The sequence below is a fragment of the Phacochoerus africanus genome, chromosome 12 (assembly GCF_016906955.1).
Source record: "Phacochoerus africanus isolate WHEZ1 chromosome 12, ROS_Pafr_v1, whole genome shotgun sequence".
NCBI classification, from domain to species: Eukaryota; Metazoa; Chordata; class Mammalia; order Artiodactyla; family Suidae; genus Phacochoerus; species Phacochoerus africanus.
This window is the reverse complement of record NC_062555.1, coordinates 69,390,677-69,534,855: the sequence shown is the minus strand read 5'-3', so window position 1 is coordinate 69,534,855 and position 144,179 is coordinate 69,390,677.

Sequence of the window (144,179 nt, the reverse complement as noted above, 5' to 3'; positions counted from 1 at the left end):
TCGACTGCCTAGGCTTCCCCCTCTTGCCCAGACCCCCAACTAAAAGCCGGTTCAACAGTCTTTTTCAGAATAAATCCTCAACTGGCTCTGCCAACCCACAATAATAATAATAATAATAATAATAATAATAGTAATAATAATAATGGTTCCACCCAATTAAGGACAAATTTCCTTTACATTTTCTTTTTTCTTTTTAGGGTTGCACCTGGGGTATACGGAAGTTCCCAGGCTAGGGGTGGAACTGGTTCACAGCCACAACAATGCTGGACCTTTATTTAACCTGCTGAGAGAGGCCAGGGATCCAACCCGAATCCACATGGATACTAGTCTAGTTCGTAACCTGCTGAGCCACAGCAGGAACTCCCAAGGTCAAATTTCTTCTCCATTCTTTCACTAACTTCTTTTGAATATTCTGCAACAACCAAAGTTCCAGAATGCACACCTCACTTTCTGCTCCCGCACCTCCGGAATTCCCCCTCTCAGCATCCTTCACAGGAATATTAAACCCCATCTTACTGAAGAATCCTTTCTGCATCTTTCCAGCCACGCACCCAGCCTAGAACTCCTGCAGCCCCTTCTCATATTCACTTGACCCGTCATGTTTTCATTGAGCATCCCCTTTCCTGTCCATGATTGTATTTCCAAAGAGAGAGATGAAACTCTCCAAAGTACTTCCATGTACAATATTTCTAAATGGCCCATCGGTCTAAGTGGTCTTATTATCCCCATGAGTCATTGCGGAAACAGATGAAGAGCATTAGTGACCTGGTGAAGTTCAAATCCAGTTATCTAACTTAATAACCAACCACCTTCTTTGACCCCCTTATTGTAAATTGGCTTTGTATTCATTTATGAGTTTTTCAACTCTAGGTATCAGTCCTTTGCATCCAGGTGACGCATATATGATATATTAAATTCCTTACCACTATGTTTTTGTATACAGTATTTGTTAAGTGAATGCACACGGCATCGCACTGAACTGTGTTGATTTGATCTGAATTCTGGAGACCTCCTACTTTTGAAAATACATTTTCTAAGCTAGTCATGATCTCGTCTGATCCTCTGTTCGGTGTATACTCACCCAAAACATTTCTATTAACTAGTCTTACCCCCTAGTGTGGATCAGCCAAACGCCTTCCTCTGCTTGGTGGTTTGCTTGGCATCTTTGACTAGACCTACTCTCAGGTTTTTGTTTTTGTTTTTTTTCTCTCTAAGCAGGCTGCTTGTTTGTGCTTAACTACTTTATTCATTTTGTCATCCACCAGTGCTGCGTTCTTACGAAAACACTGACGAAGCAAAGTCTAATGTGATAAATAGTGCAAATAACAGCAAGAAAACTGTCGCTCATTTTAGATTCTGAGAACCTTCTAGGGCAAGAGCTTAGAGATAGCATGATTTGTAACATCAGAAGTCTGTCTCTTTGGGAGCAAATTTAGCTTAGAAACTATAGACTCCAGGTTGGGCTCAAGGGACATGCATATTTGAGACATGCATCTATTACCTAAATACTTGCTAACTTGTCTTGTGATTCCTAGGTGATTCAGCCTCAGATGAACGTGGATTGACTGTCTTCGTAAAATATATACAAGTTAAAACTACCTAGAGTCCTCCATTTTGTCAGAGGTCTTCTCGTTTCTAAATCCCCTTGAGTTGACACCTTGCATCAAGAGCGTGAGTGTGAGCGCCGGGCTCAGAGGTCATAGCTTTGGCCAGTCCGAGGGCACAAGGGTCTGGGGGCCAATGTGCCTGAATTCCAGCCTTGTGTCTCATTCCTCACTGGCTTGATTTTCAAGTTCTTTCGAGAAAAACATGATTACTGTTAACAAGTCACCAGCCAACACAATTGCACACCCATTAACCATAGTTTCTAAGGAGGACCAAAAAGTTGCAGTACTGTGAGTATATGCTGTATAATGAGCAGATGTGGTAAGGAAACTTTGATGGCTGTGTGGTTGGGTTGAAGGAAGGAGCCAAAGTCAACAGCTCCTTCAGCTTCTGAAAGAGACAAGGCTAGAGAGAGAGCAGCAACTTAAAAGGGGCGGGGGGAGTGTTTGTTCTAAGCCTCAATAGTATAATCCCAAACAGAAAATATTCCTACTGAAATGAGTGGGAAATGTGACCCATTAGAGAGGGTGGAATTTACCCTTTGATTTACTTTCCCTTTGAAAAGAATCATCATTGCCCACAGCAGGTATGAATTTTATTAACTTAATTTGCCATCAGTTCAAGAAGTCATTCATTTCCTCAAAATAAACTCATTTTCAAAACTGAAAGAACGTTTCAAGCCTTAAAAATGCAAATATGTCATAGTTTGGCTGCATTCAGCAAATTCCTAGAATCAATCAGCCGAGAACAGAGTAATTCTATTACCGAAGAAGGAACTGAAAGCATGCAAATTAAAACCAGGATAAAAAATAACATGTACAAGACACTCACCGTGTCTACAGAAGCATCTTCCTTATAGATGCTGTGACATTTTAACAAGTAAACTATCACATATGAATAATATAAGTATATAATATAAGACTAGGTTCTTTGATAGGATAGAAGACTTTTAAACTACTTGAGAGATGAACTTGCTTTAAGAAGCAACGGCTGTCCTGGATCTGGTGAAATCATAACAACAATAATTTACATGCGCTAACATTTTCATTTTACAAATTGCTTTTATAAACCTTACCTTGTGTTATGTGCATGCACGCACGCGCATACACACCCCTAAGACGTAGGGGGTGTGGATACAGTCCTTCTTGTTGAATGGAGAAGGACCCGAAGGTCCAGACTCAAGCCTGGACAAAGGACCTGGAGAACTCAGGGCTTCCCTCAGCCCCACACTCTTCCCCCAGGTAATGGAAGCCTAGAGAACTGAACATCTCTGCTGAGGACACAGGAGTGTCTCTGGTTTACACCTTAGCTTCATTTATTGAGCGTAGTGATTAAGTTAGAAAGGCATGATTTCCCTCTCTGCCATTGTCTTGGCTGGTTGAACTTGGGCAAATCACATAAGCTCTCTAAGCCGCCCAGTTTCTCCTCTGGGAAATAGATTATCAGACGAACCCAGTGGAAGGATGCATCTAAGGCACAGGGCGTGGTATTTACACCCAGTGATGATTTGCTATGGGGACCGCTCCATCCTTTGGAAATTATGGGTCAAATCAAAGTCATATTGTCTTTGGTGGGAAATGGGGTGGTCTTCAGGTAGGAAGTGGAACTTTTTGCAACGTGGATCCGTTCCCGTAAAAAGCACTGAGGGCTGTCAGCACGTGTAGATGCCCACAAAGGCGAGGTTGGAGTGCCAAGCTTCAAGGGCCTCTGGGTCCCTGCAGCCTGCATCGTTTGTGCTCTGAGAAAACCACAGGTGCCTGGGAGGAAGCAGAGACGCTAAATAGGCTGCAGAATGAAATATAAAACCCAGTGCTAAAACAACAACAGAGAGCATCAAGGATCCCCTTGGAAGCTACTGGATCAAAGAAGACTCCTCCTTTGCTGCTGTGACCATACCATCTGGCAGGTGTCCCAGGAGATTCCCACCTCAGCCTTCGGAGAACGCTCCCATCACTTGTGGAGGCTGAAAGATAGGATTCTCCCCTCAACCCCCCAAAATGATGGGAAAGCTTGTCCCTAGCCCCCCCATAGGTAATGCGTTGGATGCCAAATTTCCCTACTTTTAGGGGGAGCGTTATCTTCCAAGAGTGTACACAATGCTCTTACTATTACCATTTAAAAAGCCCTTTTATGCAAACAAACGGAACTGCATTTAAGGGGTGATTAAAACAGAATGGGGTGTGTGGTGCTTGTCTAGATGTAATCTAACTAGGCTATTCATTTAGTGAGGAGTCTAATTACTAGCTCTATAATTACACTACTCAAGAAAATTGTTTTAGTGATGGTTTTATTAAACTAACTTGAGACAATTTTTGTGCCAACATGAGCAGAACAAATGGAATTTAATTTCAAAACAGGGGCAAAGGAAGGTTACCCTGGAGAAGAAAACCTCATGGGCCGGACTGTGGATTTGAAAATGGGTTCAGAGAGAAAAGTAGTTGGAAGGAAACAGGCTTACGGTGCCACAGGAGAGGTTTAGGCAGCCATTAAGCAAAGCTTCCTGACTCAGATTTTCAAGCAAAAGGGAAGCTTCCCAGCCTCTCACTCAGATTTAAGTCGATCTGATTATTTCTTGTTATTCACCATGAAACCCAACTCCAAGAGTGATGCCCAGACCAGCAGAATCAGCAGAACCTGGGACCTTGTTAGAAATTCAGCCTCTCGGGGCAAATCAGAATCTGCATTTTAAACGAGACCTCCAGGTGAACATGCGTGTGTTACAATTTGAGAAAGACTGGCATAAATTATGACTGGCTTGCGGTTGCAAATGGAAATTTTAATTTTCTTGCTGTTTTTCAATGCAACATATGCTCAGGAAAGGGGGAAAAAAAAGTGCCCAATAATATAAGGAGGAAAAAAGTACCTATCGTCTTACCACTTAGAGACAACAGCTGTTAACATTTTGGTGATTTTTCTTCCAGGCTGTTGTTATGCATATATATATAGAAATATATATATTTACATTTTAAACTCAGTTTCAAATAAAGTTTTACCTTTCTTTTCTCTTTCAGGTTATAAATATTTTCTGTGTTCTGACAAAGCCTTGTTGATATTTGTCTGCCTCCTCCCTCATGAGGGCACTAGTTCATGGTTCAAAAACGAGAGTTTCTTTTTGCCATTGTACAACAAAAATCCTTCGGTGAAAGTGTTTGTATTTAAACTTTTTAATTTTTCCTCAGGGAACATTCCTAGAATACGAGTATTGTTAAAGCTCTGATTGTGACCGGCTCTTCTAATTATTTCTTGAAATCAGGTAAAATTTGAAAGAAGGCTTTGAACTCAATGTTTTGGAAAAAAAAAAGGGGGGGGATAGGGTGCTAATTTATTTCACTATTGGGGTTCCTGGCAATGTTATGTCCTATGAATGTTCATTTGGTTCCGTGTAGGTTGAGTCTGTTATACCAACAGGATGACCAGGTTAGGTATATGAAAAAATAATAAAACTGGTGTGAGTTCCACCTTGATCCTAGGGTCATGTGACATGGCTTCAGTTATTACTTCACCTCTTTGGGCAATAATCATCGCCACTTTTCCAAATCACAGTTTGTAAAGTTGTGTGAATAAAGCCCCCTTTCCTGAGTTACCGACTGCATCGTGAGAGGCATGAAGCACAGCGTAGGGTCTGTGCACAAAACATTTCCGCAAGTGGTAGCTGTTCTTTTTTTCCTCTTTTTTCCTAGTGAGTTGACTTCATACCAGCCACATGTACGCTAGGAGAAGTAACAAATTTTTACAGGAAACGGGATCATCCCTGAAAACGATGTCCTTAAAAACAGGTTGAGCTTCACGTAGAGGAGTCCAGCTGGGTCTCACTGTCTTCAGTTAATACCAGAAATGTTGCATCAGCAAGAATGAGGATAACGCATCCTTGAATGCTGCTCCTTAGCTGATGGATGAGCCTCTTTCAGCCATGCTAGAACAGTCAAGGTCGTCCAGGAAGAAGAACAGGGACCCACCCATCTTGTATGCAGGAACAAGTGGTATCTCAGACGTGGGGCTCTTATTGACCTGCTATTGAAAATGAGAATCGCTTCCTGGTGTGAGTTTTGCTCACTTCTCATACCTCTGTGTTCCTGACTTTCAACAGCTTATATCATCTACTTATTATTAATCACGAAATAAAGTCCAAGCGATTTTCGTATATACTTAACCGTAATTATATACTTAATCATAATAAATAGCAAATAATAGAGAAACGTTTAGGACATGTGTTGAATTAAAAATCATGGACACATATATGTGGAAATGTCAATCGTGAATTTACCTGGGCAATAGGAGGCTGGGTAATTTATTATGATGATTATAAAAATTTATTGTTGTCATTACTATTAAATCCGTATTTTTCATTTTTCTAAGCTATAGATATTTATATATCTCCTATTGGTCCTGTTTCTCTGGAAAATCCTGATACATAAGGTAAAAGATTTTTCTTAAGAAAAGCAATCCCTTACAATAGAATTGTAAAGAAATACTCAATTTATTAACGAGTCTTTCCACTGATTTTTGATCTGTAGCTAAAGGGCAGACTACTGAGCCATCAGAGAATAAATTTCAACTCCAATGAAGTCTTTCTGTCACATTAACCTATGCCTAGCCCCAAGTTAAAGGTGGGGGAAGAATCAGGCTCCGCCAGTGATATCAAGAGGCAGAAGCAAACCACTACGTTAAAAAGATGACTTCCTTATTCATTATATCTCACATATGCACAGAGGTGGAAGGAAGCCAGCATCACAGCAGGTATTTCTGTATCAAATTAGCTTTGAGAAGGCTTCTATTCTGGGAATCCCTGCAGGTACTCTCTCTGCAACTTCCCTGGCACCTTAGACCAACACCAGCTTCCCCACCCAGATACAGGGCTGCTCAAGGAAAGACAGAGCCAATTCATCAGAATCCCTCCACTGGCATTTAAGGCACATGTATTTCATCTGCTGTGACACTCCTTAGAGGTGGAGAAGAGAAGCCAAAAGCAGGGGACCTCTATCAGGAGCTCAGCTGAGCAGGAGAGAGATCTGAACAAGCTGGTGCTGGAGCAGCCAATTCAAAGCAAGCCCAAATGAAAGAGAAAAGCTTTCCATCATTCACTGTGCTGATATAAGCAAGAAGCAAAATAGGAAAAGGTGCTGGCTGCCCATTGGCAGTTTTCTGAACCCTGACTCCTGGGAATGGGAAGAGAGAGGGCCAGGAGTGGCACAGAGGTGCCTAGGGAGCACCTTGGCAGAGAGCCCAGATACAGAGACAGAGAAATGGAGACATGTGGGCTAGGAACACAAATGTGCTTAAAAGCATGACTGACCAAAGGGGCTGAGTCCTTGCCTGCAATTCCCTCGGTGCCTGGAGTGCACTGGCCGTGTACCCAGTCTGGTGTGGCAAGGACAGCTCTCCCCAGTGTAGCCACTATAATTGCCCATGTTTGGGTTTGGAAAATCTCCTAGGGTTTTGGTCTGGGCTGGACTCCTGAATCTCATATTCTAGCTCTGTGATTTGGAGCAACCGAGTTAATGACACTGTGCCTGAGCTTCCTCATTCTGTAAATTATGGATAATATTTGTGCCTTTGTAGGTTGATGCAAATGTTCAACAAGTTAATAGGTGTAGAGCCCTTTACAAACGTTTGCAGAGAGCATGGCACATTCTGGCCATGACTAGTGATTACTGTTATCAGTGCCGTGACAGTAACAGGTTCATTTTCCTTCCTGGTGTTTCCAGCCTCTCTTTCGAGTTTCCATGACCAAGCAGAGGTTTGGCGCCTATTTACGTATTTTCGTTGGTTTGTTTGTTTGTTTTTCCTCCTATTGGGACCATTCTATCTTCTCATTCTGGCCCACTTCCTGCATTCTGGAATCTTGCTAATCTGATTAGCAGGGTTTAATCCCACTGAGAACGATTATGTGCTCCGATCTCAAATATGCTGGACATTTTATGCAACATGAACATTTATTGACTTGCTGAAGGAGGGTGGATGTTCTCTCCCTGCTTTCATGAAACACAACAGTCGAGTTATGTTTCCTGGGTGAAGATTTGATCTCTTTTCTCCTGTTATTTTTCAAAAGAATACAAATACATTTTTAAAATATATAGGAGAGATCCTAAGTCTGGCACAAACCCTCCCTCCAACTGATTCCCTCGATATTTGAGAGTAAATGCTTTCAAACCGACTTAAGTTTGAATGTTATGGTTTTTCTGTCTCAAGCCAGCGTCTTTTCTCTTTATGACCGAGGCCTGCTTTTCCTCAGGTGACCATGGCCAAGGGAGAGAATGTTTCTTTGATTCATTATCTAACTGCAAACTTGTAGGAAGCCTGGCCTCATCCTGTCCCTTTGGTATCTCATGTGCTCGGCAACCTGGGTGTCCTTACCCTCTGCGCTGTGGTTCTGTTCTGCACCCCCCCCACTCCTCCCATTCCCCCACCCCCTGCACCAGGGGTGCTTCTTCAGGCTCAACTTTGCTGCCCAGATGCCCCCCGAGGTCTCATGTGGGCTCTTGGTTTCCGTACAAGTATCTGCACTCAGGATCAGCTTCCCTGATTTAATGTGCAGGCCCTGGGGCAAGATGAAAATGTGGATATCTGGTTAAAAAGGACAACAACAAATAAAAGTTATTAAGAGTTTCAAGGAGTTCCTGCTGTGGCTCAGCAGGTTAAAACCCTCATCCATGAAGACGCGGGTTTGATCCCTGGCCTCGCTCAGCGGGTGAAGGATCCAGCACTGCCGCAAGCTGCGACGTAGGTCACAGAGGCAGCTTGGCTCAGATCTGGTGTTGCTGTGGCTGCAGTGTAAGCCGGCAGCTGCAGCTCTGATTGGACCCCTAGCCTGGGAACGTCCATATGCCGCAGGTATGGCCCTAAAAAGACACACACAAAAAAGGAATTTCAAGATAGCGACAGCAGAGCATTAAACCGAGGGCAAGGCCCTCGCAAGCACAGGGCGCAGGTGCCTGTCTACTTCTTACTCATTCTTGAGTTTCGGCTGCATTCGATGCCTCCGTCGTGGGTAGGATGTCCTCTGTCCCTGCAGGGACTCAGATGGCCACTGCAATGAAGGGCAAAGTTATGTTCTGCTCCTACTTGCTCTGCGGCTGGTTCTAGGTCACACAGCGGTATCACCTCGTGCCTTTAGTTTCTGACAACTTCACGGTCCTAAAACCGCCAGACATCTGTGGGCTGGGGTGGAATTTTAGGGATTAAAGCAGTGGAAGTGAGATACATATATATACAGTTTGAGATACAGAGATAATATATACCCAAGGCATGTGAAAGTTCCCAGGCTGGGAATGGAACCTGTGTCACAGTAGGGACCCGAGCCACTGCAGTGACAATGCTGGATCCTTAACCTGCTGCACCACCAGGGAACTCCCTGGAAGTGATATTTTTTGAAAGGTGAACCTTGAACTCTTTAAATCAGGCTCCTTCAGGGACTCTGTGTAGGACTAAACACAGAGTCCCTAAAGGGGGCTTGGCCCTTTCCAAGTAGCCAATGGCCTTGGTGTTGGTTATTATCTTTCCAGGGCAAAGCCAAGAGAAAACTGGTGAACTTGAATGTAAATGAAATTTCTTTTGGGGATCACAGGCTTGAAAAAACCTGAAAGGGGCCATGCAAACCATCTGGCTGACACCCTCATTTCATGGGTGGGGAGACCCAGAGGCTTTAAAACCTTGTCCGTCTTGCCTCCTGGTACCCAGAGCCCTTCACGTGTCTCTTCCTCCTGCTTATTAAGAGAAGCACCCAGTAATGCATCATGTTGAAAATAATCCAAGCCACTAAATCATAATCTCATATTAATCATTTCAAACAGGGATATTTTTCATTTGAAAAAAAATGAAGCTGCCATGGTACTATTTTTTTTTTTTTTTTAGGGCTGCACCTGTGGCATATGAACATTCCCGGACTGGGGGTCAAATTGGAGCTTCAGCTGCTGGCCTGCACCACAGCTCACAGCAATGCCAGATTCTTAACCCACTGAGCAAGAACAGGGATTGAACCCACGTCCTCATGGATATTAGTTGGGTTCTTAGCCAACTGAGCCACAACCAGAACTCCCTCTCATGGTTATTTTGTAGGCAAGATTGTTGGGCCAAACTAGGAGGTACTTGATGGGAAGTAAAAGGGGGAATTTGCCAGTTCCTCAAAGTCACATCATATCGCCTCTGCTTCCTAGCCTTTTTCTCACTATGGTGTCCATTGAAAATGGGAATATTGGCGTTCCCGTTGTGGCTCGGTGGGTTAAAACCCAACATGCTCTCCGTGAGGACGTGGATTTGATCTCTGGCCTTGCTCAGTGGGTTAAGGATCTGGCGTTGTCATGAGCTATGGTGCAGGTCGAAGACGCGTCTCAGATCTGGTGTTGCTGTGGTTACGGTGTAGACCTGCAGCTGCAGCTCTGATTTGACCCCTTGCTTGGGAATTTCCATAATGCTGCAGGTGCGGCCCTAAAAAACAAACAAACAAAAAAGGAAATGGGATTATTTGTCAAGCATGTTGGCACAAACGAGAAAGACTTCTGACTCTGGAAACAACTGTCTGGAGGCTCAGGCTGCCCCACATGACCCCTGGCTGTTCTGGAAGCTCCCCCCACCCCCCCTTGCCCCAGCACACCAGCTAGGAAGCTCCAAGGTCAACCACCACACAGTTTGCCTGCCCATCAGGCCAGCTTTTTTGCTCAGTGCCCTGCGCTGGACTCAGAAAACCCCCCTGGCAGTCTTAGTTCCTGGAGGTAGGCTGATTAACTCAATGCGGACTGAGCTGGAGGTTGGGAGATAATCCAATCAAAGCCGTAGCCTGCCTGCTTGACCTCCCTACAGCACGGCTCTCAGAGGTCATGGTCATGGGTGTTCAAGTCAGAGTGGACGCTCTTCCAGAGAAGCTGTGCTCACCTGGAACAAGACTGAGGGAGCATAGACATGCCCGGCTAACTAGGTCAGCTCCTTGTGGATCGTGCAGGATTATCAGCTACCACCGTTTCCCCAGCTTGCTACCTGGTTCGATTTTAAATTACTCAAGAGATGGTGCAATCAATTTGTCATCCCTGAGCTGTGCATTCATCCAGGTGACCAGGCAGCCAGGGTGGCTTGAGCCGCCCGCCTGGAAAGCAAAGGCATGGAAGACAAAAACATTAATACAAACAGAACCTGGAGAAATGACAGGAAGTGCTCATCCGGGAATCAAAGGCCCCTCCAGGACTTGGGCAGCAAATATGCAGAACTGCCAAGACTCCCTCGCTGGTTACTCAGGGTTCGCTAGGAAAGCAACAATCTCAAAGACTCCATCTACCAGGACTTAATTTTGCCAGTACATTTTGGTTTTAGTAGTGGGTTCACTGTTTCCTGAGTGAAACTACTGTCCTTTTTAGACGGCTTTGGTATTTTCTTTAACCAAGTCTTTAGAGGCATAGGGTACAGACTTTCTTCCCTCAGGAAAAATGGCCCTGGGGAAAATACCGTATTTTCTTTAGTGCCATTCCCTCCCACTGCTGTCTGCCCACTACTCTGTTCCTCTGGAGGTCTCTCTACCCCTAGGCAAGGAACTCCTTGCAGGCTGCAAGGATGAAGTTCTATTCACCTCTGTGTCCTTGGAAACCTGCAAAAATCCTCCCCATAAGAGCCTTCAAAAATCAGTTGAATAAGTTAACCAAAAAATGAGAACGCTCTTTTAAAAACATGACACGTTTGGGGGATGATAAAGGCATCATTAGAGGGAATTTTACATGTTTTATTTAAATGGCGGAACCTTAGAAACTGGTAGGAGTCTTTCAAGGGCCCCCCCCCCCCCCTTAAGCAAAATCACACTGACAAGAAATGGAGGCAATGTAGGGATCTCCCATTTGAAGGGTCTAAAAGCTGTCCAGCATAAGTATAAAATAAAAATTAAATCTGTAAAAAGTGAGGAGGTATATATATTGAGAAAAATGCTTATGTAATTTTTGCATATACAAGCCCAAAATGAAAATAAGAAATATCTATTTTTAATGTTTTTCTTTTATCAGATCTAGAAAGAGAGCCCACTCAACGGTATTTTTGAGAGTTTACTTTCCAGTGAAACTGAGCTGGTTTTAGCACAGGTGGAAAACATCACTTAGAGTCAGGAGATTGGGTCTCACTATTATTAAGTGGTTCTGTGACCTTCTCTTTATGCAGAATTTGTTATTAATGATCCCTGGTAATTAATCTTATTTGTTAACAACTATTAATTGTATTATTAATTATACTGATCATTAGAACTAGTTATTCAATTGGTAATAGTATGACATATTAGGTGTAATGCATTGATTGTTAATTGCAATTAATGCTATTTAAATCAATAACAGGTCACTAATATTTATTAAAAGAAATTATGCAAATAGTGTGCAAAGCCTTGTGCTCCGTGGGCAGCTTAATCTTTCACACATCGCAGTCTTCAAATCTGTGCAAAGTTGTAATAATAACATCTGTGTGACCCATCCCATAAGAATGTTTTGAAATGATACTGAAATATCTGAAAAATAAAGTTGCTAGTATCAATATGGAAACGACCAGCATTTTTATTAAATCATCTTATTTCCAGTTGACAGCTTTGAACTTGACTGAATGACCCGGTGACTTGGGTGGAGTCGAGGTGGAGCATTTTGATGTCAGCACAGGTGTTTTTCTCCTGTTTTGATCTTGTTTTCTCTCAGTGCTTCTGATTCTCTGTATTAACTGGGCTGACTCAGAGCGGGATGACTCAGAGGGGTGGACAGTTTCTCCAAGCAGAAACTCATTTTTCCCACCTACTAAATTTACTCTGGCCCCATGAATTCCTTTGGGACCTGTAGGAGGACCTCATGATAATAGAACTGGAAAAGAGCTCATCCATCAAGTCCCAAATTTCAGCTAATTAGCGAGTTATGGACTCGAATTAATGGATTGTGACCCGACTGGCTTAGAAGATATCAGCGTTCATTTCACACAGCAGAGCTAAGTATCGTTCCATTTCAGTTACACGCGTGTGCCACAGTGCGGAAGATGCTTCTGAATATCAAACATCATTGAAATATGCCGGTAGTTCCATTTCCACATCTGACAAATGAAAATGATAAAGTCCAGAAAAGTCAAATGAGTCGTCTATTTAGACACATCCAGGATAAAAATTTTAATAGCCAAACTTCCAATTTAATTCTTTTTCCATTTCGAAGACCTGACATGATACAATAGCAAAAACAGTGAACCACACATGTTCAAATCTAGCACTTAAAAACTGTGCAACTTTGTGCAAATTGCTTACTTTGTAGCCTTCACTATTTTCCTCGCTAAGAGTTAATAACGCATGTCCAAGAGTTCCCGTTGTGGCTCAGTGGTAATGAACCTGACTAGCATCCATGAAGACACAGGTTTGATCCCTGGCCTTGCTCAGTAGGTCATGCTGTGACTGTGTGACCACTTGGACTGGCAGTGACTGAAAGCTGCACCTCCAAGGAGATGTTCAGAGGCCAAGGCTGTCGCTTTGGACTGGGCTTTCAGGTGGGGCCACCTGGAGCCGGGGAGGGGGGCACCTGGAGCCCCTGCCCAAGAGTCTGTGTCTGGGGAGTGTGACAGCAGAGAGGGCTTCTGTCATTAGGACAACAGCTCTGCCTTATAGGAAGTGCATGTACCCCCTGGTGCTGGAGGGGCTGCTGTGTTCCCCAGGGTAGGGGTGGGGGTGGGGGAGCTTTCTAAGGTGGCCCAGTTCAGACAATAGGAGGGCTAGGGCCCTGGAGACCGGGCATCCCATTCTGGGGTGCAAGCCAAGCTGTTTGAAACATGGAGAAGCGGGGGAATGAGGCCACTGCCGGGCCTTCTCCACACAGTCCCTGGAGAGTATTCAGTCTCCCTCCCAAGCAAACGTTGATGAAATACCTCATCCATATACTTTTAAAGAAACACTGAGTGTCAGCTCTTTAGAGCACCTGCAGTTGTAACTCTCCCTCCTCTGATTGTAATAATTATTTAAAAAAATAACTACAAGAGTTCCTATTATGGCTCAGCAGTAAAGAACCCAAGTAGGGGAGTTCCCATTGTGGCACAGTGGTTAACGAATCTGACTGGGAACCATGAGGTTGCAGGTTCAATCCCTGGCCTTGCTCAGTGGGTTAGGGATCCGGCATTGCCGTGAGCTGTGGGGTAGGTCGCAGATATAGCTCGGATCCTGCGTTGCTGTGGCTATGGTGTAGGCTGGCAGCTACAGCTCCGATTCGACCCCTAGCCTGGGAACCTCCATATGCGGCAAGAGCAGCCCTAGAAAAAGGCAAAAAGACCAAAAAAAAAAAAAAAGGAAAAAAGAACCCAACTAGTATCCATGAGGACATGGGTTCAATCCCTGGCCATGCTCAGTGAGTTAAGGATCCAGCATTGCAGTAAGCTGTGGTGTAGATCAAAGATGCAGCTCAGAGCTCGTGTTGCTGTGGCCGTGGTGTAGGCCAGCAGCTGTAGCTCCAATTCGGCCCCTAGCCTGGGGACCTCCATATGCCTTGGCTGTAGCCCTTAAAAGCAAAAATACAATAAAATAGAATAAAATAAAATAAAAATAAATAAAAATTAACTACAGCTGTCACTTTAGACCTGAGGCTTTTAACTGGATCTTACTGAATAAACTTCATCTCAGTTTATCTACAGCTGTTCATTTGTGCGAAAAGCACTTACATGTGTGCCAAGGAATCACATCACACATAGATTTAATTTACAATCTTCTCACCCAATCAAAGTGGAGGTGACACTCCCCGTATTCCCCTCAATAGGAGGAGTTTTATATTATCCTAAGGGTGGACCGGATTGAATGGTCAGGTATCTCTATCTCGGTAAAGGTTTTTCTTTTGCTCCTTCCTCTAATCTAATTTAGGATGTGTCAACTCGTTCGGGTGCATAAGAATGAGCATAAGTGGCAGTTTTCCTGGTGTCATAGTGTGTTAAGGATCTGGCATTTTCACTTCAGTGGCTTGGATTCCATCCCTGGCCCAGAAAATTCTGCATGCCATGGGCTTGGCCAAAGAGGGGGAAAAAAAAAAAAGAATTCATCTATGTGATTATATACACAAAACCATGAGTTCTGTAGCCTATGAGCATTTGAAGGACTCTTTTTCAAGGATAATTTTGACTAAGTCAGGTTTGCATTTGCTGTTCTGACTTTAGCGTCCAATCACGGCTTACAGGTAAGATGGAATTTACTGGGGTTCATTGGCTCACCTGTCCAATAACTCAACTAATAGTTACTGAATGCTGAAGTGTCACAAATTAGGGAAAATCCTGAGGAAACAAACAAGTAAGATAGTGTCCCGCCTGCACCGGACCTGGAGTCTGGTAAAGGAGCCAGGCTTGCAGTGAAAGCTCGTGAACTTGGGTGGGTGCTGAGGGTTGGAATGGGGAGGAGGGCGTGGTAGGGGCCCCCTAGGGGAAGCCTAATATCTCAAGAGCCAGAGCTTTCAGGAACAAAAATGGTCCAGCCCCTGGCCCTTTAAGCCCCTAGATCCATTCGCACTCCACACACTTGCTGCTCCATAAAAAAAGAGCTTCCCTGCGCCTGTGGATGAAGAAATCGTCCAGAATTTTGTGTGCTTTCTATCAAAATTTCCTGCTTTTTTCTGCCTTCACCCCCCTCAAAACTCTTGCTCTGCGACGTTCAGCCTTGACCTCGCATCTGACTGGTTTGGGTGCGACGTTCCCATGGCCACTCTTGTGGCCCCGGGTTCCTGGGCTCGGCGGCCCCGACCCCTCTGGGCGGTATTTCATCCAGTTTTCAAGTTTCCCATTTCCTTTCCGTTTTCGGCAGCGTGTGTTGAGGCAAGGAGCAATTGGAATATTTTCAGATATCCCGGATCTTTGCATCTTTTATTTTCCCAACAGGAGCCGTGTCTTTCAAAGTTTTTTATCCTCCATAGCTTTGATGGAGTCAAATGTGTATTTTTCTCTATATTTTTAACTTTGTGTTTTTCTTAGGGCCTATTGTTTGTTTCTTTTTTGCGGCCGGTTTAAGAACTCCTCCTCGGAGTTCCCACTGTGGTGCAATGGGATCAGCAGCGTCTCTGCAGCTCCAGCCCAGCACAGTGGGTGAAGGATCCTGCGTTCCTACAGCTGTGGGGTTGGTTTCACCTGAGGCTTGGATCTGATCCCTGGCCCAGGAACTCCATGTGCTGCAGGGGGGCCAAAAAAAAAAAAAACCTCCTCTACCCTGTATACTAAATATACACTCTTGTATTTAAATTTCTTTTCCACGTTTGCCTGTATTTCTGGAATTTATTTCTGTGAATGACAGGTGCCAGTAGGATACATTTGCCTTGAACTTTTGCTCTTTTAAAGACATGGTCTGTTATCTCAAAATCATGTCTAGAATAAACCATCCTTTCACCAAATGCCACCATTTTCATGGTCTAATTTCTTACACGGATGACTCTGCTTCTGAACTTCCTGTTCTGTCCCACTGATCTAATGTTCTGTGGTGGCAACGAAGTTTTGTGGCTTCATCATATGCTCTGACATCTGACAGAGCTATTTTCCCCTCTGTGTGTTGCATGCTGGTTTCAGTTAGTTGAGTTTCTAGAAAATTCTGTGGGGGTTTTGAGTAGGATTACACTGAGTTTACAGATTGATTTGGGGGCAGGCGCAACATCTTCGCAATAATGGATTTTCCCTTCTGGGAAGGATTCAGATTTTTTTTTTTGCCTTTTGTCTTTTTAGGGCCACACCTGCGGTATATGGAGATTCCCCAGCTAGGGGTCCAATCAGAGCTACAGCTGCCAGCCTACACCACAGTCACAGCAATGCACCAGATCCAAGCCACGTCTGCAACCTATACCACAGCTCATGGCGACACTGGATCCTTAACCCACTGAGCGAGGCCAGGACTCAAACCCACATCCTCATGGTTCCTGGTCGATTCATTTCTGCGGTGCCATGACAGGAACTCCAGGATTCGGATACTTAAAAACAGCAACATCACCCTTCGGCACGTTGTGTGATTATGTCATATTATTGTGTTATTAATTGGTTTACTGGCTTATTGTCTGTGTCTCTGTCTGGTATAAATGCTGAGGTTCCTGGGCCTGGAACAGTAATGGGACATAGCAGGTGCTCAGTAAACATTAGTTGCGTTGTGTAGAGACACACAATGATGACTTGCAGACAAGCAGCCTGGCTGACAGCCCACTTGTAAATCTGTTCATTTGTATTCTTTGCATTTGTAGCGCTGGATCAATTCCAATTAGGAGTTTAATAATGGACTAACTACTGATTTAAACAAGTGTATAAGATTAATGCTGAACCGATGAATTTAAGTCTAAATACATAAATCCTCCCAAACTATTCATCTGTGCTGCTTATTAAAGAGGAAGTCGGGTTTGTGAAAGCGGTGGAGGTCACATGGCCTCGTTTCCGTCTCAAGTCCTCTTTGTCCCTTACACGGATGTCACACAAGCCACCCCGGCTCTGCTTTTGCTTGGGAATCAACGGATAACCGGGAGCTACATGATAATCTATAGCACAGGCTTGGTAAATCTGAACGGGCTAAGTTCTTTAGAATCCACTAGGTCCGATCAACTTTCACCAAAATTTTACTCTATGAGGAAATAAGGAAGGTCTAATCCACAAGTCAATTCTGTTCTACTGGGGGAGGTATTACATGTTATTTTTCTCCCCAAATTTAATTTACCTTCCTAATGATGGTTTCTTTGGGTTCCTGTAAAATCAGTTAACATTTTGTTTTGTTTTAATTTTATTGACAGATACTTGATTTCCAACGTTGTGTTAATTTCTGCAGCACAACAAAGTGATTCAGTTACACACACACACACACACACAGAGATTCCTTTTCAGATTCTTTTCCATTATGGTTTATCACAGGATATTGAGTATAATTCCCTGTGCTCTACAGGAGACCTTGTTTATCCATTGTGTATATACCTGTTTGCATCTGCTAATGCCAAACTCCCACTCCATCCCTCCCCCACGGCCTCCTCCTTGGCAACCACAAGTTGTAGGTAACATGTTTTGGATACATACGCACCAGTGACCAAGGTAAAGCTAGAAGTTATGCTTGCCCACAGGAGAGGATGAGCCTTCCAGGAGAAAAGTCCACAGGTGGATAATTGGTTATTGGTGCTACGAATGAAAACGAATTCCTTAAAAATTTAAATGAGAGCAGAAGCCTATCTCACATTGCGGGGGGGAGCATAAAGTCTCTGGAATGATGAGCTGTGGCCCCGAGTCCTGACAGTATCTTGCTGTCTGAAAGAGAAGCCTCGTGTCTCAGCCAAGTTACACACTCTGCATTTCCTACCCTTGCATCTGCCTCGAAGGCTGACGCAACCCGGAGCAAATCCATCAGAGGACTGGAGTTAATCCCGGAGACCGCCCTCCTCCTGCTGGAAGCCAAGCCTGACGTCTGGGAAGATAGTGCTGGTTACAGCCAATGAGATCACAGGTCAGACCATTTTGTTAGAATCCCTCTTCTGATGGTCAGGAACTGGGGAGGGGGGCTGGGTTGAAATTAAATGAAAACCCCCTCCGCCTGTGCTGATGGCAGTGACTGACAAAGCCCTTGGCTCTGTGCAGATCAGTTGCTGGCTACTCAGAGTCCAGCTCTAAGGAGCAATACCTGGTGTCATTCTAGAAAAGATTCAGAGGTGGGAAAATCATGAGATTAACGGTCTTTGACTTGAGGTCATGCGTGTCCGTTCCGCTCCAGCCATTGACCAGGTTCTAAGAACCAGCCTCACAAGCCGTACTGGTTTCTAGTAGTGACAGTGGGCAGTGTCCACATGGCCACCTCACTGCATCCACAGGGGTCTCTCCGTAGATATCAACCCAGCAGACACTTGCCAGCCCTCAGGTCAATCTCTTCATTAAGGAGAAGCCCAGACGTGTGAGCACAGCGTCCAACAGGGCATCCGAATTCTCCTGTGTTTCTGCTCATCTGAAACTCAACTTACACAGCATGTAGTATTTCCTGCTTTCCAGAAGAAAAAGAGGATCCAGACAAACTAAAACATGGTTATCCACGATCTGTCACAGAATCAGTAGCATGCGGATGCCATTGAAACACTTTACCCAAGAATAAAACCCTTATGAACAGTAAAGGTGATAACAATTAGCCTTCACTGCACCTCCCCGTGCGGAAAACACGACTCTTGTGGTCTTATCATCGTCTAAACCTGCACGCTCTTATTGTCTATGTCTTATAGATAAGGACACCGAAGGTCAGTGAGATTAAATCCACAGCTTTAAGTCAGCTCGTCAAAGATAGAACTGATGTCTGACCCCAGTGACATGCCCTACGCCATGTTGCAGGTAGAGGTTTTTAAAGCTCCCGCTGCTGTTGACTGAGATCAGCCATGACCGCCATAAGCCCAGTCTGTCACTCAAAGCAGCAGCAGTTAAAGCACAAAGAATCTGTGCCTCAAGGAGTCCCCGTCGTGGCTCAGTGGTTAGCGAATCCGACTGGGAACCATGAGGTTGCAGGTTCGATCCCTGGCCTTGCTCAGTGGGTTAAGGATCCCGCATTGCTGTGAGCTGTGGTGTAGGTTGCAGATGCGGCTCGGATCCCAAGTTGCTGCGGCTGTGGTGTAGGCCGGCGGCTACAGCTCTGATTCGACCCCTAGCCTGGGAACCTCCATAGGCCGTGGGAACAGCCCAAGAAATGGCAAAAAGACAAAAAAAAAAAAAAAAGAATCTGTGCCTCTACCGGGGAGGACATGCGAAGACCAACCCTATTTGTAGCCAAGACCTGTTCCCTGGGAATCCAGCACAGGAATTTGATACTCAGCTTCCGTCTTCACCTAAAACGAGGTTGGAGCCTTGCAACAAGGTCAGTAAAAGGCTGCTGGGCCAGAAACGAGAAGGCGGAGGGCCGGGAGGACAGAGTCACAGTGCACGCAAGAGTCAAAGCGATGTGACTTCACAGGCAGATTGATGCACCTGGGGAGGCCAGCCACTTGGTCACCTTGGAGAGGAGCTTGAGCTGCACATTACAGAGCTCTGTTCTCCCCATACATGGGAAGGGTTTTAAGTTGGTAACAATCTGGGGAGTTCCCGTGGTGGCTCAGTGGGTTAAGAGCCAGACCTAGTATCCATGAGGACCCAGGTCCAATCCCCGGCCTCGCTCAGAGGGTTAAGGATCTGGCATTGCCATGGGCTGTGGTGTAGGTCGCAGATGTGGCTTGGATCCTGCACTGCTATGGCTGTGGCTGGGGTGTAGGCCAGCCGCTGCAGCTCTGATGCGATCCCCTAGCCTGGGAACTTCCACGTGCCGCAGGTGGGGCCATAAAGAAATAAAAAATAAAATAAAATCGGGGATGGGAAATGATTTCTTCTGACAAGCCAGCATGGTTTTTTTATTCTTCGTCTTTTAGGCTCCTTTTTCTCTTTTTCCAATTATGACAACTGACGTATAAAGGGGGAAAGGCAAGGATCCCGCAAAAGGACATGTAGCCGCTGCTGGTGAATTTTCTTCTTCAGCATCTCTGCTCGTTCCCAGGATAACAGGAAAATTTGACAGGTGTGAAGAAACACTGTTGGCAGACTTTTGAGATATCACGTTGACCACGGCACACTGGACGTCTCGAGAGAAACGTAGGCGGAGTAGATATTTTTCAAAGGTGCACACGGGGGATGGAAACGGTTATACTGAACACGCGTAACCCTCTCGTTACTCCAAGGAAAATGGGCAGGAAGACCATCCAAAGGCGACTCTAGAGCGGCTTTCAGCAGCATGAGCGATGGCCAAGGCCGTGAGGCCCACGGGTCAGGCTCACGGGACCACCGCTTCTCCATGTGGCACCTCTGGTGCTCCCGTTTGCCTTCATTCAAGCCCATGCCAGAGGGCACAGTGTCCATCAGAAAGTGGACCCCTCCCTTTCAACCAAAGCAGTCCTCCATCGGAGACCAGCTGGACCGCAGCTCCCCACCAACTGCCTTGGGCAGGCGCCCTTGTTTAGCGCCGAGATGCTATGATGCTGAACAGGCATGAGTGGCCTCTGTGAGACCTTTGGAGTTGGTCAGGCTTGGGTTAACTCCAGATCACCCCCGCTACCTGCTTCGTGACCTCCCTGAGACATGAGCTCCCCGGAAACACTCCTTTCTCCTTTGAGAAAAAAAAGATCTAGATCACGAGGGGACAAGGGCTAATAAAAAAGATTTTGTTTCAATGCAAGGAAAAATATTCTTTTAAAAAGCCACACAAAATAAATAAAAAACAGGCCACATTCTGATTAAAACAGAATGGGCCGCTCCAGGAAACTAGTCCCCGTCACGTGTGTGTTGAAGCTGAGTGTGGGCCACTCATATGAACATAAGAGCGGACAGGGAGTTCCCACTGTGGCTCAGCAACTTAAGAACCCAACTAGTATCCATGAGGATGCGGGTTCAATCCCTGGCCTCAGTCAGTGGGCTAAGGATCCACTGTTGCTGCAAGCTGCAGTGTAGGTCGCAGATGTGGCTTGGATCTGGCATGGCTGTGATGTAGGCTGATTCGACCCCTAGCCTGGGAACTTGCATATGCTACAGGTGTGGCCCTAAAAGAAAAAATAATAATAATAATACTAGCAAACAATGTAGACATCTCTCTTACAGGTGCCTTTTCACTGACCTAATTTGAAGAGTCTAAGAAAAGATTACATGGACTTTTAAAAGCTGTGTGAACATGTGGTGCTGGCATGAGCAATGGATGGATGGCGCTTTTTGCAGGAGAAACCCCAGGACGAAGGAGAATATTAAAAACAAGCGAAGAGCTGACGAGGAAACCTGTTAGACCTGCCCTGGGTCACATTTTGCTACAAACACCAAAATCAACTGGAATTGCTTAATGGCTGCAAAATAAAAGATGCTTTCTAATCACCAGAGGGAAGGTGAGGTGATTTAAAAAAATCAGTGTCAGCTAAATATGTTGATTGTCTTACATAAAATGACTCCCCCCCCCCCGCTTTTATTATTTTTTTCACTGTGGAATCCATTTAAATTTGCTCTTTCTCAAAGGAGTTCAGATCATGGATTTTGCCAGCATATATAATTAGAAGTCTTAGTTAATAATGTTCCCACAACCATTCTCTGTTCTAAGTTTCTATAGCTTAGGCTGCGGATTTAGTGTAAACATCACATTTGAATAACAAGTAGAAATCTTACACCAGCACTGGGGAGTTTCATTTATGCATAAAATAAAAGATGAGTCATTTTAAAAAGTCTTTTCCTCCATAAGAGTGTCAATTTGTTTGAAGTTTTAACACAGTCCTGAGACATTTCAAATAACGTGCTTACTTTAAATGACAAAGATTTTTAAAGGAAAATAGGGTTGAAAATCTAAAGCTAGAAACGGCTTGCTAGGAGCGAATTTTTCTGGGCATAAATGACTTGTAAAAAGTAGCTGTGTGGGGAAAAATGGGTAAATAATTTACTAGTTCAATACGGAAGCTTGCTATTAAATGGACTTCAGTGAATTCTTTGCTAAAACAAGCAAAAAAGCATTTAACAAGTAAATTAGCATCCCCTGACCTAGATATATTATAATTTTGCAGGCCAGTTTTTTTCCAACTGTATCAAGCTAATGATGATAAATAAGCTATATCTGTAAAATCTGAGCACCAGCCTGTTTTACCTTAGTTACCGTGGGCTGCAGACACTTTGGGAAAGGAGGTAACTTGGGTAAAACCGGAGTGTGTGCACAATTTTGGACTCATGACAGTGTGCGCTTGGCCAAGGTCTGTGGGTCCCGTTTTGCTTTATCTTCACAAATGAAAAAGTCGACTTACGTCACCACCAACATCCTTCATCTTTTAATAAGATTTTTAGGAGTTCCCTTCATGGCTCAGCGGTTAAGGGATCCGACTAGGACCCATGAGGACGCAGGTGCGATCCCTGGCTTTGCTCAGTGGGTTAGGGATCCAGGGTTGCCGTGAGCTTGTGGTGTAGGTCACAGACGCGGCTCGGATCCCACATTGCTGTGGCCGTGGTGTATGTAGGCTGGTGGCTGTAGCTCCAATTTGACCCCTGGCCTGGGAATGTCCATATGCCCTGGGTTCAACCCCCTCCCCCCCAAAAAAAAGAAAGAAAGAAAGAAAAGAGAAGAATTAAAATTGTAGAATACTTCTGGATTTACCAAAAAAAGGTTGCAAAGATGGTAAGGAGAGTACCATAGACTCCTGACCCAATTCTCTTTACTGTCAAAGTCTTAACAGCGTAGAGAGCACTGGGCATGACTAAGAAACCGGCATTGGCGCACTGCTATTTACCAACCTCCAGCAGCTGAAGCTGTACAGCCACGGCCACAGACACAGCAACACAGGGTCTGAGCTGCATCTGTGACCCATGCCCCAGCTTATGGCAACACCAGATCCTTGACCCACTGGGTGAGGCCGGGGATTGAACCTGCATCTTCATGGACACTGTGTCAGGCTCTTAACCCACTGAGCCACAACAGGAACTCCCAGGTTGTCTGCTTGGATACTGAGTAGTATGAGCACACTTTTTTGATTCAGTAAGTCCAGGGTGGGACCTGACTTTTCTGTTGAGTTCCCAAGTACTGCTGGTCTACAGTCTACACTTAGAGAACCACTGCTATAAATCACCAAATGAGTCCAAGCACAGTTCATAATGTAAAGCTATTTTCCTGATGCAGGTCACCAGCACACTCATTATTTGAAAACTCAGCCACAGAGATGCAACATCAATTTTCCTTTTGACAATCAAACTAAAAGTTTATGGCTTTTAGTTACCCTCAAATTGAGGTGAATGCCATTTGGAGAGGATCTAAATTGGGGTAACACTGGAAAGTATTGTGATGTATTTTTCTCTCTTTTCCCAAAATCTAAGAATTAGAATGATGTATTTTCTATTCTAACAGAACCAACCCTTGCATCACCATTTTCCTATCGAAAATGTTCTTGCTTTTCCTGAAAGACTCCACTGGAATTGGAAACGGGAACTACACAGCCTCGAGCCATCTATTTCCATGGGAACCCTGAATCCAGAGATGTCTTTTGTACTAAACTGTATTAAGGGCAGTGAGTAGGTAGCATAACCCAGTCAAGCGATGACATTGGCCTTATGAGCCCAAGACTTCAACAGTCATCATTTATAAAACCTACAGAACAACAGAAAACACTTTGCTTTCAGTAGGCTCCTTATACCCAGGATGAATCGTGTGCTATTATGACTTTTGTTAGTTATAGAATTTAATGCTTAGGGTGGTTCTGCATTCTTCACACAACATTTCTATAGGAAATCCATCTTCTCCTCAGTAGATACAACATTACATTATTCTAAATCTGATAGATTCAAATCAAAGCTGAATTTTTTTTGATACTAGAACAGGGGGTGCGGCTTGGCACTTACTCCTCCCTCTGGAGTAAAATCATCCTGGGATTTTTCCCACTGAGGATGAAGTTCAATGGTGCACAGGAGAGCATTTTATAAAGAGTGGAGAATGATATAAATATTAAGTACGCCAAGTACCCCTCACTTAAAACTAGATGGTCAACGAATAGAAGCCAATGGCCTATCAAGGGACCATTGTTCTTTTCTGATATTCCAAATCAATGGTGTGTTTGGTTGTTTCATTTTGTTTTTAACATCCATCTGTGAAGGATACACACAACGATAAAATAGTCACATTATATTCTTTCTCGTCCTCAGAAAATAGATACTGTAGAGTCGAGGAAATGCAGGTGGACATTTTTATTGCTCTTCGATTTTGCTGTTGTGTTTTTCTACTTCTTTAAAATTCTCAGACATCACAAACATAATAAAAACGTGCTGCAATGAGAAGACCGAAACAGGGCTTTATACCAAATCACAGACATAGAGAATGGACTTGCTGGGGAGGGGGAGGGGAGGAGTGGGCTGGGAATTTGGACTTAGCCGATGCCAGCTATTATATACAGAGTGGATAAATAACAGGTCCTGCTGTACAGCACAGGAGAATATATTCGACCACAGATAAGAATGGAAAAGAATATAAAAAATAATACACATGTATAAATAAATCACTTGGCTGTACAGCAGAAATTACTACATTGTAAATCAACTCTACTTCAAGTTTTAAAAATGCAACAAGTAAAAACAAAACAAAACAAAATTCAGAGGTTTATAAAGAAATGGTTGGTTAATTCTTCCCACTCCTCAAATTCCATATCGAGGAAGATGTTAGCTTTTACTCAGTGCACCCCTGTATTTATTCGTCTATTCTTAGGTCTGTGCTCGTGGGATCGGAGAGGTTACCCTTCTCTCTCCGCCTTCTTTCCCTCCTTCCTTCCCTTCTTCCCTCTGTCCTTCCTCTTCCCTTCCCTCTTGCCATTCTTTTTTCTTTCCTTCTTTCTTTTTTCTCCACTGTCAACAAAAATGGCATATACCGGGAGTTCCTGTGCGGCTCGGCAGGTTAAGGATCCAGCGTTTTGTCACTGCTGCGGTGTGATCCCATCCCTGGCCCAGGAGCTTCCATACGTCTCAGGTGCAGAAAAAAAAAGGGGGGGATACATACCCCCCACCACTTACCGTGAAACTTGCTTATGATTTTCCTTATTAATACATTATCCTTTGCAGTAAATACATAGAGAGCTTATGCTTTTTGAAATTTCTTTTAAAAATAGATACACTTTGTAAAATAGGTTTATACCTAAAGTGTAAACACCTCATGTCATTTATTCAACCTGTACTCTATTGATGAACATTTGTGTGTGCTTTCTTTTTCTTTTCTTCATCATTCTTTTTCTTTCTTCTTTTTTACTGTAATTCAGTTCCAGTAAATTCCCCTGTATATGCATCTATATGAGTTAGGCACCCCAAATGAGATGTTACTTATTATTTTGAAAACAGGAAAATGTGCTTAGAATTTTGATAGAAGACAGAGCTAGAATCTTCATAGTCGACTATCTCTTGATTGGAGAAAATGGTGCATTACATGTTAATTGCATGAGGTGACTATTATTTGAGCAGCAGGCTATCCACTCCGTGGTATAATGACATCCTTTGAGGATTTTACTGTATTATTATCATTATTACTTGCCTCTTGAAGTCTAATCTTATCATATTTTATATTAGGTGTAAATGTGCGATGGGCAGTGATAAAACCAATTTAGTTATAATGGTAATTATTAATGGTAACTATTATTCATTGTGCATTAGAGTCACATATTATTTTATTATTCAGATAAATCTAACATCGTGCAGATTTTAGTGCCATGCATTTTATGTTGATCTTAAAAAGATGTCTTTTAAATTCCAGGTGACTAGGCGTTCTGCTTTGAGACCTGTCACTGAACTCTGGCAGTTACTTGGTCAATTTCATTATGCGGACGCGCCCCCAGCAAGTCTGGAAATGGAGGTCACATACTTTTTAGGATGTAGGAGACTCGGCCTTATTCACAGAATGTGTGAAAGGTGGGTACTTCTCGCCTTTTCCCTGAGTGCCTTCTGTGGAATTTTGAAATGCAGGGAGTGAATTCCTGTTTGTAAATCAAAGGCTATACCGAAAGCCCTGGTTTTGGGAAAGCAAACCCAGCGTGTTTTTGTGAAGCAAGCTTTTGAAACAAGGAGGCCCACTTGTAAAAAGACATGTCTTAAGAACGTGGAGGCAAACCAACTATAAAGGAAAAAATAAAAATCATTTAAAGTGCGAAAGAAGAAAAAAAAAAAAAGAACTTGGAGTGTTTGTAAGATCATATTTCCCTAGAGGACCGAAAACACAGTAGGAAATCTTACCCCGCTTTATTTTACACTGGAAGCCTCATCCTGCAAGAAGAAGGCTGCTGCCCTCCCGCCAGCAGACCCTCCTCTCCTCACGTGAGCAGCTGAGCACCTGCCCAGCCTCACTTCCGGTCCTCTCATTCCTCACTTCCGGTCCTCTCATTCCTCACTTCCGGTCCTTTCATTCCGCACTTCCGGAGTGAGAGCTTTCTGGTCGACGGATTCCCTTTCGATGGATGCTGGGGTCAGACAGTCGGTCCACGGGGCTGGCCTACCAGGGTCCTCTAGAGCTGATGGAGCCGAGGCCCCCCACCAGCCCCCACGCTCCGAGGAAAGGGAGACGGGTCATGCCTGGGGTCCGCATCCTCTTTGGTTCCTGTTCTTACCAAAACTACAAATGGCACCGTGGCATCTTTGAGGGTGTTTAATGATGGGGTGTAATCTTAGAGTTAAAACGGAGCACAGATAAACGTGTCTGTTTTCATGGGATTCTGTGACTTGAGACAGGCCCCACGTGATGGGATTTGGTAATTGTCAGTCTTGTCAAAATGGCATTTCTTTTTCCTTTGCCCATTAGTACTGCCTCTCTGAAATTTGTCACACCAGCTATCAAACAGAGCATCAGAGAGAGTGAGGAGACCAACAGAAGCATATGCACACTCTTCGTGTCGACACCTCTCTCACCCGTTATTAAATCAATTACTCGGGCTGGGCTTAGCTTGGGCTCCTCTGGGTGGAATCGTTCTTTTATCATCTGGCAACTATCCTCCGAGGCTTTAACTCTTTACTGGTGAAAACTTTTTAGCTTCCTGAAGAGAGACTGTAGCTATCAATGAAATAAAATGAAGTAAAATAGAATAAAATCAGTCCCCCAAATGAGGGAAGGCTGATGCCTGATGCAGAGGCAGCATTTGGTGATTTGTTTTGGAGTCAACAGCGAAAATACGGAAGGCCTGGGACAGAGGCTGCCTCAACGAGCACAAAGAAAGGAGGAGGCCACATTAAAAATGGTGCTAATTTACCTTCTTTACATTCCAGGCCAAATTCCTCCCCGGGAAAGTTGTTTGTGTCTAGTGAAAACGCTTTCCTGGAGTTCCCAATGTGGCTTGGGGGTTAAGAACCTGACTAGTATCCATTAGGATGCCGGTTTGATTCCTGGCCTCACTTAGAGGGGTAAGGATCCAGCATTGCCATGAACTGTGGTGTAGGTCACAGACGCGGCTTGGATCCCTAGTTGCTGTAGCTGTGGCGTAGGCCAGTGGCTACAGCTCTGATTTGATCTCTAGCCTGAGAACTTCCATATGCTGCCTTGAAGCCCTAAAAAGAAAAAAAGAAAAGAAAAAAGTAAATGCTTCCCTCCCTAGGATGTTCAGTAACATTTATTCAACATAAATTTCTTTAAAGGAGAATCAGTCAGGGGGCAATTCACATATTATCTTGGAAAATGGGTTGATATATCAAATTGTTTGAGTCAAAACTACATTCTATTTTTTTTTTTTTTAATTTGAGTAGACAAGGGATGTAAACCTCTCCGCCCTTCAGTTTTCACTTTGTAACCTGGGGATGCTAATTCTATTTCTCTGGAAGGGTTTTGTTTTTAATTTTTTTATTGACGTGTAGTTGAGTGACAGGATTGTGTTGGTTTCAGGTGTACAGCAAAGGGAAAAAGAATATATAGCCATTCTTTTTCAGATGCTCTTCCATCATAGGTTATTACAAAAATATTGAGTTTAGTTGCCTGTGCTATATAGTAGATTCTTATTGTTTATCTATTTTATGTACAGTAGTGTCTGTATATCTGTTAATCTCAAACTCTTAATTTATCCTCCCCCGCTTTGATAACCATAAGTCTGTATTGTATATGAATCTGTTGGTATCATTTTGTAAGATTTCACATGCAAGTGATACCATGTGATCTTTGTCTCTTACTTCACTTAGTATGATCAGCTCTAGGCCCATCCACGTTGCTGCAAGTGGCATTATTTTTTATGGCTGAGTAATAGTCCATTGTACATCTATGTACTCTTTAAGGGTTTGAGTGAAGACTGAACGTGTTAATATATGTAGGGGGCCCAGGACAACACCCAGTACATGAGAAAAATGTGGGAAACATTAACAGACATCATCACAGGCCAGAAACAGGGCAAGGCGCTGGCAGCATGGGGACAGAATGGACTGTATTCTCAGTTCTAAGAAAACCGGAATTAGCAGTGAAAATATAAACACACAGATAACACGAGGTAGAATATGCTCGGTCAGAAAAAGAAGCAATTCTGCGGCAAGAGATTTTACCTAAAGAAGGCTGTCAGGATCTTCCTTGACACAGCGAGTTCAGCTGGAAATGTTTCAGGTGCGATTTTGAGTCATTATGCTGGAGAGATTTGTACCTCAGCATGTTGGCGGGAAGATTACTGCAGGCTTGTGCTTTCTGGACCAACAGGAGTCGAAGCAATTAGGAATTGAGCACTACTGTTGCCAAAACTTGGCCTCTGTCCACTGGTGCCAAATAGAAACGCGGAGTTTGGGGCGAAGGAGAAAAAAAAATATCTTCATCGCTTTGCCAGGCAAAGGAGTTCCCAGCAGGCTGAGGCCCTGAAGACTGTGCCCCCGCTTGGGAAAGATTAGGAAGTGGTTGTACAGTTTCGGAGGAGGAAATAGGGCCACAGAAAAGGATCGGGGTCACTCTTCTTCCAAGTTGGTGTTTAGTGGCCCCAGGACTGGTTCTGAGGTCTTCCTCTCTGGCTTTCATTTGTTGGGGGTTTTAGTTCTGCAGATAACATGTATATTCCTTGAACAGGAATCCAGACCCTGCCCCAAGGCTGTCTTTTTGTTTCTTGATGGTTCCTCTCTGGTTTCTCTCTTTTTTTTTTTTTTGTCTTTTTGCTATTTCTTGGGCCGCTCCCGTGGCATATGGAGGTTCCCAGGCTAGGGGTCCAATCGGAGCTGTAGCTGCTGGCCTACGCCAGAGCCACAGCAACGCGGGATCCGAGCCGCATCTGCAACCTACACCACAGCTCACAGCAACACCAGATCCTTAACCCACTGAGCAAGGCCAGGGATCGAACCCGCAACCTCACGGTCCCTAGTCAGATTCGTTAACCACTGAGCCATGACGGAAACTCTTTTTTCTTTTTTTTAATGATTTTTTTTTTCATCCTAGCTGGTTTATAGTTCCTCCCTGGGCTCTGCATCCCCTTCCTTCCCCAATGAGCGACTGTCTGACCTTGCCCTTTGGAAGTCCAGGGAAGGCCTAGAGGCTGAAGCTCATTCCCTAACAATGAGAAATGGGGGACACAGAAAGTCCAGGGCCCTGGAGCCCCACAGCATCCTGCTCGCTTTCAGTGTTACTGCTAGGATCTGGGAAATTTAATCAATAGGTCCTTAAAACCAGTGATCGTTTATCCATACATTTATTCAATGTGTCAGTTAACCACCGATCAACAAGTTTATACTGAGAACCTGCTGTGTGCCATCACTAGGTATAAAATGGTGACTCCAAACATAGCATTTTTCCCCTAAAAGTTAAACATTTAGGCAGATGTCACATCTGTTTACAAGATGCTCATTCAATTATAATTTATCCTTATTCTAATGACTTTGAACAAAGTTAAATGGATGGGATTTATAATTAATCGAGGCTCAGAAAGATCATCTCAGCTGAGGTCACAAGTCACCTTGACACTGAAGCCTTGAAAGCTGGGCTGGGGCTGCCTCTTCTTGAACGACCCTGGCCACCTACAGCAGCCCAGCAACAGGACAGAGCCCTGCAGAGCACCTGCCAAACCGTTCTAGGATGCTCTTACTATTTCGAACCGCACTTTCTGTCATCTTCTTTAGCTTTTCCGCATAATACACTGTGTGGTCTTTGGCAATGTTACCAGCATTTTGAGATTAGACAAAAGCAAATCTTGGTACAAAAAAAGGATAAGGTGGGAATCAAATGAGAGACTTTCTTAAGTGACCCAAGGTCATATAAGCTCTCACAGCAGAGCTAAGATCAGAAGTCAAAATCATATAATCGAATTAAATTATGCTTTGTTAGGGCTCTTACAGTTGAACGGATAAGAAAAAGTTGTCAACCCTCCAAAAGTAAAAAAATAAAATAAATTGCTTTGTATAAGTAAAAGTCCAGAGTGGGGGTGGCTTTAAGCAGGGTGGACTCCAGAGCTTTTACTGTCCCCTGTTCTTGAAAAGATGGACACCAAGCCCTTTAGGTCATCTGTGCTGGCACTTAGCAATAGGAGAGGAATATTAGTCCGGCTCAGATCCTGTTTGCCTTCTCTTGAACCAATCATGAAAGTCAGGGTCCAAGCCACATCTGCGACCTACACCGCAGCTCACGGCAATGCCAGATCCTTAGCCCACTGAGCGAGGCCAGGGATCAAAACTGCATCCTCACGGAGACAACAGGTTCTTAACCCGCTGAGCCATCACAGGAACTCCTGCTTCCCACTTTTATATTTAGTCTCTACTCTGTTGGCTCTCTGGAACCTACTTTGGGAAGCTCTTCTGTAAGATATCTTCTTGCCTGGCTTCCATGAAAAGGAGGGAAACTTTGATCACGAAGATGCTTTGGAGGAGGCTGCGATCGGTCTCATGTGGAGAGTGGGCTCTGCTTCCTGCTTCAAGGATGTTGCAAACGTAGGATGGTGGAGCAAGAGGCACCTGGGGATTCTTCCTGGACAGCAAACCGCTCTTACAAAACAACAATTTGATGAGCTCAGTGCAAATGAATCGGAAACATATGGATTCAATTTCCCTTGGAACCCACGCGGCTTTAACAATTAAACACCATGGCGATTGGTAGGGAAACGAATACACAACAGGGATTTGCTGGAGTCCAAGCATTGGAAAATGTGTCTGAGGTCTTTCCTGCGCCCCAAAGGGGTCATCCCCAAACAACACGCCAAGTTGCAGCTGCACTGGCAACGAAGACTCAAACATCCTTTTCCCACCGCATCCTTTTCCCACTGCAACCTGTTGGGGACCTGAAAAGTGGCTCCCCCAGCAGCTCAGTGGAGGGAAAATGGCTTTTTTTTTTCAACGATGATGGGTGGAATAGATTTATGATTTCCTGCTTATTAGACTGATCATGTACATGAAGAGATAAAATGTATCGGTTTGTGTGCGTCTGTTTCACGGTCATGCTCTCCAAGGAACTCCACTCTCTCCAAACACATTATCTCATTTGTTTGCATTATTTGTGCCCAAGAGGCATCTGTCCAATTATTCTGGTTCCACATTTAGGGACAGAAATCTGGACTAAGGTGTGACAAAGATCACACAGCTGGCCTGTGGACTGGCCAGGCAAGAGGGAACCTCTCCAGCCAGCAGTCTGCTGATTTCCGCCTCCATCCACCTGCCCCTGGATTAATAAAGCCATGTACAGCATGACTATATATTAACTTGAAATTGGGTCTCCTAAGGGGCATTCTGGCTTTTGCCAATGAAGCTGTAGCACTGAGCAACTGGCTGAGGAAGATGCAATTAATTTTTCCCTCGTGAGTAAAATCATTTTATAAACGATCTCAGCAGCCTCCGGGGCCAGATACAAGACACTGAATTATATATCGCTGAAGCTGATCTTTCCATCAGACAGCTCGAGACCACAATGAAAACCCATGAGGTCATATTATTGCATGCCACCACCCTAACTTAATGGGCATGGCCGTTTCCTAATTGGTGCAGATACGGGGGGAAAACTTGGCCCCCTCCCACTTCATTTCAAAAGCAGAGCAAATGTATTCTTTTTGCACCCCAGGGGGCGAGTCATATGATCTCATATTTGGAGCTTTCTATCTCTAATCATCTTCCTTGAACGGCTTTCCCCACAAGATGATCCTTCAGTATTTATTTCATACTGTAGTTTAAAGCTTGAGAAGAATTCACAGGTGGCCCCCACCAGCAGTTCTGAATCCTGGCTGAGCCTTAAATTCATGGGAGGGGGCTTTCATTAAAAAAGAAAGAAAATCCACACCAAGAGGGGCTGCTGTGTCTGCCCTAAGAAGGGGCACTTCCTCCTCAACACGCTCGCGTGGCTGTGATGGGCGGAGAGAGAGCAAGCGCTGACTTACAGTTGCTCCAAGCCACTTTCCCAGAAAGGTGAAGCATCGCCCAAACTCATAGCCATGGTCCTTTCTGTCCTCTGGGTTTGTTCCTTTCCAAATGTATCTGCGTGGGCCCCTGTTTTAAAAAGTGCCTGGGATTTGTTTGAGCCTATGGATTCAAACACACAGACATGGAACTGATGGTCATGAAGGAAGAAGTTCAGAGTCACAGACCCCTAGAAATGGGCACAGAGGCCAGGCAGGGCCTCTGGGGGAAGCACCAGGGCCAGCCGGGAGGCAGGGAGGTGGGTGTGAGGGGGACACCTGGGCAAAAGCTTTTATCTCACAGGAAGGGATGACTGAGGCAAAGTAAGCACGCTGCACAGGTATAGGATTGGGTCATTTCCTAACTGCAACAACCTCTGGGGTATAGACGGGTGCTACTATCCCCGCCTGGCCCTGGGGTGATTTAAGGGGAATAAGGTCTTGCCTGCAGGAGTCTGATGAAAGCAGGGAGTTGGGGGTATGGACTGATGGCTGGCTGGTTTGCAAATCAAAGGCAGACATACAATGAGTCTCTTACTCTCTCCAGGAATTGGCTACGAGAGGGAGCAGGGAGGGGCAGCGCTTCCTCTGGTCCCTGAGGCCCCAAGAAGCCACAGCCTCAAAAAAATACAGAAAAACTTAAACACATGATTGATACAGTATGACAGCAGCCGTCATGACCCTGAGGATAAAATTGTCATAAAAAGATTTTGACGAGATGCTTTTAGTTTTCACATCCTTTTCAGACTGTCCTACTCTTCCTGGAAAGTCTTTTAGGTGCATAATGACCTCATCTCTAGATTTGGACACCACGGCAGAAAGAGGGAAAGTGGCATCCTTTCCCTGTAGGGGAAGTTGCAGAAATGCCAGATCCTTTACCCACTGATCAAGGCCAGGGATCAAACCCACATCCTCAAAGAGACAACATCAGGTTCTTCACCCAAGAAGCCACAGTGGGAACTCCTGAAACCAGATCTTTTGACTCCGGGCACCCAGCTCTGCCTATGCCCATCACAGCTGATGCTTCCTTTAATAACTGCGCAGCACACTGGCTGTCAACTATTTACAAAAGCATGGCAATTTGTCTCCCACACCGTGGCAGGCGATGCTGACCTGAATATGATCTGCTGGAAAACCAGAGCAAGCTTGCGCTCTCTCTGCTTTTCAGAGCAAGAGGAGAACATTTCTTCAGCGGTCAGACGTGTGAGTTTTTCTTGGAAGAACATCATTAAAATGGCATCTGTGAATCACATACAAATACCAACGGGCCGGCCACAGAGAACGTTGCAGGTGTTGACAGGCGAGACCGACCAGCAAGTGGGCACGTCATCCCTAATGAAATGCACGCACTTCGATGAGAAGAAAACGTATCTGTGGCTGAGGGTCCTTTCTTACTGTTCTTCTATAGCTATAAGGACATCAAACAAACACTGAGACAGGGAGCCCTTTAACGAGCTTCTCGGTGGCACTGAATCAAGTCAGAAACGTAATTCAACCCTCACTCCCCAGGTTCAGGGGAAGGGAAGAAAAACTGTTTCTTTAGATTCCATCGTCCCCACGGAGCCATGTGTCAGCTTGCTCCCAGAGGCTGCATCAATCCCATCTGGACCACTTGCTAAAACGAACTCCAGGGGGAAATGGAAGCGGCTGCTCTCTCTGCTTTTCTGTGCATCTTCCTTTCTCGGTGTAGCCGGGAGGTGACTATAGAGGCGTGATGGTACAACAGCCACCCGAGCGCCTCCTGGCCCTTCTGTGCCGCTGGATGGGGCCTGAGCCCTCCCCTGCCCGGGCTACTTTTCTATCAGCCTGTAATACTCCTTCAAGAACTTGTTCACAGGCGTTGGCAGCTGTGGGATTCATTTGGGGTCCTCGCTAAACGTGTAACAACTCACATGGAAGCTTTGCTGAGCACACCAAAGAACTATATCTGAAATATGCAGATAGTCCCTGCTTCCAAACGCAAAGGGCCAGGTGCTTGATGCTGAAGCTGGGCGGACCTCAGGAACTGCCCAGGAAGATGCAAATATTTCCCCTTGATAGTTAAAAAACAAAATGAAATAAGGCTGAGAGAGATGAAGTAACTCACCCAGGTTAAACCGCTGGGGAGAAAATCTACAGATCGTGAGTCAGGATGTGTCAGGGTTGGTTCAGAACAAGGACCCAGGATCTCTGACCTCCAGCCAGCGCCCTCCCCTCTATACCACACACGACAAGTCTGTGTTTTTCCACCAGCGAGGGATTTTTAGACAGTGTGTGTTTTGTGGGGTTTACTCATTTTAATCCAAGAAAGAAAGAAAGAAAGATCCCTTCCACGTTGTAAAGCCAGTCATGGAAGGGCTACACAGCAGAAGTCTTATTATGAACCAGTACTCCCTGCAGAAAAGACTCCTTCTGATTCATCTCAGCTCTCACAGCTTCCGTTCTGACAATGAAGTTGTATCAGGCACAGCGTCCTGACCAGGCCAGACCCACACGTGTATGGAACACTGGACCATTTGAGGGATGCGTAGCAGGGCTTTCCTCTTCCTGTTCATGCGCCCAGGATGGACAGCGTCTTGGGACCCCTGGGATGCAGGTTCGATCTCCAGCCCAGAACAATGGGTTAAGGATCTGGTGATGCCACAGCTGTGGCTGAGGTCACAACTACAGCTCTGATCTGATTCCTGTCCTGCGAACTCTGAATGTGAACTTCATGTGCTGAGGGGTGGCCAAACAAGGGGGAAAAAAATTTTTTTTAAAACCCAAAGATACCTTCGAGGAATCCTACATTCCTTAGAGTGGAATGACTCTCTCTTTAAAATTGCCACTCATGGGAGTTCCTGTCGTGGCTCAGTGGTAATGAACCTAACTAGTATCCGTGAGAATGTGAGTTCAATCCCTGGCCTTGCTCAGTAGGTTAAGGATCTGGCATTGCAGTGAGCTGTGGTGTAGGTTGCAGGCACGGCTCAGATCTGGCATGGCTGCGGCTATCACTGTGGCTGGCAGCTATAGCTCAGATTCGACCCCCAGCCTGAGAACTTCCATATGCCTAAAAAAAAGATAAAATAAAAATAAGCCACAGCCTTAGTGGCTTAAACAACACACGTGTTTTGTTTTTTTTTTTAATTGCCACCCATGGAGAAAAAGAAAAAGAAAAATGCCAAGTTTCCTTTCTTGTGAATAATTTGTTAATTAGGACAACAACCACAACAAAAAGGTGTTGATAGGTCACAGCCCGCCCAGAGAGGTCCACAAAACTTGAAAGACGTTATCGACTGGCAGGTAGGAGGTAACGTTGCTGGCTTTCGCTACAGGGAGGGGAGTCGTGGCTTTGTTTTTTAACAAGAGCTGTATCCACTGGCCAGCCTATCTTGGTGGACAGCGCCCAGCAGTCTACCCCACCTCTAAATTCACGATGAGTCCAGATTGTGATTTCTCAGGACTCCGTGGTCTGAGTCTTTTTTCCCTTTCTGCACGTGAAAGACAAACATGGCTTGCAGCAATGCAGTGAACAATCTTAGATTGGTAACCGCACCCTTTTGCTGTGTGAAGGGAATAGAACACCTATTCCTTTCTCTACTGCTGCTCCTCTGCAGCCTTGCTGGGAAAATTTTGTTCCTCCTATTGCCAAGTGGGCAGTTGGGAATAGCACTTCTGGGAAAGGCTCACAAATCGTGGTACAGGAGAGGCCATTTGTTAGATCTCCTAGAACCACACGTGGAACCCACGAATGGTGACGATGGGAATACAAAACGGTGGAGCAGCCACAGCAAACAGCAGGAAGCATCCTCAAAAAATTAAAAATAAGACCAAAAAAAGCAGTTCCCGTTGTGGCGCAGGGGTAACAAACCCAGCTAGTAACTCTGAGGACATGGGTTCAATCCCTGACCTCACTCAGTGGGTTGAGGATCTGGCGTTGTCATGAGCTGTGGTGTAGGTGGCAGATGCGGGTCAGATCTGGCATTGCTGTGGCTGTGGTGTAGGTTGGCAGCTGCAGCTCTGATTCGACCCCGAGCCTGGGAACCTCCATATGCTACAGGTGTGGAGCAGCATTAAAAAAAAATATAAAAATAGAAATTGTGCTACCTTATGATCCAGCAATTTCACTTCTAGAAATGCATCCAAATGAAACCAAGATGGCAAAGAGTTAATATGCCTCCTACGTTCAAGATGATAGCCAAGATGGGGAGACAGCCTAAATGCCCATCGGCAGGTGGGCGGATAAAGAAAATGTGCTCCATCCCGACAATGGACTACTCTTCCGCCTTAAAAAGGAAGGAACTTCTGCAACTCGAGACAACGTTGGGTGGACCTGGACGACAGCATGCAGAGGAAAACAAGCCATTCACAGAACCAGCACCGCATGATTCGACTGATGGGGGCATCAATAATGATCAAATTCATAGAGTCAAAAAGTGGCATGGTGGTTGCCAGGGGCTGGAAGGAGGGAGAAATGGGGCCTTACTGATCAATGGGCACAAAGTGTCGGTGAAGTGAGGTGAATAAGCTCAGGAATCCTGCCGTACAACGTGGTACCTGAAGTTGACGACGAGGTACTGGATGCTTAGAAATTTATTAAGAGGGTAGATATCATGCTACACATTTTTTATAATAAAATGGAATAAGAAAACATGAACTCTAAATTGCCCTTATTCTTTTTTTTTTCTTTTTATGGCCACATCCAGGGCATATGGAAGTTCCCAAGCCACGGATTGATTCTGAGCTGCAACTGCAACTGATTGCAGTGACCTGAGCCACTGCAGTCAGATCCTTAACCCACTGCACCACAGCGGGAACTCCTAAATGACCATCATTCTGATCCACTTACCCTTCCCACTGTCCTCAGGCTCCCACCCCTCTGTGGGTTCTCATAGAAATCTCATTTCCTGGAGTTCTTGTCGTGGCGCAGTGGTTAGCGAATCTGACTAGGAACCATGAGGTTGCGGGTTTGATCCCTGGCCTTGCTCAGTGGGTTAAGGTTCTGGTGTTGCCATGAGCTGTGGTGTAGGTCGCAGTAACGGGTCGGATCCCTCGTTGCTGTGGCTCTGGCGTAGGCCAGCGGCTACAGCTCCTATTCGACCCCTAGCCTGGGAACCTCCATATGCCAAAGGAGCGGCCGAAAAGGCAAAAAGACCAAAAAAAAAAAAAGGAAAGAAAGAAAGAAAGAAAAAAAAAATCTCATTTCCTTCTTCTTAGGAAATTCTGAAAAAACACGATGTTTCCCAGATGGGCACGAAAGCTTGGAGGTCAAGGGATGAACATTCTCCTCCTCCTTCTGCAAACCATCGGAAAACGGGAGCACTTCCCTCGCCTCGGAATTCCCTCCAGAGGAAGGATCCAACCCCTGGGTCTTCTTGCTGAAGCCACTGCGAGGCCCAGGGGCCCTTGAGGAGACAGGGAGGAGCTAAAAGGGAAGACCTTCCACTCCTCTGGCTTCACGACCATTAATCACCAAATGAGCAAACGCACGCTTCCCGTTCTGTGACACGTTCCGGGATGTGCCGCTGTATTTTAACATCGTGTTTATAGAACACGGCACTTATCCATTAATATTTGTCTGTCAGCATGTATTACAATGACAGGCTAACGTTCATGTCATATCAAAATTTCAGGCGCCGTTTAAGATCGATGTTAAGTCCTTTAGAGCAATTATTCTCTCCCTAAATGCCTTCTATCTGCTATTACATTATTGGACCCTAGATTTCACGTAACAGAAAAGACCTTTAATTTAGTTACCTTTGCAAACAGTAAATATTAGTGATTTATACCTCATAATCATTCTTCCGGCGACATTTGCCAAAATATAACTTTATACAAAGCTATTTGCAATTTTAACAGACATTGGAGGAACTGCAAGCAAACTGTTGGGATGCAACCCTCTGCATACAAGATAGGACTTCTGTCGGGTACCACGGTTTGTGCTCCAGCACCTGCCCGTCATCACTGACTTGCCCAATCTTCTTTCTCAGCACTTTTCACTTCTTTTTTTTTTAATTTATTATAGTTGATTGATAATGTTCTGTCAATTTCTGCTCTACAGCAAAGTGACCCAGTTATACGTATAGACACAGTCTTTTTCTCTTCTTATCTTCCATCATGTTCCATCACACGTGACTGGATATAATTCCCTGTGCTGTACAGCGGGACCTCATTGCTCATCCACTCCCAATGCAATAGTTTGCATCAAGTCACCCCAAATTCCCTGTCCCTCCCACTCCCTCCCCCTCCTCCTTGGCAACCACAAGTCTTCTCCATGTCCATGACTTTATTTCTTTTCTGTAGATCAGTTCCTTTGTGCCATATGTTAGATTCCACATATAAGTGATATCATGTGGTATTCGTCTCTCTTTCTGACTTATTTCACTTAGTATGAGAATCTCTAGTTTCCTTTTCCCTTTCTTAAAGGAGGCAATCATTTCACTGTGAAAACTCATGCAGTATAAATAAATGCTGATATTGAGGCTGGTGTGTGAATATCTTGCTCATTTTTCTTCTAAAACCATCAGCTACAATGTTAGGCTTTGTCTCCTTTCCTCATATTCTTTCGTTCCTTCGACAGATGATCTGAGCATCTCCTAGGCGCCTGACTAAACTTGGCTCCAGGATTACCAGACTGAACACTCTGGATCTCATCTGTGAATTGCCCTCAGGAAGCTGTGCTTGTAAAATGAGTTTATTACAGTACCAGCAGAATTCATCACCACCCACGCCCTCACGGCAGCGTCATCATTAACATAATGTTAGCATTCGCATGTTCATATTTTATTGGTTCATTAGAAGCATAATTAGCAAAATCATCTTAGATAAAAATACTCTTAAAAGTCCCATTACTGAACTGTTGAAAGGACACACAGATGTCTGGAAGTAAGTAGAGGTTTGGGAAAATGCAGGAAGATTGTGTCAAATGCCTGGCCCTGAAACTTGACAATTACTCAAAAGACAGATTTCTCTTTAGCGAACTGTTTTCTTTTGAAAAAGGGGGAAAGTTGTATCAGCTGGAACGTGAAGTGTGCACAATATGAGAATAATACCCAATTTTATAGCCAGTCACGGCTCTGACTTAGATGTTTATCGGTCACTGTTCCATTTTGATTACAGTTGGTCGATGGGTCATTCCTGGAGCATTTGAGGGATTTGCTCTGATGTCCAATCATTGTTCTTTCTTCCGCATCCTCCACTCATCCTCAGCACAGTGTCTCATTTTGGTCTAGTAATCTGTGTGATCTTTGCTCTAAAATTTCATTAGCATTTCTTCTGTAATTTCGCAGAGATCTCACATCAGCTGTTTCTCACACCTCTGAAAACTTGAATAAGAAAATAAATGCACAGGGAGTTCCTGTTGTGGCTCAGCAGGTTCAGAATCCGACTAGTATCCAACATTTGATCCCTGGCTTTGCTCAGTGAGTTAAGGATCCAGCACTGACATGAGCTGTGGTGTAGGTCGGATCCCGTATTACCATGGCTGTGGTGTAGGCCAGCAGCTGCAGGTTGGATTAGACCCCTAGCCGGGGAACCTCCATACGCCACAAGTGTGCCCCCCGCCAAAAAAAAAAAAAGAAAGAAAGAAAGAAAAAAAAGAAATGCACAGAGACGGAAAGACTTTTGTAAACACTTCCCACCAACCTGTCATCTGCTCATACCAGCAATTTGCAAGGAACTTGGGGTGATTCTCACATACTCGCTGCATGCTTGCTCTCACTGGACACATGGAATCATAATCACATGAAAATTATACATAGCTCGACCTGAGCCAAACACATATTGCTGTTTCATAGGGAGAGATAGTAGCAAACCCAGAATCATGTCCAAGGAAGGACTCTATAGAATATTAGCAAGATTAGCATTTTCTGTTAAAAGTGTATCATTTCTGGACTTGCAAATGCTATAGTCAACTGAAACAGTATTTGCACGAGTTATAAAGAGAAGAAGAGAAGGCACTATGGTGAGGTGGGAAGGGGTGGGTTTTACAAGACAGATAGGTGTGGATTGAAATTTCTGTTTTACTTCTTTTTAATATTAAGACCAGGCTCACTCAGCTTCACTTTTTAACCTGTAAAATGAGGCTGAGAAAACAAATATCATAAGACACCACGGGAATGAATGCTAGTTTCTATCCTTTTTCTTCCTTCGAGGAAAAAAAAAAATGTGTCTAAAATAGGCACCACGCGACACCACCAGACAGGAATAATTTGCGGTACAAAGTTTGAGATCAATGTCCTGGGAGATGCAGATTATTACATTTCCTTGTTCGGAAGAAATATAATTAACAGGATGAGTTTGGAATCTTTTTCATGCCAAATTCGCTTGCTCGCCCTGAAACAATGTTGTGCAAATTCTTGGCAAGTTGTTTCGTGTTCATGCTTAATAAAAAGAGAAAAATCTTTTTTTCTTTCTTTTTTCTTTTTTTCCTTTCTTTTTTTTTTTTTTTTTTTTGGTACTTTAATGCCTCTTTAGTTCCCTGCGGGCCATTTCCTTTGAACTGAATGCGAATGAGTGGTTACAGCTACGCTACGTAGCATCAGCCCACTGGCTGCCGGCTGATATAAATCATCGTAACTTAATTCTGTGTTTCATTAAGGGATTTAGTATTTTCATGAACCAGAATATCTGGGTCGGTGCCATAGAAACTTGGATTAAATGGCAGGGCTCCTGGATTGAATGATCATTGCCTGGGATAAAGAGGGCACTCCTACCCAGCCCTCATGCTGGCCTCGTTAGTACACAGTTACCTTTCCAGAGTTCCGGGGTTTAGAAGAGGCGGGTGGGTCCTGGGCCCCGAACAAATCTCGATCTCATACGATGTCCTGGACATTTGAAGAGCATCACGTCTGCTTTCTTTTTAGCCCCCGCACCGTTGAAATACTTCTATGATTCTTCTATTTGCCCGTTTTTTTTCTCAACCATCCTAAAAGACAAAATTGGCAGTTAAAGAAAAGCACACTTAAGAATGCTTCCTGAGAGTTCCCATCGTGACTCAGTGGGTTAAGAACCCGACTAGTATCCAAGAGGATGCTGGTTTGCTCCCTGGCCTCACTCAGTGGGTTAAGCATTGGGAGTTGCTGTGCACCCTGGGGTAGGTCTCAGATGCAGCTTGGATACGTTGTTGCTGCGGCTGTGGTGCAGGCTGGCAGACGCAGCTCTGATTCAACCCCTGGCCTGGGAACTTCCTTATGTGGAGGGTTTAGCCCTAAAAAGAAAAATAAAGAATTATGTAACTAACTAACTAAATTTTTTTTTTTTTAAAAAAAAGAATACTTTCTAGGAGTTTCCATTGTGGCTCAGTGGTTAATGAATCTGACTAGGAACCATGAGGTGGCAGGTTCGATCCCTGGCTTTGCTCAGTGGGTTAAGGATCCAGTGTTGCCGTGAGCTGTGGTGTAGGTTGCAGTGCGGCTCGGATCCCACGTTGCTGTGGCTCTGGCGTAGGCCACCAGCTACAGCTCCGACTCGACCCCCTAGCCTGGGAACCTCCATACGCCTGGGAGCGGCCCAAGAAATGGCAAAAAGACAAAAAAAGAAAGAATATTTTCTAAAGGTCCCTTTTCACTTAATACCGTATACCCCAGGAGAATATTTTTTTCTTTTTAATTCCTGTAAGATGAATAACCTAGGACAAGCCCAGCCTGAAAATGTCGCTGTACTTCCATGCCTCAAGCACTTCTGTATCACATCTGAATATTTATATTTCCTTTTCAATGGCAGGTCCAAGAAAGTTTCTGTAATATTCATGAGAACATAGCGATCGTTAAGAGAAGACGCCTGGCCTCCCCAAGAAGGAAAGTGAGGAAATCTGGAAAGAGGAGGAGCGCAAAGCTAACGAAGGAGTCAAACTTTAGCTGGTGATGGTCCTCGGAGATTTTTCACGGGATTGTGTGCAGTTTATAAGAGCTTGGGCCCGGCAGTAATTTGTGGGGGTCACTTTTTGTTCTTTCTTGCTCTGTGTGGTTTGGAAATTCTAGATTTTTTTTCTTCGTCAATTTCTGCTCTTTTTTTTTCCTAAAGTTGATTTCATCGACTTACTAAGCCATAGAGCCCTGGAGTGGGAAGTCATGGGGACTCTGGAGAGACTTTATTTCAACGCCACATGCGGTTGTGGAAATACTGAAGCCCTGAAGGGTGAGAAGACTAGCCCAGGCTCACGCCGCAGAGCTGGGACTGAAACAGGAAAATAGCAACGTCCACAGCTTCTCTCAAGAGCGAAGCTTTCACGTTCAAGTTAGCAAAGGCGCCTTCAGGTCCTTTCTGCTCATGCTCCTGTTGGCATCAGTATTAAGGCAAGTATCTGTTTAAATGTTAAGCCAAAACTAAGAATAGGACCGATTTCTGGAGCCCTAAGACGCAAGTTCGATCCCCAGCCTGGCACAGTGGGTTAAGGATCCAGCAGCGTTGCTGCAGCTGGGGGATAGGTCGCAATTGTAACTTGGATCTGATCCCCGGCCCAGGAACTCCATATGCCATGTGGCAGCCAAAAAAAAAAAGAAAGAAAGAAATAGGACCAGTTTTTTGCTTTGGTTCATGTTGGCTCCATTTAATTTCAATCACCCACTAACATTTTAACTTTTATATTTTCTTTTTTTCTTCTTTATGTGAATTTTTTAAATTGACATTTTTGTGATAGATGTAATTATTCACTGTTTTGCTCTCTTCCCCTTTCAATGACACCCTCTCAAAGTCAAAACATCATTTGGGGCTATGCCAGCTGTTTTCCTCCCAGGTCAGAAAAAGAAGCGTATGTAGGGCTTCTGGATTAACTGTAAAGAAGCTAATTTTACACACATATATAATTTAGCCTTAAAATATATGATCAACCATGATAACATCTGAATGCAGGGATAATAAGGGTTTGTGAGATTCATCAGCTGAGTGGTACTTAAAAGCTGCATCATTTGTAACCCAATATTTTTACACTAAGTGAATCAGTTCAATTCTTAGTAAATGCTCAAAGTGGTGACTGGAATTTTTTAATCCAAATACCCAATGTTAAGTGTTCGCTCCACTCCTTTCTAGCGCTCTGACTTAAGAAATGTCATTCAGCAATACTGAGTCTCAGTTTCCTCAACTGTAAAATAACAGCAGTAATATAACACTGATCCTCTTCTTGGGAGTTCCCTGGTGGCTCCGCAGGTTAGGGAGCCAGAGTTGTTACTGCTGTGGCTCGGGTCACAGCTGTGGCATGGGCTCGACACCTGGTCTGGGAATTTCTGCTTGCCGAGGGCACAGCCAAAGTAATAATAATAGTAATAATAATAATAACATTCTCGCCTATTTCCCAGGGTTTCAGTATCACTCCTCTTTTAATCTATAAGGATAAGGTTGTTCCCTGGGGTACCCTGTCCACCTCGACTGCCCCACGGCCCAAGGAGGCATCAATTAACTAAAATACAGCAGAAGGTTCCCAGGACCTAAGCAAGTCATATACGGGTTTGAATTAAAACTCTTTTGCCACTTTTTCTATACCATTGCTCATACTTCTGTTTCCTCCTGGCTCAGCCGGTTAGGGATCCGGCACTACCACTGCAGCAGCTCAAGTTGTCTGGGAACTTCATATGCCAGGGGTGTGCCCCACCCCCCCAAAAAAACAAGCAAGCACAACAAAGCAAAAAAACAGAAGCAAAGGTGACAGGATACCAACAGTCTGGCTAAGGGCTGGAGACATGATACGAGAGTATGTGTGGGGGCCACGGACCTGCTGGTGAAGGAGATGGGTACTCGGCTGTAACCCCTGTCGAGGCAGAAAACCATCAGATTGGCTCAAAAACAAATGAAAAAGAATGAGACGGAGGGAGAAAAAAATCTGACCTGAAAAGATGATCAACCTGGAAATCCAGAAACGAGAAGACCCCAGGGAAGGGTTAAGGCTGCCACCCAGTCTCTTCTTCTTTTGGTTAATCAGACATTTGTCAGAACAGGACACTTTTTTGCAAATGTTGGGGAAAAAATCAGAGATTTCGAATAGGGCCTGGGACACATCTGATTACTTTCATTATCACTGGGGAGCCATTTCTCAAGCTGACGTCCTAAACGGCATTTGGGCTTCTGTCTCCTGTACAAAGATAATTTATTACTGCCATGATGAATAATTTCACCACTGTTCCCAATTGCCACCATCGGACCACTCAGGGCTTTCAGTGAAGGGGGATCCACCGCTTTGCAACGTAACAGCTTCTCTAGTTTATGGACCAAGCAGGAAACGGAATGAAAGCCAGCGTGTTCCCAAACCTTCATCCCCAAAGGGCTGGTTGGTGTCACCTGGTTTTTTCCAACGTAGAATCACAGAAGGTTAGCACTGAATGTTCCCTTAGACGGCTACAGAAGCCTGATGAATTCTGTGCTGCCATCAGGGCCCGGAGAGTGGCGCTTTAGACCTGAATTTCTCTCCCGATGAAATAATTGGCTTTCATCTCCCAGCCCTCTAATTCCAGTGAAAGTGTTGCATAATCAAAGTCTGTGAAGCAAGGATCTTGGCCCACAGCTATCCCATACTGGCTGGGGAACCTCATGCCCTGCAGGACACTGTTTGATCACCTGTAAAATGGGTCTCATAACAAGAAACTCTTTAAATCTGAAACAGTCTCAAACTTGGGGAAAAAATGGCACCTCCTGTACAAAGAACTTTCTCTCCCTGAAACTTCTGAGAGAAGGTTGCCAACATGGCGCTCCATGGACCCAAACGCTTGACTTGGATGACAAAATCACCACCCAAATCAAAACACATTCCCGTTTCAGCATTTCTTCCAAGAAGCTCCTTTCTAGCACGGGGAATCTCTCCCTCACGGTACCTTGCTTTTGTTGTGTTGTTTTCATCATTGCGTCCATCATTTCCTTCAACCCAGAAGTTTCTAAGTCCTCCCTTGGGCTTCATGGCCTGGACAATTTCCGTAATTTCAGGCCACTTACCTTCCAGGATACCCCGAGTTTGGGTTTTTCTGGTGTTTCCTCGTGGTTAGACTCGGGTCTCTGATGGCAACGTGACACCACACCAGCGATGCTCCTCCCTGCTGACTGTGTCATCCCCTCACCTGTGTCATCACTGTAGCCACCTGATGAAGGGGACCCCTCCACAGACTCTTCACTCTAGGGATGTTTGCCTTTCGTAATTGTTAGGCGCCTTGTGGGGAGATACGTGGAGACGACCCAAACGTCCTCTTCCTTAAGAAGCTTCCAATTTATTCATTTACTCATATCAATATGAACTCATGGAGTTCTCACTACGGCACAGCGGGATCAGCATTGGCTCTGCAGCATCAGGACACAGGTTTGATCCCCGGACCACCACCGTGGATTAAAAGACCTGGTGTAGGTCACAACTGCAGCTCAGATCTGATCCCTGGCTCTGGGGAAAAGAGAAAAAAAAAAAAAAAAGAACTCATAGTAGCTTTTTTTTTTTTTTTTTGCTTTTTAGGGCCTCACTTGAAGTTTATGGAAGTTCCCAGGCTAGGGGTCAAATCAGAGCTGCAGCTGCTGGCCTACAGAACAGCGACAGCAATGCCAGATCTGAACCACATCTGCGACCTACACCACAGCTCACAGCAATGCTGCTTCCTTAACCCACTGAGCAAAGCCAGGGATTGAACCTGCAACCTCATGGATACTAGTCAGCTTCATTCCCTGCTGAGCCACAACAGGGAACTCCATAGTAACCTATTTTTTTTATTGAATTACTAATTGTTCACAATGTTGTGTCACTTTCAATTGTGCAACGCAGTGACTCAGTTATGACACATACATGCGTCTGTCTATACGCGTGTAGCGTCCTCAGATCTGAGCTCAGAGCCACAGGCCTGAGTCCTGGCACCCGTCCCCTCTGACGCCCAAGTCCCTCCCTCTGCCTCAAGCTCCCTTTTCGCCTTGTCTTCAGGAAGGTCCCCAGGGGGCCTAGGTGGGCTTTCTGGGAAGATCAAGGTGTCAGCTGAGTACATGATGCTGAGAGTGAGCGTCGGTGTAATCTCATCCCTTAGTGAAGACAAGGCTGACTCCTGTCACAAACGACCCAAAGTCGAACACTTAACTTCTCACTTGTGTGACGTCCACCGTGAGTGCTCTTGTTAGGTGAGTGCTCCGAGTGAGCCGCTGTGGGCTACTTAAGCAAGCACCGCAAAGCGAGTGGCTTAAACAGAAATGCAGAGATGGCTTGTCTCCCGGTTCTGGATGTTAGAGACCAAAATGGAGTTGCCGGCGGGGTTGGTCCCCAGAGGGCACGGGGTGGGGGCAGGGCAGGGGGCTCTGTTGTCCCTTTTCGCCCTGTGTCTTCACCTCGTCTTCCCCTGTGCACGTGTCCAGCTTCTGCACTGGTAGACCCCAGTCGCGCTGCATTAGGCCCAACCCCAATGGCCTCTCTTTAACTTGATTGTCCCCATAAAGACTCTGTCCCCAAGTGAAGTGACATTCTGAGCTACCAGGGGACTTCAGCATATAGATTTGGGGGAAACACAATTCATCCTCGAGCAGTGGCTGTCGTCCTCCACGTACTGATTCAGAGACCCAAATTCACTCAGTCTCGTGGCTGGATCACATTGAACACAGGCTTCCGAGGTCTCTGCATGGGGGGGCAGAGCTGGTGAGAGGACGAAGAGCAGAGACCATCGGACATTGGCAGGTTGGATGGGTCCAGGCTGGAAACAGCCTATCACTTGCTTTCCTTTGGCCAGAACTCAGTTTCATGAGGATAGGTTCCCAGGAGGATGGAGACAGACCCCCCTCCCCACCAAACGTGGCTCTTGGCCTTAGACACCTGCTGTGGACATGGGGACCACCCAGCTCGTGATTTACATCTTTTCCCAGAATGTGGATGCTCAAGACGGGCTGTGAGAAACCATGGCCTGTGGCAAACTACCTACAAGGATGAACTGCCCTCTGTCAAGGGGAACCCCCTCCCCAGACCTCCCCCTCCTCCTTCTTCACTGTTCCCACCACAAGTCTACTCCATAAACTCCCACCCCGGATTCCTACCACAGATCCTCTATAAGCCTAACGTCTCCCATCAGGTGGGGCTGGCGTCATCTTGAGCTCAGCCCGAGCGCTACAGATGCCTTCGTAAATCTCTCTTGCGTTACCAACTTGGCCTTGTGTATTCCTCCCCTGCACACCTGACCCATAGCAGACAGATGCGGAGGGGGGACACAGTCTGTGCCTAGAGAGGAAAGGACTTGGCCTTGGTGGTCAGCTTCTACTTTCTTCTCTGGTCCAAATAACCCTTATGACCCAGGGAAGACATTGTGATCAGGAAATTAGAATGCGTGTGCTGGTGCAAGATCTCCAAAGAGAAAACCAAAGAAAAGCTACCATTCCTCTATACTTCTTAGGACACCCTCATTGGTTTAATTATCAATGTGCGCTCAGCTGAAAAATGGTTGAAGAAACGGGAGGTCAGTGGTGGTCCCATACAGCCTGCACATTTTGAGCAGGTCAGAGATCCTGCTCGGGGTGAAAACTCACCTTAGGACCCTGGCACACTTGCTGCTCTTTTTTGTTTGGCTGAACAGATTATTCAGACCTGGATGAGAAAGTCTAGCCTTCTCTTGGGAGGTCATTCTTCTTTCCCTTGGGCTCCCGTTATCTTTATTTTATAATGTTAATGATAACAGTGTTTGCCACCAGCTGGGTAGTGCTAAAAAGAGCCTTAGCTCACAAAACTGAAATTCACTGCTGGGAATTTTTTCTAAACACCCGTATCCAGAACACTATTTTTCACGGGGGTGAGTCTTACCAAGTGGTTCACAAAAACTCTTGTCCCTTTTTTTTTTTTAAAGCAGAATTAAATAATGCCAGGCTGCAGAGTGTGGAAAGCATACATTACAGATGGCAGGAGGGCAAAGACATTGTTGGGCGAATAAATTAAAGTCCTCAATTGGGAGGCCAGTAAGAAACTATGAGGAGGGAAAAGGGAGGCCACTACAGAGAAATGTCTGCAGAGGACATTGAAATTGGGTCATGAGACCATGACTGCTAAGACCCAAGGGCTAACAGTGCCCCTAAAAGAGATCTTTACTACAGAAAAGAAGGATTTTCCCAGGCATGAAAAATCACTAAAAAATGGAAGCCTTTCAGAAGAAAATCTTCCACTCGATTGTAAAGATCTAAAAGTTCAGGTCTTGTTTATGAGATGAGCTCAGAGCTCAAATATCTCAGGGGCGGTAATGAAATGTATAAAGGGTCAAACACTTTGGTCCCAAGAAGGTCTGAGCTTTGCTGAAACCTCAAATTAAAATGAGGTCCTTTTGGAAGTCCAGAGACCGGATGGATGGATGGATGGATGGATGGATGGATGGATGATAAGGGGAAATATTTGATTTCTTTGCAGCCCTTCCCTTTGTAGGGATTTAAGTATTGCTTCGTGAGCCTCAGAAATCTCTCCCAAGACTCTGCCTTTCTCCTGACGTGGATGGATTTGAATCCTCAGTATCACAGGCCCTGGCTCCCCACCACCTCTTCCAAATCCCACTGCCTCTGGTCTTAGGCTCTTGTCCCAGCCTCTTCCTGATGCCCTCCTCCTCCATGCTGCTGCCAGGGTCATGTTTTCCGAGGCAAAACTGATCGTGCAGATACAGTTATAATTTTCTAGCATGAAAAGTTCATCTTACAGGATAGACTCCAAAATCTCTAACGTGCCCCGAGAGATTCTGATACCATCTCCCCAAGCAGGGTTCTCTACGTCATCTGAGCTTAAGCTTCACTGGACAGCTCAGCCCTCCTCAAATAGGTCACAATCCTTCCCAGATTCTTGATTTACACAGATTCTTCTAGGGTGACTGACAACACATACCAAGCATCTGTGCAAATCAGAAAAGGCCCCTTCCTCCAGCATAGGGCGTCCTGGTGCCCAGGGCACTCTGCTCATTGAGAAGCACTTGAGAACGTTTCAGCCCCTACTTGCCCATCCCCCTACCCCCACAATCGCTTTCTAAGCCCTGAGCTGTTGCCGTAACAACTCCGCAACTCCGAGCTTCCCCTTTTTCCTTTCTGAGTCAGAGCAAATGTCACTTACAAACCCTCCCGGGCAGGGGGCCATGTCTTCATCTTTGATAGTGCAGCATTTTGTTCATACAACTCTTACTTGCCCCCAACTTTCTGAAAGACAGTAAACTCAGTGTTCCTGCTGTGGTGCAGTGGGTTAAGAATCCCGCTGCAGTGGCTTGGGACACTGCAGAGGCGCAGGTTTGATCTCCAACAGTGAGCTAAAGGACCCAGCATGGCCTCAGCTGTGGCTCAGATTCAATCGCTGGCCAAGGCACTTCCATATGCCACAAGTACAGGTACAGCTATAAAATAAAATAAAATAAAATAAAATAAAATAGCAAGACCTTAAGCTCAAAGACCATGTATGTGGTTTTTTCCCATTCCCCAGTGTCGAGCAGATGACCTGGTGTGTAATAGCTGTCTAGTGTTTGATGGAAAAGGCCAGCAGGAGAAAGGAAAGTCATTATATATGCATCTGTCAAGAGAACTGGAAAGGAAGGTCCTTTGTGGGTTAAGGATCCAGTGTTGCTCCAGCTGTGGTGAAGGCTGAGACTGCAGTGTGGGTTTGGTCCTTGGCCCAGGAACTTCCACATGCTGCGGGTAGAGCCAAAGAAGAAGGGGGAGGAGGACGGGGAAGGGGAGGAGGAAAGGAGAAGAAGAAAAGAAAGAAAAAAAAAACTGGGAAAAGACAGATTTCCGGCAATGCTGGAAAAATTAATGCTTAGTAAAAAGGGAGGTTAGATTATAATCACAAGCTATGTTCTGGGAGTTCCCATTGTGACTCAGCAGTATGGAACCCGACTAGGATCCTTGAGGACACGGGTTTGATCCCTGGCCCCTCTCAGTGGGTTAAGGATCTGGCATTGCTGTGAGCTGCCCTGTAGGTCGAAGATGTAGCTTGGATCCCATGCGGCTGTGGCTGTGGTGTAGGCCGGCAGGTGCAGCTCCAATTAGACTCCTAGCCTGGGATCTTCCATATGCTACTGGTTTGGAAGACAAAATAAATAAAGACAAAAGACAAAATAAATAGTGAAATAAATAACCTATGTTCTGAAGGAGAAATTCCAAAAATCATTAAATATTTAGAAGTAAAAATTACATGGAGTTAAGAAGTATTTAAATTTCAAAAAGCTTAAATATTTAAAAGGAAAAAGTAAATGGAATTAAAAGACTTCTAGAGGAAAACACTACCCGTGATGGTAATTACATCAATGTTAGCAGCATAAGAAATTTTGTTCTCAGCACGATACCAAAACCAACAATCACAAAGGAAAGACCAACAATGATGACAAACACGCAAAGTGAAGCACGTAAAAAAGTGGAACTCTTTATGATATATGTGTATGAGTTAAATTGTTTTAACTTCCTTGCAAAGTCATAAGCATAAAGCTCTTATGAAGCAGGCTAGGAAAAAAAATGAACAGTAAAGAGAAAAAAGTGATTCACCTATCTTTACTTTCTGTATAATCAGTATTTGCTTCATAGATTTGAAACATTTTTAAGGGCATGCCAAGTTATATTATTATATCTTGCTGATTGACTGACTGACTGGTCATGATAAAATATACCTCTTTCTTGCCAGTAAGCTTCTTTGTCTTTGAGTATATGTTGTCTGATGCTGATGGAGCAACTCCAGCTTTCTCAAGATTATTCTTTGTAACGCATATCTTTTCTACACATTAAATTTTCACCAACAGGTATCTTTATGTGATGTGTATGGCCATGCCTGCAGCGCTAACCTATAGATATCCTTATATTTAAAAGTGTATTTTTCACAGATAACCTATGTTGGATCTTGTTGTTTTATCTAATTTGAAAAATCTCTGCCTTTTAGTTGAGGTGTTTAGACCATTTACCCTTAGGATGATTTTTTTCCTTCCCTTCTTTTAGTTTATCTGCATTGTCTCACTAATTTCTTTTCTTTCTTTTTTTCTTTTCTAGGGCCACACCTGCTATATATGGAGGTCCCCAGGCTAGGGGTCTAATTGGAGCTGTAGCCACCAGCCTACGCCAGAGCCATAGCAACTCCAGATCCAAGCTGCATCTGCAACCTACACCACAACTCATGGCTATGCCAGATCCTTAAGCCACTGAGCGAGGCCAGGAATCGAACCTGCAACCTCATGGTTCCTGGTCGGATTCATTAACCACTGCGCCATGAGTGTGTCTCACTAATTTCAAATGCACACATAATGTGTGTATAATGATGAAAATAGAAGTTTATGGTGCTATTGCCATTGCTATGTTGTTCTCAAAAAGTCAGATAAGGAGGAGCCTGGAGTGGTCATGTGCTTTGTGGAACATTATCAAGCTAAGCATCATTGAGGTACGTGACAGAGGCCCCATGTTTTTAGTCTGGGTTTGTGGACAGACACTAAACGCAGATGCTGCCATCTGACCCCTTCCCACTTCAAGCTTTTCCTGGGTGAATTAGTTTGTGGATTCCATCAACCAATGGATGCTTCTTGACAAATCGGTTTGGAGAGAAAGCTGCTTTCCGAAGAGCAAGCAGTGTTAATGATGAGAGAATGGGGAGTTCCCGTTGTGGCTCAGCCGGGTATGAACCCAACTAATGCATAACTGTTGCCGTGAACTGCGGTGTAGGTCGAAGACATGGCTTGGATCGGGTGTTGCAGTGGCTGTGGTGTAGGCTGGCAGCTGCAGCTCCAACTTGACCCCGAGTCTGGGAGCTTCTGTATACCGCAGGTGCAGCCCTAAAAAACAAACAAATTTAAAAAAAAAACCCCAAATGATGACAGTAGAGTGAATGTAGGCTCAGATGACCTTATCGGCTGAGAATGTGAAGTCCTCCATTATATTCAGTCTATCAAGAGAAGTCCTGACCTCTTCACCTGACGCAGGAACACGTACAGACTTCGGCCCCGGGTGGCTAACGTGGATGTGTGTTAAGCGACCACATTGGAATACCCTTTGCTGGGTTCCTCGAGACCCTCTCAGTCATCTCATGGCCAAACACTTAGCAGGTATCTCTGAAATAACTTGAGCCCTGGAACTGAAGAGCTGTCTAAATGAGACTTGGGGGCTCTGTGAAGTCCTGCAAGGAAAGGTTCAAAGAATTGGGTTAATTAGCTTGGCGGGAAGAAAGTTGAAGACAAATGTCATAACTACCCCTAAGATTCTGAGAGATTATTATAAATAGGCAGCTTCCCCGCTGCTCTCAGTGTCCACAGGAAGCAAAGCTTTCAGTGAAGGAAGAGGAATTTGAATAAGAAATGGCTAAGAACGTCTGGATTTGACACTGCAAACAGGTGACCGACGCATGAAATATTTGTCCCTGGAAACCTTTCAGAATAGGTCAGCCAACCCGCTGTTCAATTACCTGGATCGAGTTCTTGATCAAAGAATTAAACAAACACCCCTTGTATTTCCTCCACGAGGGATTTGTAATTCTATTTTAACAAGCGAGTCAGTCTATCAGAAGAGGGTGGAAGACACTCATTGAAGTGGCCATTAAGGTGCTCAGTGTTAATTTTTCTAAAGACTACATGTAAGAATGGTCATGATTACATGTAGAGCTCTGTATTTTGCAGAGGTTGTGCAATTTTTAGGATTTAAAAAAATGCAGCCCATCAAAACACTTCTAGTTGCAAAACAAAACAAAACAAAACAAACAAACACAAAAAAACACTAACATATACACTTTGCACCCTGGACAAATGTCTTTTTTTTTTTTTTGGAAAAAAGTCTTGAGGCATGCCATGCCCAGACCACCATGCAAATATCTACACTTTTGTCCACTGTCGAGCAAGAAATCAGGTGAGTTTGTGTGCCCGTCAGTAAAATGCAGTCTTCAGTTCTGGTTACAAACAACAAAAAAGCGATGGAGGGTTCATTTATTACCCTGAACCATTTGCAAACATCGACTCTTTTTTGGAACTGTTCCAAGACTTACGGTGCCCTTAGGTCCCAGTAGTCAAAATATTCAACAGCAGCAAAACCAGCAAATGGGGTATTAACCACACCCTGGTGAAATTCTTTGAAACAGACTGGTGGTGCATTCAATTAAAAAAACGACGTCAGTTTATTTAAGCCTCAGCCCATGAAAACATTCCCCAAAGCTTTAGCTCTGAATAGTTTTCTTGTGCATTTTTCCTGCAGCTTTCCAAAGCCTGCCCTCAGGGGCCCCAACATTCTACATAAAGCACAAGATCTTGGAAGTGAGACTCAAGGGTCTGTTTTGTTTTTTGGGTGTTTTTTTTTTTTTTCCCCTGCAAAGCCTTTAAGAATGCAAGCTGCTCGCCCACTTTTGTGCCCAGTCGGTTTCCAGGGTACCAGAGCAGTAATTAACAATTAGCATTGGCATCCAAATAAAACACCCATACCTTTTGGCAAAGAGGCAAACACAATACGTGAGTCATTAGGCATTAGTTAATGAACAACGATTAATTAATCACCTCCGAGATAAATAGCCATCTTCAGTTTGGCCAGAGATAATTTACTTCCAAATTATTCCCTCGTTACCAGTAACAACCAATTTAGGGGCTATGCTACGGCATCAGTTGTATTAATGCCACATTGGTGAGGCTGTCCTAAGGGTAAAATGCTATACAGATGTTAAAAGAGTTTTTCCTTATGTATTTATAATGTATCTTGGTAGATTTGAATATTCTGTCTTAAGCTACAGTGTTGTACATAGTCTATTGTTCTTACCTATTCTCATAATAAAGACTAAAATAACATCGCCCAGCATTTCAAAAGACATTTATGTTTACAAACCATTGTTACCAAAATCTACTTCTTAAGCGATGTTTTTGCAGCGATCCCTCGGTATCCCCAGGACCTCAGCAGATGCCCAAAGAACATTCAAATTCCTTGTATAAAAGGGCATTGGTATTTCATATAATCTATGCAATGCTCCCGTATATTTTAAATCATCTCTACATTAGTTATAATACCTCATACAATGTAAATTCTACGTAAATAGTTGCATGGCACATTTAAGCTTTGCTTTTTAGAACTTTCTGGAATTTTCTTCCCCAGTATTTTTGATCTGTGGTCGTGTGTGTCAGCAAATGCAGAACCCTCTGGTACAGAGGTCTGATTGTTAATACAATTTGCAAAACCCCTCAGTTAAGAAGCTTCGTAGGAGTTCCCGTGTGACTCAGCAGGATAAGGATCTGGCCTTGTCACTGCAGTGTCTCAAGTTGTTCCTGCGACTCCGGTTTGATCCCGGGCCCGGAAACTTGTGCATGCTTCTTCAGGTGCAGGAAAGAAAAAAAAAAAAAAAGAGAGAAGTTTTGGAATCGATTTCTGCCTGATTAATGGGTCTCTTTGAAAAGGAGAGAGAACAGTACTTTTCTGCTTTTCCCCAGCTTGCTTCTGGGTAAAAGTGAGCAGTAAGCTCTTTCAGCAGTGCCTATCTCAGCTAATTAAAGATGATATAGGGCAGAAGCTGATTATTTTTATTTTACTGGCCATAGGAGAAGACTTTAGGAAATAAGTGTCCATCCATAAAAAAAATCAGAACAGAGAAAGCCACAAAGAGATTGGTTGCACATCTGTAAAATCACCATGGGAAAAGCTAGACGTATGTTAAAGATAAATTGAAAAAACAATGTTTTTTCAAAAAAAGAACTCTGCCAGAAATCCTTAAAATAACAGCTCCTCTTGGTGTTGTTAATTGTGCATCTGAAAGCTGATATACAATGAGCTTGGCAAGAATACACATTTTACAGAAGGAAGTGAGGGAAGAGACAGCAGAAAGTCTTTGCAACGGAAATGGACCTATATCGAATTCCAGTTCGGAGTGTGGGAAATTCATTTCTGGGAACCTCATTGCTCATCTATAAAATGGGTTAATACATTATCTTTGCAAAGTGATCATGAGGACAAAATCCCACAAGGTATGTGAAATGCAAGGTTTACCACAGGTACTCAGCTTCGGAGCACATTCCAGGAAGTGGCAATAGGGGGAACTTCAGAAGAAAATCCTTCATTCGAGCCACCCACTGGGCCAATTCTAATTTATTAAGAATCTTGCACTAAGTGTTCTACAGGGCTCTGCTGGATGGGGACAAGGTTGCCATTGTCTTATGAATTAAAATAAAGAAAGAAGTAAGGAATAGGTTTTTTTCTTTTTCTTTTTTACACCTGCACCTGCATTATGCAGAAATTCCTAGGCTAGGGGTCGAATCGGAGCTGCAGCCACCAACCTACACCACAGCCATGGCAACACTAGATCTGAGCCACATCTAGTGACCTATGCCACAGCTTGCAGCAATGCCAGATCCTTTACCCCCTGAGTGAGGCCAGGGCTCAAACCCATATCCACATGGACACTATGTCAGGTTCTTAACCTGCTAAGCCACAATGGGAACTCCAGGTTGCTGGCTTTATTTTTTTTTTTTTTAAGGAAAAAGGATGAAGTTATTTCAAGCTAACAAGAAAGTATGATGGGAGTTTCCTGGTGGCATGGTGGGTTAAGGATGTGGCATTGTCACTGCACCACTCTGGATGCTGCTGTGATGCAGGTTCACTCCCTGGCCTGGGGACATTCACATGCTGAAGGCGTGACCCAACAAACAAACAAATAAAATTTTCCTTTACTGAATCAAGTGCTGGGTCAGATTTGATCCCATCCAGGGTTTTGTTCATTTCAGTCATCCTGACAGATCAGCTCACCCCAAACCCTTAATACATTACAATCTTCTGACAGTGATTTGAAATATTTAAAAAAAAAAAAATCAATCTCAGTTACTGTTTTAGTTTTGTTTTTTTTTCTGAATTACAAGTGACTTTGAATCATTTTTTGAAATATGAAACGTGTAAGCTCTTTCAAAGCACAACATAATTGGAGTTCCCATCGTGGCTCAGTGGTAACAAACCCCACTAGTATCCATGAGGACGCAGGTTCGATCCCTGGCCTCGCTCAGTGGGTTAAGGATTCGGCATTGCCGTGAACTGTAGTGTGGGTTGCAGATGTGGCTCGGATCTGGTGTTGCTGTGGCTGTGGTGTAGGCTGGCAGCTGTAGCTCTGATGGGACCCCTAGCCTGGGGACTTTCATATGCCCGCAGTGGGGCCCTAAAAAGCAAAAAAAAAAAAAAAAAAAGAAAGAAAGAGAGAGAGAGAGAGAGAATTGGGGCAAAGGTCGACAGAGTCCAAGCAGATTGAAGTTGGGAAGGTCAATATCATCCCTTCATCCTTCTGTCCTCCACCTGGATGGGGGCCTCGTTCCTGCAAAGCCCAGCCTGCAACAGATGGTGACCTCGGGGGAGGAACTAGGAGTCTGTTTTATTGCTGAACTACTGTTCCTTGACGGCTCTTCCTTTGTTCCTGCTTTCCCTTACTGTTGCCAAAACTTGGCCTCTGTCTGCCAGCGCCAAATAGAAACGCTGGAGGGAGCATTTGGGGTGAAGAAGAGAGGAGTAGCTCTTATTGCCCTGCCAGGCAAAGGAGGCCACAGCCGGCTAATGCCCTAGACACTGTGCCCTCCTTTGGGACAGACTTGCAGGGGGTCTTGCAATTTAGGAGTGGAAAAATAGGGCCACAGATAAAGATCAGGATAGATGCAAGGCTTGCATTCTTTTTCTTTTCCTTTTTTGTCTTTTTAGGGCCACACCCACAGCACACGGAGGTTCCCAGGCTAGGGGTTGAATCAGAGCTACAGCTGCCAGCCTATGCCACAGCCACAGCCACAGCCACGCCAGAGCCAAGCCTTGTCTGTGACCTACACCACAGCTCAGGGCACCACTGGATCCTTAACCTGCCAAGCAAGGCCAGGCATCGAACCTGCATCCTCATGGATGCTAGTCAGATTCATTTCTGCTGAGCCACGTGGGGAACTCTGCATTCTTTTTCAAAGCTGGTGTTTAGCAGCCCCAGGACTGGTTCTGATGGTCCTCGAGATTATTTTACCCATGCCCTTCTTTCTGGAATGAAGAAGGCTTCATCAAGTGGTTAACATTTTCCATTTGTTGGAGGGTTTAGTTCTGCAGAAGAGCTCAAAGATATTGTTCCCCTGAGGAAGAACCAGGACCTGCCCCAAGCCTGTGCTATTGTCCCTTGACCGCTCCTCCCTGGCCTCTGCCTCCCATCCCTTCCCTGATTAGCAAAGGTTTGAACTTGCCCTCAGGGAAGGGGATGGCGGCTGCCGCTTATTGACCTACAGGCAAGAAATGGGAGACCCAGAAAAGCTTCTGTGCCCAGGGGTCCCACGGGGTCCTGCTCGGTTTCATTTCCTCCTTTGAAATCATTGATTATTGGAGACCTGCTCAGGGGCGAAGCCTTGTAGCCAGGCTTGGACCAAAGGACATCTCTCATGTCAAGAAAGCCATTCCTGGTTCTCTTTCTCCAGGAGCCCCGCTAACCTACACAAAGACCTTACAAAGATGGTCCTCAGTATTTTCAGAGCAACACCGACACTTTAGTGTAATATGGCGATTCTGCTTTTGTCCAAGCGCCGTGAGAGCTGGGTGATTGGGATGCTTGGGTTGACCTCCAGGTGGTGAAGAGGGAGCCACAGGCGTCACTCTTCCTGACGGTGACCCATCCAACCCTTTGCCCTAAGCATCGTCCACCTGTTCGTCCACACCCAAAGGGAAGAACCCGTTCAAATGTATTGCTGAAAAGATGGATGAGTCATAGCTGGTGACCTCTTGTCAAAGGCGTCCTCGGAATCACCAGGCAGGAAGGTCCCAGCGTATGTTAGAGAGAGCAATAATTCTTTGCAGAAAGGAGGTGAAATGATTAAAAAGACAGGTCAAGGGATAAAGCAGAGTGAGTAGAGGAGTGATGATTGGCGATCGGCGGGTGAAAAGTCGTGCTCAGGCTTCCCTTTCCCACCACTGTTAACAGGAAACAACTGCTCCTTTTATCATTTAAATGACAGGCTTTTAAGAAGCGACCTCAGCCATTAATTTTAAACAAAAGCCCCTCTTTAGTTCTGTCCCTGGGGGATCAAGCTGCTTCCAAGAAATAGCAATGAATTCATCTGCTTTCCTTGGAGAAGAGATGGCCTCTCCCCTCCCACTTGGGCTTGGGAGGTAAAGGTGTTGGCTTTTTTTAAGAAAAAAAAGTTGATGAATCTCATTTATACAGTCTTCAAAAAGTATAATAAGGAATGATATGGAATCTACGGTATCTATTTTCGGTTCCTTATTTTGCTCTTTTCTCCAGACTCCATCAACCTCCCCAGCTCTTCAGCCCTCTCCTGGACACACACTCCCAGCTTTTTCAACCTCCAGTTCCATTTATACCCAACATCCTTTGCCGGCACATCTGAGTCCCCCAGGTGTTCGGTTCTGTTGCAGGAAGGGGGACGCTTTCCAGGGCCCGAGCGTGGGCTCTTGTCTAACACTTGGAAATGAATTGTCTGAGGAGACACACGAGGTGACAACGCAAGAGATTTTTTGGGAAGGGGTTCCCCAGGCGGAGAGCAGCAGGTGAGGGGACCCAGGAGAACGGCTCTGCCACGGGGCTCCCAGTCTCAGGCTTTATGGGAAGGGGGTTCGTTCCCGGGTTGTTTCTGGCCAATCATCTTGCTCCCCCTGTAGGTGGTCTGGCTCAGGATGCTTTCTGGTGGCACGTGCATCTCTGAGCCAAGATGGAGTCCAGCACCAGGGTTCCTGGGAAATTGGTCTTCTCCCTCCTTATGGCCCCTCCTGAATTTTCCCCGTTAGTCTTCAGGGCAACACCATGTTCCTTAGTGTGGGACTTCAAGGCCTGTCCAAGGACATAAAACTCAACAAGCCTCTGGCCAAGATTAGAATTACCAGACCCTCATCATGCCACCTGTCTCACTGTAATTGTTACAATGTTACAATGTTCCTAAGGACCTCCCCCCCACCCCAGCCACTTGTCCTCCTCCTTCCTGCCATCTACTAGGAAAGGCGTGTGGCCCACTCCTTACTCTGGCCCTACAGGGGCACATATGCCCCCAACAAACCAACAAGTGTATCCTAAGACCCCATCCTTCCCCAAGCAATTGGCAGGTCTGCAGGGATGTGGCAAGACCTCCTTTCTCTCTCCTTGGTCTCTGGGCTATAAAAACAGACATAACCCTGTCCCGGGGGTCAGCTCTCCCTGATGATCAGGGAGCTGGCCCACTGTGTTAACAGTGTCTCTTGCCTCCATAAACTAGTCTTTTCTTCACCTTGCTTTGAATCTGGAAAATTCTTTTTCCATTTGTGTGCAGAGACCACAGCGCTCATCAGGGCCTCCTGTTGGGAGACCACTCATGCAAGTGGCTCGTCTGGTGCCTGGCCAAGGTGGACGGTTCCCCTCACTGGTCCCCTAACAGTTCCTGGGGTCATTCTCTCTGCTTCGAAGTCACAGTGTGATGATTTTCGGTGGTCCCCAGGGGACAAACGAAGGCCAATGACTATTATTTAATTAATATGTGCCTCTGTCTTCTGACCTGACGTTTCCCACATCTAGACTTCACATCCTTCTATGCAGGTACCCAGGTCTCAGATCACGGTTCTCAGCAGGGACCTACCTGAGCCAGGAAAGCTCAGCTTGATTTTGGGCCGGCAGCAGAAGGGGAGCCTGGGCCTTGTTTTCCACATTTGTAAAAAAGGAAGACGACACACATCCAATATGCCAGGAAAGGCCCTCAGGACCAACTGCCACGCAGAGCAAACCGGCAACAATAGCAAAGGTGCTCCATTCTACAAGGAGAAATGGTTCCCAGAGGTGGCTCTGAAATCCTCAAGTGGCTCAGAGCAACTCTCCTTTAACTTACAGGTGATCCGATAAAGCATCCTTAGAAAGTCAGCCTCTTGGACAAGATGCTCACACTTGGAGTCTTCAGAAAATCTAATAAATGACAGGGTGGTGCTCTTAAATATTTATACGAGAAGGTGAGAACCTGCCAGTTTCCTCAGCTAGAGGCAGTGCATTTTATGCCAAATATGAATCATCCTACAGTATTCTTTCTCAAAAGGACTATGCTACTGGTCATAAATCAGTAAGCTGGAGTTATCTGGACACTTTTATTTGTTTATAATCTCTCCTCCCCCCACCCAGTTGCTGCAAAATCATTTTCATTTTACTTGCGAGAAGCTCTGCTTGGCTCAGCAGAGCTGCGACTCCCCCTTCAGCCACATGCTTCCTTAAAAAAAAAAAAAAAAGTGTTTATCAGACCAATATGATGAAAAAAAACTGCAACGAAACTAGAACCTTAAAGAGCAATATAGGAAGTCCTTTTTTGGCTCAGTGCATTAAAAACCCAATGCTGTCTGTCTGAGGATGCAGGTTTGATCCCTGGGCCTGCTCAGTGGGTTAAAGAGCCAGCACTGCTATGGCCGTGGTATAGCTGCAGCTCCAATTGGACCCCTGGACTGGGAACTTCCATATGCTACAGGTGTGGCCCTTACAAAAAAGAAAAGAAAGGAAAAGAAAAAAAAAAAGAAAAGAAAAGAAAAGAAAAGAGAAAAGACCAACATGACGTGATGGTTAAGAATCGAGACCCGGATGTTGAACTGGCTTACGTTTCCGCTCTGTCATTTACTAAATGTGTCAGTTGAGTAAATCAAACCACAAGCCTCAGTTTCGTCCACTGTAAGATGGGGATGATAATAAGGGAGTGGTCCCCTCTCACACAGCTGCTGGGAGGAGTACATACAGAAACCCATCCATTTACCCAAATTTTACATGTGGGGCGATCGGGGTTCTCAATCTTGGTATGATATTGACATTTTGGACCAGATCATTCTTTCACGTGGTGACTGTTCTGTGCATTTGCAGCATTCCCGGCCTCAGATGCCAGCAGCACCGTCCTCCACGGGAAAAGTTGTGATACCCATGCCTCCAGATTGCTATGGCCAAATATTTCTGGGGGACAAAATTGCCCCCAGCTGAAAACATTTTTAGACAGATAGATAGATAGACAGACAGATAGATATAAATACAGATAGGGATCTATCTACCTATCACCTTGGTGAGAGTTTCAAAAATTAAACAAATAACCCATATAAAACACTTCACATAGTACACACCATGATTAGGACTCAATCAACAGAGGCCATGATTATTATTACGATTAATGATTTGCTTGGTCTCATGTGAATGAAGCTTGCCTAGGGCTTTGACTAGCCCTGTCCTGATAAAGGATCCTTCAGCTCAAACCCATGGCCTGTGCTGACTGTAGTTACGGAGTCCTTTGATCAGTTGAGAGAGAAAGAGAGAGAGAGAGAGAGAGCCTGGGGCGTCACTGCTCCCCTCCCCATAGCCAAGTGCCCTCCAGAAGCTGTGGCCACAGGAAATGGGTCTCCCGATCTGGAGGCTCAGTGAGTCGAGTCGTAGTTTCTTCTGATGAGGCTGGAGGCAGTGGGCACTGACACAGGCTTGGGTGCAGGGTGGAGGAGACATGATCAAGGTGCAGAGGAACCTGGGAGGCCTGTGGTTGCTGAGCTGAGCAGCACCTTCCCCTTCGCTCTCCAGAAAATGGGCCTGGTCATCGCAGTCCTGCCTCCATGGGCGGCACTTAAGAGGCTCCCTCCAGGTACAGTAGAAGTGCTTTTTAAGCCCTGCAGGATTAGAGAAGTTTGAATTGTCGTGTCTGGCATATTGTGCGTTCTAAATAAATATTTAAGAGTAAATACAAAATTATTCAGCATTTCAATGCTGTGCGCTTTCACAGAATGCAGTTTCTCTCCTATAAATAAAAATGTAGATCGGTTTGAGAGCAGAAGGAAGACACTGTCCCTGCATTTTAATACCTGAAGCCTTATTTACCATAACAAAGCTTCAACAGAGTAGAGCTGGAAAGACCTGCAAGATGAATTCACCCAAGATCCTAATTTTCAAGGTGAAGATGCTGCGCCTCGTCAAGGTCAGCCCCACGCACAAGGCCTCCTGGCCCAGCGAGGTATCAGCCACACCACGTGGTCATGTTTCCAGATGTCCTATTTTAGGTAAAAGAAAACAAGAACACACCACTTCCCTTTGGTCTTTACGGATTCCCCAGTGCATTTCCATGCGGTATTATTTCCGTAGGTCCTTTACAAGGTGGAGATGTCACGACCCAGGCTTTTCCGTCAGCCAGGAAAGTCAAGTTCAGGTGTGCAAGATCACATGTTTGGGAAATGACGAACTGCACGTAAGGCTCCTCTCCCAGGGCTCACCCTGTACAGAAAATGTCTGCAATTTCTGCAGCGGGAGCAGAAGACAAGCGCTGTGTCACGGACACATCCAACAAGGCATCCCATCAAGGCAATTCAGCAAGATTTCTGGGTCCGAAAAAAAAAGTGAGACTTTCTTGGGTTTGGGGGGAACAGATCTGAAGGGGATTAAAGCCACAAGGAGGTGCTGACTTCGGTTTAGAGGCACTGATGCTCTGCAGGTTCATTTGGAGAATATATATGACTCGGGTGGCCAACAAACCAAATCGTGTGACTAGATTTGGTCTTCATTGTCCCTTGGAGGGAAGTGATACTAAATGGACTGTGTGGGGCGATTTCACCCTAATTTAACAGGAAGGGCTGATTTGTACCTTTGGAAAGCATATTTCTCTCTTTCATCCTAGGATGGACAGAAACCTAAATGAAAGGACGATCCACGGCCCTGGAAAGATGACAGGCATCGGAGGAGCTTGGCGAGAGGTGGAGCTCACGGCACACGGTTCCAGATTTTCCTTCTTTCGTTACCAGTTTCTAGGAACGTGGAAAAGGAGTGTTTCCATATTTTTCAATCACTGTTGAGAGGGAGTCATTTATTACCCATTCAGTGAATTTGTTGAGCATGTATTTTGTTTTATGAACTAATCGGGAACAAGATGAGCTTAGATTCCAGTGGAGCGGCAGGTGCTAGTAAATAAGGAAAAACAAAAGTGAAGGAAATACATCCGCCGATTTGATTGACACTGACAAGGAGATTGGAAGGGCTTCTCTCTGGAATAACAACGATAGGGAACCTGAAGTGTGAGAAGCAGCCTCGGGGAGCGCTGTGACCAGAACCTTCTAAATAGAGGGCTCAGAAGGTAAAGACCTCAAGGCAGAAACACTGAGTGAGCTGGAAGAACACCAAGAAGCCAGTGTGGCCAGCGTGTGACGAGGAGGCAGCAAGGGTTCAAAATGAATTTGGAAAGATGGGCGGGGCTGTGATCATGAAGAGACACGTTCAGGACACAGACTTTATCTCAGATCCAATGAGAAAGGACTGGAACAGGGCAGGAGGGCCGGTGGATCAAAGGAGAAGCGAGATCTGCTTTAGAGGGAGGATACGTTATGCTCCCGGGTGGCTGTGTTGAGGTTGGATTGTGGAGTGGATGTGGCCAGCCGAGGGACCACGTAGGAGGCTCCCCGTTCATGTGGGAGACGAGAGGCGCTCAGCACAAGGCCGGTGCAGGGTTTATGGAGAGACGTCTGTGCCGGGGGACGTACTCTGAAGATGAGAGAGAGGAGAAACGGGGATGGCACAGGACATTTCAGCGTAAGCTAAGAGGACAAGGACTGTGGTTCCAGGTTGAGAGAGGGAACACTGGAGATGGAGCCGACTGGAGGTGGAAGGCGGGAGTCCAGAGCGCCCTTTCGAATGTGTTAAAGTTGCTTAACCACTGACAAGGCAGGAGACAGACTTAATGTAGGACTCTGGAGCATGGGGTGAGTCTAGGGTCAGAAATAAAATCTCGGAGTCAAACATATGGAAGGTATTTCCAGCTGAGAGATGCTAACGCTTAGGGGCAAGTGCACAGGGTGAAAGGGAGGGGGCGAAACCCGGTGTCTGCTCGCCAGTGTGTGTCTCACCTGCATGAGAAAGATCCCCTAGAGAACAGAGAGGGCAGTTAATGTGGGAGGGAGAGAAACAGCGGGCACAACGTCTTAGAAGACAGGGCTGTATTGTGTCTGGTTAAAATTTCGAGTACGATCAGCTTGCAGTGGAGGCCATCGCAAAATATTTCTCTTAAGTACAATGTTCAAGTACCTAAAATAATGGTGGTTCAGTGAGTGGCTGAATTAAAAGATGGACAGGTGTCTACAAAGGAAGCAAAAATTCTGAGTCCAGCCTGGGTTCTGCCAGGGAGTTGCTTGATCTGGGTTTCATGTAGGATGTGAGCTCACATGGGATGTGAGTTCTTGCAGGTCCCAAGATCTGCAGGGTGAGTTAGCAAGTTGGAGACCCAGGAAGGCTAATGGTCTAGTTTCTGTTCAACACCCAGCAGTCTAGAGACCCAGCAAGAACAGATGTTTTCGTTTGTGACTGCAAGCAGGGGAAAAAGCTGGTGGTCCAGTTTGGAGGCCATTAAGGCAGGAAGAGTACTCTCCGACTCGGGATAGGGTCAGCCTTCACCTGATTGGATGAGGCCCACCCATACGCGGGAGGGCAGTCTGCTTTAGTTGCTCTGCCAATTCACATGTGACTGTCATCCAGAAACGCCTGGAATAATTTTGGACCAAACACCTGGACACCCCATGACCCAGGCAAGTTGACTGATAAAATTAACCATAGCACAAAACTTGATAACTCCTTGTCAGGGTAGCTTCTTCGGGTTAAAGTGTAGACTGGATTGCTTTAAAAATTCCCCTCCACCTCAGAGCGTTCATAACTCTAAGATTTGCAGGATAGATGCAAGGGAAACGGACGCTTTTAAAGAACAAATTGAAAAATAATATGTTTGAATATAAATACACCACAGACAGAGGCTAAGCCAAGAAGCCCAGGGTGGTGTCTACACGTTTGCTATTGTAAAGTCAGACGTTTTAGAGCCCTGGGATTCTAACTGGTGTCCAAGTTTATTTTTCTTTTCTTTTGGTTTCTCTTTTCGACATCACGGTTCCTTTAAAGTGGATTATTTATATCACCTCAAGGCCCTTGGGTACCCTAAGCATCCTACCTGGCGGAGGTGAAGGTTGGCAAGGGCTGTGTCACGGGCAAGAAGATGCTCTCTTTGGCTCTTAACTTCCATGTATTCACCTTACAAGCCTCTTTATTCTCTCGGTCCCTCTGATTGGTATTCCTGTCCCTCCCACCCTTAGGCATCACTTACTGCAGATGCTCGCAGACAGCGACCGATAGGTGGCAGCAACCTTCTGAAACTTGCAGAGGAAGATGAATTTCTACCTTCACACTCTTACTTCGGAGCCCTGCGCAGGGCATGGATCAGGTGCTGGGTGAATGTTCACACAGACTGTGTATATTCTTTTCCAAAGCAAGGACGGGACACTGTCCTGGTACTTGCTAAAATATTTGTTATTCCAATTTTTTTTTCTTCTACTACTTCATCGCAGATATTTCTAAATTTTATTTATTTGTTTATTTATTTTAGGGTCACACCTGCAGCACATGGAAGTTCCCAGGCTAGGGGTGGAATCAGAGCTTCACCTGCCAGCCTACACCACAGCCACGGCAACTCGAGATCCGAACCACGTCTACACCTACACCACAACTTGCCATAATGCTGGATTTTTAAGCCACTGAGTGAGGCCTGGAATTGAACCCTGATCCTCATGGATCCTAGTTGGGTTCATTGCTGCTGAGCCATGACGGGAACTCCTTGATATTCTAAATTAAAACGGATGCTCAGGGTGGAGAGAAGGGTGGTTTCAATTCTCAGGCTTTTAAACTTCCGGTTCCCGTACATGAAAAGAACAGGTTTTACCTTGTGTGTGACTGTTGCTTCTAACATGAGTCAAGCGCTTATCATTTCTCAGCAGCTGCCAGAAGGAGGCCAGGGCTAACCGGTCCGCTCTTGTCTGCATCAGTTACGTGCAGATGTCCTAAGAGATGAATCTTCCCTGCACCTTAAAGATACTGTTTGTGGGGTAAACAGAACAGGAAGCACATTGCCCCAATACAGTTGACTTTTTGTTGTTGTTGTCGAGGGTGAATTTAAATTTACTAATAATAGTTTATATTTTAAAACTCTGAACAAAATTTAAAAAAAATTACGTTTCATTATTATCACGATAGTTGTACATACAATTGCTGAATTGTTTCTTCCTTCTTTCAATCGCGTCTTTGGATTCCAGGTACCAGAGGTTTATTGTTGGATATATGTTAATTTTCTTTTTTTTTTTTTGTATATTAACCAATACAGTTGACTTTGCCTGACAGAAGTATGTCACAGAGGTCATTCAACGCAACGCTTCAGTAATGTCGCATCAAAGTATGTCCTTTTTGAGAAAAATCACTGATTTTTCTATGGAGTTTGTCTTTCCACTTTCAGCGTTGCCATATCTGAGGAGCTCTGCAGGCTGCAGGAAGCAGTGGAACAACCCAGAAAAACTGTCCACCTCCTGGGGACACCCAGCAGTGTTTGGGACATTCGTTTAGGCCTTTCACTGACTTGAGTGATTTTTCTAACCGGAAAACTAGAGCAAATGTTTTTCATCGACAGCCAGGTTCCAGGAAAACCTCTCCATAGCCTCATGGTGGTGTATCAGCAGCTCTGCAAGGTCATTTACCCCGCAACACTCACAGTCAGGCTCCAAATTTGAGTTAAGGCAGTGGTGGACACGTGACCTTAGCTGACATGCACCGTTCTCTAAGTAATTTGCAAGAATATTTCTTCTAAATATTTTATATTTGCTTTTGAATAGCTAATTCGCATGCAGAGTTTAAACACTTAAAAATACATTAAAAGGAATGTAGTAAAAAGATGCCTCCAAATGCCTGCTCCCCATCGACAGGTTATCATTGCCAAGGATTGTTTTCTTTAATTAGGGTAGAGTTGATGTGCTGTGTTGGCGTGGATGTCTGATGTCTCCCTCCAAAGTAGGAATGCGGACAAAGAAAGGCAAGCAGGTCGCCTTATTTTCTCCACTGTTAACACCAAAAGGGAAGCTCTTATTTACGTTGTTCCTCATCTCGCTACTTCAGATAATGCCATAGCTTGGGCATCCTTCCATGTCAATGCATAGAAACTTCCCTTATTTGCAAATGCCGCCCCGCTTCTCCACATGAGGGCTCAGTGAGAAGATGGGGTCTATGAACCAGAAAGTGGGTCCTCACCAGCCACCACCAAGTCTACTTGCTGGTACCTTGATCTTGGATTTCCAGCCTCTCCAGACCTGTGAGAAATAAATGTCTGTTGATAAGCCACCCATTCTGTGGCGTCCTGTTACAGCAGCCCAGATGGAATAAGGCCGTCTTTTATATTCATGTTTTAAAGTTTTCTCTACCTGAATCTTGCCCATGCGGTGTTCATTCCTATTTTTTTCCTTGTGTTGCTATTATAAAAGGGGACTTTGTGAGTTTTTGTTGTGGCTCCATGGTAACGAACCCGACTAGTATCCATGAGGTTGTGGGTTTGATCCCTGGCCCCGCTGACTGGGTTAAAGATCTGGTGAGGCTGTGAGCTGGGGTGTAGGTCCCAGATGCGGCTCAGATCCGGCGCTGCTGTGGCTGTGGCGGAGGCCAGCGGCTGCACCTCCAGTTCAGTCTCTAGCCTGGAAACTTTCATCTGCTGTGGGTGTGGCCCTAAAAAAATTAAAAGAGCATGTTGCTTCCATGATGTCTTTCTTCTAACTGGATACTATTCATAGTTATGAACCATTGCGTACTTTCTTACTTGAGTAATTCTCTTATATTTTGAAAAATTAATTAATTGATTCACTTTAGTTCTTCAAATATTCAGGGTTATGGTCTTCCGCATAGAAGGATGGTTGTATGTTTTCTGTTCCGTCTTCAAGTCTCAGTTCTTTCTTTTGTCAAATTTCGTACTTACTCCCTCAGTGAAATATTAAATAATAATGTCTTGGTGGGCATCTTTGATTTGATTCTGATATTTAATGGGAAGACTCTAGTGCTGGCTTTTGAACCAGATATGCGTATTTTATCACATTGAAGTAGTATTCCTGCATCCCAACTTTATCGATGATTTCCACCAAGAATAGTTATTGAATTTTTAAAAATGTTATTTGAGAGACTATGTAAATAACTGTAAGATTTTTCTACTAATAAGATAAATTGTATTAGCCTTCCTCCTATTTAATCACCCTTGAATTCTAGGCTAGGCCTAACGTGACTGTAATTCTTTTAATGTGTTGCTGAATTTAGTTAGTATTTTATTTATGATTTTGGAATTACTGTTTATAAATAAGGTTTGTTGATAGGGTTTTTTAATTTTTTTTATCACATTTTGGTATTAATATTACCTTTGCTTTAAAAATAATTTGGAGAGGTTTTTTTTGATGTTCTGCAATAATTTCTAGAACATTGAAATTCTCTGCTCTTTAGTTGTGGTAGAACTTCCCTGTGAACCTGTCTCGCTCTTTGTCATCTCTCTGATTTTTCTATGAAAGTAAGTCTTTTTAGATATTCTCTGTTTCATCTGGTGTCAACTTTGGTAAATTACATTTTCCTGGAAAATTATCCATTTTTTTCCCGGTACTGAAATCCTTTTCAGAGTTGAGCTAAGTGGTCTCGTATTGTTCTTTCATTTTCTCTGCTCCTTATCTTCCGTATTGAATGTTTACCCTTTGTAAAATGTAGCTTTTCCAGGAGTGCATATTTTTTATAGTTTTTAAAATTTATTTATTGACACTACAGCTTTTCTGTTTTTTAACTCATTAAATCCTTTATAAGCCTTTAATAGACTTTATTAAAACCTAGCATGGTAGGTCTCTTTCTAATGTTTTGAGTGTTTTTCATCATTTTGACATATGTTCTTAATGTTATGAAGATTTTATTGTGCACTGCCTTAGCTATTCTTCATACATTCTCATAGGCAGTGTTTTTGTTATCATATTTTAGACTAGTACTCGCCTCTAGAAAGTTCGGTGACAGTGGGAATTTTCTACATCTGCAATGTCCAGGGTGATAACGATTAGCCTTCTGTAGCTATTGAGGGGTTAAGATGCGGCTTGAGTGTGTGAGAAAGACTCAATTAAAAAAAATTTTTTTTTTGCCTTTTTGTTGTTGTTATTGTTGTTGTTGCTATTTCTTGGGCCGCTCCCGTGGCATATGGAGGTTCCCAGGCTAGGGGTTGAATCAGAGCTGTAGCCACCGGCCTACGCCAGAGCCACAGCAACGTGGGATCCGAGCTGCGTCTGCAACCTACACCACAGCTCAGGGCCACGCCGGATGGTTAACCCACTGAGCAAGGGCAGGGACCGAACCCGCAACCTCATGGTTCCTAGTTGGATTCGTTGACCACTGCGCCACGACGGGAACTCCCTAAATTTATTTTTTATTAAAGTATAGTTGACTTACAAATGTTGTGCCCATTTCCTTTCTTATATTATCTTCCATCATGGTCTTTCTCAAGAGAGTTGATAGAATTCCCTGTGCTATACAGTAGGACCTCATTGCTTATCCATTCTAAATGTAATAGTTTGCCCCAAAACTCCAAACTCCCAGTCTATCCCACTCTCTCCCCCTCCCCCTTGGCAACCACAAGTCTGTTCTCCATGTGTGTGAATCTGTTTCTATTTTGGGTGGATAGGTTCATTTGTGCCATATTTTCTATTCCACACATATGTGATATCATATGATGTTTGTCTTTCTCGTTCTGACTTCCTTCACTTAGTATGATAATCTCTAGTTGCATCGATGTTGCTGCAAATGCCATTATTTCATTCTTTTTTATGGCCAAGTAGTATTCCATTGTACAGATGTACTACATCTTCTTAATCCATTCCTCTGTCAATGGATATTTAGGTTATTTCTGTGTCTTGGCTCTTGTGACTACTGCTGCTGCAAACATAGGGAGGCATGCCACTTTTTGAATTATAGTTTTGTCTGAGAAACTCAGTGTTTAATTTAATTTAATTTTCAGCAGCCACCTATAGGTGGTGTCAACCCTAGGCAGAACCTATCTAGACATTTTATCATTTTCATTTGTATTTCTTCTTTGATGCAATAATTATAGGGTTTATAGAATTATTCAAGACATAAGTGTTTTAAAAATTATGTTCAGATTTAAAGACTATTTTGTTATTAACCCCTGGTTTTGCTGCGTCGTGAGCAGAAAACATTACTTGTACTATGTACGCTAGAGGACTTATTTAGGATTTCTTCGAGGCCATTGAATAGTCTACTTTTATGAGAGGCCAGGGCCATTTTACAAAGGTGTGAATTCTCTCTTCTCAGGATAGAGGGTTAGGTAAATATCCACCTGTCACATAACATTTAAAACGTCCATATTCACAGTTTTTGGCACTTAACTGAGACAAATGAAAGAGAAGAACTGAGATTTCTTACGATTTGTTTCTGTTTTCCTCTCCCTGTGTCTCCTTTCATCTGCCTCGTGCATGCCACGATGTACAGTTGGCACAAGAGGATACGTTTTCACTGTGAGGTTACAACCTAGTGTTGCGAAGTGTCTTTCTCTGTCGTATTCTGGCCTGACTTCCTCCTGGTCTGATATTAAAGTTTGTGATCCTGCTTCCTATTCGATTACATTGGCCGAGTCTCTCTCTACCCATTCTTTGACTTTCATTCTTTCTGAATAAACAGTTGCTTGTATCTAGTATAGCGTTGTGTTGGTTTTATAATCCAACCTGAAGCCTTTTTTTTTTTTAGGGCCACAGGTGTGGCACATGGAAGTTTGCAGGTTGGGGGTCAAGTCGGAACAACAGATGCCAGCCACAGCCACAGCCACAGCCACACAGGATCTGAGCCTTGTCTGAGACCTACACTAGTTCTTGGCAACCCCGGCTCCCTAACCCACTGAGCGGGACCAAGGATCAAACCCACATCCTCATCAATACTGTCAGGTTTTTTCCCCTGAGCCACAGTGGGAACTCCCGAAGTCTTTTATCTTAATAGACAGGTTGAACTTAGTCAGGTTTATGAATGTAATAGAGACGTACAACCTGAGGTCCACTTGTTATTTTCTGTTTATGCGTTTATATATATTTTTAAAGGTCTTTTCCTGTTCCTCTCTCTGTGAGTACTGCTTTCAACATGTACAGAGATTTAAACATTGTTTCATGTCGATGGTTGGTTGCTGGTGTCATTGAACTTGGTTACTTAATCAGGGGACCTGTTCTGATCTTGAGTTTCACCTTCTCTTCACTTTCAAGGACCCAACTTCGATAAGTATTACCTTTCTTAGTACTTGACTATACTTTTCAATATTCTAACGCTTATATTTCCTGGTTCGTGAATTGTAAATTATATCATTTTTTCTTTTTGTCTTTTTTTTTTTTTTTTTTTACGGTCGCACCTGCAGGGTATGGAAGTTCCCAGGCTAGGGGTGGAATTGGAGCTGTAGCCGCCAGCCTACTCCACAGCCACAGCAATGCCAGATCCGAGCCACATCTGTGACCTACACCACAGCTCATAGCAATGCCAGATCCTTAACCCACTGAGCAAGGCCAGGGATCAAACCTGCGTCCTCATGGATACTAGTCAGACTTGTTTCTGCTGAGCCACAGCAGGAACTCCCTAAATGATATCTTTGACTACTGGCTAACACAGATGAGGCAACCTCCAAACCCACCACCCGGCATTCTTGCCCTCTTCCTGTCCCGTTTTTGTTAGTCATCAGATTTATACCTTGTCTGGGCGTATAATATTCGCATTTTATTCTGTCCCACTGATTCACCATTGTAAACTTATACGGTTAAATACATTCCTCATGACCACGAGTCCTTTTGCAGCGGTTTTCTCTTTTCTCAATTATCTCTCAGTTGGAGAGAGATGAAATGAATCCGACTGGGAACCATGAGGTTGTAGGTTCGATCCCTGGCCTCCCTCAGGGAATTGAGCATCCGGGATTGCCGTGAGCATAGGCGGCTCGGATCCTACGTGCTGTGGCTGTGGTGCAGGCCAACAGCTGTAGTTCTGATTGGGCCCCTAGCCTGGGAACTTCCATATGCCGTGGGTGCGGCCCCCCAAAAATAATAATAAATCATCATCATCATCTCTTAGTTGAATAAATTTCATCCTTTAGTTACCCCAATACAGGCTCATGGGAACAATGTTATCTGGGTTTTTGTATGTTTTGTTTATTTATTTATTTGGCCACACCCATGGCATGGTTCTGGGCCAGGAATGGAACCCAAGTCACGGCTGCAGCTACGCTGCATCCTTAACCCGCTGCACCATAGCAGGAATTCCCGGGTTCCTGTATGTTTAAAAGACTGATTTTCTATATTCATTATAAGGGAAGAAGAGCTTGGCCCAATGTAAATCCTTGGCTCACACTTTATTTTCTGTATCTCTCATAAGTCTTCTGAAGGTACCGGAATAATATCACTTGAAACACCATAGTCTCTGGATAATAAATGTGACACTGGGGCTCTCTGAAGCGGCCAGCCCTATTTTCTCCCTTTTTAGTGACAATATTTTTGCCTAGCTACTCAAAATTTTCTTTGTTTATTCCCTTTATTGTTTCAAAATCATTTTAAATAATTTGACAATATATATATATTTGCCACATCCATGGCATGCAGAAGCTCTCAGGCCAGGAATCAAATCTGCACGACAACAGAGATCAGAGCCACGACAGTGACAATGCCAGATCTCCAGCCCACTGAGCCATGCAGGAGCTCCTCCAAGTTTTTAATGGAAACTGATTTCCTTGTCCTATCTTCTCCCTGTTTCTACTCATCAATCACCAACTTTTTTTTTTTTTTTTTGCTGCAACTGTGACACATGGAAGTCCTGAGCGATCGAACCCGTGCTGCAGTTGTGACCTACACCGTAGCTATGGCAATGCCAGAACCCTACAACTTGCAAGAACCTTAACCCACTTCCAACATGCAGTGTCTTTAACTGATAGTGGACTGTCATGGCTAAGCTATTTTCCCATGAAAAGTTTCCTTCTGAAAACAATACGTCTCACTGTCAATTTTTGCATGTTAATTTATTCTCAAACTTGAAAATTTCTCTCTCCCGGAGTTCCCAGCATGGCACAGTGGAAACGAATCTGACTAGGAACCATGAGGTTGTGGGTTCGATCCCTGGCCTCGCTCAGTGGGTTAAGGATCCAGTGTTGCCATGAGCTGTGGTGTAGGCCAGCAGCTGTAGCTCCGATTCGACCCCTAGCCTGGGAACCTCCACATGCCACATGTACGGCCCTAAAAAGCAAAAAAAGAAACAGAAAATTTCTCTCTCCCCTTTCCTTCCTTAGTTTCAAAAAATGTGGAAGTATACATGTGTCCGCACATAGTACGTAGCTGTACAGTCACTTCGCTATCATCATTTTTACTGTACATGGAAACCTAATATTGACCATTGGTCCACTGATTATTTTTCGACAGAGCGATGCAGGGTGCTGCCTATATGCATAAGGGTTCCTTGATTTCAAGGAAGTTTGTGATCTGCTGAAATCACCTGCCGTTCAATCATCACTTCATTTAATTCAAACAAGGAAAGAGAAAAAAGATAAGAGGCAGGCTTGACTGAAGTTGAGAACAATGCCCCAGTCGGTAGCTATTTTTATCCAAAGAGCCAAGAAGACGGCAGTCAGGTCGAGCTGTGGTTTCGCGCCCTCTGTTTCCGGTGCAGCCTGAGTTCCCCGCCTGCTCTGCCTCCCTGCCTCCACTTCTGTAAAAGGAAAGGTTCCGTGTCCTCTGATCCCCGGGTGTTTTCAACACATCCCTCACCCGTGGGCTGAGGCTCAGGCACTGTGTTAAAGACATGCCCGAAGGCGCCTCTCTGCTTCCAGCGTAGCCCCTTTTCCTGGGTTTTGCCTGACGCTACACGACTCAGCTCCCCACAACCCCTCTCATTTCGAGCCCCACCTTGCAGAACAGGAGTCCAGGCGAGGACTCTGCACCCCTCTGCTCCCTGGCTTAGGCGGCCGCTCACCAAGAGCCTGTAAATCCACAGTGAACCCCAGCTGCGTCTCATCACCCACCTGTTGTTTCATGTGGTGTGGGTATTGTGGGCCAGGAATGAGGGTTTGGGTTTTCCTTGGATTCACATTCATTCCTGCTGAAAGACTTTTGTTCTGCAGACAAACCCATTTTTTCCGTTCAGTGGTTTGCCTCTGTTGTATGCTTATTTCTACAGACTGGCACGTCAAAGAGATTCGAGAGAAATTTCTGTCTCCCCTCCACCCCACCCTCTCTCTGTCTCTTGCTTTCTCTCTCTCTCCTTCTCCCTCTCTCTCTGACACACACACACACACAGACACACACACACACACACAGACACACACACACACACACACTCACACACCATGGACCCACCTCACAGGAAACACAGAAACTCGCCTCCATCCTGGGTCCTGAAATGTCCAGCTCTGAGATTTTACTCAGATTTTCTACCTCAGGAAATAATGCTAAACCTCCCCCCACCCCACACTCCAATTTTTCTTTTCTTCCAGAAACAGATTGTGAACAAGGCAAGGAAGTTGAAACTCTCCTTGAATACAATTCTTGGAAGTTAAAAAAACCTCAATTATCACAGTTCTCCCACGAAAGGCTTTGTGCTACTATATTGTTTATCTCCCTGACAGCCGAGGGAGCTGGACTTTTTTCTTTTCTTTTCTTTTTTTTTTTTACTTCACATCTAAAATAATCGAAGTTAAACAATGTATATCCCAACACCCCACAACTAGTCATTTCCTAGGTCAGAATTAGGACACAGGCTCTCCCCCGTTTGGGGGGCTAAATTGCTGTTATAATGTTGGCTATCAGTTATTTTAAAACCCAGTTTCCCCCTTGCTATTCCTATGATTTTAGGGAGGTTAATTTCTCACCTCCCATGTATTTGAGTTTCTTCACATGGAAAACTGTGAGAGAATTTGACCACAAGAAGATTCGAGAGAAAAATACCAAATCGCCTAACAGTGCTGAACACATAGACCCCCCCCCACAAAGCCCCTCCATAAAATGGCTTGACACCTCCGCCCCCCCAAAAAAAGAGAAGGAGATTCTGTCGTTGTCAACAGCATAGACAGAAATGGAGGGCATCGCGCTAAGTGAAATAAGCCAGACAGAGACAAGTATTGCATGATATCAACTCTACGTGGGTTGAAAAAAGCTGCAGCAGAGAGTTGAATGGTGGTTGCGGGGGCTGAGGCAGGAGAAATAGGACCAGGCTGGTCAAGGCGTATGAACTTCCACTTGCAAGAAGGAAAACGGTGGCTGCCGTTGCGGGTGCTGTACCAGTCACCGAGATGGGCTGAGTAGAGCTTATGTCTTCTCACCGCCCCCCCGCCCCCTGCAAAAGGTACCCATGTGAAATGACGGGTGGGCTCATTGCCTCGGTGGTGAGAATCCCTTTTCCCTGTCGGCACACGTCACATCCTCCCACTGCAGACTTTCGGTCCTCCCCAGCGATCATGATATTTGTCACTTATACTCTATGAGGCCGGGGAAAGGACCCATCTAGAGTCTCCATCACACAACTGACCAAGCCTCTGCCAAGTCCCTGTCCCCTGACAGGGCTTTTTATTTCCTCTTCCAAGAACCGTTGCTGAGAACCTCTTTTCCCTTCCTCATCCTTCCAGCAGCCAGAAAAAAAAAAAAAAAGACATCTTTATGGCTGAGAGCTGGATGTAAAGACTGGATCCTGAGGGCACGAGACACGTGGGTGCCAGTGAGACCACTGTGTTTCATTCATCTTCATTCTGGGCACCAGTTAGCATCAAATGTAAGGTTCATTTGTATCTCGAAGGCTGTTAAGTTGGATTCCTATGTTTCTTTTCCACCTCTCTGTAAAATTTCCATCAAGCATGTTGAAACTGCTTCATAGAAATGCTAAAACCAAATTAATTAGCTACAAGGGGACATAGCCTGAGATACCGAGAGTATCTCTGGATCCAGACAGACGTCCACCCTGTCCCTTCCCGGGAGGTTAGAAAGCCCTTTAAATCTGATAGGTTTTTTGGTTTGTTTGTTTTGAGTTCTCCTTGTGGCTCAGGGGGTTACGAACACAATGAGTATCCATGAGGACCTGGGTTCAATCCGTGGCCCCGCTCAGTGGGTTAAGGATCCAGCGTTGCTATGAGCTGCCGTGTAGGTGGCAGACATGGCTTGGATCCTGTGTTGCTGTTGCCGTGGCTGTGGTGCAGGCCAGCAGCTGCAGCTCCTATTCAACCCCTAGCCTGGGAGCTTCCATATGCCACAGGTGCCACCCTAAAAAAAAAAAGACCTCCCCCAAAAAATCCAACACTTTTTTGTAATTGAAGTTTAGTTTATTTGCAATGTTGTGTTAGTTTCTGGTGTATAGCTAAGTGGTTCAGTTGCCTTCTTTAAAAAAATGCATAACCTGGAGTTCCCGTCGTGGCGCAGTGGTTAACGAATCCGACTAGGAACCATGAGGTTGCGGGTTCGGTCCCTGCCCTTGCTCAGTGGGTTAACGATCTGGCGTTGCCGTGAGCTGGGGTGTAGGTTGCAGACGCGGCTCGGATCCCGAGTTGCTGTGGCTCTGGCGTAGGCCGGGGGCTACAGCTCCGATTGGACCCCTAGACTGGGAACCTCCATATGCCGAGGGAGCGGCCCAAGAAGTGGCAACAAAAACAACAACAACAACAACAACAAAAAAGACAAAAGACAAAAAAAATGCATAACCTAAAATTTGAGGGTTCAGTTTATTTGGGGCAACAAGAGGACCGTAGCATGGAAAGCAGCATTTTTCAGAGAGCTCCGAAAAAACTGCTCCAAAGAGGCAGGGGGAAGGTCAGTACGTATGTGATTTTGGTGAAAGGGGAGGTCCCTGCTACCAAGAATGCATTTTACAGAAGGTCACCGCTGGTCACGAGGAGCAGATGTCACCATGAAGGATTTTAGTGCTTTTCCAGATACAAGGAGAGGCAAGAATTGGGCTCATAAAGTCTTCTGAAACTGTCTAACTATCTGAAGACCTATTCTGCCAGTTTTCCCAGAGCTCAGAGTGCCCTCGCCCCTGGTCTCCACGCTGAGCTCCTTTCGGGGGTGCTGAGCATCGGGCACCTGCCGTGGCTCACGATTCAGTCCCTGTAGAGCAGAGGGCACGTGCCAAACTCCAGTGATATTTTCTTACACATGGATATATTCTTTTTCATAGTCTCTTCCATTATGCTTCATTACAGGATTCAATCTGATACATTATCTATAAACCAGAAATAAGGAAAAATGTTTATTGCGGATTGGCTAAGATAAGGCACAGGCAAATTGCTTGGCACATGCCTGGCACCTGGAATGCGATTTACCTGTTAGCTGTAATTGTTGTTTGTCTTAGCCATCTTCCTGCCAAACAAGTGGGGGAGGGAAGTAGCGTAGCAGAGGCAGACACCCAGAGAGAATTAAAATGAGCTCACATGTAAAAAGATCTTTTCTAGCTGTAAACCACTAATGTATGTTTTTTTTTTAAAGGATGAAATCACGTCCCCTCACCCTTGGCTGGGTTATCATAAAAGATCAGCATCGGAAAACATCGCCCATTTGAGGACCTGCAATTCCTAAAGCACTTTTAATTTCCGAGTGTGCGCACTTTTCTGGGAGAACTCTCAAAGCACCTGTGGCATTACGCCTTTCTCTTTCAAGAGAGCAGCGAGGTTCCTTTAAGGCGTCATCTTTTGCATCCTGCATTGCCACGGTGATTTTTCGGCCTGATCCCAACATGTGTTCTTACATCGTGTGTAATTTAGGAAGATTATAACCCATGATCAGCCGTGGCTCCCACCTGGGTTCCTCATCATCTGTATTGTTGTAGAAAAAGCTTTTGAGGTTTTTGTGCTTTTGATTTTAAAAAGTATTTCTGATTACCATTTATGGCTCACAAAAGCCAAGGATCGCTCACGTTCATCATCTTCCTCTTTCCTAAATGTCCCTCAGGTCCCAGGAAATGGCTTTTTTAATGTCTGTTTCCCTGAAAGACCCAAGACTTATGGAGGCAAGTTCTAGGTGTGTTATTCACCACTGAGCCCCCGGCAGCTAACACAATGCCTCCTTCCTGGCGGGCACATGCTAATCACTTGCTAATTGCTTTGAGCTACATGGCTTTTCCTACTCCGCTGATGAAAAGCAATGGTGTAAGCCATGGGGATAAGAACCAAGAAAGAAGGGCCACGACATTTCCAGTCCTATACCTGTAATATTTTGCATCCTGGAAGATACTACTTATAAAGCCCACTGCTTTGTGTACACACACACTCTCACACACACACACACACACACCCAGCGACGATAGGGAATGCAACCAGCATCTTCAAGGAAAGCAGCTGGTGTCTTAGCTCTCAGGCTGAGGCCAAAGAGTGAAGCAACTAGGCTGAGTCCCTTCTTCGTGAAGACTCTGCCCACGACCCCCTTTCTCCAAGTTCTACCAACTCCTTGGAAAATGGAGAACAGGAAAGGTGGAGGCAGTTTCCCAAGAATCAAACAGGACCGAAAGCCTGTATCCACTTAAAATATCAGCAAAAGCCCATGGAGAAAGGAAGGGAAGCCTTGTGCTCTCCCTAAGCTCTGACCTACAGAGAATGCACCGGGAGGATGGAGTGGCCATGAACTAGGAGGATGCATTTGTTGCCTGTATTTCTCTCCTGGGTCGAGGAGGCTTTGTGGATGGCGGTGACGGTAATGCAACAACATACATGTATTTAATGCCACAGATTTGGACACTTAAGATGTGGGGCTCCCTGGTGGCCTCGCAGTGAAGGATCCAGCATTGTTACTGCTGTTGTGGCTCAGGTTCGATCCCTGGCCGGGGAACTTCTGGATGCTGCTGGTATGGGGGAAAAGGTTGAGATGTTCAATTCTATGCTGTGTATCTTTTACCACAATTTTTAAAATGTTCTTTCCCTCCTTTCGGGTGTTCCTGTTTATAAAGGGCACCGCCATTGCTCTCAGTCTTCGTTGAATCTCAGTAACATTATCAAGGTGCGACGTCATTTCGCCAATGCTCCTCTTCTCATCTGGACCCTTGCTCTGCCCTTGGGGACGTCAACCTAGAACTGAGGCAGCCAAGCTGGGTACTTGGGCTGCGTTAGTCAGCGTGGGCCACTATGACTAATGCCACAGACTGGGGGGCTTAAACAACAGATATTTCTTTCTTTTTCCTTTTTTAGGGTCACACCTGCGGCAAATGGAAGTTCCCAGGATAGGGGTGAATCAGAGCTGCAGCTCTGGCCCACACCACCACTCAAGGCAAGGCCAGATCCCTAACCTGCTGAGCAAGGCCAGAGATCAAACCGCACCCTCATGGGAGCTAGTCAGGTTTGTTACCAGTGAGCCACAGTGGGAACTCCCTTTCCTTTTTTTTTAACAGTATTTTTTTTTTAATTGAAGTATAGTTGATTTACAGTGTTGTGACAATTTCTGCTGTACAACAAAGTGACCCAGTCATATATATATATATATATATATGTATAGATAGATAGATAGATATGTGTGTATAATTTACACACACACATGCCTTTCTTTATATTATCTTCCATCATGGTTTATCCCAGGAGACTGGACATAGTTCCCCATAGGACCTCAGTAGTAGGACTTCATTGCCCATCCACTCTAAGAGTTTGCATCTCCTAGCCCCAAACTCCCAGTCCATCCCAGTCCTGCCCCCCTCTTCCCGGCCCCCTTGGCAACCGCAATCTGTTCTTTATGTCAACAGCAGGTATTTCTCTCTCACCATTCTGAAGGCTGGAAGTCCAAGATCAAGTGCAGACAATTTTAGTTCCTGGTGAGGGTTCTCTTCCTGGCTTGCAGACGGCGCCTTCTCGCTGCGTCATCACATGATGGAGCGAAGGCGGCTAGTCTTTCTTCCTCGCCTTATAAGGACACGCATCCCCTTGTGAGGGCCCCACCCTCATGACCTCATCTAAACCTAATTACATCCCAAGGCTCCGCTTCCAATACCATCACATTGGGGTTCAAGCTTCAATGGGTGAATTTCTGAGGGACCCAAACATTCTGTCCACAATATGGGCCAATTTTGCATTTTAGGTCATAGAGGGAGTGAGACTCTGGAACTTGGAAACATGGAAAGAAAATATGTTGAAGAATCCCCCAAATCTAAAATCAAAGTTGGCCCTCCCCTCTGGAAACTAACTCACCACGTTAAGTTAGAAAGCATAACCAACAATGTCAATAGCAGCCTTTCTGGATTATTAAGAGAAATCCCTCCGCTAACTGAGCTAATCACTCAACACTGTGGGTGTGGTCCAAAATCCCACAAAGAAAGCTTTCTTTCTTTTTTTCACTTTTTCAATTTTATGTTTTATGGCTTCATGCTTTTGCTTGAGTCTTTCCTTTCTCCCTTCTTTGGGTTTAACTTGGGCTTTTAATTTCTTGAGACAGTTGGATTGCTCCCTAATATTTAGATTTTCTTCTTTTTACGTAGTTGTGGCTCAAGCGAAAGACTTTTCTCTGAGAACTGACTTAACGCCACCCCATTAGCTAAGATATTTACTATTTTTTAAAAAAGTTTTATTAAAGTATAGTTGATTTACAATGTTGTGCCAATTTCTGCTGTATGGTGTAGTGACCCGGTCTCACACACACACACACACACACACACACATTCTTTTTCTCACACTGTCTTCCATCGTGTTCTATCCCAAGAGATGGGATATGAATTCTTGTGCTGTACAGTAGGACGTCCCTGAGCTTTATTTCTTAGATTTATGTGTTGAGCCCAAAAAAGCTGGAAATATCATCGGTCTCTAAATGATGAGGAGTCCCTGGCATTTCTTTGTAATCAGGCCCTTTCTCCTTCCTCCTGCTGGGAGCTCGTGACAGGAATAAGTGGAAGAATGCGTGAGAAGATTCCAGCCTGAGAGGCAGAGAGGGAACCAAACAGCACAAACTCAGAGCCGGCTTCCCACACTGAACCAGGACTGGCCCGATAACAAGCACTTGTGGGATCTGCCTCGAAACCGTAAGATGGTCTCGGAATCAGTACAGTTGAAACGTATTTCACTAAGCATCGGAGAATTTCCTTTTTTTTTTCTTTGTCTTTTTAGGGCCGCACCCACAGCATATGGAGGTTCCCAGGCTAGGGGTCGCATCAGAGCTGCAGCTGCCGGCCTGCCCCACAGCCACAGCCACGTGGGATCTGAGCTGCCTCTTCAACCTACACGACAGCTCACGGCAACACTGGATCCTTAACCCAGGGAGGGAGACCAGGGGTCCAACCTGCGTCCTCATGGATACTAGTCAGATTCATTTCCGCTGGGCCATGACGGGAACTCCAGGGGAATTTCTTTAAACACTGAAGCTCAACATGAGTCCGTGAGTGAGCTCCAGGCACTCAGAATGTTAACTTCCTCTCCAGGGCATTGTCACCTTTTGGTGCCCTTCACACACACACACACACAGAGTTAATTTTGCTGTTCGAGCGATGCTGGTTGAATCCTCTGTATTTCTATGCTGTCATATGATATTATTGGGAACCTAATAAAATAAGTGTTCAGTGGAAACCTCCAGGCTTGAAGAGGTGCGTGTTTCCTGAAGACAGGCAGAACGTCTAACAAAAGTGAGCTTGAGCACGGTGACACCTGGACCCATGGAATCAGAGCAAGTCACCCTTTTATCCTGGAACCCACGGCTCTGGAAGTCGAACATCCTCAGAAGGCAAAGTTTTCATAAGATCACAGTCTCTGCAATAAAACTTGTAAGTTGCGCATGGCTCTTTCAGTCCGGGGTTTGGCACCTGCACTTGCCTCTTGCAGAGACGGTCTGGAGCTGTCAGATGAGAGAAAAACTCATAATCGTCCTGTGTTACATGCTGGAGTGAAGACCACAGTTCTGAGGATGCTGGGCTTTGAGGCAGAGAGGCAGCACAGCTTCGATTGCTTGTGGGAGCACTGCAGACACAGAATTTCATTTCTTAGAAGCAGACAGCTTATGAAATTGTGCAAAACAACAGGTGCCAGGAGAAAAGCTGGAGGCTCTAAAGGAGGCGCTCGGATGCTCGCTCTGGAGAAAGTGGGGGTACGATCGACGCCGTTTGCATGTCTCTTTAGACCCAAATCAATCAGAGCCTTCCAACTAGATTATCGCAGCATGCTCCTGCAAGCAGTTTTCATCTGAAGTTATTGATGATTTTGCTTTTAACCAAGAAAAAGGATGAAACGGAGGGGAAAAAATGGTGTGCGGTGCAAAGACCCAGAACAGGCAGGAATAGAAGACACAGTTTTAAAGGAAAAATAAATAATCCGAATATACCTAGTGACACTCCATTTGGCATCTTGGAAAGTAAAGTGTTATACATAATGAAATTTTCAAGGGCAGTTCATCCATTTCAGGAGCCAAACTTTTAAACGGAAACCATATTTGAGAGAAGGAGGAACATAAGAAACATGAGATACACTCTGCTCTCTACCCCGAAAGCTTGGGAAAGTTTTCTTAACCACATGCATACCTATTACAGCACGTGTGCTCACGCATTAGCTCCAATAAATCTTTGTGTTCCTCACAGGTTGTGTCTACGTTAAACAGAATGTTCTTTTGTGGGTATGAGAGCCAGTTTGGTAAGAATTTGTTGTAAGTTATAGTGGATAGCTGCGTTTAAAAAGCGTAGGTGTAGGAGTTCCTGTGGTGGCTCAGTGGGATAAGGATCCAACATTGCTTCTCTGTGGGTGCAGGTTCGATCCCCAGCCTTCCTCAGTGGGTTAAGGAGCCGGTGTCTCTACAAGCTGTGGCATAGGTCACAGATGTGGCTCTGATTTGGCATGGTGGTGGCTGTGGCTGTGGCTGTGGCTGTGGCATGGTCCCTAGCCTGGGACCTTCCAAATCCCCTGGGTGTGGCTGTAAAAAGAAAACAAAAACTGGAGTTCCCGTCGTGGCGCAGTGGTTAACGAATCCGACTAGGAACCATGAGGTTGCGGGTTCGATCCCTGGACTTGCTCAGTGGGTTGAGGATCTGGTGTTGCCGTGAGCTGTGGTGTAGGTTGCAGACTCGGCCTGGATCCCTCGTTGCTGTGGCTCTGGCATAGGCTGGCGGCTACAGCTCTGATTCGACCCCTAGCCTGGGAACCTCCATATGCTTCGGGAAGCGGCCCTAGAAAAGGCAAAAAGACAAAAAATTTTTTTTTTTATTTTAAAAATTAAAAAAAAAAGAAAACAAAACCCAAAAAACCTAAAAACTTAGTTGCAAAGCTAATGGTGTCCGAGCATGGGTTTTATTTCCTGACTTTAGGTCTGGAGCTATGTCCCAGAGAGTTGAAATCCAGGGAACTCAAACCTGGGATACATAGTAAAGCGTGACTTGGCTGTGCGTGTGGCTGTCCTTGGAAATCTCTGTGCGTCGCTCAAGTGGGCCTGCGAGACCACGACCGTCTTTTCTCAGACTGGAGTTGCCCCAAATACAGCAAAGCCCCAGGTGCCTGCTGGGAGCGGTGGGGAAGGGAAAATGAGGCACGTGCCTCTCATAAACTGGGCCTCGTGGGCCAGCATGCGGGGACTCTCCAGGCTGGACTGACCCAACCTTGGCCTGAACACCAAAGCCTGCGGTCTGGGGAGATGGTGCAGGAATGACCAGGATCGTGGGGCAGGGACCTCGGTCAGCACCCGGGTTCGGGAGGCCGAGGGGCATGGAGGGAGCCGGGGGTCTACCCTGATTCTCTCTGAGGGGTCTTATGTTGGGGACGCATGGATGGCTGACCTATCGCTTTTGGATCCTTTTATCCAAACAAAGATGTAATCCTTCTGTCTTCTGAAGGCTCCCAGGAAGCCTCAGGCCTTTCTGGTCTGTGCCCAAGCAGCTCTCCTAGTCCCACCTGCCAACACCAACCTCAGAACTGCCCGGCTGACCGGACCCCAAAGCCATGATTTCCTTGTGGATCAGCAACCTTCCAACAACAGGGACAAAGATGGAGACAATGACTTCTCAGGATCCTTGACCTTGGCTTCAACCACTTTCCTCTGTCTCTGCCAGCCCCAAGGCCCTGAAATTGAATAAGGCAACGTTTGGACTCCCTGCTCCCTCCCCCGCCATCCTTGTCCCTGAGTGCCAGCTTGGTCTTGCTCGGAGTCCCCCCCGCAAACCTAACGGAGCTGGAGGACCCTCCAAGGGACTTCTGCTGAAAGTCACGAGTCTTCGCCCTGCAGCCGGAGCCAGGCTCCCCACACCTCCGACCCGGCCGCAGGGTGCCCCAAGGTGAATTTCACTGGCCCACCTCTAAGTCTAGAAGTCAGAGGCCTTCTTCCCTCTTGGGTTCCTGCAAGCCACCTTCCCAAACTCAGGTGTGGCCTGGGGCACCGCTGCCTTAAAAAGACCTCCAGCCCAGCAGCTTTCCCATAGCCACAGTCGTCTGCTTTCTCTGCCCTGATGCTGTCGCCGAAATCTCAGCTGCCTCTGTGCACCAATGCCGAATAGAAACACGGAGACGGAGTTGGAGGAGACAGGAGAAGGAGCTTTCATTGCCAGGCCAAGAGGCGACACAGCAGGCTAGTGCCTCAGGGACTGCGTCCCCCCAGAGGGGGTGGTGAGGAGTCTGAGAGTGTCGAGGAGTGGGGCGTGGTCAGCTCATGGACATTTCCTGATTGGCTGGTGGTGAGGTCATTGGGATTCCTTGTCCTCACCCTTCTGGTTCCAACAGGTCTGGGGTCAACAGGTGCTTGTGGGCAGAACACAGTCGACTTCTTCCACCTGTGGGGGTTTCAGCACCTGCAAAACAGCCCCAAGGACATGGCTCAGAATATTATCTATAATCTTTGAAGAAAAACTCACTGAAAGTCCTTGACTTTGTAGAATGGCTGGACCAGCATTATTTGTCTTGCTTGACTGTTTTCCTTTTTTTCCTGCCTTTTCTCACTTCTCTGATTAAATGGATTCTTTTACTAAAGGTTTTCTTCCATTTCCTATACCAGCTCTGATTGCTCCAAACTCCTCTGTTCATTTCTACTCTGTCTTTTATGTTAAATACTTTCATAAATGGTGATTTGCAGATGTCTGTTCGTATTTTAGCGGGAGGCACTGAAGAACTCACTGGAAACTCTGTGCGAAGTGGGTGCTCGATCACTGACAGATGGCACTGCAGGGTCATTTACCAGAAAGCTTCACGGAGAGACCACCGTCTAGAGGTCACTTCTTTTAGATTGAATTTGGGGATAATTTAGAGTAAATATTATTCTAGGGGTATATTGCTAGGCTGAAGAATTAGCACGTACTTGATCCCTCAGCTAGGAGACACAGTAGAAAGTCCTCTAGGAGTTCCCGTTGTGGCTCAGGGGGTTAAGGACCTGATGTTGTCTCTGTGAGGATGCGGGTTGGATCTCTGGCCTCACTCAGTGGGTCAAGGATCTGGGGGTGTTGCAAGCCTCAGCATAGGTCACAGATGTAGTTTGGATCTGGTGTTGCCGTGGAGAAGGTGTAGGTCCCAGCTGCATTGGGCCCCTGGCCTGGGAAATTCCATGTGCTGCAGGTGCAGCCATTAAAAAAAAGAGAAAGAAGGAAGGATGGAAGGAAGGAAGGAAAGAAAGAGGATGGAAGGAAAAGAAAAAAAGGAAAGTCTTCTAGAGCAAAAAGATCAAAGTTCATGCTACTTGCTTTCCTCCTTCCATCTTTCCCTTCTTTTTTCCTTTCTTTTTTATTTTTACAGCCGCACCTGTGGAGTATGGAAGTTCCCAGGCTAGGGGTCAAATCAGAGCTATAGCTGCCGGCCTTCACCACAGGCACAGCAATGCCAGATCCAAGCTGTGTCTGCGACCTACACCACAGCTCAGGGCAACACCAGATCCCACTGAGCCAGTTAAGGACAGCAGACCCAAGAGCATTTTGTTATTTTATATTTTATAATGTGATATTATCCACATGTGATGTATCAATCTCTTACATCTTCATTAGTAAGCTGTGGAAATTTCCAGACTAATGTCACATCAAAGTTTTTCAAGGGAGCAGCGAGGGGAAAGTGATTTCATACCAAGAGCACTGGAAGTGGCGCCCTCATCAAAGTTTTGAATCGGTCAAATTACATCCAAAAAGGTTCATATTTATCTTGTCTTTACTGACAGCCTATCAGATGCCATCAGCTTTCAAGTCAAAACATTCTGTTTCTAATTACACGACAAATGGCCTGGGATCTGGGGCTCAGCATGCTTCCTTTGAGCTCTGTACCTCCTTCCCTGAGACAGAGTGGCCTCCGCCAGAATTCAGCTGGCAGGCCGGAGGATGACGCATCAGAGAGAGCAGGATTCGACTGGGCTTTTCCGAGGGCTGCACAGAGCCAGCAAGAAGCCAAAATGCATTTGTTTCCACAAAACAAGCAGCTTTCACAAAGTCCCACTTTGGGGGGCAGAGGCAAGGAAGAAGAGAGTTTGAGATTTTTCTCTGCAATATGGCCTGTTGACTCAGTCGGAGGACGTATCTTTATGCAACACGCGAACCACCCAAGGTCAGGAAGGTTCCCCACTGAGGCCTGGCAAACGGACCCCGTCCCCATCTACGGATGTGTAAAGGCTGAGAATTGAGACAGTTTTTTGTTTTGCTTTTTAGGGCCACACCAGAGGCATACGGAAGTTCCCAGGCTAGGGGTCGAATCAGAGCCACAGGTGCTAGCCTACACCCCAGCCATAGCAACGCCAGATCGGAGCCGCGTCTGCGACCCACACCACAGTTCACAGCAATGCTGGATCCCTGACTCGCTGAGCAAGGCCAGGGATCGAACCTGAGTCCTCATGAGTATTAGTCAGGCTCGTTACTGCTGAGCCACAACAGGAACTTCTGAGACAATTTTTGATAAAACTCATCAGAGAATCTGTTTGGTTTTTTAAATTATTATTTGTTATGGATGCCCCCATGGCATATAGGGAAGCTCCCAGATCAGGGGCTGAATCTGAGCCACAGCTGCAACCTATGCCCCTGTGGCAACGCGTATCCTTTGACCCACTGCACCCGGCTGGGTATCGAACCCGAGCCTCTGCAGAGACCTGAGCAGCTGCAGTCGGATTCTTAATCCGACCGTGCCACAGTGGGAACTCCCAGAATCTGCTTTTAGGAGGGAGGTACTCGGCTCTGCCTGTGGGGTTGATCAAAATTCCTCAGATATTATACTTGCCTTTCTCAAAACCACAGGAACGAGCAGCATTGACGCCCCGTCCGTCAGGCTCCCCCGCTGCCCGAGGCGAGCTTTCCCGGGGCGCCCTGATGTTCAGGCGCCTGCTGCACTGCAGAGCCCCCCACGGAAGCCAGTCCGCGGCCGCTACCAGGCTCTCGGATGCTCACAGACACAATACGCTGTCCTTACAGGGAACGGCAACTTCTCCCGAGGCGTCTTGTTCCCTTCATCGCCGGGAACGACAGGCGGGCCTTTCCCACCACACCTTGCAGTTAAAACTCTTCCTTCCACCATTCGCTTTTCCAGGTTAAGCAGTCCAGGCCAAATAAACCCTTTCTCGGTAGCACTTTTTCTCCCTTGCTAGACCATGAGCTTCGGGCAGGCAGGTGGGGGTGTGTGTATGTGTGGGGGGCACATTCTTAGCCCTTCTACAATCCTGGGTTCAGTACAGGGTCTGGCTCAGCCGTAGCTGCTCGGTGAACATGTGCTGAATTAAATACCTTCAATTCTCCAATGACTGGCATTGCTCTTTTCTGGCTCCGTTATGCTTTTGCACACATTCTATAATCACGGTTACCTGTCAATGCAGCCGTGATAACTGTTAAAATATGGAAATGCATCCTGATCCCCCAAATCCGGGCATCCGGGTCACTGTAGCTTCTCACACATGACTCTCTGGTCCTTCCGGAAGTTTCCATAATCCAGCAACTAAAAGGTTTATGCCAGCTGCAGCAGGGAGCTTCCAGGACTTTGCTGATGGGCCAGTGCCCAGCACGGTGCCTTGAACCAGTTTTGCAGTATTTTGCATACACTGCTGGCTCCAATGACATCAAAAGCATGATATGATCAGTAATAATACTTATTCTTGTCATCAAAAGCTCATACATTTCATTTGTTGTATCTGCGTCACGCATTGACCTGCTGTGGCTGGAGGTGGCACTTGAGGACAAATGCTTAGGACATCAGGGAACCAGAAGAGAATGAAGCCACAACCAGGGACGTGATGAAGGAGCTTTAAATACCAAGATTCCGTCCCTTCTGCAAAGGATCTCTCGAGAATATGGTCAAACATTTAACATCTCCTTAAAGCACTACTTTATAGAAATAAAATTTGACAGCGTCTTCAAAACTTTGAGAAGAAACACACTTGCTGAATAATTTACTAAGTTTGGGGGGTTTCTTTAGATCTGAGTTGACTTGGGTATTTTTATTGTTGTGTTCTGTTCTATTTTATCTTTACTTTTAATGTACGTTATGGGACAGTAGGAAAGCACCAGAAAAGGAGCTGGGGTTGGAAGAAGAAAATATATTCCTATCGGTTGCTTCCTTTTTATCCTCTCCTTGGAAGCAAAGAGGAAAACAAGTCCTTTGTGCTTTACAGGCACCAAGAGAGACATTTGTTTTGCGGTTGGGAAAGGAAAGTTCTGAATTACTGCTTAAGGGACAAAATGTCTAACAATAACCCGGTTCAATAACCCGGTACATGGCCCCCCAACCAGAGGTGTCGAGCATCTTTTTGGCAAGAGAGTAATAGGGGAAGTGTGTGTGTTTCCCATTTCCTGCCTTAGAAACTTTAAATAAAGGATAAAAAACAACAAAACAAAAGGCATCCTCCCATGCCAGCACATATGTAATTCTTTTCATGCTGCATGGTAAACCATTTTAGGGAATGCAATGAATTCAACAAATCTTTAGTGGGAGTTCCTGTTGTGACTCAGTGGAAATGAATCTAACTAGTATCCATGAGGATGTGTGTTTGATCCCTGGCCTCACTCGGTGGGTTAAGGATCCGGCGTTGCCGTGAGCTGTGGTGTAGGTCACAGAGGCGGCTCGGATCCCAAGTTGCTGTGGCTGTGGTGGAGGCCAGTGGCTACAGTTCCAATTTGACCCCTAGCCTGGGAATGTCCATATGTCATGGGTGAGGCCCTAAAAAGGAAAAAAAAAAAAAAAAAAAGTTCAGCTTTGCAAAGGCGTCAAGCACAGAGATGAAACTTTCAGGAGTCAGAGTCTGATTTCCTGGGTTTGAAACCTCCCACCCCATTAAGTGGCCTTGAAATGTCAAGTTCCCCGTCTTTCTTGACCTCCGTTTCCTTATGGAAAAATGGGGGGAATTGTACAGTACTTTTTCATTCATTAAATAATTGAGAGAGTTAATGAGGTAATACATGCAACACACAGCACAAGGCCTGAGGGGAGCACTCAGTGGATGTTAATTATGTTTATATTCCTATCATTATTCTACAGAGCGAGCAGCGCATCTAAAGAAATACCAATTTATAGTATCACTTTGATTGCACTAAGGTAAACACCAGAGACAACTAAAATTTCTTCAATGGGAGAAAAAATCAAATATTAATAGTTGTACCAATAGTTGAGCTTCCTGGCCTGACATCTTCTCTTTAAACAAGTGCGAGGACAAGTCACCGGTCACAGCGAGTCAGTTTCGGTGAGTCAAGAAACTGTCTTTCAGTGTTGGGGGCCAGAGTCTCCCCAGTTTGGCACTGTTGATTTGCCTGCAAGGAGGTAAAGACATCCGTTCCAAAAGAAAACACGAGAACCTGCTCCAGTGGAGATGTTTCCTCCACCTGCCCTTCGTTGCTTCTGCCTCTGGCTTGGCCCGTCCTGGTTCTGGACGGGGCTTCAGAACCTCTCCAGTCCTGGGCCCGCCCCCGGAAGGTCTTCCCCAGGGCCTGCCCACAAACCCGCCTCACTGGACTGCGGCCCCCAGGACCTACCGCTTCCTTCCTGATCTGTCCCTTTTGTCCCCAAGATTCACGGTGAACGCTTCTTCATGGATAAGGTCATAGCCTTTGGTTTGAGCAAAGCATGGCCTCCCCTTGGCTCTGCAGTGTGCAGTCTCCTTTATAACCAGTCACTGGCTTCCAGCAGCCCCGGAGGTCACGCCCGTCACTACATAACCAGGCTTCCATTCACACCCAAGAAGCCTCCAGGATGGGCTCAGATATTTGGTTAAGCTTCATTCCAGGCGTGTCTGTGAAGGGGTCTCTGGATGAGATTAACATTTAAATCAATGGACCCAGTAGAGGGGGCCTCAACGATCCATTGAAGATTGACTAGGACGAAAGGCTGAGTGGGGGGAGCGTGCTTTCTCTGCCTCTCTGTCTTTAAGCTGCGACGCTGGTCTTTTGCCCTCAGGCTCAGATGGGAACTAGACCTTTGGCTCTGGCACTCCAGCTTGCCAACTGCAGACGTTTGGACTTCCCCCAAATTCACAACTGCGTGAGCCAACCGCTTATTCGATAGATAGATAGATAGATAGATAGATAGATAGATAGATAGATAGATAGAAAGGAAGGATAGGTAAATAGACACATACATAGGATGGATGGATGAATGGATGGATGGATGGATGGTTGGATGAATGGACTGGATAGATAGGATAGAATAGATAGGTAAATACATACATACATAGGATGCATGGTTGTTGGATGGACAGATGGATGAATGGATGGATGGTTGAAGGAATTGAATGGATAGATAGATAGATAGATAGGTGGGTGGGTGGGTGGGTGGATGGATGGGTGGGTGGGTAGTGGGTGGGTGGGTGGGTGGATGGATGGATGGATGGATGGATAGATAGATAGATAGATAGATAGATAGATAGATTGATCGATCTGCAGATACATATCTCTATTCATTCTGTTTCCCTATAGAACCTAGACTAATGCAGTGGGTATTCAGAAAGGAGTTTTTAAAACACACAAAAGAATCAAACAAAAACTAGTAGCTGTGGCGTATGCATGACTAATTCTACTTGCTTTGATCAGAGAAATCGACATGGAGACCAGTTCCCACACTGCCGTCCTGCAGGAAAAGTGAGCGTGACGAGGAAACTCCAGGGACAACACAGCTACAGAACCCAACTGGGTCCTCTCAGTGCAGATGCTGCCGTCATCTTTCCTGTGCAGAAATACTGCATCTTTACATCCTAGGTACTGGGTACCCCTCAAAGTGGTTGATGGTGGAGGCTGGAACTGAAGATAAAGACTCCCCAGGAGAGAAAGAGGAAAACCCGGGGTCCGGGAACGGGTTTTCATACGGACTCCACACAGCCACAACTAACTCCCCTTCTCTTTCGGGCTTCCCTGCAGACTGAATCTGGAAAGCAGTCTATTCGAGGGTGACCTCTAGCATGGGAGGTACCCCTGGTAAGGAAGGATGAGGATTTTATCCTTGTTATCACTATCACGCTGTTTTTCCCTTTTTCTCTGTTTTTAATTACTTTTCATCCAAGTATACTTGATTTACAATGATTCAGGTGTACAGAAATGTGATTCAGTTATGCAGACATATATTTTTTCAGATTTTTTCCATTATAGGTTATCCTAAGCTATTCCATATGGTTCCCTGTGCCATACAGTCCTTGAGGGTTTTCTATTTTATAAAGAATGGCATGTATCTGCTCATCTCAAATTCCCAGTTTATCCCTTTATTGGTGACCTTAATTATTTTACCAAGATGGTTTTATTTTATCGCTCTGGCACTGTGCTGTGCACTTTTGGAGCTTATTTCAGGTAATTATCCTAACGGCTCTGGGAGGTTGACGTTATTGTCCCCACCTGATAAGTGATGAGACTGAGATTCTGAGACATTCAGGGAATTCTCCAGGGAGTGACAGGGTCAGCAGGAGTCAAAGCCGCACCTGCTGGACACGTGTGCCTCTCCCCCTTTGCCGCCCCAAAGTTGTGGCTTTCTTCTAATTCCGAGGTAGGTGCAGAAGCTGGAAGGGCCTAAGTCTGCAGCAGAGATTAGCAAACTTTTTCTGGAAACAGCCAGAGAGTAACTATTTTAGATTCTGGGGGCTAGAGAGTTGCATGGTTATATTCTGCACGATAGCATGAAAGCAGCCTGAGACAATACAGAGGCGAGTAAACATGGTGCTGTTCCAATAAAGCTTTATTTATAAGAACAAATGGAGGGCCCAATGTAGCCTTTGGCCATGGTCAGTCCAACTCAGTATGCAAGAACAACTAGTGGGAGAAATAGTTGTGGGAGGTAGAAGAACTTTGCAACAAGAAACTAAAGACCTTGTCTTTAATCTCATGATGCTTTAAAATCCAGCAAGGAATGTCAGGCAACCCTGATTTTTTGTTTGTTTGTTTGTTTGTTTAAAGAGGACTAGAGATTCAGGGAGAAAGAACAGTAAAATGAATATAATGCAAAATATGAAAGTAATTTCTAGAAGCAAAAAAAAAAAAAACCAAAAAGCAAAAAATAAATGATGCTTGTCAGACAAAGTAGGTACAAAGATGGGTGTGAGAGACTGAGTAGGGAGTGAGCAGGAACAGAGAAGAGTTTAGATCCTTCTCAACTCAGATTTCTGAAATTTACATAATGCAGGCGGAATAAAGGAACTTGAGACCCACCATGCTCTTATAGATAAATAAGCAAAGGCATTTGTGTGCTCAAAAAAAAAAAAAAAAAAAAAAAACCAAACGCAAGCACATAAATTTTATACTCCCCTTCCAAGAGCATCTATTAAAATAAATGTCATCTGCCCAGACTAACAAACTGATAAGACTGAATTATTGATCGTGCAATGAAAGTTTTCATTTGAAATGTTCTCTGGGTTAATGCAATAATCCAAGTCATTTCCCTAGGCTGCCTCTGCTCCTCCTCTCAGCTCCAGTTTCAGCTCTGAATTGTAAAAGAGGACACGGCTTTATCTGGAGCTCTCTCGCTCTCCATAACCCAGTGCTCTCCGGCCTCCTCAGAATCCAAGGCCTGAAAGCCCAGAGAATCAGCTGGCAAACAGGAGGACGGGCTCCGTGCCATTTTCCTGCAAAGTCATTTCCAAATGGAAATTGGATGTGATTGCGTGATGGGGTTTGACTTCCCTCTGCTTGAAGCACGGACTCAGCAGGCTCCAAGTCCCCAGCTCCCTGCCTGGCAAACACCTTCCCGGTGCCCCGGTCCCCTTGTGCTGTCAAATTTCTACTGCAGGAATATTGGCATCTGGGGGCAGGGCTTTGGGGGCACCACACGACCCCCATCCCCAGCTCAGAGATGAGCAGGTGGGAGAGCCAGACAAATATCTTAGCAAAGTTAGGCCAAACAGATGATAAAAGTACTGTACAGAGAGCGTGTCCTCACCCCGCCAAAGAAAACGTGATTGATTCAACTACCAAGTCCACGAGGCAGAAACGGTCTGCCTGCCTGCGTTTATTGCACCTCTTCTTATCTTCGGACTCATCTGGGGTTCCTTGCTTTGGCCCCACAATGTAACGGAGGTGCCTGCGTTCTGCTGGCATCCTGTTCTTTTTTTTTTTTTTTTTAATCTTTTTGCCTTTTCTAGGGCCACTCCCTTGGCATATGGAGGTTGCCAGGCTAGGGGTCTAATCAGAGGTGTAGCCACCAGCCTACACCACAGCCACAGCAATGCAGGATCTGAGTGTGTCTATGACCGACACCACAGCTCACAGCAATGCTGGATCCTTAACCCACTGAGCAAGGCCAGGGATCAAACCCACAACCTCATGGTTCCTAGTTGGATTCGTTAGACGCCGCGCCACGACAGGAACTCCAAGCATTTTGTTCTTCAGTCTCATTGATCCCATTGTCTTGCTCAATCCAATTTTGCCTTATTCACCTCTGGAGCTCTCGGCCTAATTGAATCAAAATTGAATTTTGGGGCATATTGGCCCAGAATCTTGGCTTCCATTTCTCTCTGTCCAGCAGCCACGGGGTGGCTCGCTCAGCTCAGACATTTGAGCTAAGACACTGAATGCATCTCTGCCCATTATGCTACCTGCTGGCCGTGGATGGTTTCTGAGCATCTGGAATAGGTCGGTCTGAACAGAGATGTGCTTGTGCTCTCAGTGCAAAATATACACCAGATTCAAAGACTTAGGACAAATGTAGAATGCAGAAGAAGGTGCCGAACGCCCGTATTTTTTATATTGAGTACAATTGAAAAGATATTTAGGATACACTGGTTTAAATAAAATGTTTCTGCAACGTTCACCCGTTTCCCTCAACTTTTTAACTGTGGCTTGTAGAAAAAAATTGAAATTACATATGTGGTTCTTCTATTTCTATTGGGTGGTACTGACCTAAGGTTATGGAATAACAAGCAGCTGGCAAACACAGCAAGCTCTAGTGTGCAGAATCGTTGCACTACACCAAGAATACGTTCTGAGGGAAACAGTCTCAACGCGGGGCAAGAATTCTTAAGCTGTTGTCAAAACTACCTTCTTTTCTGTCCCTGGTAAACCTGGAATTGCTCTTTTTCAATTAGTGATATAACATTTGCTGTCATTTATTTATGAGGTGGTTTCGCCATGTCTGTCTTTAAGAGGAGGTTTTTCCTGGTTCAAATCATTCCCTCCTCGAGATTGTAAGAGCCACAGAGGAAGACCTGGGGACCTTCGTCCTTGAGTGCATAAAACAGCGCCTGGAACTTAGGACTTCTGAACAACCATCATCAAATGATAAATGTCAGGAGTGAAATGAAGTTTGCTACTCTAGCGCGTCGGTAGATGCTTTGGCTGTGGCACCAAAACTTGATCACAATTATAATTTTTCCACTTGAACATAGATAATAAAATGTGAGTCCTATAGCCGAACTTAAATAATAGGAGTTCCTGGTGGGGTGCAAACGGATTGGCAGCATCTCTGCAGAGCTGGGATGAAGGTTCAATCCCCCATCCGGCAGGGGGAAGGATCTAGTGCTGCCACCACTGTGGCATAAATCGAGACCAAGGCTTGGATCTGATCCCCGACTCAGGAGCTCCAAATGCTGTAGAGTAGCAAAAAAAAAAAAAAAAAAGAGAGAGAGAGAGAGAGACGATAATAATAAATAAAGTCAAGCAATTTTTTAGCACAGTGGTTCTTGTGATGGGATAAGACAGGATGGAGTCTTTCCGAACAAGACAGGCTACCCCGTGGATCACTCTTCCTTGTCATCGGCGGGATTGCTTCTTCAGCCTCAGGTGTAACAAGTTGGAAGAAAAGATTAAGAAGAAGCCTAAGAGTTTGATTCACTAAGTGCTACTTAGGGTCTCTTTCCTTACCCTTGACTCCGTTCCTTTAACTCTACTCCCAGCAGGGCCAGCTTCAGGAGCATACAACTTGGGCTCGCTCTAACCATCTGCCACCTTGCGCTTTGTCATTGAACTTGCAGTTTATAAATGAAGTCGAATGGGACCATAGAGCCTGCACGTGAGCAGAAGCGCTCCATTGGCCTGTTCCCCATTGTGGTTGCCCTGGACAAATGGCATGCATGATGCCCCAGCAGAATCCTGGCTGATTCATAACTTGCAGGAATTTAAGGTGGGTGCACAGTAGGTGTGTTTTATCTACGAATGAGGATGCTGACAGCCCCAGAGGCCCTCCTTGTGGTGTGGAAAAAAGCTTGCTTCTCCTGAGGAAAGCAAGCCATGACAGTCTAAGAAATAAAACCAACTAAGGACCCTATTGTATCCTTTCTGCTCATGTTAGTTCCCCGTGGTAGGAACTACTCATACTAAAAATGATGACAAGGGAGTTCCCGTTGTGGTTCAGCAGGTTAAGGACTCAACGTTGTCCCTCTGAGGATGCGGGTTTGAGCCCTGGCCTTGATCAGTGTGTTAAGGACCCGGCGTTGCCGCAAGCTGCATTGTCTATCGAAGATGCAGCTCAGATCTGGTGTGGCTGTGGCGAAGGCCTCAGCTGCAGCTCCAATTCCCCCCCTAGCCTGGGAACTTCTATATGCTGCAGGTGCAGCCCTAAAAAGAGAGAAAAAAGACCTGATAACAGGGAGGGGAGGGAAAGAGGAGACCCCAGCATCCCTTTCTCTTCTTGCTTGTTTACTCATCTATAAGCCGAAGGTGGAGAGTGTTGGCAGAATGTGCCCAGGTTGGAGGGGAGGAAAAAACATCCTCCTTCCCTTCAAGGTACTCTGGCTGGTCTAATAATTAAATTGACATGAGGCAAATGAACGGGAGAAAAATAAATTAAATTTTGTAAGTGCCGGAGCTCATAAAAATATGAGACACTCTGCAATGACCAAAGCATGCAGCCTTTACACCGTTTTGACAAGGAAACAATAGACTGCAAGGAGTTGACAAAACCAAAGGGTTTGGGCTCGGACTAGCAAATGAGTGAAGAAGTTGCAAGGCTGGTTTATACTGCCTTCTCGGCTTTGAATTCCCTCTCCAGGGCCACAAGGATGCCTTCTGCCCTCCTGGTACCAGGAGGGGTCCCTAGCCCGGCAGACTTATTTCCTGCTTTCAAAAGGATGAAGAGGGTCGGTGTGTCCTTGTACCTGCTGTTTGTTAAGTAACTTTAATTTAAAGGAATCCAGGAGTTCCCGCTGTGGCACAGTGGGTTAAGAACCTGACTGCAGTGGCTTGGGTTGCTGGGGAGGAGGGGTTCAATCGCTGGCCTAGGGCCGTGGGTTAGAGGATCCCGCCTTGTAGCAGCTACTGCTCCAATTCAATCCCTGGCCCATATGCCTCTGGTGCAGCCATAAAAATTTTAAAAAAGAATAATTAAAAAAATAATCCACATGCCAGAGTGGCATCTTCTGGACGGCAGGGTTCGCCCCCCTCAATATCAAGACATAAAATACAAACGGTTGCGTTAGTTTTGTGCTAAAGGCCCTCCAGGATCACGCCTGTAGTTTAACAAGTTGGGTTCTCTGGTCATTGAAGCATCACTGCAGCGAAGCGTTCCCCTCCTTGTGGTGAAAACCTCCGCCGGTCTTCGAACCTATCCTGGGGCTGGGGCTCTGGTTGGGGGAGCGTCTAAGGAAGGAGAGAGTTGTGCTAGATCCGCTGCTGTCAGAAAACAGGGCAAGACTCTGAGAGGGTAACGCAATGCTTTTAATCTGCGGGGAAGAGCAGAGGTGAGGGAGCCGCAGCTGGGATTGGTGGGCATGGCTGTCACTCAGCAAGGGGGGCGGTGTCCGCTGTCTCGGGCTGTGCAGTGACCCGGGGAGCGTCTCTGAGATGGTTTTGTCCCACAGGAGAACGCTCAGCTTAACTGTTAAGGGCCACACCCGTTTGCAAGAACACGGAGACCAAGCTGTGAGGTCAACGGCTGCTTTTCTCTTTTCTCACATACTTCTATTAAGGGAAAAAAACCCCACCAAAACCAAAACCAAAAAACCAGACATGAATGGATAAACTATGAAATCTGAGTTGCATAATCGTATTCCTTTGGCATGTGAATGAAAGACACTGATATTTGCATTTAAAATGCAGAACTGCACAGTATAAAGATGAGCCTAGTGCTCAAAATTAAAATTTTTAAATGGTCTTTATTTAGATCAATGTTAAACGGAAAATTGAAAAAAAACAAAAAAACAAAACACAACTCATGAGAAGTCAAGAGAGAGACGAGGGGGGAAAAAAGTTTTACATGTCAGTGCCTCTAATGACACTTTTTCTGCTTTTTGAACCAAGAGCCCTGCTTTTTTATTTCGCATGAGGTCCCGCACATCCGGCAGCTGGCCCTCTTCCCTGGTTCGGTTCTTTATTTCTTTCACTCCTTGACAGTGCCCTAAAGAGAAATGCTTAAATGTCCTGCTTGTCCCTTGCCCTGTAGGGATCTCTAGAGGCTGCGTGTCTCCCTACGAAGGCAAACGTTACCGGGGTTCAAATCCCCGTGGCTTCCTCGGACGTGTGCGCTGTGGTTGACGGAGCAGAGGCCCTGGCCTCCTCTGCTCCGTCCACGTCCCCAGACTGAAGTCCTTCCTGTCGTGGGATGGGGGCGGGAGACGCAGGGAGACGACGGAAACCGTGCCCCCACCCCCACCCCCTGTCTTCCATCCTCACGTCGGGGGAGAAGCGTGCCCCACGGTTACCTGCCTTTCTGGTTGGGGACGTCTTTTTATTTTTCCCGGGCCAAAGATGTCCAAGTTCCCTTTCACTCCTCTGATCAATATCTTACTGATAAACAATTTTCTAGTCCTGATCTCCAGGTGCCCTAAGAACTCCAGGCCGCAGCCTCTGATGGCATAAATTTGTCTCGGATACACATTTAGAATGTGTCTTAGAAAGGCCTTTCCCTACCCCTCCCACAGAATGCAGCTTTGCAAAGTAATTTAGAGAAAGACCTTTCAGCCGAGGGTTCAAGTGAATATGCAACGAAAGTCAAAGAAGACATGAATGGATAAACTATGAAATCTGAGTTGCATAATCGTATTCCTTTGGCATGAGAATGAAAGACACTGAGACTTCCATTTCCGGCACTAGATCTATTATAGACATGTATGCAGTCTGGAAGGGAAGTCTTAAGCTCTCTGAGCCTCAGCTTCCCCATCTGTAAGATGAGAAGGACAGAGAATTCCCCGCACCGTTGTTCTTCAAGTGATTTCCCAGTTTCCCAAGCAATGCTTTTAGCCCTGTACCCATGTTTGTTTGCCGCTGTATTGTCCTTGGATTTATGGGTGACCCTGGTGCATTTCTCATCTCAATTTCCCCACCGGACACTGGGCTAAAATAAACCCTGGGGACAGAGGCGGGACACAGTCACCGTCCCTGCGTTCAAGGGGGTAGCTGTCCAGACAGGAGAATGGTTTTCCTGGGCCAGCTCTCAGGTTTGTTTCAGCTCTCATGCTTCTAGGCTGGAAGCATTTCTCGGCCCAGCATCTTCCAGAGCTCAGACTGCTAAGAGAGGAAATCCTTGCCATTCTGATTCTCCGCAGAACGCTTCCCGCTGCAGGAGCGGCTCCCTCTGCTTTCCCAGGAGGAGATCCTGATGTACATACTCTGGCAGCAGGATCTCGGCACCCCGGGCCCCGGGAGGGGAGCAGAGAAATGAGGTCGGGTGCTGGATGCCAGTGGCCCCATCTTCAAAGAAATGGCCCGAGCGGGGCTCCTTTCCGAGAACAGACCGCCAGCTCTGAGAACTGTATCACAGTCCTCCGGATGCTCTCCAGGCTCCCCCGAAGGGTAGCGCCTTGGTCTTGGTGTAAGGAAATGATGCCCCCTGGCCCGTTCTGGGAGGGACAGGGCATCCACACAGGGTTCCTCACTGTGGTAACCAGTGGCCCTGGGGACATGCGTTCCTTCCTCCGGTCAGCACCAGGCGTAGTGATGGGCAGCCCAGGGGAGCCAGTGGGACCAGCAGCTGAGGGAAGCTTAGACCTGCACTGCGGCTGAGTCGGCACCAGGGTCTCCGTCACAGCGGCAGTAGGTCACACGTGGAGATGAGGATCTCAGGCAGATGTGTCACCATGCTTCTCAACATTGTCACCCAGGAGTGACAGTGAGGGAGGTCTCCTCCCCCCCCACCCCACACACACACGTGCATACACTCACACAAGAGACATATACACACATACACATGCATATACGTGCACACACAGACACGCATGCACAGGTGTACAGACAGGCACAGACACAAAACAGAGATGTGCACACACACAGGAGCATATGCACACCCAAGCACGCACATTTCCAGACTTATACACACATATACATGCACACAAGACACACACACACAAACACTGCCTATCGGTAACGGTCAGATCGGAATCGTTCCAGAGCTCCCGGAGCGAGCGTGCTCATGGCTCCCTTCGACGGCAAAACTCTTGCCCAGCGGAGAGGCCATCCTGGCGAGTGCTTAAGGCTTCAGGCTCCGTGGTCAGGCAGGACTCAGGGCACCCCAGCCCCAAGAGCTCCCCCTGAGGCACAGCCCATCCCACTGCAGCACCTTGACTCCCATCTAGACCAGGAGCCTCTTGTGGGCTCAGAGGGGGACCGTGAGGGGTGATGGAGGCGCAGAGAGGGGGCTGCGTATCCACCGTCAGTCAGCTCACTGCTCGGGCAGCCCTGCCTGGAATTGGGTTTTCAGAACACACTGGCCTCCCAATTTCTTGGGAGTTAAACTTTCTCTGAAATGTTTATATTAAATTTGGGGGCGGGTACAGCATGCAGCGGCTCGATGTGGGATCTCAATTCCCAGACCAGGGATTGAACCGGGGCTGCTGCAGTGAAAATGCCAAATCCTAACCTCTAGACCGTTAGGGAACTCCCCAATATTATTTTTTAATTATTAAAAGACTATGTATAAATAAGTCAATGTTGCCCAGCAGAAATTAGCAGAACATTATAAATCAACTATATATAATATATATATATTTATATTTATGGCCACCCCCGTGGCATATGGAAGTTCCTGGGCCAGAGACGGAATCTGAACTACAGCTGTGACCTACCCCACAGCTGTGGCCACGCTGGATCCTTTAACCCACTGTGCTGGGCTGGGAATCGAGCCTGAGCCTCCACAGAGCTCTAGGCTCCTGCAATCGGATTCTTAACCCATCGCACCACAGCAGGAACACCTCAACTATGATTTTTTAAATGTTTTGAATAAATAAAACCACAGCCTTTAACAAACAAAGATTAACTCACAAAACATCTAGAGGTCTTTGGAAGGAGATGCATAGGTGAAAATCTTAGATAGCAGAACTCAATGCTATATAAATTGTCGCATCATAAAAAGCCTTTAATTAAAAATAAATCGTCCTCCAGAAGACTATGTGTTTGTGGTAGAAACTTCAAACACAGGGTGTGTACAGAAGTAAAAAATGATTGTCCTCCTGGCCCCATTCCCTGTTGGCACATTTTAGTTGAAACTTTTCAATGTGCAGACACACACACACACACACAAACACACTTATGAGAGAAAAACACACACCCACAGAGAACACACCACTTTTAACAAAGCGTGGGCACATACTGTACTGGCTCTTTTCATGGCTTTTTCAGGGAGAGGAGAGAACACTGAAGAATTACAGGATGCTTTTCTGCACATCAAAATGCAGGTGGTGCTGCCATTACTGGAGTCCTCTTCCCACGAACCTAGAAGATGCTGCAGATATTAATATAATATCTCCCACAGCTGTTTTTATTTCCATTGGTAATAACAATGTACACGATATCCTGGAAGACTCAAGATAACCATCGCCCTTTCAAGGTCAAATAACTTGGGAGCCTAAGTGGATGCGATGATGGAGCAGAAGGGGCTTGCGTTGCGACTAATTAAATCTGTCCTCATCCAGAAAAACAACCTAGATGACTGGTTTTGACTCCCTGCTTGTGTCGCCCCGACATTGCTCCCCATTCAGCCACGGCCTTTTCCTGGACCCTGCTCCTTGAAAAATCCAGACAGCACGATACGCAGAGACCAGGATCCCATGTGCTGCCAGGCGTGCCATGAACTCCCCCTGTCTGCCAGCTTTTCCGCGAGCAGAGCTGTGCCCCGCCAGCTCCCAGGAGAAAATACCAGCTAACAAAAACAAATGCGTCTATCTACTCCTTTAAACACAGGGGAAAGACTCTGGGCATCCTCCAGAATGAAAGGATACTATTGTGAAGGGAGAAAAAAGTCCCTTTTAAGGACCATTAAGTATAAATTGCCTGACCAGCTGCTAGTGAAAGGTTTCAATTAACACCTAGACTTGCCATCAGCTTTGCGGGAGCCTCTCCCCGAATCAGGACTCCTCCTTGTTGGACTGTTTGGTCACACTCCGGGCAAGTCAGCAGCAATTTATTAGCATAATCCTATCTAATATGGTGACTCCTCCTTCAGGCTGGTGGGAGCGAATTGGATGCGTCAGGCTGGTACTTTGCCAGCAGGAAACACCAGAATCCCAGCTCCTCTTAGTGTGGCTAATGTCACATCTACTCCCAGGCTCTGGAGTCAGATCTTTCTCTAAGAAAACCTTCTGGGACTCTGTTCCCTGTGGGTTAATCAAGAATAAACATCCTGGAGTTCCCGGTGTGGCTCAGGGGTAATGAACCTGACTAGTGTCTATGAAGATGTGGATTCGATCCCTGGCCTCGCTCAGTGCTCAGTGCGTTAAGGATCTGGCTTTGCAGCAAGCTGCTGCAGCTCCAATTCAACCCCTAGCCCAGGAAGTTCCATATGCCACCAGGTAGGCTCTAAAAAGGAAAATAAATAAACAAATAAGCAAACAAACGTCCCATTGGAGTTCTTGCTGTGGTACAGTGGGTTAACAGTCCAACTGCAGCAGCTCAGGTTCCTGCCAAGGTGCAGGTTCAATCCCCAGCCCGGCACCATGGCTTAAGGGATCCAGCATTGCCACAGCTGTGGTGAAGGTCACAGCTGTAGCTCAGATTCAGTCCCTGGCCCAGGAACTTCTATAGGTTGCGGGGGCGACCAAGAGAAAAAAAAAATAGACATCCCATGTCCCCAGGATTTCTTTGATCTAGCAAACGATCTTTGTGACACTGGGGCTGGGAGGAGGGTGATACTGCTACAGAACATGCGGTTCTTCTCACTTACGTTGTGTATACAGGGAACTAATTTCTGTGAAAAAGAAGACCGATTTGGGGAGTTCCTGATGTGGCTCAGCCGAAACAAACCCAATTAGTATCCATGAGAATGTGGGTTTGATCTTTGGCCTCATGCAGTGGGTTAAGGATCCAGCATGGCCACAAGCTGTGCCTCAGATCACAGATGGGGCTCAGATCCTGAGTTGCTGTGGCTGGGGCGTCGGCCAGCAGCTGTAGCTCTGATTGGACCCCTAACCTGGGGACCTCCACATGGGGCAAGTTTGGCCCCCCCCAAAAAAAAGAAAAAAAGAAAAAGACTGATTCTGAGAGAGCTGTCTGCCGCATGTCCCCACAAAAAAATAAAAATTAAAAAAATAAATCCTGGTAAAATCTACGGCTGCCCACCCACCCCCAGTTCTAAGAGAGCAGAGGCGGTTTCTTCCTTCTTACCTCTCTTGTCTTGTCCCCAACACCAAGCCCTGCCTGGCACAGGGTACCCAGATGAGTGAATGATAGGTTCCTGGCTGTGATGGGAGGCAGCGGACGTAGAAGGTGGCAGGTGGATGGAACACGACTGGTTCTTCCAAATAAAATGCTTGTCTCTGTTTCTTTTTTTATTGAAGTACAGTTGTTTACAATGTGTTCGTTTCAGGTATACAGAAAAGGCGATTCTGTGTTATTTGCTGTAGAGACGGATGTATTTTCTTTCTCAGATCCTTTTCCATCTCTTATGACAAGATGCCGAAGATAGTTCCCTGGGCTATCCAGTAGGTCCTTGCTGAGTGTCTCTTTAATGAACAGTATTTTGTATCTGTGAATCCCAGACTCCTAATTTATCCTTCCCTTCACTTTGGTAAGTTTGTGTCTATGTCTGTGAATCTGCTTCTGTTTTGTAAATCATTTCATTCATATCATTTTTTAGATCCCACATATAAGTGACACCACATGACACCAAATAAAACTTTTTTTTTTTTGTCTGTGCCCACATGCAGAAGTTCCTGGGTCAGGGACTGAACCCTCGCCAAAACTATAAGCAGACCCATAGCAGTGACAACACCAGGTCCTTTACCTGCTGAGCCACAAGGGAACTCCCAAAGAAAACCTTTTGGGGGGCTGCCCTTGCAGCATATGAAATTTCCCAGGCCAGGGATCAAATCCAAGCCACAGCTGTGGCAACACCAGATCCTTAACCCACCACACCACAGCAGGAACTCCCCACAGAAAATATTTTTTAAATTGTGTCTGTCCATGCTGGATTTGGGCTTCCCGGCTCTTAATCTTTTCGTTGGCACAACCTGTGGTTGAGATTGGTCCCTGGAAACCAATTTTTTTTAACCTTGTTATTTTATATATGAGGCATCTGATGCCTCAAGAGGTCAAGTTACTTCTTTGGGAAATCATGCTAGTCCGTTTTCACAATATTATACAACGTTATAAATCTATAAATTGGATTTTGTGCAAAAGCACAAAGTCCTGCCGTGAACTTGAGCTTCTCTGTCTCTAATGACCAGAACATTTAAATGATCAGAAAACAATGCTCCCTCCCTATGGTGGCTTGTAGAGGATTTATAGCCTGTGGATCCATCAAATCTTAGACACCAATTGAGTATAAGACCCACATATTGATGGTCTTGTTACTGCTAAGAAAAGAACACACTGCAAACACAGGGTTTTCTTACTACCCAGAAGTTTCAGATTTTACTTACGATGTGAGTTCTTTTAGAGATACTTACGCGTTTTTAAAACGTCTTCGTCTTTGTTTATACCTTAAAAGGAAAACACAAGCAAGGTACTTTGGTTATGGAACTTCCAAAAATTCTTCCCATTCAGGAAATCTGCTTTTATGTTACTTTGAAACTCATTCGCTGATGGGCAGCCTTATCTGTGGCACTGCCATCTGTGCCATCAAAAGTATTGATGGGAGTTCCCGCTGTGGCTCAGTGGTGACAAACCTGACAATATCCATGAGGATGCAGGTTCCATCCCTGGTCTCGCTCAGTGGGTTAAGGATCCAAGCGCGGCCGTGAGCTGTGGTGTAGGTTGCAGATGCAGCTCAGATCTGGCATGGCTGTGGCTGTGGCTGTGGTGTGGGCCGGCAGCTGCAGCTCCGGTTTGACCCCTAGCCTGGGAACCTCCATATCCCACAGGTGCAACCCTAAAAAGACCCCCCCCCAAAGTATTGATGCAACAGCTTTTCTCTAAACAAAAGAAAAGGAGATCTCTGTTATTGTCTCATATGGTCTTTCTAACCACGGCTCACCTTTCTGTGAGGTTGTGTTTGCTTGCTTTTTTGGTTTGTTTTGCTGCACCCACAGCATCTGGAACTTTCTGGGCCAGGGGTTGAATCTGCGCCACAGCTCTAATCTACACCACAGCTGCGGCAACACTGGATCCTTAACCAGCTACCCCATGGCGGGAGCTCCTCCTCTCCATGAGTTTTGATGTCAGCGCCTTCTTGCTTGGCTGGTGTGGCAAGAAGTCCTCCCACGTGGTCGCAGAAGGAGGCCCACACTCTCCAGCTGCAGGTGTCAGACTCCAGAAAGCATCAGGTCGCTGTTTTGCAAGGACATAGGAACTTAGGTCATTCCTTTAATGACAAATAATTGTTTTCCCCACACCACATCTGGGCCCCATCTCCGCTTGCCTGCCTTTCTTGCTACTCCAGAACTTTTTGTTCAAATGCCAAATCATCGTGTCATCTTCTTGGAAAAGTTGCAAGCACCTGGTCAACCATTAAACACATGTAATTGCAACAATTCACACGACACAATGAAAGTGCTCAAAGTAGGAAGGACTCTGACCAAGGGTCCCGTGTGAAGCAACCAGAGCTTCCCTGGGACCACGACTTGGTCCAGCAGAGATCGAACCCTCCCAGTGATTGTAAGATGCTTCCTAGTTTCCGCTGCATGAAAACGGGGGCGGGGAGGTGGCCAGCGGAAGTGCGAACTTGGAGATGATGAAGCAGAACTGGTTTCAGCCTGTGTCAGAATCTCTGCTTGGGAAACCCGTTGGTCCAGCTCATGAAGCTGGGCTCGTTCATTGCACTTACAACTGGAAAGTGCCCACAACATCTGCCAAAGAGAAGGTATCCAAGGCAGTTGTTAAAAAGATGTTGGCGAGTCAATAAGAGCAGCGCTTCTCAACACTGACTGCACATGAGACTCGACAGAGGAATTTTAAAAGAAGAAGGATGAAAAACAAACCCAGGGCTCGCTCCAAGCAGATCCAATCAGAGTTGTGGGCGAGCTTTGGCAGCGCAGAGACTAACACTGACACCGGGCAGAAATTCACGTGGCCCCTGCACCAGGATGACAGGCAAATTCGTGAAACATCCCGTATTTTTAACAATAGTCTTCTTTATAAAAAATCAGAATCTCTAGGAGTTCCCATTGTGGCTCAGTGGGTTAAGAGCCCGACATTGTGTCCATGAGAATGCAGGTTTGCTCCCTGGCTTGCTCACTGGGTTAAGGATCCAGAGTTGTTGTGGCTGTGGTGTAGGCCAGCAGCAGTAGCTCAGATTTGGACCCCTGGCCTGGGGACTTCCATATGCTGTGGGTGTGGCCATTAGAAGAACAAAACAAAACAAAACAGACTCTCTAGGGACGGTCCCAGGCATCAGGTCCTTTTGAAGGATCTTCAGGGGTGCTGGTGTATAGTCCAGGTAGGGAACCACTGATAGGAGAGAAGAAATCTCCTGGATTTCCAGAAAGCCAAATTCCTAGCATGTTCCAGGCACAGCTAAGAGCTGCTCACCCTCCTTGAAAACATCTGGATGAAGCAGCACCACCCCCTGGGGTGGGGGAGTCTAGGGTTTACTCCTCTGGCACCTGCTCCTGCTCTGGGCACTTTTTCCCCTCCTCTTTCTTTCTTCTGTTTTTTTTTTTTTTTTTTTTTTTTCCTCTCTCTTCTCCTCCCTCTTTTGAATGCCAGCCTGGCAATCTTTCTGCACGGCTCTTTTGTAGCACAATGACAACCTGAGGTCTGAAACCTTTCAAACCGTGTCCTTCACAACCACGCATGCCCCACCATGCAGAGAAAATAGACTCGCGGAGGTGGGGGGGGGCGGGTCCTCTGACCTCAACTCCTGCCCCCGCATCCTCCTCCGCCCCTCTCTCGGGCTGATCCGTCTCTTCCGTGACTTCCGTCTGCCCCTCAGGTGTCCCCAGCCTCCGCTGGCTCCACGGAGGGCCAGGGACGGGCAGGCAGGAGAATCTCGTCTTGGCTGCAGACAACACCGGGGATAGATCAGAGCGGAAAGCTGCAGCCTTCCGCACCAGGGACGGCGGGTCAGAGGGAACCCTTCCCGTTCCTCTGCCATCACATCGTGGCCTCCGCGAGCCCACATTGTGTGCATACTGGCATCTGTCTAACAAGGGTTTTGGGTTTTGCCATCACGAAAGGGAAGATCTGCTTTTTGGGGGGGGAGGGGGTCTTTTGTCTTTTTAGGGCCACACCCACGGCATATGGAGGGTCCCAGGCTAGGAGTTCAATCAGAGCTGGAACCGCCAGCCTACCCCACGGCCTTGGCAACACTGGATCCAAGCGCCATCTGCGACCTACACCACAGCTTATGGCAAGGCCGGATCCTTAACCCACGGAGCGAGGCCAGGGATCGAACCTGAAACCTCATGGTTCCTAGTCGGATTCGTTTCCACTGTGCCACGATGGGAACTCCAGATCTGCTTTTTTATAGAGATTCCCACAGCCTCCTGGTCCCCAACCTTCCTCCGGCTCCCATTTCATCTCTGGTTTGGGGGGTTTTTGGGGGGGAGGGGCGTGTAGGTTTGTTTTTAAGTACACAAACCCTGCCTAATTGGAGAGAGAGCACTCTCGTGGGGAGGCTCTGGCCAGAGAGGGGAGCTCCAATCTGGGTGTGGGGGGCATTGCTTAAAATTCATCCTCTGCATCCACCACATGTTTTCAAGAAAACAGGTCCTGACGGGCTCTGTTTTTTCAACTTCCATGAGATTTTTATGGAGGAGGCGCTCTTGGTGCCTCTGCACATTGTCTTCAGAGTTCGATGGTATAATTTAAATAATGATCTAAGGTTCCCTGGTGGCTCAGCAGGTTAAGGATCTGGCGTTGTCACTGCTGTGGTGGGGGTTCAATCCCTGGCCTGGGAACGTCCGCGTGCCACGGGCACAGCGAAAACTAAAACTAAACTTAAACAAATAATGTCCTATTGAGAATGAAGCCCTCACATCCCTGGGAGGTGGTCCATTTCCTCATCTTCACGAGGGGCTTGGTCAGCAGAGACTTTTCTTTTCTCTTAACAGACACAGGACACATTTTTCTTCGTGTAAGTTTTTCGCAAGACAAATAAACCGGACAAGGTAAGATGTATCATGATCAGAAAAGAAGAAAACTCTATTACCTGAAACCTCTGCTCCCTACTCTTCTTCACACTCGGATGCGTTTTCTTAACAACCCGTGGCTTTTAGGAGAGACCAGAGTTCATGTGAGTGACACAGAGTGAGATATATTTTTGCAATGGACTCTTAACAATCCATAGAGTTATACCCAATGGACACTTTAAATTTTTTCAAAAAGTCATGTTAGAATATAGATGTCGCTACCACTTGTTAGGCGGCAGTGTCTTCATTTATAACAAGAGGCATTAATAGGATTTGCTTCGTAGGGTTTTTGGAAGAGTACAATGAAAATCAATTATGGGACTAATTGCTGGGCATTCGGTGAAGCTACACAATAGCGGTTGTTACTGTTTCTTTTGTTTTTAACAGCCAAGCTGTTCCTCGCGCTCCATCCATTTTCCTCCTCTCGTGCAATAGGTAAAAAGAAAGCACAAAGCAGGGATTTTTCCAGAATGAAATTCAGCCATTTGCGGCAACATGGGTGGACCCGGAGAGTATTATGCTTTGTGGAATGTCAGGCAAAGACAATCACTGTATGATATCATTTAGACGTGGAGTCTAAACATAAAACAAGTGGATGTGTGTAGCAAAACGAAACGGACTCGAAGATAAAGAAGACAAACCCGTGGTCACCAGTGGAGAGCGGGAAGAGGGAGGGGGGGGAGTAAGGGGCACAGACTATTAGGTGTAAAGTAGATAAGCAACAAGGGTGTATCCTACAACACAGGGAACTGCAGCTATTGTCCTGTGATCACTTTTCACCAGGTATAACCGTAAAAATGCTGGACCGCTAGGCTGTATACCTGCAAATCATATAACACTGTACATCGGCTCTACTTCAGTTAAGGAAATGAATGAATTTTTAAAACAATAGATTTTTCCATAACTTAAAACTTACCAGCTCACCCTTTGTGTGGCATCCTAAAGGGAGAGAGAGAAGTCCTGGACCACAATTAATGTGTCTTTGAAGCTGGATCTTTTCCTGCCCGCAGACTGTCTCACCGACACGGCGCCCCAAGAGCCGAGAAGACTGCGAGCTTTCCCTCTGATGAGCTCACTAGCCTTGCCCACAGCGGCATCTCCAGAACTCCCCAACAGTCCTTCGCTTTGCGTTCACATGGTAATTTGGGATTTCCAAGCGTTATTACGTTACCTGTCCACTTGACAACATCCCAGCAATAGAGCATCAATTCATTACTATACCATTCGTTAAATGAGCATCTCAGGAATGGTCTTTGTCATAGAAAGTTAAAAAAAAAAAAAACAAGAATTTAGGTGACCTGACCCTTGACCCTCAGTTCGCGTGAAAACTAGGGAACTCATGTCTCCGTGTTTTCTCCAGTACGTGCTCGTCAGTGCATTCAGAGACTTCGCCAACGTGAAGGGGGCACACAGCTGAGGACCCCCGGATTACTTTTCTAACCTTGAAGTGACTGACCGTTGCCATGGGGACACAGCTGCTCCTGGGGAGCTCGTGAGCTGGCCAGGTAGGGGTGAGTGTGCTGCATCCTAACTGCTAGACCCCAAGGGCCAGCGGGTAAGATGGGGCCCTGGCTCTTGGGGTTCTTTAAAGGAATTCAGCAAAGAGGTGGAAGGTAGCAAAACAAGCGAAATGTTTATCAGGAGGAAAAAAATACATGTGGGTAAACCCACCAGTGGGCTCAGAGAAAGGGTCCCACCCCTTTGGGGCGGGTTAAAGCATTTACATGGCCGATCATCTTGCTTTGTCTGGCTTCAAATCCGTATTTGTTCTGACTCAGGGCCCTGCCCTGTGTGCGCACATGCATTTTTAGCCAAGGTAGATCCCAGCACTGGAGGGTCTCTGGGAGTTGACGGAACTTATTATGGTCTGGCGCCCCCTCCCTTCTCTGACCCCTGAGGAGCCTTTCTGGGCATGCGTCATCCACAAGGTCTCCTTGACCTCAACGACAAGAAACACGTGGTCTCTTTGTCTTTCATCCACGTAGGGCCAGTTCCTCCTGGTCCCCACCATTTCCGTTACCTTGAAGACTCTGTCCACAGGGGACAGGTTCCAGATGCTCAGCCTGGGCCCATCCGTCCCCTGCCTCCCAGCCACCTGGCAACACACATCCTTTTGCTGCCGGGCAGAGCTGACAACATAAAATCCACAAAGCATCCCGATGCCAGAGGGTTTCCGAGTGGAGTTGAAACCTCTTCCTGGTCGCACCTGTCGACGTTGACCTGCTAACGAAGAGCAAAGTGGACTTTCTTTTTTGTTTTGCCTCTTCTTGTCCTCCTTGAGGTTTCTCGAAAGGGACAAAACGCCAGGGGCAACAAAGGCCAAGAGAAGAAAGCGCGGAATGTGTGAAGGAGGAAGGGAGAAAATAGGAGACCTGGCTTGTTCACCCCAAGGCCAAAAACACCCCCACAACTGAGGTCCTGGATTTGACGCCGAGCCAGTCAAATGCACAGTTAATGATGTAGGAGCCTTGGGGTGGACACCCCTTCTTGGGAGAAAATCACTGCGGTTTACAGGGGCCTAAGGGGTCTCCAGCCTGATGACACCTGTGTTCTTATTGAAAACTCAAGGGTATCCCCCCTTTTTCCATCTGAGCTGTTAGCTTTTCAAAATACTTAAAAACCAATCAGCAGCTAAATTGCATCTGAAGAGCTATTTCAATTATAGAATGGAGGCAGCTCCTCGGCAACGAGTATTTAAGAGCTGCAAAAATTAATGTGCATTTTAATGCTGATTTTCCGAGTATAATACACTTTGTAATTCATTTAAATGTATTCTGTGTGTTTTCTCCTAGCTGAAGGCACAGCGGCAGTCCTTGAATCATCATAAAACTGCATTTTTCAAGTTTTTCTTCTTAAATAGAAAAGTATTTAAAACCTAAGAAAATAAACTGAGTGAAAACATAATTGGTCAGGAAAGGAATGTAGATTGGGTTCTTTTCCTTGAATAGCATGACTTAAAAGCACTCCCGTGGAATCATTTGTGCTCCCGAGAAAGACAGCCTGGAGTGTGGATCGGATCAAATGAAAGTCTCATCTCCAATTGCTTTGTCCCTGTTGCTGGACTAGACAGCAGCTGTACCATTCATCCGAAGCTACAGACTTGGCAGAGAAGCACAGGAGTATCAGTGCCTCCATGCACGACGTGTTTTTTATTTTATTTTATTTTATTTTAATTATTTTTTTGTCTTTTTGCCTTTTCTAGGGCTGCTCCCGCGGCATATGGAGGTTCCCAGGCTAGGGGTCGAATCGGAGCTATAGCCTCCAGCCTACGCCACAGCCACAGCAACGCAGGATCTGAGCCGTGTCTGCAACCTACACCACAGCTCACGGCAACACTGGATCCTTAACCCACTGAGCAAGGCCAGGGATCGAACCTGCAACCTCATGGTTCCTAGTCGGATTCGTTAACCACTGAGCCACGATGGGAACTCCCCTGGACGATGTGTTTTAAAACTGAGTTAATCATGGAGTTCCCTTCGTGGCTCAGTGGGTTACAAATCCGACTAGGAACCATGAGGACGCGGGTTCCATCCCTGGCCTCGCTCTGTAGGTTAAGGATCTGGGGTTGCCATGAGCTGTGGTGTAGGTTGCAGAGGTGCCTCAGATCCCACACTGCAGTGGCTGTGGTGTAGGCATGCAGCGGTAGCTCCGATTCAACCCCTGACCAGGAAACCTCCATAGGCCACAGGTGTGGCCCTTAAAGAAAAAAAAAAAAGAAAGAAAGAAAGAAAGAAAAGAAAATCTGAGTTAATCAAACATAAGTGTTTTGCCCCAGAGCCACGGCAAGCTGTACTCCTGTCTACAGCCCGGAGACCAGAGAGTCAGCAGAACCGACAGCAGCTTTGGCTCAGCAGTGGCCGCAACCAAGATTAAACGGTTGTGTGAGGGAGAGAACGTGGCTCCAGGCAGGAAAAAGCAGCTTGGGGTGGACGCAGCGGGCCTGGGTCACCCCTCCGTGGTCTTTGAGGAGGAACCCAGGAGGCTGGATTACAGCCAGGCAGAGGGATGGTGTCCTGACCTCATTCAAGGCCGTTCTCCATACATCAGGAGGCCTAACACCCAGAAACGGAGTTACTGCGGCTTCACCGAAAGAGCCGGGCCCCCCAGCAGCCCTCAGCGGAGGTGGGAGCTTCCTCTGCCCTCTGCTCCATAGTCACCTGGAAACAGAAGGGCACCCGCTTCCTCTGGGTGCTGTCCGGGGCAGGATGGGATTGTCTGCAGCTTTGATCAGCCCTGGATTCAGTGTTATTGGTATTGGTGTTGCTGGGGTCACATTCGAACCCGTGACTTGCCCGGAAGTCTGACCTTCCCTGCCCTCCCCTGACTCCTCTCTCCTGAAGTTTATTCTTCCCCCCAAAGTCAAGGTGGTTAGAAACCAAGCCAGTCAATGCTGCTGAGAGAGAGGTGCTTGCAGAGCCTGCCCCGAGGGGCGCGGGGGCGGGGGGGGGGGGCTGTCCTCTGCCGGGATGTCGATGCCGTTCGAGGTCCCGGGCAGAGATGTGAAAGGGCCATTTTTGTATCCAGCAAGGGTTCACTGGGCTCTTACTCCAACTGCGTTTGGCAAGAGGTTCTAGGAGAAGTCGGGGAGCTGAATCGCAGCCTCGCTCATCAAAGAGAACCAAGACCGAGGTTCGGAAATGTGGGGGCCTCCCTGCTGCTTAGTGAAAAATAAAGATGCCCCGATGCTGAGCACTGGGGTGTAGCTGAACGCAGACGTCACCCACCGTTAGGAAAGCATTTTGGAAGAGGCTATGAACACCCACCTGGCATTGCCTCTCCAGACCGTCCAGGCTGAGGAAGCAGAATGTCAGGATTGCAGCCTGGCTGGCTCTCGGGCTGAGCATCCGGCTGGGCTGAGCTCTCCGCTACCTTTAGGCCCCTCTGGTGGGTAACTGATGCCTGGACCATTTTCATGCTGCACCATTAACCCCTGGAGCCCCTGCCCCAGGCAAACGGGACATTGTCCCTGTGCCTCCTGCCCTTGGGACTTGCGTGTCTCAGCCTTCTCTAAGGAAACCATTGAGTCTGCCCAGAGCTGTACACAGTGGTGGCTTTCATTTCAATTCCCACCGCTGTTCCCGTCGGTACCAGGAAACAGGGGGCACTATTTATACGCTTCCTGGTGTCAATTTCCACAGTGAGGAGGTGAGGCTGGTTTCTGATTTACGCCTTTCGAGCCAGCTGTCCCCCGTCATTTTGCACATGCTGGGATGACATTTCCCTCCAGCCAATTTCATCCCGAAGAGTTTTGTTTCTTTCACACGTGCGGGAAGAAAGGAGTCTTTGGCGTGAAGTTTCCCTCACCCCTCGTAAAACTGTCGTTTCACGGGCCCCGTCTAATCCGTGCTCGTATAACTTGCTCAACTGTCCGGAGACAAGATCCACTCTTGATAAAGGCGCTGATGACTTATTCTGGGGACTTGCTTCTGTAGGGAGGGTGGGAGAATGTAGCGAAGAATTTAGGGGCATCACTCGAATCTGAATAATTTAAAAAAAAATGAAATGTTCTTTTTATGTCCTTTTCTATGTATTTCTTTTAAAGTTGAAGATACCCTGTACTAGCAGCTGGTTGGAAACTAAGCAGACGGAAAAAAAACGCAGGAGAAGAATAACATTGAAGGATGTTAACGGTTTAAGTCAAAGGGGTGATGGCAACACGAAAGGGAAGTTACCGTTGAGTCAAAACCTGGGTAGCAGGACAAATGACAGATGTGGGGACATGCTCTGGGTCCTCGAGAAACCTGAACTGTGATAAATCGTAGCAAATCTCTAAGTTTCTCTGGAGATTCAATACAGCCGGAGCTTTGGCTTTGGAGCAGAAATAACTGCCAGCAACCCCATCCCCATCAGTCTGCACGAGCCCTGTGTCTCTCTGGGGCGATGGTTTGATGGTTTTATTAGTGAACTTAGCTCTGGGGGCGGGGGGGGGCTTTAAGAAACTTAAACCACGTATCATGAAATGGGTGAGAATATAAAAATGAAGGCTCTTCTAACCATGACATTCCTCGAGGTATTTGAAACACACCTGCCACACACCCATCGAACGTAATGATTCAGTTTTAGACTCAAAGGCAGAAAACGAGGCTGAGGACAGCCTAGGAAAAGTGTGTCCTAAAACAAAAACCCTACCCACATCCTCACTCCGTAAGCGTATTCAACAAATACTCGCTGAATACATAAGCAGCGGGATGAGGGGATGAGGCTCGAGCACAGGGATGAAAGCAGTATTGAGCGCTTTTCTGAGAATGGACGAATTGAGGTAGGATTCGCTAGCATCCAACACGGTGCAGGAAAAAGGTCTTTATCACAGCGCTCGGGGGACCCAGGAGGCTCGCAGGTTTTCTTCGTGGTCTTAGTTACAGAGAGAGGAGTGTTGGAAGCGGTTTAAGACAGTCGTTTGCCGTGAAGGACCAGAGAATTAGCCAAAAAAAAAAAAAAAAGAAAGAAAAAGAAAGAAAGAAACCGATCATGCAATTCTATTGATAGCTCCGCCAAAAACACTGTAACAGATCATCTCTTTTTCATGACGAAAGATTTCAAGGACACAAATATATGGCGAATGAGCTCTGCTAGACGGAACATTTAAATAAAGCTTTAAGAAAGTGAGGTTTCACTGGCTTTTTTTCCCCTGTTCCTCCCACCTTTTGTGAAAGAACCACACTCATGAAACTGACATTAATTACCTCAGGACTCTTTTAGAAATTAAATTTACTTGCAGTTGTATGTATCCATAAATTACGCATTGTTTTGCATCTTTTTTTTTTTTTTTTTTTAGCTTTTTAAATAAACACGACTGTATCCTGCCTAGTTTTCATACTGTGTTTGGGGGATTTACCCATGTTGATTTAGGGAGCTGGAGGAAATTTATTTTTCCTGACGCATAGCATTTCACGTACCTTATGAATAGGCCACAACTTATGTCTCCATTTTCCTGCTGCTGTAGATTTTAGTCCTTTTTTTTTCTCTGCTTCCTTTATGTTTCCTTGAGCATCAACCAAGGGAAGCCCCCTTGGGTATTTTTCAGCCTCGCCCGAATATTAGAGAGCTTTATGGATCCCACCTATTGCTGTGGCTGTGGTGTAGGCCAGCAGCTGCAGCTCTGATTTGACCCCTAGCCTGGGAACTTCCATATGCTCTGGGTATGGCTCTAAAAAGACACACACACAAAAAAAAAAAAAAAAAAAAAAGACAGAAAAGAAAAATATGCAGCCATGGAGTTCCCTTTGTACCTCAGTGGAAACGGACCCAACAGGTATCCATGAGGATGAGGGTTTGATCCCTGGCCCCACTTAGTGGGTTAAGGACCCTGCGTTGCCTTGGCTGTGGTGTAGGCTGGCAGCTGCTGCTCCAATTTGACCCCTCGCCTGTAAACTGTGGCTCTAAAAAAGAAAAGAAAAAACAAATATGCACCCTGAACTCTGCATCAGAGATTCTGATATAATTCATCTAGGGTATAAATTCTAGCGATAGAAGGCAGCAAATGAACAAAGTCCTAGCTTGGGAAATATCCGGGCAGGACAGAGGACACAGGACATAAAACAGGGTGACCCTATGGAGCCTGGATTTCGGGGGAAGCCTCACACGGGGGTGACATTGAGGCTCAGATGAGTGACCCAGGGGCCTCCATGAGAAGACCTCGGATAAAGAGGGTTCCTGGAGAGGACGTGGCTGGAGGAGGCTTGCTATCTGGAGAAGCAGAGAGAAAGCCAGTATGTCCACCAGCTGCTCCCGACTGTTGTGGGCCCATGTCAGGGGACCACATAGGCCCAGGCACCTCAACAGTTAAACGCCATAAACTAAGTAAACTATTAAGGGATATCATTTTACAGATATACATTCTGTCACAATGACAAAACTTAAAATAGGGGTAAAGCTATGGTCTCGATCTGATGCAAAGTCATCCAGATACGCGTGACAGTTAAATGCGACTCCCGTTGTCCACCTGTGGGAACTGGGGCTGGACCATGGGTGCTCTGATAAGTTAGAAAGAGGTAAATCATTCATAAATTGTAGTTACTCCACTAAGCTTGCTTTGTTGGCTTTATGTCAGTGAAACCATCATTTATGCAGTTGCAACAATCGCCGCATAACGTGTTCTTGACAGTAATGACCTAGAGGATTGAAAAGAAAAGCTATGTCTGCTGAAGAGTTACACAGTTTGTTTTATTTATTTTTTCTCTTATTTTCTTATTTAATTTTTTTCCACAGTACAGCAAGGGGACCAAGTTCCTCTTACATGTATACATTTTCCCCCCACCCTTTGTTCTGTTGCAATGTAAGTATCAAGACATAGTTCTCAATGCTACTCAGCAGGATCTCCTTGTAAATCCATTCCAAGTTGTGTCCAATAACCCTAAGCTCCCAATCCCTTCCACTCCCTCCCTCTCCCCTGGGGCAGCCACAGGTCTATTCTCCAGGTCCATGATTTTCTTTTCTGTGGAAAGGTTCATTTGTGCTGTATGTTAGATTCCAGTTTTAAGTGATATCATACAGTATTTGTCTTTGTCTTTCTGACTCATTTCACTCAGGATGAGAGTCTCTAGTTCCATCCATGTTGCTGCAAATGGCATGATGTCATTCTTTTTTATGGCTGAGTAGTATTCCATTGTGTATATATACCCCATCTTCCTAATCCAATCCTCTGTCAATGGACATTTGGGTTGTTTCCATGTCCTGACTATTGTGAATGGAGCTGCAATGAACATGCGGGTGCATGTGTCTCTTTTAAGTAGAGTTTTGTCCGGATAGATGCCCAAGAGTGGGATTGCGGGGTCATATGGAAGTTCTATGTATAGATTTCTAAGGTATCTCCAAACTGTTCTCCATAGTGGCTGTATCAGTTTACATTCCCACCAACAGTGTAGGAGGGTTCCCTTTTCTCCACACCCCCTCCAGCACTTGCTATTTGTGGATTTATTAATGATGGCCATTCTGACTGGTGTGAGGTGATATCTCATGGTAGTTTTGATTTGCATTTCTCTTATAATCAGCGATGTTGAGCATTTTTTCATGTGTTTGCTGGCCATCTGTATATCTTCCTTGGAGAACAGCCTATTCAGGTCTTTTGCCCATTTTTCCATTGGGTGATTGGCCTTTTTACTGTTGAGTTGTAAGAGTAACACAGTTTAAATGTATTTTCATTAAAACACGAATTAAGTGTGAAAGAGATTTATTTATTTATTTATTTTTTTTTTTTTTTGTCTTTTTAGGGCCACAGCCACAGCACATGGAAGTTCCCAGGCTAGGGGTCACACTGGAGTTGTAGCCGCTGGCCCACAGCCACAGCCACGCCGTATCTGAGCTGAGTCTGCAACCTACACCGCAGCTCATGGCAATGCCGGATCTTGAATCCACTGAGTGAGGCCTGGGACCGAACCTGCATCCTCATGGTTACTGGTCCGATTTGTTTCCGCTGAGCCACGAGGGCAGCTCCTCCGGAAACTTTTCTAAAATGAACATTTGTCTCATGTATTTTCCAAAAGGTGACTTTTCCTCTAAAGTAGAAGTTATAATTAATCAATAGCAAAATATGTATCCAAAATTATTTAAGATGAAATTTTAAATTTTAGGAAATTTGAATCCATCTTATTAAATACAGTTGGCCCTTGAACCATGCGGGTTGGGGCACTGATCCCCGGCACGGCTGAGAACCCACGTGTAAGTTTTTTTGTCAGCCCTCCATACCCAAAGTTCTGCATCCGTGGATTCCCGGGCTAGGGTTTGAATCAGAGCTGCAACTGCCAGCCTACGCCACAGCCACAGCAATGCTGGATTTGAGCCTCATCTAGGACCTGCACCACAGCTTGTGGCAATGCCAGATACTTAACCCCGTGAGTGAGGCCAGGGAAAACCTACATCCTCACAGAGACAACAACGGGTCCTTAACCCGCTGAGCCACAGTGGGAACTCCCCATATGGAATTTTGATGGGACCAATGTTTGATAGAAATTTCAGCCATCATACCTAATATAGCCACACACATCAGGGCCTGACCTACTGTGTTGTATTGAGAAGAGTTGGGAGCATATTAAAATGGACCATCCAAATCAGAAAGCTGGGGTATAGATACAGCTTCGGAATGGTCACGGTCCATGTTTTAGCACTTGCTGTCACACTAAAATCCAAGATGGTAACAGATGGCAAAGGCTTCATATTTATCCACTGGTTGACTCATTCACCCAAGGAATAATTTTGTACTAAACCCTTAAAATCCAGAGTTCCCATCGTGGTGCAGCGGAAGCGAATCCAACTAGGAACCATGAAGTTGTGGGTTCAATCCCTGGCCTTGCTCAGTGGGTTAAGGATCCGGCGTCACCCTGAGCTGTGGTGTAGGTTGCAGATGTGGCTCGGATCTGACGTTGCTGTGGCTGTGGTGTAGGCCGGCAGCTGTAGCTCCGATTGGACCCCTCGCCTGGGAACCTCCATGTGTCGCAGGTGCAGCTCTGAAAAGACAAAAGACAAAAAGAAACAAATAAACCCTTCAAACCCATAACACCATGTATGCTCTCGTCCCTAACCTAAAACTACAGACCGTTCCTAGTTATTGGATCCAAAGCTGGCAGGACCCCACAGCATCGAGGTCAAGGGATTTGGTTTGGCCCTCTCGACCAGGGATTTTCATTAACTTCTGGGAAAAAAAAGCAGACACGTTAATGGAATTCAAAGAAAAACGCCACCACGTTTCACCAGCCTACCCCCCCAGGCTCCCTCCCTGAAAATCTCCTGAAATGAAAGTGAAACATTTCCAAAATTATGGATTTGAGGAATGAAGGGCAGAAAAATTCTCAGATTTGAAACCTTACAAAGTGAACTAACGTTGTTCAAGTCACACCTTGAGTTAACAGTTGTAATTTGAACAAAAGCTGCTAATAAAAATCATTGTCCTTCTTGCCAGTGAAAAGTAAACACCACGATGCGAGTTGGAAAAGCAGACGGTGGCAAATAGCTCGAGAGTCGAGAGTCGGGACTTTCAAAAAAAAAAAGAAAAATCGCTCTGCAAGAACCTTGCAGCATTTAGAAGCTCTACATTTGTGAACAGCTGCTTTGCGTTATAAAACTGAATAAAACTAAATGTCACGGCCCGTGAAAGGATTTTAGGTTGAACATGGAACACAAGACTTGACACTGGCATCTTAGGACCAAAGGAAAAAACAAACCACCCAACAGGAACGGTGGTCAGGTTTCCACGTCCTAATCCAAAGCATGACGAGTTGCAAAATACAAACGCATAAAATACAGGTTGAAATATGTGATGAATTTCATCTTCAAGTGGATATTTACGTCAATGTTCAATTTCAAATTGATAATATTCCACGGCTGCACGTATTTCTGTTAGGACCTTACAACACAACTGGAAAAACAGAGAAAGAGTAAATATACTTCTGGCCATTGATTTTTCTTATCGTCCATCCATCTCATTGGCTTATTTCTACCCTCTGGAGCCTGTAGACACCTAAGTACATAACCTCTGTTCTAGGCTATGAGCTTTTCAAGAACAGAAACACTGGCCGCATATTGTTCAGCCAGCTTCCCTCATTTGTCCAACACTGTCCATCAGTGACTTAACAAATATTCCTTGGTCACCTGCTATGTACCTGGCAGTGTAGGTCATGCTGCAATTGCAAAAATGGATGAGACAGGAGTTTCCCGGCGGTTCAGTGGGTTAAAGATCTGGCATTGTCACTGCTGTGGCTCTGGTTTCAGCTGTGACGAAGCGTCACCCTTGGCCTGGGAATTTCCACATGCCACAGGCATGGCCGGAAAAAAAAAAAAAAAAAAAAAAAGCTAAGACAATTCTTGCCTGTAGGACCTCAGATTCCCGTATTCAGTAAATGTTTGAATTGAATCGATTGGCTGTCTTAGTTCCATCATGACCCAAAGAGTTCCGAGTAACACAATATGCGGCCCCCCGAGACTGTTTGTTGCAAGCAGCAATATAACAGCTTATAAAATTCATCCCCCCAGAGAAAAATTATTCCTATCTTCAGGGTTTGATTTGTGAAAACATCTGGCCCAGTGGGAAGCCTCCAGTTTTGCATCCCGGGTGACAAAAATGTAAGTCCCTGAAGCTCATTAGTAAATTAGCATATACACTCACGCACCTGAGTCCCCGGGTCCAACCCCGTTCCAGCTGTGCTGCAGGAAAGTCAGCTTTTTCCAGGAGATGCAGCGAAAACGTGGGTCTGAACAAACACGGCTTTGTCTTGGTTGCATCCACGTCTGCTTTGGGATCACGGAAATCCAAACTTGGCGCGTCTGAGCCTGAAGCGCCTCCCGTTCCCCCAGGGATGAAGGTACCTTCTCTCCACATGGCTTCCCTTTAGGGGGACCGTCTTTTAAGACACAGCTGGGCTGATGTCACAGCACACAGAAGGGAGGCTCTTTGCTAAGCAAGGGGGTGGCGCTAGCTTGAAAGGCAGGGAAGAGAATTAGCGGTCAAGGAGGTGTTGAGGTTGAAATGGCAAATGTGCAAAATAATCCTACAGTCTTAAATATTCTTCGCCCTTCTTAAATATGTCCATAGCTAACATCTTATGGCCTCAGCTATTTTAGGAGATATTTCATTTCTCATTTTCAATTCGCCCAGGAGGATAGAGGTGTTTGGGGGTCTGCTATAACTTTTAGTTATTTGCTGCCATGGTCTCTCTTTCTCCAGGCTCATCAGCTTAACCTGGCTGAATTCCCATATAATTCAATGTTTGGCCAACAGCGTCTCATCAGATGCCCAGTCCACACCAGGTCCTGTCGGCAGGCAGCATAGGAGGCGGGAGAGCACCTAGAAAGTCTTTTGATCAAAGACAGAAAGAAGAATAGACAGAATTTATTACGGGGGAAAAAAAGTGAAAGATGAAAGACTGGCAACTCAATCAGCAGGTTCAAAACTGCAAAGAGTGAAACATCAGGAACTCCTGTTGTGGCTCAGCAGTAACGAACCTGAGTAGTATCCACGAGGATGCAGGTTCGATCCCTGGCCTCACTCAGTGGGTTAAGGATCTGGCCTTGCTGTGAGCTGTGGTGTAGGTCAGTAGCTACACCTCCGATTCGATCCCTAGCCTGAGAACTTCCGTATGCAGCACCTGCAGCCCTAAAAGAAAAGAAAAGAAAGAAACGTCATGATGGACGGAAAAGGAAATATAAATTGTTCGAGTGGCGGGGATGCATAAAAACAACAGACCTGGGGTTGGGTGGGAGCTGGGGGAAGCTTGCATCGGAGCAGGTCTGTCTGAGCTCCAACCATTGTTCCAGATAGGGCTTGCTTCCAAATCACCAAGGGAGATTTTTTTTTTTTCTTTTTAGGGCCACACATGTGGCATATGGAACTTCCCAGGCTAGGGGTCGAATCAGAGCTGCAGTTACCAGCCTACACCACAGCCACAGCAAATGTGCAGGGTCCAAGCCGCGTCTGCGACCTGCTCCACAGCTCACGGCAACGCCGGATCCTTAACCCACTGAGTGAGGCCAGGGATTGAACCTGCATCCTCATGGATACTAGTCAGATTTGTTTCTGCTGAGCCATGACAGAAACTCCCTTTTTTGGGGGGGGGGGGTGGTCTAAACAAATAAACAAATTTTTTTTTCCCCTGGGCCAAATATCTGGTGATTCAGAAGCAGAAGGTGTGGGATGGGGGTCCAGAAACGTTTATTTTTTGAAATACTTTCCAAGTTCCGATTCAAGATGGCAGCTGAGCATAAGCCTGTGCCAGCTTCTTCTGTCCCAAACCCCACTGAAATTGGAGTAGGAAGGACCCAGTGGAGAGAACAGAAATATTGCAAGGGCCAGAGCTCATGATCTATTACTTAAGGCTGGAAAGAAGATAGAAGCGTATTGAAATCTAAAACCCCGCGTTGGCAGCTAAGGCCTCCCCCGAAGGAAAAGGCTTCCATGGAAGCCCCAGTCTCTGGCAGAGCTGGAGAGAAGCTTCAAAGTGGAGTGAGTTGGAGTGGGTGATCAATAATGTCATACAAATGAAATAAAATGATGAGAAGAGTGTCTAGGGAAGAACTGAACCCTCCCCTTCCAACTCATCATGATGAACTGGCAGCCAAGCCCCTAAGGATGTGAGAAGGATGCTCTTTGAAAGAAGGTACCTGAGAAACCCAGGCCATCCGATTTCTAGCCCGATTACCTGCTCCCCGGTAGGGAGAATGAGATAAACAGGGGCGAGCAGCCTCCCTGCATGTTTCCTGGGAGCTTGGAAGTGAGAGGAGCCCCACCGGCTATGAATCCCCTGACCCGTGGACCACGCACGCCAGGGGCGGAGACGCAAGTATGGAAGGAAATGAGAAAGGAAGCCCTGTCCCCAGCTGCTGCATTTCACCACGAGTCCCTAACACGCCAAGCTCTTCGTGCTCTCTTCTGCTCATGGATTAGGGAGACGCAAGAACCTCAGTGCTAAGCCCCAGGCAGCCCAGCCTGTCTGCAGGCACCCCTTCTCTGCTCCTACCAACAGAGGCTGCAGGAATGAAAATTTCCCTTGAAATTCGCTCCCTCCGAAAGGGAGGGATTTTCTGATGAGTGGACGGATCCAAAAAGGACTGGAATTCCCACATGCGACTTTTTTTTTTTTTTTTTTTAATCCTTGTTGGGTCACTGGAGAAAGGAAAAAAGCAACCTTTGCTAGAAGCATCCAGCACCTGATCTAGTCCCAAAGGGTGGCCCCAGGAGTCCAGCGTTCAGTCTTGTCAGGGGGTCTAGTCCTTTGTGTGAAGCTCTGCATCCAGACCAGGCCGAGGGACGTTCTGGAAACGTGTGAAACCGTCCCCGGTCCCTGGCCAAAGGGCATGTCCTTTCCTCTGGAGGCCTGGCTGCCAAGGACATGGGGTGTTTCAGAGCTCCATCCACACGGGCTGAGATTCCCCCATCCCAGCAGGGTCCTTAAAGGAGTGGACGAGGCAGAAGCCCATCACCAGAATGGACCACAGTAACACACACGATGGAGGAGCTCCCAAGAACAAGCCACAGATCTAACGCACAGGCCTAGGGTGACTTCCACCCGTTCAGATGCCTTTCCTGCTTTGGGTTCCAGTCTGGAAACAGCCCCACTTTGGACACAAACGGTCAGGTGTCCTAGGAGAGAGCTCTCATTGTCTTATTGAGAAATTAAGTAGCTTTGGGGCTATAGGCACCGGGGTCCCTAATTTTGGCGGGGGGGGGGGCAGTTTTAAAAAATGTTGAATGTGGAATTCTCATTGTGGTTCAGTGGGTTAAACACCCAACTAGGACTAGGAGGAGGCGGGTTCAATCCCTGGCCTTGCTTGGTGGGTTAAGCATCCAGGGTTGCTGTAGGCTGTGGTGTAGGTCGCAGATGCAGCTCCGATCCTACATTGCTGTGGCTGTGGTGTAGACCGGCAGCTGTTGCTCCGATGTGACCCCTAGCCTAGGAACTTCAATATGCCACGAGTGCACCCCACCCCCCAAAAAAAGAAAAGAAAAGCTGTGTTCAATGCCCTTGGCTCTGCCGGGGGTGGGGAGGTGGGGGTTTTCAGCCCACGGCCGTCTGTTCTTTCTTCTCCACAGTCACGCTCCCGCCAGCCTTTGCCCAAGTGTCGTGGGTGTTCTCGCATTTGGTGGGAATGAGGAAGGCTTTTGGGTGGGGGCCAAGTTGAACCCCCCCGCCATGGGTCTCTTGTGAGTGTAATTCTGGTACATTCCTACCTCTTCTCTAGATGTTTCAGAATCATCTCCTGCTTACAAACTTGGCTTTGTGTCTCAATGAATAAGCCACTTTTCAAGCTTACAGTCTGAGTAGGAAACCAAAACAGCCTGGGGCCCAGGGCGGACTGGTAGCTACGAGGACGTTTGCACAACCTTCAGCCATCCTGGTCCCTGCACGATGGACCACCGAACACATGGCCCGGGGCACCGGCTCCAGTCCTGGGTCCTCCAAAACGGAGAGCTGGCTGTTTTAAGGATTCCTTTCTCCATTTTGGTCTGCGTGGCATCCCGCATGGATGAGGTTTTTTGTTTTGTTTTGTTTTGACATCTAAATATCTATTTTCTCCCTCTGGGGAGACGCCCCCAGGGCACAGCCCAGATTCTGCCTCCATAACCCCTTTGCTTTCCAACTACCAGGGCACTGGCGTGTGTTTTAATGTCTGTTTGTTTAAAAGCCCGCCCTCGAGATTCAAAATACAATAGAACGCTCCACCTGGGGAGATGGCACCTGTAAAGTGCCTTTTTTATGGATATTGCAGAAGGGACAGAAGTTCCTTTCTGAGGCCGCTGCAGCCGCAGCCACTACCTTGGTAACGGCGGCCTTGGGTTCTTAACAAGCTCTTCCTTTCAATGCGCTGTTTATGTTCTGTTTACAGGAGAAGCAATGCCCGTTGACCACAAGAGAGCTGGACTCCGTGAGGCCGGGTCTTTGCGCTCCGTGTGCTTCGCTGCGAGTGGTTCTCTGTCCCCTTTACAGCACCAAGGGGAGGGTAAGGGCTGGTGTCGCTGTGCGATAATTGGATGCGGGGTGTCTCCATCACCTCAAGCAGAGAGAGCAGCCAATTCTATAGGTAGGACCCCCCTCCTCTAAGCTCGGGATGGGGGCCTGGGTGTCAGAGGCGCCGCCCAGTGCCAGCACTTGCCAAGGGCGCTCTCGGATCTCCATTGTCGTCTGTCCCCCATCAGAGGCGCCACGCCCATGGCCCAAACCCGTGGGGTCAGGAGCTTCCTGATAATCTGAGAACCTCTCATGGGGTTGCTAGTCATATTCGCCCCCTCTCGACCGTTCACCCTTGAGAGCTCGGAGGGGAGGACAGCTCACAAGCCGTGTTGGTCTAAATTTCCACGCCACACCTCTAGGCCTTACCTGTCCATCCCTTGGTCACTGGTTTTCTACCCAGGCCTGAGGCGCTGTGGCCTCTGGGAGTCCAAAACCCAGCATTCCAACTACACAGCAGGCCCAGACGAGGCACTGAGACGTTGACCCAGGAATTCTGTTTCAAGGGGGGGGGGAGCCACACACACACCTGTCTGCTCCCGAGACCTCCCTGCCCCTGTCCCTGGACATTCTTCCTTGAAGAAGGATAGACGGCACGTTGCATCATCAAATCTGTGATCAGGCAACAAGCCAGGAGAGCTGGGTAACGTGCGCAGTGGAAGATTCAAAATGTGAAGGCTTTGGCCACTGTAGGTACAGCGTATGCATGTTGATACATAAACTGGGCCAAAACGAAGTTTAATGGAGGATAAGATGGGAAGGAGCTGTATTTTTTAATTTTTTTTTTCTTTTTGGGGCTGCTCCTGTGGTATATGGAGGTTCCCAGGCTAGGGGTCGAATGGGAGCTGCAGCTGCCAGCCTGCACCACAGCCCCAGCAACTCGGGATCCGAGCCATGTCTGAGACCTACACCACAACTCATGGCAACGCTGGATTCTTAACCCACTGAGCAAGGCCAGGGATCGAACCCGCAACTTCATGGTTCCTAGTTGGATTCATTACCACTGAGCCACAACGGGAACTCCTTAAATTTTTTTTATTATAGTTGATTTACATGGTTCTGTCCATTTCTGCGGCACAGCAAAGTGATCCATCATACATCTGTACACACTCTCTTTCTCGAATTATCTTTCATTATGTTCCATCACACACAAGTCATTAGACACAGTTCCCTGTGCTACACAGCAGGACCTCATTGTCTACCCAATCTGAAAGTAAAAAAAGAGCTATTTTCACAGGTAAGAAAAGATCTAGTTGTTTGAATCATAAATGCAATATAAGTCCAAAGTTAGGAGTTCCTGTCATGGCTCAGCGAAAACAAATCTGACTAGTATCCATGAGGTTGCAGGTTCGATCCCTGGCCTCTCTCAGTGGGTAAGGATCTGGCGTTGCTGTGAGCTGTGGTGTAGGTTGAAGATGCGGCTCGGATCTGGCATTGCTGTGGCTGTGGTGTAGGCCGGTGGCTACAGCTCCAATTTAATCGCCTAGCCTGGGAACCTCCATATGCCACGGGTGTGGCCCTAAAAAGACCAAAAAAAAAAAAAGGCCAAAGTTAGCTGGGTCTCCCCAAAGCTTAATGAACACATTCTCGGGGAACAGGCGCAGACAGCTGGGGGCCCGGAACTGGAGGCGAGGAGCAGACTCCCTTTCGCCTTGATAATATCCTCTCTGCTATATTATGTGACTTTCTGAACATTGTGTTTTAAGAAATGCCTTTAAGAGAAACCATACCCGCTTGAACTCCGCATTCAGAGAAAAGTTCTGAGGAAAGATCAGAGTCAGAAAACCACACGGTGTAGCATGAACTCCAGGAAACAAGATCCTCTGGGCAAAAACATGGAGACCCAGGGAAGAAATGCATTTCATGACGTTTTCCTGGGAAAGTTTTCCTTTTGTCCTAAATGCTCTGAAAGCATCAGGAGACTCCTCCTTGTTTGTCTGCATCTGTAGCACTGGATTTGGAGCTTGGGTCGGCTGTGGGGACCCTGAGTCCGTCTCAAGGTGGCCACGGAGTGAAAGGGATGTTCCTTCATAGTTATAGGACCCATAGAAGAGGGCTTTGGGCTGGTAGATGGAAAACCAAAAAAAACAACAACAAAAAAACCAAAACAACAACAATGGAGTGAGACAGAATTCCAATCCAACTGGAGAAAGAGAAGGAGCCAGAAAAAGACAATGGATATACAGGGATGGTCTCTCTCTCTCCCTCTTTCTGTGATCACCTGTGAAATAGTTTTGAACAAAGGTTCAAGTGTCACAGCCCCCTGTGGGAGAGGCATGGTTCCCGGGTCCAGCATGCAGATGACTTAGGAAAAAGTGGAAGGAGGCTTGCTGGGGAGAGGAGGGGAGAGCGGGTGGATTATGTCCGTGAAACTGACCCCCTCAGCTAGCGTTTCAGTGGAAGCGCACACATCAACGCCCCATCGGCTGAGATAATCCGCCGGAGGCTTTCAGAGGTTCCGGTGATGAGGAGAGGACTCACGTTTTCACCTCCTCCAGCTGCAGGAAGGGGCCCCACTTCTAAAAGTCAATGGCCCCCCTTGGCTGCCTGGTGGTCCCACGCTATGCCTGTAAGAGCTGAGGTTAAACTCGCACCTCTGAGCCTCGGAGCACACACCTTGCACTGAACGGCTCTTTACATTTTTTTTTTCCTCTTTTCTTTGTAGGTCTGCAGGTGCAGCATATGGAAGTTTCCAGGCTAGGGGTCGAATTGAAGCTGCAACTGCCGGCCTATCCCACAGCCACAGCCACACCCACACCAGATCTGAGCCGCGTCTGCAACCTACACCACAGCTCACAGCAGCGCTGGATCCTTAACCCACTGAGCAGAGCCAGGGATCGAACCCACACTCTCAGAGATACTAGTTGTAACCCGCTGAGCCACAGCGGGGACTCCATGAAGTGCTCTTCACTTTATTTCTAACAGCCCAACCCGTTGGGCTGCCGAGGTCTCCGCTGTCTTTGCTGGTTCCTTTCCCTCCTCTTGACCTCAAAGCTTCACGCTTGACGTCTCACTTCTTTCCCCTGGATCCTTACCCTTCCTGCGCCTACTGTTGCTCCAACCACCGCCTCTCGCAGGAAAGCCTTCGCTCCTTGTCATCACCGTGAGCACTCGAAGCTGCGGAGGGTTTTTCATTCAATGGTGTCACAGTCACCTGGGGCTCAGTGTGTCCCCTCATTAATCCACAGATGCCCACAAACTGCATATGGATCACCCCCCCTTCTCCATCCCCCCAATTACATCTCCTTTCCTCTTCTCTTCTTAGGAGCTGGAAGTCACCAAACCCAGTACGTTCATCGTTTGCCTTGGCCACCTCTCCAGGCATCCGTTCTTCCCTGCCCACTGACACCTCAGCCCTCTGCTCCATCCCTCTGTCAGATGACTCACCCTAAAAGGGTCTCCCTTGAAACAGCAGGTCCAAAGGAGAAAGGACTCTGGTGAAAGTGAGTGTGCCAGGAATGGGCGTGCCAGTGGCGGGGAGCATCTTTGAGGAGGAGGAAGGAGGCATAATCCCCGTGGCTCACGGCAAGAATGCTAAAGATACAGGGGCGGCTGTGTCTTTATGACCCGTCCAGGTGGAAGAAGGTCCCCCTCCAAGCTCTTTCCAACTATTGAAACTCTCTCTGTACATTAGACCCCGAGGCAGGTCTTACTCCCTCGCGTGGGTTCTTTCCCTGGGACTCCAGCCCCTTTTCTGAAGTCCTTTGGTATTTCTCGAAGTGATCAAATACCGCCTGCCTTTGACATTTGGTGATTTCCGTTGACTAGTTCTCTGTTCACTTTCCCTCCAGTCACGGAGAAGCAACTTCCTCTGCTGTGTTCCCAAAAAATGTTAAGGTGGCATGACCACCCGAAAGATGATGGGCAGATAGGAATCGTGTCTTATAATAGGGCTCTGGGGGTCCCAATGCCTGAGTAAGGAACCATGCATACTCCAGGCAACCGAAGACAGGTATTCAACGGTTACTAACTGAACAGCTACTTTGTTCTAGATACTAGTGTAGGTAGTAGGATAACAGAGACCAAACCCTTGCCCCGATGGAGTTAATTTTCCAGTGAGATCTGGGGGATTGAACAGAGGTGGCAGAAATAGATACAATACATTGTAAAATAACACATTATTATTATCAGTATTCTAATGTTTATTTGTAATTATCATCAATTATGGTAAAACAATACCAAGGGCAAGTGTATAGAATAAGCACAGGAGTTAATTACATAGCATATTAGAGGCTGATAAATGCCACAGAGGAACATAGAGCATGGAGGGGGGATGGGAAATGTGCAGGGTGGGAGCAATTTTAAATCAGGTTGTCAGGAAGTTTGTCTTTGAAAAAGTAAGGTCTGAGCAATTTCTTGAAGGATGGACGGTGACTCTTTGGGTAAGAGGCCTTCTCATCCGTGGGAAGAGCAAGTGCAAATGCCCTGGGGTAGACCCTGTCTGGAACAGTCTAGAGAGTGCCAAGAAGTCACTTAGACTGGGGCAGAGTTGGGGTGGGGGGCAAGGTTCAGAACGTGTAGACCCGTGCTGGGTGTTATAAGGACATTGGCTTTTATTCTGAGTAAGATGAGAAATTACTGGGAGGTTTTCATGGATGTCGCAGTTTGTCACTCTGGCTGTTGTGGGATAGACAGTCTGGAGGCAAGGGCAGAAGCAGGAAGACTAGTTAAAAGACAAAATGATTCACAAGAAAATGAAAGTGACTTTGACTGGGTGGTTATAGTAAAGTCGAGAAGGGGCCAGATTCTGGATATACTTTCAGGGTAAAACCAATAGGTTTTGTGGATTGACCGTGGCAGCAGCAGAAAAAGAACAGCTTCAAGAATCGCTCCAGAGCACGTGGAAGAAAAGACCTACTCTGAACTGGGTCAAGGGAGACTGGGGGATATTGAGGGCAAGACGGGTGCATCAGGATTCTCCTGAGAAAGAGAACCGACCAACAGGCTATCTCCCAATCTATGTATCTCTCCCTCCCTCCCTCTCTCTCTCTCTCTCTCTCTCTCTATCGAGATTGAAGAACTGGCTCACACAATTACAGACGCCAAAGAGTCTACAATCTTCAGTGCAGGTTGGTGGGCTGGAGACCCAGAGAAGACCCCGTGTGACAGCTCAAGTTTGGATGCATCAGTGGCAGAGTTCCCTCTTGCTTAGGCCTGGTTAGTCTTGTGGTCTAGTGGGGCCTTCAACTGATTGGGCAAGGCCCACCCACATGCAGGTGGGCAATCTGCTTGACTCAAATTCTGCCACTTTCAATGTTCATCTCATCCCCAGATGCACTCACAGACTATCCGGAAGGATGTTAGACCACCTCTCTGGGCTTGATGGCCCAGCCAGGTTGATTTTTTAAAAAACTAACCATCACCATTGTGACTCCATCTTCGGAAATGTTAAGTGTGAGATACCTATTGACGGTGGGTGGCGGTGGTGAATAGTAAGGTGGTGGATGGAGGAATGCTGAGGGCAAAGAGGGGGTGGAAGACTGTGAGTCTTAACAATGATTTTTAAAATAGACCTGGGTGAGATCATCAAAGGAGCAGGTAATAGAGAAGAAGCCCACGGACTTGGCCTGGCATCTTTCAACATTAAGAAGACTGAAGATGAAGAGTAACTAGCAAAAGAGATCCAGAAGAAATGACGTTATGGTCTCCGGAGGAGACCGTTTGGGGGGCGGGGGGATGTGCTTGGGCTGTGGGATGGAAATCCTGTGAAATCAGATTGTTATGATCTTTATACAACTACGGCTGTGATCGATTCATTCGAGTAATAAAAAAAAATTAAAAAAAGAGGACCCGTGAGATAAAAGGAATAAATGCATATGATAATCACATGCATCACATCAGGAGTGAATGCAGGAGAACCAAACACAATGGCTGAGTCAATAAATGAAACGGCCGTATAGTAAATTAGTATCCAACGATATGTTTAATAGAGAGCATCACATTAAACCACGTGAGGGAGAAACCAACAGAGGGAGAGCCACGTGGAAAGTAGCAGTCACGGTTCTATCTGGAAGGCTATGACCCACGGGCAGTGGTGCTCATTTAATATAATTCTTGGAGGGAAAAATCATTGCCCTTTACAAAAGAAAGAAAATAAAATCGCAGAAGATCCAGTCGCTTATGTGGAAAGCAAGCACGGTGAAATCATTTAAATGAACTTTATTTTCTTAGCAGAATCGGCTTGCTTCATAAAGAACCTCTAAATGTCATTTTTCCCTCCTGGCAAATGTGTCTTTAAATCCCCATTTCTGTGCTGCCCGAGCCTTTTCTGTGATAAAGCAGCTGTAGCCATACGCTCTGTTCTAAATCTCGCACCTCCTCTGCTAAGCTTCCCTCCTTTCTTTGGCATCAGTGAAGGGCAATAAAGCTCTGGGAAGATGCTATTAAGAGCCGCCCACCGCTTGGCTCCTAACTTTTATGGGAAATCAGATTACTGTCTTACGTCGGTAATTTTGATAACATAAAGCCGATCTCAGCAAACATTTTCTGTAAAGGGTCAGATCGTAAATATTTGGGGCTTCCCAGGCCCCATCGTCTCGTTCGTTGGTGACTACCCATCTCTGCCGTCACAGAGCTTACGTGGCGAGATAACATGTAAAGGACCGAGACGGCTGAGGGGCTGTAGCTTTGTTTACAAAAGCCAGCTGCAGGTCAGATTCCACTCTGGGTCTGTGCAGTTTGCTGGATCCCGTTTCCGACCATAGAGCGACCCGTCTGTGCTTCAGTCCCCGTTTGTCTGTGGAGACCCGGTTCCGGTACCGCGATGAGCCCCACACCCGGGAGGAGAAGCAAAATGAACATTGAGCTGTTGCTGCTGCCGCTTTCTTCATCAGCAAACAAAGCAGCTGTGCTGGGAAAGGTCTGTGGTACCAACTTGTGCCTCAGTTTCCCCCCCAGGGTTCCTCTGAGTTACTGCAGAACAGGACTATGAACTGATAAAATGAGAAATGACATCCCCCGCTAGGTAGGATTCGAACCACTTGTTCCAACACGTGGGTATTTCCTTCCAGGACGATGTATTTTCTTGGCCTCGACCTGAAAAGGCTCGAGGAGAAGGAACTGGGAATTTGTGATCTCCTGTTTGCCTGTGTCATGACGTTGCTAAGTAAAGATCAGACTCTTGGAAAGTGCCCCCCCCCCCCATTTAATTGAGTCACCGTTTAACGCAACCCCCTCCTGAACAGGACCTGCGCAGGATTTCCCGGGTTTCTTCCCACGTCTCTTTCAAGACGAGGATTCCAAGAAACGTTTCCCGTCTCTGGTCATTTTGATAGAAAGAGCCCACTAGCAAACTGGAAATGTGTAAATTACACAGCAGGCTCTAAGGTGGGGCTGAAATCGTCAGGGCAGCGGACCTTGTCCTCCAAGGTTAAGTGCACGGTGGCAGCGCTCCTTTCACCCAAGGCTGAAGAGAAGACCCAGGAAATCAGCTTCATGATGAAAAGCTGGATTGCCTTTAGTGCAAATGTGCATTACATACGGATGGATCAAAGCCAGTGTGATTCTTCCTCGATGGCGTTTGCTTGGCGCAGGTAGAATTAGTCCAGCAGGACCGGTCTCCGTGCTAACTCATCTGCTCTGACTCAGGATGGAAAGGGTAACACCTATCGCTATCACGCCTGCAGGGTGATTTATTCATATTTAAAATAAAATCATCATCAGCTGATACAACCTACACTCTGTCACGGGTTTAAAAAAAATGGGACCGGGCATTCGCAGATAAAGAGGAAGCAACAGTTCAACTTAAAACATCATTTGGGAGTTCCCTGGTGGGTAAGTGAGTTGAGGATCTGGTGTGGTCCCTACCGTGGTGCGGGTTTGATCCCTCGCCTGGGAACTTCCACATACCACAGGTGCAGCCAAAACAAATGAACAACAACAAAAACACATTGTTGTCGCTTTCAGCTTTCCTTTTTTTCTCCATTAAAAAAAAAAAAAAAGCCAACCACGGCTTTACCAGAATCGTAGACACCCTGGTCTTGAAATCCTCTATTACCCTGATTCTCTATCTGATGAATCTTAGGGCTCAACATCCCCACCCCACACAAGGCGACCTCCAGATATTTGTATTCTGGGTCTTGGGTCAGACCAGCTCCTCTCATTTATGGAATTTAATGGAATAATGTTTTCCTGTTGCTAGAAAATTAACACAGGGACTCAACAAGATTGTTCTTCCTTCGAAGGCAAGGAAAGCACTTGATTCAAACACTTTTTAAGAGGACTTTGGCCACGTCTAAGGGGGTGACCTGATCTGGCTTTGACCAAAGGGATAAATGAAGGGAAAAATAGGTGCTACTTATCAGTAGGACTTCAAAGGCTTTCCCTCATTGGTCATCTCACATAACCCTCAACCCTTTGTGGGAGATGCTGTTATCCCATTTCGCAGAGCGGGACAGGTGGGTCTCAGCAATGCTAACTTGCGCACAGTCACACATTTTTTAAGTGGATAATTGAGCCCTTGTTCCTCCAATTTCAAATGACGTGGGGTAAGGTAGGTACATAAAGTTAATTTTTTTAAAATAAGTTTGACACCATCGAAACTACAAGAATAAGGTCTTCCATTTTTTTTAAAGAATTCATATGCGTGTGCACGCGCGTGCACACACACACACACACACACCCTCTTCCGACAGCACAGGTTTAGCCTCCTTCTAGAATTTTCCCTAATCATTGACCTGTGAGCCTCCAGGGACCAAGGAACCTTCTGGCACAGGCTGCTATTCTGCTACCTACTGCCCAGGTTGAAGCAGGTGGACAGTTGAAAGATGGACTTCTTAGCCAGGACTGGAGGCTCCAGAACAATCCTACTGGCTGACCATCCCTCTGCTCCTGAAACCTTGTGTGAAGGACCCATTGACCTCGGAGATAATGGAATAGTCTCCAACTCAAAGGCTGGGAGCCCCATAGAAGATGCTCTTGGAATCGTCACGGAATTTGTTAACTTTGACTCAGACGTGGAATGGTCTGCACGCTGCCCTTTGGAAGCCCATGCCGAGCTATGCCACCTGTGTCTTCCCCAAAGGCGATCTGCACAAGACGCAATCATTCACATGACAGCTAACGAGTATTGGGTACTTGCCGTATGCCAGGCACTGTGTTGGGTGCTCCCTGCATGGTGATGCCTCGATGAATCTCACAGAACCATCTGCACAACTCCTGTGACCCTGCTTATCACCTTCTACCCGAGAAGCGGGGGGCCTGAGGTGTTATTTGCTCGAAGACCCAACAGTTGGGAGTCTGTGATTTAAATGATGACACTGGGGGTCCCCCCAGCTCCAGAACTCTCAGGGGATTTCATGCCCCCAAAGGGTAGAAACCCCAAACTTTTCCCTGATAACAGCCTTGTCCATTTCTAACTTTTATATCTGAGCCTTGCACACTTTACGGGCTGGCATTTTCCCCCCCAAATAGGATTTGCTTTTGGTGTTTTGGTGCTTGGTTTTGGATAAGATTAATAAAGCATGGAGCACTCAAAGCTGAGAATTTTTCTCAGGATTCATTTCAGGGAGCACACTTTTGAAAAAAGCCCCTTTCTAAATCATAACACATGACGGGTGCCAGGCTGCCATTTAAACGGAATGTTCCTTCTCCCTCTCTCTCTCTCTCTCTTTCCCCCCTCTCCCTCTTTCTCCCCTCTCCCTCTTTCTCCCTCTCTCTCTGTCTGTCTCTCCCCCCACTACCTGACTAGGGTGGCTTAAGGCAAGGAGAACAATAAAGATGAAGTAACCTCGGTGATGCGACACGGAAAGCCCTCTGTTGTGTGGCATTTGCCAACTTCCACGGAACAAGCGCTCCCACGGCTGATGATCACAAGTCACCGCCACGATGTCCCCCGAACACAGATGAAGGAGGAATGGACACGCTCAGCTCTCCCAGGCCAGTGCAAAGTGGCTGCAGCGCCGGACGGGTCCAGACCCTTTCCTGGGATGACAAGTCACCAAATAATGTCACAGTATCCCCAGTCCCATTAACCAAGCAAATTCTGTTCTTTCTCCGAAGCTCCGTCTCACAGCAACGTCATAAATCACGTAGCGACAGTCTGGGGGAAAACCACGGAATGGGTATGTTTTTCTCCTCCTCAGCCCTTCAGAGACGCTTCATAACAACGAATTCCTAAGTCTTGGCTGTAAGGAATCCAACTTCTATTTCTCTCTGGAGCCTCCACCTTCTTATCAACTAGAGATGCTTTTTTTTCTCTTTATAGCCAAGATGCCTCTGAGGGGACCGTTACACTGTAATATTATGTAGTATCTTTGGGGTGTCTCAACCCAGCTAAGTCAGGAGGTTGAAGCCTCAGAGGGAAGTTCTTCAGGCAACATGCAAACTTGAAAAACCCTTTCCTCCTATGACCTCCCTACATGGTGTAGATGTATCTGTAGGATCTAGAGCTCGCCAGGGTTTGAGAACATTGATGACGTATATGTTCAGGATGATTTTTTTTTTTTTTCTGACCAGAGGCAATACTCAATTTCCTATTCGAAATCAGAGAATCTGGGCTAAGCCCATCCAACGACTAACTAGCCAGAGGACCTTCAGCACGTTGGAAAGTCCTCAGGGCGGGGGGGGGGGGGGGGTTATCATATGTGGATCAAAGAGTTGGACAGGCATTAAAAATTACTGATAGGTTGGCTGCCATTGTTGGAGGACTCAGGGCATCCCAGGTAGATATTTATATTTGCTACCTTATTCTATCACCTCTGGAACCCCATAAGGTAGAATCTACAATTAACCCCTCTTTTTTACATGGGGAGCTGGAGCCTTAGAGTTTAAGCAACATGTTCTAGGTTATACTCGTCATAATCAGCAGAGATGGGGCTTGACACCAGAGCATCTAACTTTAAAATGCATTTCATCAGCCCTTACGCTTTATCTCCTGTCTCCCCATCGAGACGACCACAGCGACCCCATCTGTGTCGCAACGTCTGTCGCACTAGGGTGTTTACAGAAACATGGACCATGCAAAAATGTGCTTGTGATACACAAAGAACCAGAACTGGAAATATCTGGAATTTAGATGTTTCTAGATGATGTTGGAGGTCAAGGAACTTTCTTTACATTCCCATTTGGGAGATAAAAAGATCGCTAAAAGTGGTGCTTCCTCAGAGCCAATGTTTTGGAAAGATGTTTTCTTATCATCTGAGAGTCTCCACAAATTCCAGCTTTCAAAAAAAATCAGATGTTCCAGGCACCATGTTAGGCATACATAAAACCCTTTAAAACTCCCCCAACTCATCTTACAGATAAAAAGTGAAGTCTAAAGAGTTCAAGTCGTTCCAAGTCACAGAGCAAAGCAGTGATGGAGGCCAAAACTGCAACGCAGCTCACCCAACCCCAGAGCCCCGGGTCCTGTGCCCACCACCCAGCAGAGGCGCGTGCTTGTATAAATGTACATACATTTGTAAAATACCATAAAAATGATAAACATGCTGGACGAAGAGTCAACTAGTCGAGCAGACAACAAGTCAAAGATTCTAATTATTTCTCCAGGTTTTCTCACTAACTTACGAAATGGCCTTGGAAAGTCTGCCAACTTCATGGGTTTCAGCCCTCCATCTACAAAGGAACTGACCTCTGAAACTCGATCCAACTTTAACTTTGTCAGTGCTCTGGGGCTTAGTTTCTCACTGGGATGGTCTGTCCCCTTTACAAGACAGACTGTTAATGTGTAACCATTATGGAATCCACGACCCCATTTTGCCAAGACTTTTGGCAAAACTCTTTCATCTGCGGTCATATTAGTTCCGGGGTGGGGGGGGGGGCTGGTGCACCCCCACCGCCTTTGCTCTATTCTGCACTGCAGGAGATAGAAAGGGAGAGCGGGTAGAAAATTTCTGCAAAAATTCTCACGATGGGACAACCATCCACTCGGACTCCTGCTCAGAGTTGCTTGGGTCAACCAGTTCATCAGTGAGAAGGCAGGCGTGGAGCCATGACTTTTGTTTGTTCGCTCATCTCACATCCTCTGAAGCTATCATTTCTCTTCTGAATCTTCCAAAGTATATTAGCTCACGTACCCAAACAGAGCTCATTTCAAGATCCCAATGCACGTGTGGCACCGTTGTCTTTAGAGATCAGCGTTTTGTTTGTTTGTTTTTTGTTTTTGTCTTTTTAGGGCCACACCCACGGCATATGGAAGTTCCCAGGCTAGGGGTCAAATTGGCCTACACCACAGCCATGGCCACTCAGGATCCAAGCTGCATCTGTGAACTACACCACAGCTCAAGGCAACGCCGGATCCCCAACCCACTGAGCGAGGCCAGGGATCGAACCTGCATCCTCATGGATGCCAGTCAGATTCATTGCCACTGAGCCACGGTGGGAACTCCCTCTCCAGAGCGACTCTTAAATCGCTGTGGCAGACATAAGCCACATGGATTATAAATAGGCAGGGGGAAGTTTTGCTGAGGGAGCAAATTAGGGAAGGACCAGGTTAAGGCAGCAGAGCTGTGAATTGAAATGCTGAGCACACAGAGGATGCCTCTGTCAAAAACAGCACGACCACATTAGCATCACTGTTGCTAAGGCAACGCGGAGTGATCACCCATCATGGGAGATAATGACTCAGGACAAAAAGGAAATTGATCCGAAGTTGCATGAATTGACCCCAAACAGAGGTGAGAAAAATACGACACTTAGAGTGTGAAAAATGGATGCTGGCCTCTCAGGTACCATGTGACACAAGCTCTTTTTCTGTGACATTTGGGGTCTCCTGGGGAAGATTCAGGGAGACTCCCGAGGGACAAAGGTACCCAGCGTCCTGTGCATCAGGGACTATACAGGCGATGACGCCGAGTGAAGCTGCAAACGGAGTAGTTAATTATAGGAACAACACAGCCTGTGTTGCTGTGGCTGTGGTGTAGGCCAGCGGCTACAGCTCCTATTGGACCCTTAGCCTGGGAACCTCCATAAGCTGCAGGTGTAGCCCTAAAAAGCAAAAAAAAAAAAAAAGGACTATTAACCTCAGCATAAAAGTCAAAATAGAAACCGCATGTTGTGAACATAGTCAGTGCTCTTTCCTCCTCCCCACGGACCGATGTGTATCGGCCTTAAAACCCTCTTCGGATTCCTAGGCTTTAAGAGCTCATCACCTCTCAGGTACTGAGAAGAGACAAACAGCATAGTTCAGTGTCACCACTCCGAGTGGCCGCATCACCTGCCCTGCCTTCTTTTTCTTCCAGTCTGACTGGGATCTAGTTGACATCGGGTGCTGTGTAAGTTTCAGGGGTGGAGCATGATGCTATGATTTGCATGTATCATGAAATGGTCATCACGACACGTTTAGTGACCATCCATCCTCTCATAGAGACATCAAACTAGAGAAATCGAACAAATGTGTCTTGTGGTGGGGGCTCTTAGGGTTCACGCTGAACACCTTTGAGCTACTACATACAAGTGTGTTAATTCTATTTATCTTGTCATGCCCCGCATTCTCAGCACTCATCCATCTTATTATTGAAAGTTTTTACCTTTGGACTGCTGACATCCAATTTGCTCTTCCTCAACCCCCACGTCTGATTAACACAAATCTGATCTCTTTTTCTGTGTTTGCTGGCTTGATTTTTTTTTTTTCTTCCAGCAATAACTAAATTTAGTGATTCCAAATGTTCAATAGGTACGGTACTAGTTAGTCTCTGTCTTCCTTTTTAAGTGAAGTTTGATTGAGGTCGCGTTGATTTACTGTGTTATGTTCGTTTCAGGTGTACCGAAACACGGGGCAGTTATACACGCATCTATCCATTCTGTTCTGAATTCTTCCTCCCTGTAGGTCGTTACGGAATAGCGAGTAGCGTTCTCTGTGCTCTAGAGCAGGTCCTTGTTAGTTCCTCTTCTCGCACAGCAGAGCGTCTTTTCAGCTGTTTCATTCATCCCTGATGGTAACTCAGGGTGAGGACAGCACTCAGCATGCTGCAGCTCCTCTGAGCACTGGGTGAATATTCACTGATTTAATTCTCAAAACACCCCCATGGGGCAAGCCGTTTTTTCTCCTCTTTGCAAGCCAGGAGCCACGTGAAGTGCTGGTTCCCCCTTGGGGTCACGGACGTGGCAGCAAGTGGCCGGGCTGGGATTCGAACCCAGGCAGCTGGCTCAGGGCCCACTCTCCACGCTTCTCCCAGCAGGTGCTGACAGGGGGTCTTCGGCTGGGGCCTCTCTCTCCGGTTTTCCCAGAGGCTCATCTGCCCGTGTGTACCAGGCCTTTTCATGCGTGTCTAGCTTTTAGAGAAACCCGAAGATGAAAGAAGCCTCTTTCCCTTCGTCCTCTGGCTTGCAATTTCAGACAGAATATGCATCTTGAGGGGGGAAAAATGGGATCGGAGCGACAAAGCCCCTGAAATACTGTTGGGACCCTTCAGGCCGGACGCACAGCCCTCTGGCACCATCGAGGTGGGTTTTATTTGCCGTCAACCGGGCTTTAATCCTTCACCTCTAAGGCAAAATGAAAACGCCAGAAAAGTCACGTGCCGTGCTGATAGCAGAACCACCTGACCCCAGACTTGGCGTGTGCTCCGATTTTCCTTGAGTTCCCTGTGAGGGGCTAGCAGGGGGCGGTCGGAAATCACCCAGAATGGTTCCACGCCTCACAGGCTTGACTGACAACTCCTTACTGAAATGACCTCCTCCATTGCCTGGATTACATGCCACCCAGGTCATCCCTCCTGTCTAACAGTTTATTCCATCTTGATTTTATCTAAGCGTCCACAACTCTGTGCAGGAGTATTTTATGAGTTTCTCGTTCATTAAAGGTGATCTGAACCAAGAGTAGGCACATCAAGTGAAGCAAAAAGAAAGCTACAGACTGTGTCTCCAGTCCTTGAGGAGCCGATGATGCTGGTACCCAGACTGGCCAGGAAAACATTTGCGCAGGGGAGTGCCAGACCATCACAGAAATAATCGCAAAAATAAGGACCCAGGGCCACCTTCGTTTCTGGTCATGCCTCTGCCTCGGATTGGTTATGGGGTGTTTTGCTTCATTTCGCTTTCTTTTTCTCTTTTTTCCTTTTTTGTCTCCAAAATGTAGCACCTACTAAAATACTTTAACAACTCAATGCAGGAGTCCCCACTGTGGCTCGGTGGGTTGAGAACCTGACATAGTGTCTGTGAGGTTGCAGGTTCGATGCCCGGCCTTGCTCAGTGGGTTAAGGATCTGACATTTCTGTGAGCTGTGGTGTAGGTCGCAGACACGGCTCGGATCCCGCTTGTGTTGCTGAGGCCGTGGTATAGGCCAGCAGCTGTAGCTCTGATTCAGTCTCTAGCCTGGGAACTTCCATATGCCAAGGGTGCACCTGTAAAAAGAAAAGGAAAAGAAAGAAAGAAAAGGAGACGAGACAGAGAGACACACAAGGAAGAAGCCCACTGCGGAGGGAGGCAGAGGGGAAATTGACGCTGTCACCGTCCAAGGAAGGCCTGTGGCCCCCAGAGCTGGAGGACCGAGGAAGGATCTTCCCTCGAGCCCTCCTGCCACCAGAGTGCGGCCCCACAGACACCTTGACCCAAGCTGTGAAGACCGAGCTTTCTGCTGCACTCAGCCCCCCGGGGGGCGGTCCTCCATCACAGCCGCGCTGGGACGCGGAGGCAGTGGGTTTGCCTTCATGTTTGAATTCCAGAATAAATGGCTCAGCAAAGCAAGTTCACGGGCTGGAGTCTTTCTGGGAACAGAACTAGTCTGCGATCTCACAGCTCATGGGAATCCAAAATCAGGAAGGACCCTGAACACCTGGCCAGAAAGTGTCACCTTCAGAGTGTCCTTGACACCGTCCCTGAGACTGTCGGCCCGAGTGCTGACACCCCAGGCTTCTCCCAGCACCGCGGACAAGTAGCGACGGAGGGGCTAGCATCGAAGTCCCTTAAAATGGCATTTCTCAAGCCCAGGACACTTTATATAACAGAAACAAGATTTTGCTAGAAATGCTCTCAGGATTTGTAAGGCACTCTGATGTTTTCTCCTCTGTTTTTTATTTTTCTATTAAAGTAAAGGTGATTTACTGTGTTATGCCAACTTCTGCGGTATAGCAAAGTGACCCAGCCACACACGTGTAGACACAGATATAGACACACACACACACGTTCTTTTTCTCATGGTATCTTCCACCATGTTCTATCCCAAGAGACTGGATATACAGATGCAAACGATGACATTTAGGAAGGATAAGCAGTGAGGTCCTACTGCACCGCCCAGGGAACTACCTCCAATCACTCGTGGGACCCTGATGTCGACGCACTGCATTCATTTCCTGCCCCACAAATGAATCACAGTTCTTCCCTGCAAGAAATTCCTAAATGGGGGGAATTTGATTACAGACTGGGCATGAGGTGGTACCCAAGATAACAATACTGGGAACTGCCGTTTGGTGTCAGGTGTAGGGATGGGCTGGGGGTTCTCCAGGAAGATATCCTCATCTTTTTAGAGGCAGAATGAGAAGCAGGTCTGGATGGTTCTGCAGACTCGCCTCACTCCCTTCTTAGTGGCGTACCTAGCCTGAGCCGATCTGCAGTGAAACAGCCTGAGGCCGAAGCGGGCACTCCTGCCAAGATGGGCTGGTCCCGGGCCCTTGGCGGCCCTCTCCAGCATTGTTCCTGGACCTGGAGATTCCTTAATCTATTCCTTTCCCTTTTTTTTCTTTTTACAGCCCCACCTGCAGTATATATAAAAAGTTCCCAGGTTAGGGGAGGCATCAAAGCTGCAGCTGCCAGCCTACACCACAGCCACAGCAACACTGGATCCGAGCCATGTCTGTGACCTAGGCCACAGCTTGTGGCCACGCTGGATCCTTGAGCCACTGAGTGAGGCCAGGGATCAAACCTGCATCCTCTTGGACACTAGTCGGTTGTACTCGTCCACGGAGCCACGACGGGAACTCCTCTCAATCTATTTCTTATTTCAAGAAACTAGGTGTGCCCTGGTGACACCAGAAGGGACAGGTCTCTGTCCTCCCCCTCGAGCATGCTCTCATTGCCCGACCAGCCTGCCGCCCCTGTCCGCTGTGACTCTGCCTGCCGTGTGCACTGAGCGTCATTGCCTGGCCTGGGCCGTGGGGAGTGGCGAGTAGGGGCGAAGCCTGCACCTGCTGCTTCTCCTGTGTCGGATTTGCTTCATTGACACTAGTGACCCCCTTGCTGGAAAGACGCATCTGGATATGCATACAAAGGTCTGGTTCTTATACTCTCTCTCTCTTTTTTTTTTTTTTTTTGGTCTTCCTCTCTTTTTAGGGCCACACGCATGGCATATGGAGGTTCCCAGGCTAGGGGTCCAATCGGAGCTGTAGCCACCAGCCTACACCACAGCCACAGCAACTCGTGTGGGATCCAAACCACATCTGCGACCTACACCACAGCTCACGGCAATGCCGGATCCTTAACCCACTGAGCCAGGAATTGAACCTGCGTCCTCACGGTTGCCAGTCAGGTTTGTTAACCACTGAGCCATGACGGGAACTCTGCCTTTCTCTCTATTTTAAGCGTCATATGGATGCGTTGAATCGATTCCACGACCCATGATTGAGTCACATATCTCAGTATTAAAAGCTCCCAATGGGAGGAAATTTTATCATGGACTGAGAGGACTCCAGGGAAAATTTGCTTTAAAAAACTTTGGCAAAGGGAAGAAAATTGAGGAGGCAAACGCGGCTCAGTCTTGCTAATGGTTGGATCTGAGTGGTGGACACAGGAGAATTCACTTTATGATTCCATTTGGTATATGATCGAATATTTTCATCATAAAAAGTTTTAAAAAAACAAAACACCGTATCAAAATATCGCTTGTCCCTTAGCTTGCATAATATATCATAACTTGGAGGTTCTTGGAGAAGGCTGTCAGCTGATCCTCAAAATATTACTTATTGGACAAACAGAGTTGGGGGGAGAGAAAAATATATAGAGTAAAAAAGTTTTATGCTGAAGACTTTATTACTTCTGCATTTACACAGCAATACAGCATAAAAAAGCCAAGAATCTGGCCCTGTTCCTTCTTCTGCTTGGGGTTGTTTCTTATAGTTTTCATCTTGGTTTATTTCCCCACGTACATGGAAAGCAGCTTAAAAGCAGGGCTATGGGCCCTTTAAGTTTTCCAGGAAACTGTCACTTGCATTTTGTAGACATTTAATAAATATTTTTTCATTGCTTTGAGCTAAGTATTTGAGGTTCTTTTCGTTTTAATGGAAGGCACATTTCCCTGCATTCCTCTGTTTCCTTGCAGGAGAAAAGCTCATTTGCACAGGGCGAGAAACAAAACTCACTAGTAACCAGGGGGTTCAACCCGACTGCCAGCGCCCTGCTTGTGAGATGCTAAGAGTTAAAACATACCAGGCGCAGGATGGGCTGGTCACTTCGCAAAGTACTTTATGTAAATCATCCCAAAGGAACCCAGCCCAGCAGTTACTCTGAGAACCTACAAATAGGGAAACTGAGGCACCGAGAGATTTTTCTTTTTTTTTTTTTTTAAGGAAGTTCCTCAAAGTCACAAGGCAATGGAGGGACAGAGCCAGACCAAGAAACTGAGAAGACAGAACCCCTCCCCCCGCCCCCGCCCCCGCCCCGCTCCGGGTTACAGCCCCTCCTCCCGGTTCAGAGATGCCCGGGAGCAAAGCTTCCTGGGTAGCATCTCCAAGCTGACCTGGCGTTTCTCTTTAGCCTCTTGGACCCTGAAAGTCGGCCGCACAGAAGGTGTTATGCAAGATGTCATTCAGGACAAGCATCTCCTGGGTACCAGGTTAGCGGGCCCTATGCTGGTGGCTTTGCATGTGGTGTTTAATTTAACCTGTGTTAAAACCCTATGTGTGCACAGAGGGCTTTGGGACTAAGTTTACGCAGAAAGATGGGGTGTGACACAAGGATCCGAGGAGGAATCCAAAATCCCGGCCAGGTGGCCACCGTCCATGAATAAAAGCAGGAGGAGACCTTCTGAGCTGATGACCAGACGGCCCGGGACAGAGCAGAGTCCCTGCGAAAAGCCGTGGGGTTTGGAGAACCGGGGACGAGCGATGAGCAAAGGGAGACAATTCAAGAGGAAAATCAAAAATACAGGAGGAGCCCGAGGTGCAAACTGTGTGGAGACATGAAGGCAAACCAGACAATGGGAGAATGAAAGTCCAAAAAGGCTTGGGTATTTGAGATTTACAATTTCTGTAAATTAAGAAAAAGAAGCCCTTCAGGATAGACGGGAAATCCCTATTCCAGAGAAATAATCAAGTACCATGACCAAATGACTGAGGGAAGAAGCTTATACTTACCAGCTTCCCACATTTGATAGCAATACATTTTTTCTCTGAGTTCCCTGGTGGCCGAACAGTGAAGGACTTGGTGTTATCACTGCTGCGGCTTGGGGCACTGCTGTGATTTGGGTTCTATCCCCAGCCTGGGGACTTCTGCACATCGTGGGTGCAGCTAAATAAATAAATTTTTTTTCAAATCTAAGGATCAAAACAAAATGAAAACTCAAACAACAGACCCCGGGAAGATATTTTTTCATCCGTGTGGTTTTTGTTGGCAGGATGAAATAAAGCGCAGGGAAGCTATTTCCTTACCTGCTACCTTAAGAACAAAAATTGCATCTATTTGGGCAGTCAGCTCAGGACCCAGTGTGGTGCCTGGCGCACACTAGGTCACAATGCATGGTTGTGTTTGCACAATTAAAGCTGGTCAAAGCAAAATAATACGGAGCTCACAGACGTCTCGTAGAAGCAGAACGCTGAATAGTCGCGTTAATCCGTAATGACCAGCAGCTCGTGGAAGAACAGGGGGATGTTTTTGAGATCTTGGAAGTTTCTCACGTGCTGGAGTAAATTTTGCTGAACTTTACGCATCTCTGTACAATATTTCTACAAGAATGCCTGTCAGTCTCCACCAGCTTCCCTTTTCCACGGCAACAGGCATGTCAACCACATACACACACATGCACGCACACGTGTCCACACGCCATGCGATGGATATTATTCTTCCTACCTACAAAGAGGGACCCAGTTCTGGGGCCTAAGTGACTTGCCCGGGGAGTCCGAGTGGTCAGCAAGAGGACCCGAATCCCAGCCAGGTGGGGACAGCTCTCTCCACCTGCTCAGGCCTCCTCCGGAAATTCCACTGGCCAGTTAGTATCAGCAAA